The sequence below is a fragment of the Eulemur rufifrons genome, chromosome 8 (genome assembly GCF_041146395.1).
Source record: "Eulemur rufifrons isolate Redbay chromosome 8, OSU_ERuf_1, whole genome shotgun sequence".
In the NCBI taxonomy this organism is placed as follows: domain Eukaryota; kingdom Metazoa; phylum Chordata; class Mammalia; order Primates; family Lemuridae; genus Eulemur; species Eulemur rufifrons.
The window spans coordinates 103,785,206-103,890,844 of NC_090990.1; the positions used below are offsets into that span (position 1 = coordinate 103,785,206).

Sequence of the window (105,639 nt, forward strand, 5' to 3'; positions counted from 1 at the left end):
GAAAAAATCCCAGGTTTTGCAACCTCCAAGATGTCGTGATTATCCTCTTTCCAAATATCTTCTCGGTCCTCCTAAGAGAACATAGAACCCAAACATCCGTAGACTATCCCCACACATTTACCTCAGCCTTCTACCCCTCCCTCATCAAGATCTGAAATAATTGTTTCCCTGCTGCCACCTGCTGGATTATTCATCCTTCTTTGGGCACTGAAGGTAGACAAACTTCAAATGATTAGATTGCCATTTGTAATTCCTCAGCAGTGAAATTGTGTAGTGTTGAAGTATTTTATGATTGCCTGTACCTGTACACCCCAGTCAACTAAAGAGGATGGGAATTAGTGTGGGGCACACTGTTCAGCACCAGATTTGACTCATAGGTATTCAAAAAATAAATATTTGTTGAATAAATTATCCTTGTTTCCAGAAAAGGCATTGTGTTGCTACCATTTCCTGAGTTACTTCAGAAAATCAGCTTGTGTTGCTGGGTGCTGTGTTTTGTGCCCGTAATCCAAGCAATTAGTCTCAGGTGAGAGGATTGCTTGAGCCCAAGAGTTGTGGGCTGTAGTGCCCAGTAGGTGTCTGCACGAAGTTTGGCATCAATACAGTGATCTCCTTTGAGGGATGCTGGTGGTGGTGGTGGCGGACCAACAGGTTGCTGAAGGAAGGATGAACTGGCCCAGGTAGGAAACAAAGCAGGTCAAAGCTCTTCCTGCTGATCAGTAATGGGATCACACCTGTGAATAAGCACTGCACTCTAGACTGGGCAACATAGTAAGACTCTGTCTATACAGAAAATTTTTTTAATTAGCTGGATGTGGTGGCACATGCCTATAGACCTGGCTGCTGGGAGGCTGAGGTGGGAGGATAGCTTGAGCTCCAGAGTTCAAGGCTACAATGAGTTATGATTGTGCCACTGAACTCCAGTCTGGGCAACAGAGCAAGACTCTGCCTCTAAATAATAAAAATAATAAAACAAAATAAATTTATTTAGTTTAAAAATTTTTAAAAAGAAGTCAGCTGGTTCAGAAGTAAAGCTGTTTCTGATTCAAAAATTGGAAATAGACAAATAAATCCCTGAGTGACCAAGACAGTCAAACAGGGGAATCTTCTCTGGGGAAGCTGATCTGTGAATTTGATTTCAGCCCTCCTAAAAGAAGAAATTCCTGTTAGGTAGCTTCTTAGGGGTGTTTGTTCTTCCTTTGTGTATCAGAAAATGACTACTGTTACACCTATTACCTTGTATTATGTCAGTCTTTTTACTTGTTTGTCTCCCTCATAAGACTGAACTCTTCAGGGAAAAGATTACAGCTTATCCACTTTTCTATCCCAAGCATCTAGAATAGTGCCTAGCACAGAGGAGATGCCCAATACATGGCTCCTGAATATGTGAAGGGAAGAAGGCAAAATTCAAAAAGTGGAGCTTAGGGTATTTAAGAAGCTGGTGTCTCCTATCTTTTCCCCTAAACCTTATGTTTGTCCTCACTCCCACTCAATCCCTTGGGTGCCCTCTGTGTCATGAAGCCACTCTTCCCCAGTAACATTCCAAGCATAGCAGAACTGGGGTGACGCGGCAGGGTGTGGAAGCAGGGGCAGAGCAGGATACGTTGGCTTGGTGCCCCGAAGGAAATGGAAAAGGGAGTTCACCAATACATACTTTGGGGAAGGGAGGCAATCTGGTGACCTCAAAATAGCACCATGCATACAGACTTGAGTACATTTGAGCATGCACAAATACCTTTATTAAAGCATCCTTCATGTTTTAGAACAGTATCTAAGTTCAGAATGAAGGGGCTGAGGACGAGCAAGAGCAATGTAGAGGCAAGAATAAGAGGATGGGTACCTTATTCATTCAATTAGTCATTCATTCATTCGGTTAACATTATTGGCCGGGGGTGGTGGCTCACGCCTGTAATCCTAGCACTCTGGGAGGCCGAGGCGGGAGGATTGTTTGAGCTCAGGAGTTCAAGACCAGCCTGAGCAAGAGCGAGACCCCATCTCTACTAAAACATAGAAAGAAATGATCTGGACAGCTAAAAATATATAGAAAAAATTAGCCGGGCATGGTAGCACATGCCTGTAGTCCCAGCTACTCGCAAGGCTGAGGCTTGTGCCTGGAAAGATAGGAATAGATTTTCAGAAAGAATTCACTATCCTATAAAATTAGAATTTTGCCAAATAGACAAGAAAGGAAAGGAATTCTAAGGAGAAGGAAAAGCATGGAGGCATGACAGAGAATTGGGTGCTGGGGGGGTAATGCTGGAACAGAATGATATGGCTGGTAAGAGGTGAGGCTAGAAAGACAGAGAGGCTAAATTATGAAAGAGCTTGAATGCCATGTTACTAATAATCACCTACTAAATGTTTACTATGTGCTTAATAAACACTGTGCTAAGCAGTTTACAAGGGTTATATCTCTTAATCTTCTCAAAACAATCTTAAATAAAAGATAGATATTATTATTAGTGCCACTCTACAGATGATAAAACTGAGATTCAGAGAGGTAAAGGAACTTGTCCAAGGTAACATAGCTAGAAGACCTTGAAGTTCACGCTCAAATTCACGTCTGGCTGGCTTTAAGGCTGTGTTCTTTTTCTTTTTCAACTTGTTATCTATCTATCTATTTATTTATTTATAGACAGGGTCTCGCTCTGTTGCCTGGGCTAGAGTGCAGTGGCATCAGCATAGCTCACTGCAACCTCAAACTCTTGGGCTCAAGCAATCCTCCAGCCTTAGCCTCCCCAGTAGCTGGCACTACAGGTACGCACCACAACACCTGGCTAATTTTTTTTTTTTTTTTTTTGAGACAGGGTCTCAATCTGTTGCCCAGGCTGGTCTGGAACTCCCGGCCTCAAGTGATCCTCCCTGCCTTGTACTCCCAAAGTACTGGGATTACAGGCGTGAGCTACGTGTTCCTGGCTTATTTCACTTAACATAATGTCCTGCAATTCCATTCATGTTGCAGCAAATGACAGAATTTCATTCTTTTTTTATGGCTGAATAGTATTCCATTGTATATAGATAACACATTTTTAAATCCATTCATCTGTTATTGGACACCTAGGTTGATCCCATATCTTGGCCATTGTGAACAGCGCTGCAATAAATGGGGGTGCATACGTCTCTTCTATGTTATGATTTCCTTTCCTTTGGATAAATGTCCAAGGCTGTGTTTTAGCCACAGTACTATGCTTTCTGCCTCGAAGATTTGGGACTTTATCCTATAGACAATGGCAAAAAATTTTTGAGGAGAGGAGTGACAAAGTCTGGGTTTTTAGAAAGATTCTACTGGCAGCAGAGTAGAAAAAGGACTGGAGAAGAGAGAAAATGACCTCTTCTAAAAGAAAATTTGTTGACTCCCAAATTCTGGACTTAGGGCTGTGGGGGTCCTCGTGTGACCGAATGGACTCATTCAGCAAGCCAGATGGCCAGGTGCCAGGGCAGGAAGCGGGATTGATGAGTGAAGAAGGCACAGAGTGTGGAACTAGGAGCCCCTCGACACTCTGCTGCTTCTGCCTGTGGACGCCCGACTTCCGCCGCTGGCGGCCACCCGCAGGTAGTGGTGTCGAGCGCCGAGCTCCGAGAACAGAGCTGGGTGAGGGGCTGCTGGTGGCGGCGCAGTCTCGGTAGGCGGTATGAGTTTGGCTGGGGGCCGGGCCCCCCGGAAGACTGCTGGGAATCGGCTTTCTGGGCTCCTGGAGGCAGAGGAGGAAGATGAGTTCTACCAGACGACTTATGGGGGTTTCACAGAGGCAAGAGCTGGGCCCAGGAAGAGGGAGGGAAGGAAACGAAGAGGAGTCCTGAAGGGAGAAACCCCGGACAAAGAAGGGGGCGGGGAATGGAGAGGAGCTATGGGAGCTGATACTGGAGATGGGGTGGGCGAGTCGGGGAGATACAGTGGATTTCTAGAAGGGAGAGCCCTGGATGGGGTTGGAGGGGTCAGGGAAGGAGAAGCTCTCAGGAGGTACTCCAGAGTACGGCAGAAACCTGCTGTGTACTTCTCTAGTTGCATCTCTCACCCCATTTCTGACATCTAACATTACGCAGTGCACACGGTAGTCACTCGGTGTGTGTATACTCTTTGGCTCACTTGCGGGTTATTCACCTAAGGTATAGAAAGGAACTCCCCCAGAAGTAGACGAGCTTAGCCCACTCCTTTTTCAGCTTTCAAGTTTCAATGTAAATGTTTTCTTAGATAACCCTTCCTTGACTATTCTAAAAATGTCTCCGTTTATTTCTTTCATAGAACATATTTCAATCTGCAGTTAAGATTTATTTTGATTATTTGTTTATATTTTCCTATTGCACTGTAAAGTCCGTAAAGTTAGACATGATCTGTTTTGTTCAACATTATACGTTTAGCGTCTGGACTGGGCTGGCACTTGCTAAATTTTTATTGATTGAATTTATCTATTTATTAAATATGTGTTGAGCACCCAGAGCATGCCATTGGTGATAGGTTGTGATAGGTTCTAGGGAAACAGAGAATATTAAAAACACTGCTCTGTCCTTACATGTTTCATCTCAGTGGGGGAACTGGTTGGGTTAACAGTCAGTTAAAATACTGTGTGGTAAGGACTAAAACCTGAGGTAAACATAGGGTGCTACATCACACATGTGAACCAGAGTTGTTGGTCAGGAGAGGCATCCCCAGGGGGATGATGTTTAAGCTGAGGGCAGTATGACAAATAGTTCTTGGCTGGATGAAAAGCAGGGGGAGGAAAAAGGATAGTCCGTGGAGGGGGTGGGGCAGAGTGTAAAGGCATTGAGATCTTTGTCTGGCACCTGCAAGTCTACTGTCATTCTCCAGAGCATGGAAAATAAAGATTGGTAAGGCTGGAAGGGCCAGATTTTGTAGGGCCTCATGAGCCAGCCATGTTAAGGAATTTTGCTTTTCATCCAGAAGAAAGAAGAGTCACCAAAGTTCCATGATCAAATTTGTACTTTAGAAAAAATATTCTGTAATGAGAATGGTTTGAAGGGGGCAGTGGTGATAGAGAAACATGGACAGGGGAGGGTTCAAGAGAAATTAAAGAAATAGAAGCCACAGGACTTGATGACTGAATGAGAGTCATTACTTACACAGCCCTAACCAACTAGTTTAAAATAGAACTTTCTCATCCCTCCTCCAAGGCCATTTTCCTATTCTTGTCATTTTACGAGTCGTTATTTAATATGTACCCTTCATGCTTCCAAAAAGGATTTAAGGAGGCTTACAATATAAACAAAAAGTAGGGACAGTAAAAATAGAGACAGGTCAGAAGTAATTGTACCAGGAACCTAAGCTAAAATGGTAATAGCAATTGATATTAAATTTAGCCGTGAGCTTCCTGGCAGCCAAACTCTGTATTTCTTTTTTTAGTAAGAAAGAAGCATACATGTTCTTTAAGAGTGATAACTTATTCAGCATTACATCTTAGGGAAAATTTATCATTACATCATTATATAAGATGTATATAAAGTAATGTGTTTGGTAGATGATATAAACACATTCTCTTATCTAGTCATGTCTATTAATGACTCTCAATAAAAGCCAAAGCAATGGTAGTAAATCCATAATTTAGCAAAAGCATTTTGATTGGGCACTAAGCTAATGTGTGGTTGATCTGCTACCCTCTGGTGATATGGCTTAGTACCAGATTAGAGCTGAGAGGATTAATGTGTTCCCAGGCTGTCTTTCACAAACATCAGTTGGGAGGAAATGATGGTCATCAGTACAAGATTGAACTCTGGCTGGCTTGCAGTGTCAACCATCTGTGTTATTTGCTTGCTTTGGCAGCGTGTGTACCAAGATTAGCCTGTTAGTTTACATTGTTGGTTGAAGAGAGAGCCACATGTTTGAGGTGTCACCCAGCCCAGTTGACTCCCCCTCCCCCAAGTGGTTTTTTCTGGTTTTCTTTCCAGTGTGACTACCATTCTAACCCTAACCTGTATCACCTCAGGTCTAGGCTGTACTTCAGGTTCTTTAGCCTATCCACCTCCTGAGCTTTCTGAAATACCCCTTGTACATACTGTTACCCCTCCTCCAAATCTTCAATGGCTCTCCATTATCCATAGTACCAGTACTCAACTGTTTTTCTGTCCCAACACACCTGAGGAATGACACATATTTCTCTCAGTAACTTTAGTTTACCTCAACAATGATTATTAACTCTGGGACAAGTAAGGAGATGGAGAAGATTGAGAGTCACTGGCCTGCAGGTTGAAATCATAAGTTTATTAGCCTTACATTTTAGTTTCTCCATAAACCAATGCAATCTTCTTTTCAGATCTTACAGTTCTACAAGGCAATCAATATTGGAAGGAGGCTATGCTGGAACCAAAGGCAGTCAGCTAAAAAGGAGGCAGCTTGCCAGAGATAAACCTGCTTTACTTAGGTCTAAATCCTTATTCCGTAAACAAGCTGTACACATTGCTGCTTCTGCACCTTTGTTCTTGCTATTCTATCTGTCTGTGATTCCCTCTTCTCTCTTGGCTGTCTAAATACTATCAGTGTTTTAAACCGTGGCTTAAGTCATCTTTATCCTTTAGAATCTAAAGCAGGATTCAGCAAACTACAGCCTGTGGGCCAAAGTTGGTCCACTGTTTCAATCTGGCCCTTAACAGAAAAAGTTTCCTGACCCCTAATCTAAAGAATGAAAGTCAAGGGTTTAGATCTTCTCATACCACCAGCCCATAGCAAGTATGCCTCTCCCCCTTATCTCCTGTAACATTTTATTGCCATTTGGTACTTTATATATTGTCTTGTGTTTAAATTTCTTTTTAAGATTGTGTCCTGTCCCCTTCACTAGACTGTGAGCCCTCTGAAGACCAAACCATATTCTTTTTGTTCCCCAGTACTTAACACAGTATGTTACAGGTAAATGGCAATCAATTAATGTTGGAAGCAGGTGGTAGTGGTGCTAGAGCCAAAGGCCATCAGCTGGAAAGGCATCTTGCCTGAGGAATATGAAGGGCTGGATTGGGAAGGAGAGTAGGGCAGCCCTTATCAGGAAAATAAAGATTCTATCCCTCCTGAAGGGATATGAATGAGTCCAATGCCAGCCTTCATCTCCCTGTGTCCTCAGGAATCAGGAGATGATGAGTATCAAGGGGACCAGTCAGACACAGAAGATGAGGTGGACTCTGACTTCGACATCGATGAAGGGGACGAACCATCCAGCGATGGAGAAGCAGAAGAGCCAAGAAGGAAGCGCCGAGTAGTCACCAAAGCCTATAAGGTGCAGAGGGAATCCTGGTTTTCTTGGATTTCCTATTCTTCTTTCATCGGGTCTCAGTGCTCCACATACCAGTCCCATTTCCTCCAATGCTAGTTTTCTCTCTTTTTTTTTTTTTTTTTGAGACAGAGTCTCACTCTGTTGCCTGGGCTAGAGTGCAGTGGCGTCAGCCTAGCTCACAGCAACCTCAGACTCCTGGGATCAAGCAATCCTACTGCTTCAGCCTCCCGAGTAGCTGGGACTACAGGCATGCGCCACCATGCCCGGCTAATTTTTTTTTCTAAATATTTTTAGTTGTCCGGTTAATTTCTTTCTGTTTTTTAGTAGAGATGGGGGTCTTGCTCTTGCTCAGGCTGGTCTCGAACTCCTGACCTTGAGCAATCCTCCTGCCTTGGCCTCCCAGAGTGCTAGGATTACAGGCATGAGCCACTGCGCCCGGCGGCTAGTTTTCTCTTATAAAGATCCTCATCTTCTTTCTCCTTATCTTTTCTATTCCATGGTGTCTAATTCCAATCTGTCCCCAGGAGCCTCTCAAGAGCTTGAGACCTCGAAAGGTCAGCACCCCAGCTGGTAGCTCTCAGAAGGCCCGAGAAGAGAAGGCACTGCTACCTCTAGAACTACAGGATGATGGCTCTGACAGTGAGTAGGGATGTTGGGGTCAATTGACAAAATTACAATATGAGGATAAGTTAAAGTATTATGTCAGTGTTAAGTTTACTGATGTTGATAACTGTACTATGGTTATGTAAGGAAAATTCTTATTCTTAGGAAATACACATGGAAGTATTTAGGGGTAAAGGCCATGAAATGTGCAACTTTACTCTCAGATCATTCAGCAAAAAAACCCCACACAGAATGCAAATGGGGCAAAATGTTAATAGTAGGTGATATGGATAAACGATACATTGATATTCTTTGTATTATTATTGCAATTTTTCTGTAAATTTGAAATTATTTCCAAATAAATAGATAAGTAAGTAGAGTAAGTGGACATGAATTCAAAGATTTCTTCTTATCTGACTCTCTTCTCAGGTCGGAAGTCCATGCGTCAGTCTACAGCGGAGCATACACGACAGACATTCCTTCGGGTACAGGAGAGGCAAGGCCAGTCACGGCGGCGCAAGGGGCCCCACTGTGAGCGGCCACTGACCCAGGAGGAGCTGCTTAGGGAGGCCAAGATCACAGAAGAGCTCAACTTACGTTCACTGGGTCAGTTTGTGGTTTCAGTAAAAGTGGGTTGAGGGGCTGAGGAACCTGAGAAAAACCGTGACCTGGATGACCAGAGAACTGGAGAAGTTGGAATTTGGAACCAGGGAATGAGAAGAAAGAAATGGAGACAGTAGGTGATTAGGAGCAAGGGCCTAGGCAGTTATGAGTGCTCTGAAGCACAAGCTATACTGAGGTACTTCAGTGTTAAATAAGAATTGTGTAGAAGTGAGTTCAGATCCTAGTTCTGCTATTCACTTGCTTTAAGACTGAAGACATATTACTTAACCTATTTGCATCTTGCTTTCCTTGTTCACAAAATGGGGTGATAATGCCTACTTTAGTGATAATCATGAGAATGGAAGGTCAGTAGTTCGTTCATGAGATAAATTGCTTTAAAGTAAACATTCTTAAAAATCTCTTCATTTCATGTGCTTTTAGGTAGAGAACCGTGTACAGTTATATATTGTGCAAAAACATACACTTCTTTATTAAATAGTAAGAGTTTCAAATCATAAGAGGTACATGAGAAATTGAGGGGACAGCAGATTTGCACCTCCTATCATGTGCTTTCTGGGGCATACTTTCATTAAGTGAAATAGCAGGTAGAATCACATGTAGTATTTAGTATGTTAGTTTTTTCTTTCTGGATCTGTTTCTCTTTTTTTTTTTACCAAGCACATATATAGTTGAACATGCATAAGTCAAATGTGATTCCACTGTGGAGTGGAAGATTATTTACCTGGAATATCTGGGACCCAATCCATTCCAGTTTAATGATAGTTTTGAAATTTAGATAACTTGACTCCAAAAGGACCCAATGACTGAGAAAAGATTTAATTCAGCCCCATCTTCAGGATGTATTCTTGTAACTCTTTTTTCATTATATTGGTGTTTTTTTCTTTTTTTTTTTAGGTGTTTTTTTTTTTTTTTTTGAGACAGAGTCTTGCTCTGTGGACTGGGCTAGAGTGCCATGGTGTCAGACTAGCTCACAGCAACCTCAAACTCTGGGGCTCAAGCGATCCTTCTGCTTCAGCCTCACAAGTAGCTGGGACTACAGGCATGCGCCACCATGCCCGGCTAATTTTTTCTCTATATTTTTAGTTGTCCAGATAATTTCTTTCTACTTTTAGTAGAGAAGGGGGTCTCGCTCTTGCTCAGGCTGGTCTCGAACTCCTGACCTCGAGCAATCCACCCGCCTTGGCCTCCCAGAGCGCTAGGATTACAGGCGTGAGCCACCACGCCCGGCTATATTGGTGTTAAAATAGGATATATAATCTTTTTTTTTTTTTTCTGAAAGTCGAGGATTGAGGAGGGAGTTCAGTTTCCTTTTTTTTTTTTTTTTTTTTTTTTGAGACAGAGTCTCACTCTTGCCCTGCCCTGGGTAGAGTGCAGTGGCATCATCATAGCTCACTGCAACCTCAAACTCCTGGGCTCAAGTAAGTGATCCTCCTGCCTCAGCCTCCCAAGTAGCTGGGACTACAAGCATGCACCACAATTCCTGGCTAATTTTTCTATTTTCAGTAGTGACAGGGTCTCACTCTTGCTCAGGCTGGTTGCAAACTCGTGAGCTCAAGTAATCCTTCTGCCCTCGGCCTCCCAGAGTGCTAGGATTATAGGTGTGAGACACCGCACCCAGCCAGGGACATAAAATCTTTATCTATGTAATAGCAATTCAGTATTTTAAAACAGTAGGTATCTCTCAAAACATACACAGCAATGACTGAGAACCATCACAAGCAATGAGGTCACCTAATGTGACTGTAATTACAATCTGCATCCTTTGTCCACATTTATTGGTTTGGGCCACTGTAAGGAGGGCGACTCCCAGGCTTCTGACATCAGTAATAGACATAGGAGACCTTGAAGGGGGAGCAGGTCTGGCAGGGGAAAAAATAATAAATTCATTTTTGAGCCTGTTGAATTTGAGGCGTCTGTGAGCAATTCTTACAGTGCTGAGAAGTCAGTTAAATACGCAAATCTTGTGTTCCAATAGGGGATCTGGGCTGAAAATATAAATTTGGAAGTCTTTAGAATATGGATGGTAATTGATGACATTGGAGTAGATCAGAGCATGCAGGGAGAAAGCATATAGTGAGAAAACAGAGACCCAAGAGAGTCCTGCAGACACTATGTAATAGAATGTCATGGTTTCACACAAGAGGAGGAGCTTAGAATAGAACCTGAGGAGTCACCAGGGAGTTGGAGAAATCCAGGAGAGTTTATGTTAAAAACACCAAGGAAAGAGAATGTTTCAAGAGAGAATAACTGCCGAATACTACTGAGACACAGATTAATAGGAGAACTGAGAAGTGCCCATTGGTTTTGGTGACATGGAGGTCAGAGATGACCTTATGGAGCAGTTTTTGGGGACCAAGCCATACTAAAGTGGATTGGGGAGTAAAACTTTTTAAGTTTGGCCGTGAAGGGTAGGAGAGGGAATAGAAACTATAGGGCAATCTAAAATCAAGGTTGAATTGTTTTTATTTTATTGGATTCAAAGATGGTAGAGATTGGATCTTCAGGGAAAAACAACTGAGAGAGTTTAGAGAGAGAGGAGAAAGAAAGGACATTAATAGTGTAGGTTTCTGGAGAAGTGGGAGGCTAGGGTGGGAGCTAGAGCATGGTGGAGAAATTGGCCTAAGTTAAGGAGAAGGAAGGGAGAAAGGAAGGGTGGCTTACAGTTGATAGGTTTCTCATCCAGAGCAGGACATTGCAGTGATTTTCATCTGGTATCTTTTTCTCTGTGAAGAAAGCACTATCTGTCAAGCATAGAGGATAGAGTTGGAAGCTTGAGAGTGAGGAGTGTTTGAAATAGTTATTGAACCTGCTGAAGGTTGGGACCATGAATATATGTTTGTTCTAGTCTACCCTGTTGTGTAATTTTTCTCCAGTAGCACTCCAGATCTGGGCAAGGAAGTTTTGACAAGAAAATGACTAAAATGATAGTTGAGGAACCTAAGCTCAATTTAAAAAGGAAAATGGCCAGGCTTGGTGGCTCACGCCTATTATCCTAGCACTCTGGGAGACCGAGGCGGGAGGATCGCTTGAGCTTAGGAGTGCAAGACCAGCCTGTGCAAGAGTGAGGCCCCGTCTCTACAAAAAATAGAAAAATTAGCCAGTCATGGCAGCATGTGCTTGTATTCCCAGCTACTTGGAAGGCTGAGGTGGGAGGATCACTTGAGCCCAGGAGTTTGAGGTTGCAGTGAGCTATGCTGATGCCACTGCCAGGGCAACAGAGCGAGACTCTATCTCCAAAAAATCAAAAAACAAAAAGGAAAATGAAAGCTGGAAAGGGCTGATGGATAGAATGAGAATGCCCTAGGGGTACTGAAGAAATAGAATAGAGTAGTGGAGCAAGCAGACCTAAAGGATAGGATTTTGTGGTCAGAGCATGGGATGTATGATTGTTAATATTTCAGAGGTGGGAAAGTTTCCAGGAATGACATATTCTAGGCTGTAGCTGTAGCAGAATGGAGTAACTCAAGTGTCATGGACAGGAAGGTTGTTAGATATGAGGTCGTAAAGAAACTGTTGAGATGGAGTGTTGAAGGGGCTACCTACATGCACTTTGACGTCACCAAGGTGACCTAAGATGATAGGAGCTGGGGTGGAGAGAAAAAGTGGATAACACTGCCAAAATCTTCAGTGAGTGAGGAAGTGACTGACTAGGAAAGAGAAGTTAATCTAGACTGTTGGCACAGTCAAAAGAGAAGGGAGTTTGCAGGTGAATGGAAGAGTAGTGATCTGAAAGCTGTGTCATAGGGCTCAATAGGACACAGGCATATCCTGTGTGGGATGTAAGAGAATGAGCAGCCTCCATCAGAAAACTGCAGAGTGGAGTGATGGCCTCAGTGAATGACTGGGTTTCTGGTAAGGCAAGTTGTGGAAGGAATGCTGAGTGAAGAGCTTGAGGATGTAGGTGAGCTGTCTGATTATAGAGCAGGAGTTTGAGAGGGTACAGGGAAGTGTTCAGTAAGACAGGGGTTGGAATGTTGGCTCAAGGGAGAGAAAGCAATATTACCAACCAGAATTCAAGTTCAAGAGAAGTCCGATCACTGGAGGTGTTTCGAGAGGACTCTTTTATGGTCAGACTTTAGAGGATTGTGTTCACAGTACCCACATTTAAGAAGGACACAGAAACTTGGACTTCCTTCAGAGGAAAGGGTTGGGCGCGGGTGGCTCACGCCTGTTGTCCTAGCTTCCTGGGAGGCTGAGGCAGGAGGATAGCTGCAGCTCAGGGGTTCAACACCAGCCTGAGCACAGTGAGGCCCTATCTCTCATCTCTAGGGAAAAAAAAAAAAGACAAAAAAAAAAATACTCAAAAACCTTCAGAGGAAAGGGATCAGGAATATTTTGATCTATTTTTTCATTAACAAATATTTGTTGAGTGCCTGTAATGTGCAGAATGTTTTATGACCCTGATAATATGTAGGTAATGTGAGTCACAGTCACTGGCCTAAAGGAGGAGACATGTGAATTGCCATCAAGCAGTATCACAGGAACCAGGCAGGTAACATAAAGAGTGCAGCCAGCCGGAGGATTCTGGTAAATTGAAGAGGAGTGCCTGAAAGGAAGAACAATTACTCAGCTCAGCTAATTGTTGCCCTGTAACAATGCAGACCCAGGATTCCCAGATTTTCTTGTTTTTTAAGAGGGACCAGAAATCTCTATATTTAAATATAATTTCCTAATTCTTAAGTGTCAGCATCTAATTAAATTTTTCTTTAAAACACTATATCGATCAAACAAACGCTTAAGTGCCAGCTAGCAACTTCTGCCATAAACAGTAAGTACAGTAATAGAAGAGTATACTAGGCAAAGGGGTGGCAAAATTGAGGGAGTGACTCAAAACCATGTGGTATGAGGAATGGTTCAAAGGAATGGGTGTTGGGATCAGCCTAGAGAAGACTCTGGAGATATGGACACTCATTTCAACTATTTAAAGGACTGTCACATGGAAGCCAGATTAGACTTTTGTCCCTTATGGGTTTAAAAGGTAAAACTGTCTTCGGGAAGAATATTTCGGCTCAAAAGAGGAAAGAACTCTGTAACATTGTAATGTGCCATTTTGGATGGGAGCGAGTTAACAGAGCAGTTATAGAGGAGATTCTGGTATCTGGGGAATTAACAAGCTCCTCATCAAAGGGTCCCTTCCAACACTGAGGTGTTACTGGTCTGAGTGGGTGAGGGCCTGAGTGTACTTGAGAAATGAGGAGAAGAGAGGATGTAGAGAGGGGCAAGCAGGAAACTTACAAAGTGGGAGATGCCAGAGGGCCTCGAGGGACTTTCATAATTGGCTCGGGTAGTTAGTTGGCAGTTATGGCTGGGAAGATAATTGAGAGATCTTGGGATAGAACCATCATGTGGGAAAAGGGGAAACTCTGACCATCCATCCCGTCTTTCCTTCCTTTGACCCTGAAGAGACATATGAGCGGCTGGAGGCTGACAAAAAGAAGCAGGTTCATAAGAAGCGGAAGTGCCCTGGGCCCATAATCACCTATCATTCAGTGACAGTGCCACTTGTTGGGGAGCTGGGCCCCAAAGAAGAGACTGTTGATATAGAAGGGTAAGTGAATCTTGAGGGGAAAAGAGAGTGCATCGTCAGCTCGTGTTCTCTCAGCCCCATCTCACTTGCTTTCCTCAGACGGCTCTCCTTAACTCTTGGATTTCTTTCAGATTCCTTCCTCTCTTCAGCTCATTTCTTTCTTAATCCTTTTTCTTTTAGCTTCTTTCTTCTCCAACTCTTTCTTGTTTTTCCTTCTAGCCTAGCTTCCTTTTCCAATTAGTAGGTTCTCTCGGAACGTTCCCACCACCGTGCCTCCTTTTTCTCTCCTCATCTCTCTGATTTCTTTTTTTATCTATTTTCTTCTCTCCTCAGCTCTTTGTGTTTTTCTTTGTCTTTTGCCCTCAGACTTGATCCTGCTCCCACGGCTTCTGCATTGACTCCCCATGCCGGGACTGGGCCTGTCATCCCCCCTGCTCGCTGCTCACGTACCTTCATCACTTTTAGTGATGATGCAACATTTGAGGAATGGTTCCCCCAAGGGCGTCCCCCAAAGGTCCCTGTTCGGGAGGTCTGCCCAGTGACCCATCGTCCAGCCCTATACCGAGACCCTGTTACGGACATACCCTACGCAACTGCTCGAGCCTTCAAGATCATCCGTGAGGCCTACAAGAAGTACATTACTGCCCACGGACTCCCACCCACTGCTTCAGCCCTGGGCCCTGGCCCACCACCTCCTGATCCCCTGCCTGGCTCTGGGCCCCGAGCCTTGCGCCAGAAAATTGTCATCAAATGAAGAGATGTGTAGTCCTTACAAATCTCTTGAGCCCTGACTTGGGGCTCTTGACGTTCTTTCTCTCGTTGCTTCTCCCCTTGTCATCTCTGTTCTTTGCCCAACCCTTTTCTGTATTTCTTTCTTCATCATTTTCCTTAGTTCCCACTGGTTTTGTTGTGTTTTTTAATCTAATAAAATAGAAAGATCCCTTTTGTCTGGTGTGCAATGTAGAGTTGGGAGCAAGAAGTATTTGTGAATGTGTGAATATATATGGGTCTTTGTATTTACTTGATAGCATTTATTATCATCTGTCCTTTTTAAATTATAAAGTATTCATTACTCTAACTAGATTATAAATGCCTTAAAATGAGACACCAAAACAAAATCCTTACATTGACCTTTATATCACCTTATATTCACTGCTTTGAATATAGCAGACACCAAATAAGTACGGACTGCCTGATTCTAATAGAACTCCAGTGTCTAAGACTGCCTGGTATGAAGAGAAGGGGAGGAGGTGCCATGGCTGTTAATGGCCACTAGAGGCTCTCAGGGCTGGGCAAGGTATGGGGGCTGTGTATATGTGATCTCCCACTACCCCCCACCTGGCCAGAGCTAAAATAATAAAATGCTGAGCTCACTGTTCCCCCACCCTTTCCCCCGGCACTGGGCTCCTCCTGCTGCCGGGACAGTGCTCCAGTAGAACAGACGGACCAACCAACAGGGGGAAGTGAGAAGGGAGGTGGCCACAGGACTGGTAGGTGGGGAAGGCAGGGGGCTTATGGGCAAGAGCCTGGTGGGAGATGGGAGGAGAAGAATGGCTCCTATGGGGAATGATACGGAGTATATCTGTGTCTCTGTCACTCAGTGTATGTCTCTGCCACTGTCCGTATGATCCCTTAACCGTGTATGATTTACATTGTCAATGTAAGTGTCACATACTTTCTAGATCTTTCATATTCAGCACGATGTATATGTGTAGCTTGTATGTATTTTTTATATTATAAAAGACTGTGCAAGTTTAATCGTCCCACTGTTTTTAGAGAGACTTTACCCCATTTAGAAGGCATTTCCCACCCATTGGTCTGGTGTCACCTTCCTATCCAAAGCTACGGACAAATTATGGGGACTCAGTCCCTTCTCCTGAGGCCTTACGGCCTTTCCCCCAACCTGGAAGTCCCCTAGCTTCTCTGAGCCTTGCTTTCCCTTAGGATTTAGAATTTTAGCATATAAAGAAAGTGAAATTTTGATCCCCCACAATAAAAGCAGAAATTAGGGTGCGGTAAAAGATTGTCTCTTCCCCCCGCCTCCAGTTTTCCTTGCTTTCTTTAACCAGTTTAGGGAAAAGGCTGGATTATGGGGAAGAGAGAAGGAATTTCCCTGGAGCTCTCAGTGCCCCCCTCAACCCCTTTCAATAGGAGCTGGGCAAGGGGCCAGCTGTGTTGGCAGGGCTTCCAGCAGCTGTGCTAGGGCAAGAGACACTGCAAGGTGAGGTTACAGGGGAGGGGTACTGCCGGGACTTCTCCGTCATACAGTGGGAAGACAAACCCAGCTTGGATGCCTGGGATCCCCATCCAGAGTGGCTGGAAGCTGGGGAAGCAGGAAGAAGGAGACTGTGGTTGTAACTGTAAACAACCTAACCTTCCCCTGTCTTCCCATCTCCAGCTAGATTTCTAACCTCCAAGGTATCCAGTTCAATGTTCTACCCCCAGCTGGTCTCTTTGTGTCCCTACTGTGTCCATGTCCAACCACTTTTCCCATGTTCCCCAGGCTCTGTGAGTGCCACACATTGGGGAGGGGGTGGGGGCCATCATGTCATCGTATCAGAAGGAACTGGAGAAATACAGAGACATAGATGAAGATGAGATCCTAAGAACCTTGAGCCCCGAGGAGCTAGAGCAGCTGGACTGCGAGCTACAAGAGATGGACCCTGAGGTAGGGGCTCTGGCACAGAGTACCAGGGGCAGTCTCAGGCATTTGGGAAGGGTGTTGGGCTCTGGGTGGCTGAGACCAGGGCTACCTACAGGACCTGGAGTCCCAAGAGGGCCAGAGAAAAGGTGTCTGGAGATGTTTTAGGGAGCCCTAGAGGTACCCCAGGTCAGAGGGGAGGCCTGACTTGCTCCCCAAAACTCATCCCTAAGAACATGCTCCTGCCAGCTGGACTAAGACAACGTGACCAGACAAAGAAGAGCCCAACGGGGCCTCTGGACCGAGAGGCCCTTTTGCAGTACCTGGAGCAGCAGGCACTAGAAGTCAAAGAGCGTGATGACTTGGTGCCCTTCACAGGCGAGAAGAAGGGTATGGGGACCCTGACATCCATGCCTCCCAGAACCCAAGTGGCTATCTCTCACATGTATCCCCTCCAGCTTCCCTCTCGGCCTTCCAGCTCCTAGCTGCCCAGGGACTTGAGTGTTCAGACGCTTGCATGCCAGCCTGCTTTCTTCAGTTCTTAGGAGAGATCAGGAGACTCAGGAGTCCTGAGCTCATACAGGACTCAGGCTTTCCAGTGTTCCCTAGTGACCCAGGATTCTACCTCCTGGAGAAGGAAAGGAAGCCAGAGGCCAGGATCTTGGGACAAATTACCTCTACCTGAACCATCCTTCATCTCCTCATCAGGGAAACCCTACATTCAGCCCAAGAGGGAAATCCCAGCACAGGAGCAGATCACCCTGGAGCCTGAGCTGGAGGAGGCACTGGCGCATGCCACAGATGCTGAAATGTGTGATATTGCAGGTGGGCAGCTGTGGGTAGCTGGAGGGTGAGAGGATTAGGATGTAGGGGCAGGGGGTCCTAGCTATGACGTGGGACTAGTGAGGAAGGCCCTGATGCAGGACATAGATGTCTGAAAAAGTCTCGGGCAGTGAGTTTATAATTTTCTTACTTATTTTTCTGTTTATATATGTATTTTTTTTAATTTAGTAAGTTAACATCTTGAGCAATTTTCTAGGGATTGTATGCAAATGAAAGTGGAGCTATTCTGGCTGAAATCAGGTCTCTGCAGATTCCTTTACCCTCTAGTGGTGCCTTAGGGACCTTCCTATAGCATCTCAATGTTTTAGAATCTACTGCCTTAGGCAGTTTATGGAAGGGACCCCTGGGGCTGAGGGAGGGTGGAAAACCTTTTTGGAAGAGTGGAAGGGGTCAGACTTTAAAATTGTACCAGATTCAGAATGAGGTAGGTGGGGGCTTAGAATAGGTCCCTTCTCCTCATTCCCTGTGCCGCCTCTGTTTACCCTCTCCAGCAATTCTGGGCATGTACACACTGATGAGCAACAAGCAATACTATGATGCCATCTGCAGTGGAGAAATCTGCAACACCGAAGGCATTAGCAGTGAGTGTGTTTGGGGAGCGTGGTCCCTGGGGCTCTGGGCAGGCAGTCCCAGAGTCTTGGAAAAGGTGGCAAAGGGTGAAGTGATGAATCCAGGAGAGGATATGTTGCATGAGTGGTAAGAGAACCAATGGGGAGGAGATTGTGGGGGACATGTTGGGGTTCCCTTCCTGCCCTCACCCACTAGGTGTGGTACAGCCTGACAAGTATAAGCCAGTGCCGGATGAACCCCCAAATCCCACAAACATTGAGGAGATACTAAAGAAGGTTCGAAGCAATGACAAGGAGCTAGAGGAGGTGAACCTCAATAACATACAGGTATTTGACTCCCATCCTCCAAACAGTAACACCAGGATAACTCTGCTGACGTATTAGAGTCCTTAGCCTACTCTCCTTAGCCTATTCTCCTCTGATAGGACATCCCAATACCCATGCTAAGTGAGCTGTGTGAGGCAATGAAGACGAATACCTACGTTCGGAGCTTCAGTCTGGTTGCCACAAGGAGTGGTGACCCCATCGCCAATGTAAGGCTAGCTGAGATCCCCAGCCTTCTCCCCACACATTACCCCTGGAAGGGCTGTCCTAAAGGGTTGTGCTAGGGGATGCTATTCCCATCATGCCTTCTTAGGGCAGCCCTCCTGGAGACTTTTACCCTCAGTCCTATGGCTAACAACTCTGAAATCCAGAAATCATTTTCCCAAAGGGCTACAACCCTTTCTAACACCCCCAACTCCTCTGCACACTTAATTTCCCTGCTTTCCCTTACTACCTACCCTCACTTCTGTCTCCCTCTAGCCCCACTTACAGCTCTTCCAGGACTCTTCTCAAAGAGCTGTGTTTCCCTCTTGCTCCTGTTCTTTCTCTCCTCAGTCATCTGTGAAACTCCCCTAATCCTAACCCAAGTCCCTACTACCCAGGCGGTGGCTGACATGTTGCGTGAGAATCGTAGCCTCCAGAGCCTGAACATTGAATCCAACTTCATTAGCAGCACAGGGCTTATGGCTGTGCTGAAGGCAGTTCGGGAAAATGCCACACTCACTGAGCTCCGTGTAGACAACCAGGTCAGTGTTCTCTTTCCTTGGTCTTAGCATTCAGCTAACACTCATTTAGCCTCTTCCCTGAGCCAGCTACTGGGGCAGCTATCTCACTTAACCTTGTTTGAATTCTCCTCTTGATTGTCTCTATGAGGGGAGCCAAGTCAGCGCCTCCCTTCACCCACTTTGGAACCTCCCAAAGGGGTCTGTGGTGTGGGATGGTGAACAACCCAGAAAGGGTGACTGACGGCTTTTGCCTCTCCCTCCCCCAGCGTCAGTGGCCTGGTGATGCAGTGGAGATGGAGATGGCCACCGTGCTAGAGCAGTGTCCCTCCATTGTCCGCTTTGGCTACCACTTTACACAGCAGGGGCCACGAGCTCGGGCAGCCCAAGCCATGACCCGGAACAATGAACTACGTGAGTAAACTGTAGACGTGGTGTGTGAAGAGAGCAAGGAAATATGGAAATGGGTGGATCTTTCTGAAAGCAGACATAGTGACAAACAGCTTTGGGTGCTACCAAAGAGATATTCACATGAGAAGTTCAAATCCCATGAGTGATCAGAAGGTAGATAGAAAAGTCCCCTTGCCCCAAATATATACCAGTAGAGAACTGGAAAGGAAGCTAGACATAATAATGTTTATTTGTTTATTTGTGGTATGGTTTCTTGCTAATGTAGGATGGGCCTGTCAGCTGGCCTAAGACACTACCACTTTATGAGTCTGGCTAAGGAACTGAAAAGGAGAAAAGTACCTGTGCAGAAAGGAGGAGCTGGAACAAATACTTATGTTTACTCTCCCTCCTTTATAGGTCGCCAGCAAAAGAAGAGATAACACTACCTTTCCCTTTCCCAACTAGAGCTGGGAACACTGGACACTTAAATCCTCATCTATCCCCCTTTCCTGTAAATAAAAGCCCTTCTGTCCACTCTGCTTGCCTTCTTCCTTGGGCTTTGGCGTGGGAATCTTGGCGCTAACCCCCAAGGGTTACTGCCAGTTCATCAGGGGATTATTTATACTCTGGGGATCAGCAGGCAGGGAGGTTCAGGTTACTAGGAAGAGGTGGGTGGGGGAGCTCCCTCCCTTGGTGTTCCCCATAACCCTGCCAATGCCTTTATTCTCTTCTACTTTCACAGGGTACTTAGCCTCAGCCTATTTCCAGATGTGGCCAGGCCCCCCCAGTGCCTACCCAGTAGCCCTCATGTGATATGAAAAGCGAAAGGACTTTTTGAGTGGAGGTGGGGAAGGAGGCAGACAACATGAAGGGCAAAGACCTCTTTCTGACAGACTTATTAATAGGGCACTGAGCTGCAGGCAGCTGACGCTTGGCATGACTTTGGTAGAAGGTGGGGGAAGGGTTATAAGTATGGGGAGCAGGGGAGGAGTGACCAGGCTGAGAATGAACAGATCCTGAGATTGGACAAGGAACCAGACTTGAGGAAAGTTAGATTGCCAGAACCCAATGTAGTTTATTTGTGAATGAATGGGGAAAGAAGGTGTTAGTCCAAAGGGAGATCAGGGGGTTCCTCCTCATCAGAGTCAAACTCAACATTTTCATCTTTTACCCATCGACCTCGTCCATCTGGGATCCATCCAGAGCTGGAAACATCAGAGAAAAGAGAATTGGTCAAGAAAGAAGTTTATTAAAAATTTAGTGGCAATAAGAAAACACAATTGAATAGGTTTGAAAAAAGGAGGGTCAGAGAGAAAAGAGAAAATCTGAGGAAAGTGATTTGGCATATTCACCTTCGAAGGGTGAGGTAATGATCCAGGGCTCGTCTTCTTGTAGGGCTCATAGGTGCTGGGGCTGAGACAGTAGCTGACTCCTTGGCCTGTGGGCCAGCCCCAGGCTCAGGTTCCCCACTGATCTTCCCACTTTGGAGTTCGACCTCTGGGGGAAGACAGGAGACAGAGGGACCAGGGGCTTCTGATCTGGGTAGAGAAGAATCAGAGTCTATAAACACAGTAAAGGAAAGAGCCAACTCTCCTATGACTCCCAACCTCAAAACAGTACTTCCTAAACTGTGATACTCAAGATATTAGTAAGTGTTCTACATAAAAAGGATTTCAGAATCATGAATTTGGGAAATGCTAGCTTAAAATTTTTAAAGTTCTTTTAATCTTAGGACTTTGTATAGCCTCTAAAATATACTAAATGTTATTATTCTTCAAGTAGGATTACAAAGTACCATTTCCCAAACTTTATTTAAAATCATGAAACTCTCTTTTTCCTGAAACACCAACTAACATCTCCAGAACACTAATATTCCTCAGAATACAATTTGGGAAACAATAACTTTACAGCCATCCATCTCCTGAACCTTCCTCCTTCTGGATTTCCCATCCCACAGACCTGTACTTCCGGCGGCAGCAACTATTATAGTGGGGAGCTCTGTGCAGAGCACTCTGTGTGATAAGTCGAGTCTGGGTTAGCAGAGGAGCCTGGTAAGGAGATGGGAGACAGAGTCAGAGCCTTCAGAATTAGAATGAAGTCAAAGCCCTTTAAGCCTGGTGTGGGCATCAGGGTTCTGCCTAGAATACACCCTCCCCTTCTCATTACCTCAGCTTTAGTCTCTTCCCTCCTCAATTCATTCTGCTGTTTTGGATTTTGCTTCATTCCCTTTCCTTGCTGCTTCTTGCCATAGAAAAGCTGCAGGCCTGAGGAGAAAGGGAAAGAGAATTAAAAGCACCAAGAGTGGTCTGCAGAGATTTCAAGGGTTTTTTCTCTATCTTCCCTGTCTTCCCCTAAACTTACTGGACAGATGTTTCTTGCCTGCACGGTGGGCAGTCAGCATGGCCAGGGTGTCCAGTACAGGTCGGTGGGGACAGATGGCACAAGCAAAACTGGAGAAGGAGAGAGGCTAATTGGTCTGGGGTAGGGTTGTTGTTGGGGTGGAGGCGGTGGGTGGGGGAGGTCCCTGCTGTAGGTCCCACCCTGTCTTAGCAGTCCTTTCCAAAGCTCAACTCCCAGGTCTCCTAATCTCCACCTCTTCCAGTCCTCACTCCCCGCCAAAGAATCCTAGATACTCCTGATCGCCTCCTTAATAACAAGTTTGTTGAAGCCGAACGCAGTGGCATCTCCAGTCCCAGTTACTTAGGAGGCTGAAGTGGGAGGATAGCTTGAGCCCAGGAATTCAAGGCCCATCTGGACAACACGGACAACATTGTGAGACCCCATCTCAGGAAAAAAGAAAAAACCTAAGGCTTGATCCACTTCTCGCCCTCACCGTCCATCCCGTAGCATCAGCGCCTCATCCTCTGGGATGTAACTGGCCAGGAGGTCCCCGACTCTTCGTTTCTGCAAAGGGGTATGAGGAGTCCAGACGGGCAACGGGATAGGAGGGAGGGATGGAAGGGGAATGGTAGGGATGAGGAGTCAAAGGGAATAAGGACCATGGGGAGAACAGCAATCACAAGACGAAGAAGGGGTCACTACCGAGCTCTAGTCGCCTGGCTACCTCCCACACCCCCGAGCTGTTGCCAAAGCAACGAGACAAAGCAGAGAGCAGCTGCTGCTCCAGACCCTCCCCGCTCACGCTTACTTTGAGCACATTGAGTTGACTCCAATCGTCTCCTTCCCTCTTGAAAGACATCACGACTGCGAGTCTCAGAAATGAGAAATTCTGTTGCATCAGTTTTTACCACTCCTCTAGGCCACCGTAGCAAGGTGGGACATCTCTCCTTTTTCCGGTCTCTTTCTGGTTGGCCGCCGCACTTCCGGAGATGCACTTCCATGCATGCACTGCGCGATACCGAAAGCCAGCCTCTAGCGCGCTGAGGGGGACTGCATTTCCTATGGTGCCCTGCGACTCCGCACACGCGGAGCCTTCTGGGAAATGAAGTCTTTCTTTTTTTTTCCCCCCACAGAGCTTGCCGCTCCCCTGATCCAGGCCCTTGCGAGGCCTTTGGAGGGACAAGAACCTAGATGTGGAGCAGGAATTTGAGGGTGTGACCTATCTGATGCGGCGCGGGCCTTTGAGGATCTCTGAGTGGAAAGTGTACTAAAACGCTATCGTCACGCGTTTCATTTGCGGCGACAGTCCACCTCGGGTGGGCCTGATTTGTTCCTGACCCTAGCAGACAAACCCCAAGACGGGGCGGTGCCGGAATGGGGGAGCGCCCCGAGGCCAGGCTGCCGGACGTGGGGGCAAACTGAAGAAAGAGTGTTGAGGAGGGTGTTCAGAGTTCAAAGGTCAGAGGTCAGTGTAGCCAGGAGGGGGCGCGAAAGTAAGAAGGGTGCTAACTCAGGTAGGGACTGAATACTCACGGGACAGATTTGTGGGTAAGGGGTTTGGCGGGAGGAGAAGCAAGGTGCCGGGCGTAGTGCCAGGGGACGTGGGGAAACTTGAGAAGAGAAGGGGGAAAGAAATACCCTGAATATCCATTCCCAGACTTCAGACCCGTCACTCTCAGTCATTTAGCGGAGCCCCCACCAGTTGCAACCCCGGCTGTCCTCAGGGTGAGGAGATGACTTCTCCCTCTAGACAGCCCCCCCTCGGGGGATCAGGACTGCTTCAAGGGAGCCGGGCTCGTTCTTATGGAAGCCTGGTGCAATCGGCCTGCTCCCCAGTGAGGGAAAGACGCCTGGAGCATCAGTTGGAGCCCGGAGACACTCTGGCTGGACTAGCACTCAAATACGGGGTGACGGTGAGTCTTTCAGGATTGGGGTACGGACAACTAGTTAGAAGGGATTTAGTCCTCGAGAGAATGTAGTGGACCTTTTAGGCAACCTCCTTTGAAATTTTCCTAATTGTGTTGTGGTCTCTCCTGCCTTTACCTTTTTATTTTCCCATCTCAGTGTTGCACTGTCTGGTTGGGACAAATCCTGTCCTACTATTGCAATGGAGAGGAGTAGCTCCTATTTATTATGCCAGACACTATGCTGGCGGCTTTCTATACATTAGCCCATTTGACCCTCACATCCCTATCAAGTATACAATTATTGTTCCCTTTTTGCATATGAAGAAGTTGATATTTAAATTGGTTAACCAATTTGACCAAGATCAAATACCTGAGTGTCAGAGTTGGGATTCAAACAGGTCTAACTCTTTTAACCACGTAGAAAATTTTTAATTGAGAGTGATTACACATTTACAGCAAATAATGGAGAGCTGATTTTTAGTTCTAAGTACCTAAAGTAGCCGGGCATGGTGGCTCACGCCTGTAATCCTAGCACTCAGGGAGGCCAAGGCAGGAGGATTGCTTGAGGTCAGGAGACTAGCCTGAACAAGAGTGAGACCCTGTCTCTACTAAAAATAGAAATAATTAGCCGGGTATGGTGGCACACGCCTGTACTAGCTACTTGGAAGGCTGAGGCAGGAGAATCGCTTGAGCTTAGGAGTTTGAGGTTGCTGTGAGCTAAGCTGATCCCATGGCCCAGGCAACAGAGACTCTGTCTCAAAAAAAAAAAAAAAGTACCTGAAGTGCCTGTCTCTTCTTGTTCTTGTTTCCTCCTCAGTGCTCTGCCTTCTTCCTAGTAAGGTCGCTTCCTTGATGGAAAAGAGGTACTCTCTACACCAAGTATTTCAGGTCATGCATAGGGGAGACTTGATAGGTGTAAAAATATACTGCATTAAAGTTCATGAGGTTATCTGCTCCCTCCCACCCCACACCCTGCCCCAGCCAGATCTTGTTCCATCACACACAAACAAATATTGAATTTAGCCAACATTTTATGCCTGCTGTATTTAGAGCTGTGTAGTAACTCTTGGGAGAGAAAAACATAATAAAATGTATAGTTGCTGTCCTTATATAATTTACATGAGAAATTGACAGGGACACAAATAATGACTATGGGTGACAGACAGTGGTGAGTTTGTAGGGGTATTAACAGAGGGTGGAAAATCAGAAAAGATTAATTTTACTTAAGGGGGCAAGGGTGGACATTGGTGCAGATTTTCAGAGTGCCATCACAATGGGCCCTGAACGACTTAGACTTCCTCTATGGCCCCTCTTACAATTCTACATTATACAGTTATTTACATCTTTGTCTTTCCTATAATGCTTTCCTATAATGCTTTCCTATGCTCCTTTAACTTTATATCTCTAAAGTCTGGCATAAGCTGGGTGTGGTGGCTCATACCAGTGACTCAGGAGGCTGAGGCAGGAGGATCACTTGAGGCCAGGAGTTCAAGACCAGCCTGGGCAACATAGTGAGACTCTGTCTCTAAATAAATAAATAGATAGATAGATAGATAGTCTGGCATAGACCCCAGCATAAAGAAGCTTAAAATATGAGGGTTTTTTTTCCTGTTTGTTTGTTTGTTTTGTTTTGAAAGAAGGTCTCACTCTGTTGCCTGGGCTAGAATGCAGTGGTGTCATCTTAGCACACTTTAGCCTCCAACTCCTGGGCTTAAGTGATCCTCCTACTTCAGCCTCCTCAGTAGCTGGGACTACAGACATGGACCACCATGCCCAACTAATCTTTACATTTTTTTGTAGAGACAGGATCTCACTATGTTGCCCAGGCTCATGTCAAATTCCTGGCCTCAAGTGATCCTGCTTCGGCCTCCCAAAGTGCTGGGATTATAGGTGTGAGCCACCGTTCCTGGCCTTTTCTGTTTTTTAGAGATGGTATCTCACTGTGTTGCCCAGGCTGGAGTGCAATAGCTATTCACAAGTCCTAGCACACACAGCCTCTACGTCCTGGACTCAAGTGATCCTCCCGCCTCAACCTCCCAAGTAACTGGGACTATAAACATGCGTTACTGCACCTGGCTGAAAGATGTTTTTTGAATGAATGAATGAATGAAAAGGTGGCTAAGATTTCCACACATGGAGATTGGGAGTACAGGAAAGAAAACATTTCAAGTAAAATAGTCCCCCCTTATCTGCAGGGGTTATGTTCCAGGGGTTATGTTTCACCCCCAGTGGATACCTGAAACTGTGGATGGTACTAAACTCTACATATACAGTACTGTGTTTTTTCCCGTATATACATGCCTATGATAAAGTTTAATTTATAAATTAGGTATAGTACTCTTGCACTTTGGGGCCGTTATTGTGTAAAATAAGGGTTACTTGAACACAAGCACTGCGATACCCTAACAGTGAATTTGATATCCAAGATGGCTACTAAGTGACTAATGGTCACTGGCGGTATGGATATGCTGGACAAAGGGATGATTCATGGCCCAAGCTGGACAGTGCAGGACAGTGCGAGATTTTATCATGCTACTCAGAATGGCACACAGTTTAAAACTTCTGAATTGTTTATTTCTGGTATTTTCCATTTAATATTTTCAGACTGTGGCACACTGAGGGTAAGGGGGGACTAGTGTAGAGGGAATGGCCTAAGCAAAGGAGGTGGGTATGAAAATACAGGGCAGCCCCTGGGTCTCAGCTGGAGGTATATAACAAAGAAAACTGGGCTACCAGGGATTCAACAATTTTTTTTATTATGTGTGTGCTTTTTTAAATTGTATAATTCATTTATACAAATATTCAACAATAATTTATCGAGGCTTTCTGATAGCCCTAAAATTTGTGAGTACAGGAAAGTTCTGTGCTCTAGTGAAGAAGAGTTTTAGGTTCTAGTTCCATGTTTCTGCTTCCTGGCTGAGTCACTTCCCCTGTCTGGGATCTTGGTTTCCTCACCATTTGTAAAATGAAGAAAATGTGTTAAATAATGATAACTGCTTATGACCTACCTATCATTTAAGGTACACTGAGTATGTGCCAAGCGTTATACATGAATTATATTATCTTCCTAAAACTATGAGGTAGGTGTAACTATTCCCATTTAAAGATGAAGAGGCCGGGCGCGGTGGCTCAGACCTGTAATCCTAGCACTCTGGGAGGCCGAGGCGGGCGGATCGCTGGAGCTCAGGAGTTCGAGACCAGCCTGAGCAAGAGCGAGACCCCGTCTCTACTAAAAATAGAAAGAAATTATCTGGCCAACTAAAAATATATATAGAAAAAATTAGCCGGGCATGGTGGCACATGCCTGTAGTCCCAGCTACTCGGGAGGCTGACGCAGTAGGATCGCTTAAGCCCAGGAGTTTGAGGTTGCTGTGAGCTAGGCTGACGCCACGGCACTCTAGCCTGGGCAACAGAGCGAGACTCTGTCTCAAAAAAAAAAAAAAAAAAAAAATGAAGAAACCAGGGCTCAGAGAGATAACTTGCCAGAGACCACACGGCTAGTGTAATTGCTAGAGCTAAGATTCAAACTAGGTTGTCTTCTTCTAAAACCCTCACTTTTAACTGCTTTGTTATACTAACTAGATTCTAAGGACCTTTCTAGTTCTAGTTAAAGATTGTGGCTTGATACCCTATGACCCCTCTGGGCAATAATAAAAGCAACAAAATTCACGAATCAATTCATAGCATCTTGGAGCTAGAAAGGGACCCAGGATAATATCCAGACAAAATAAATTTAATAGCATCAAAGCATTTGGCAAAATAATAGTACAAAAGTATAAGCCAATTTTATCTTTTTTATTGTTTAGATTGATTCAGTTTTATTTTTAAACACATTGTAGTATAAGAGTTTATTAGTCAAGTTTATTGTAGTAGCCTTGCCCCAGGGTAGAAAGAGCTTTGATATTTGACAGATATAAGAAATATGATTTTCCAAACATGTGCCAATATGGGATGAATTTTTAGTAAAACTGGCTCTCTGGCTTCTGATAATAAAATACTAGTACACTATATGTGCTGTTTCTTTTCTTTTCCTTTTTCTTTTTTTTTTTTTTTTTGAGACAGAGTCTTGCTCTGCCACCCCAGCTAGAGTGCAGTGGTGTTGTCATAGCTGACTGTAATCTCGAAGTCCTGGGCTCAAGTGATTCCCCCTGTCTCAGCCTCCTGAGTAGCTGGGACTACAGATGTGTGCCACTGCGCCCAGCTAATTTTTCTATTTTTGGTAGAGACAGGGAGACAGGGTCTTGCTCTTGCTCAGGCTGGTCTTGAACTCCTGACCTCAAGCTATCCTCCCGCTTCAGCCTCCCAGAGTGCTGGGATTACAGGCGTGAGCCACCCTGCCCAGCCTCTGCAGTTTCTGTACTTTATTATCTAGTTTATTTTTGTGCCAAGCTCTGTGTGATGCTAAGGAGCACCTCAGGGATACAGTGACAGCGAGTCACCATCCCTTCCCTTAAAGGACTCATAGGGTTTCAGCAAGGCAAATATTCACAGTATAATAGGGTAGGTATTATTACAGCAATATTTATAGTATGCATTGGGAGCCCTGAAGAAAGTAATACAAAAGGGAATGATAGTTGATGAGTAGATGTTTTCTAAGCAGAGAAGGGGATAGTGGGGAGGCATTTCAAGCAGAAGGAGCAGCATGAATAATGAAAGATCATGGAATGTTCAAAGAAAAGTGAAAAGTTCAGGATAGCAAAATGTATAGGTGGGGCCAGGCGCGGTGGCTCACGCCTGTAATCCTAGCACTCTGGGAGGCCAAGGCGGGCAGATCGTTTGAGCTCAGGAGTTCGAGACCAGCCTGAGCAAGAGCAAGACCCTGTCTCTACTAAAAAATAGAAAGACGTTATCTGGACAACTAAAAATATATAGAAAAAATTACCTGGGCATGGTGGTGCATGCCTGTACTCCCAGCAACTCGGGAGGCTGAGGCAGAAGGATTGCTTGAGCCCAGGAGTTTGAGGTTGCTGTGAGCCAGGCTGACGCCATGGCACTCTAGCCCAGGTGACAGAGCAGGACTCTGACTCAAAAAAAGAAACAAACAAAAAAAATGTATAGGTGGCAGAAGAAGAGAAATGAATCTATACATTTCCTTTTGGGGCTAGATTGAGAAAGTACTTGAATGCTAATTTGGATTTTATCTTTTAGCTAATGATGAGCCATAGGAGGTTTATAAGTAGGGTACTGAGTTAATCCAATTTATTGTTTTTAGAAAGATAGATGCCAAAAGGATAATGAGTAAAAATGGTGAGAGGAAGACCAGTTAAACTATTGCAGTAACCCAGATGAGAAATATTAAGGGTCTCTTCTAAGCCAATGGCAATAGCGTGAAGGTGAGAGATTTGGGAAGCACTTTTGTTGATCAGTTGGTATGGATGATGAAAGTATGAGTTAAGGATAACATTGATATTTCTACCTTGAAAGCCCTGGTAGATAGATGATGATGCCAGTCACTATATTCAGTAATGAATAAATAGATAAATAGGTACAAAATAAATATTTGATTAGTAAAATTATTTAGAAATTTTTTGTAGAGACGGGGACTCACTATGTTGCCCAGGCTGGTCTCGAACTCCTGGCCTCAAGTAATCCTCTCACTTTAGCCTCCCAAAATGCTGGCATGAGCCACTAGCAAGGCCAAAATTGTTAATATTATAGTGTAAAAAGCATTCCCAGAAGGAGTAAAAAATGGCTGAGAATCCTAGTTCCAGCTCTGTCATTAACTTGCTAGATAACCTTCAGCAAGTAGCTTAACCTCTCTGAGCCTCAGTTCCTTGATTTTTTTTTTTTTTTTTTTTTTTTGAGATAAGGTCTCACTGTGTCCCCAGGGCTAGAGTGCAGTGGCATCATCATAGCTCACTGCGACCCCAAACTCCTGACCTCAAGCCATCCTCCTGCCTCAACTTCCAGAGTAGCTGGGACTATAAGGCACACACCACCATGCCTGGCTGATTTTTCTATTTTTTGTAGAGATGGAGTCTCACTCTTGCTCAGGCTGGTCTCAAACTCCTGGCCTCAAGCAATCCTCCCACCTCAGCCTCCCAAAGTGCTAGGATTACAGATGTGAGCTACTGCACTTAGCCCAGTTCCTTGATCTTTAACAGTGGTTCTCAAAAGTGAGGTCCAGGGACCTCTAGGGGTCCATGAGACTCTTCAGGGGCCCACAAGGTCAAACTACTTTCATAGTAATAATAATAAGATGTTACATGCCTTTTTCATTCTCATTTTCTCATGAGTATTCAGTGTTTTCCAGAAGCTGCATGATGTGTGATACTGGAACAGATTGAATGTAGGGGCAGATATAACAATCCTGATGTCTTCTGTTAAGTTAGATATTAAAGTGAATAGAAAAAATGTAAAACAATGTTCTTTATTTCTTTGTTTTGAAAAATATAGTTGTTTTTCATTAAAATATGTATGTTAACATGTAATGTGTTATTTTTCAATACATTTTTTAAAAATTTCTCAGCTTTGATAATACCTTAAATACTGATAGCTTTTCAGTAATTAAAGGCTTTTTACCACAGTGATTTTTAAAAGTGGAAAAGGGCCCTAAGACCAAAAAGTGTGAAAACCACTGATCTATAAAATAGGAACTATCAGCCATCTCGTCTGTTCTTTAGTTTGGTTGTTATGGGGTCAAATAAGCCCCTGTACGATCACTTTAAAAAGCTCAAGCTGCAATGTAAGATTGATCATTATTACTATCATTAATTTTGGTGACTTTTCTTTAAAGATGGAACAGATTAAGCGTGCAAACCGTCTTTATACTAATGACTCCATCTTCCTGAAGAAAACCCTCTACATCCCCATCCTGACAGAGCCCAGAGACTTGTTCAATGGTTTGGATTCTGAGGAAGAGAAAGATGGAGAGGAAGAGGTACGCCCAAGTAAGGATGAAGTTCGGCCACACTCAGCTGAGAGAAAGAAACAGGAGACAGGTTCAGGACGTGCCAATGGTGAAGTCCTCCCTGCACCTGGCCAAGAACCCCCCACACCCATCCATGACCTCTCTGCCTCTGATTTCCTTAAGAAGCTTGACTCACAGATCAGCCTGTCAAAGAAGGCTGCTGCTCAGAAGCTGAAAAAAGAGGAAAGCGGGTAAGTCTTGAACGGTTCCTTATATGTCCCTCCATAGACTCCTCTGTCCCTCCAGTATTACCTAACCAGCATAGTGCCATCAGAAGACACAAGGTGATACCTTTTCTCCCAGGTGGCCCCAAGACAATGAGCAGAGCCAATGGCTACTGGAATGGGCAGAAGCAGTGGGAAACTGGGTTCTGTGTTCTTTTTGGAGTAAAAAAGTTGACTGCTTTTACTGCCTGATCATCCATGAAGGAGCATTAGGGTTAGGATTTATCCAGAGGGTATTGAGATTATCTTAGAGCAACCAGCTTGTGTGTTAGGAGAGGAAGACAGCTTCCCATGTACCTCTTCACTTGTCCCAGTCTTAGGTTCTTCCCTTGATCTGTCACTCTTTGTCTCCTTTGCTCACCTGCAGGGTACCAGGGGAGGATGCAGGTCACCACCTGAGCTCCCCTCGGATGCAGCAACGAGCAGTCCTAGGTCCTGTGCCATTGACACGTACCTCTCGGACCCGGACACTACGGGACCAGGAGGATGAAATCTTCAAACTCTGATGTCCCCAGAACTGATTGTGAGAAGCAAGATGTTGAAGGAACAACTTGAGGGGGAGAGGAGGCCGAGGTGAGGCTCAAGAACATGGCTTCCCAGCCCGCCTCCCTCCACTCCAGCCATCTTCCCCAGCCTCCTTCTCTGCCAAGGATTCCTTGGCCTGGGGCAGTTTTATTGGCAAGAGTAGGGGATGGGCACTAGACCCCTTCCCAATTCTTGGGCTGAATCTAGAGTTGTCCTTTAGATTCAAAAGTCTCTTTTTGCATCCCTGCTGCCTTTCGTACCCCTTTCACCATTCCCTGGCCTTAGAGCAGGGAAGCAGAGATTCCCCCTCAACTTCCTCCTCGTCTCCAACTATGTTATCTAATTTATTTGGTGCTATAATGAACTAATATTTATTTGCTGTATCCTATTCCTTCCCACTCTTAGCTGGAAAATGGGATGTCTGTAGCCCTGGGATGAGGGGAGCCCAGGAACAGTGAGCCAGTGACTACTGGTTCCTCACCTTCCCCACCTCCTCAGCCAAGCACCTTACTGAGCAGCGATCAGTGATCCAGCCCCATCACAGAGAATAGCAGACTGTGCCAGGCCTTTTCCTCAATCTCGAAGTAAAGGATTTGGGCTCAGGCTTGACTAACCAATTCCCTATGACTTTTCCACAACTCTTGCCCTGAGAGAAGTAGCCTCGTGGGATCTGACCTCTCCTTTCCAACAGTTCACCCTTCTGACCTGTTCCTCTGCTCAGCCTGTGGTGGGGTGAAGGGATGGAAGAATTTCCCTGCGGTTTGAAGAGGACAGTTGAGGAAATCTCTTTGTCATACTCTCTCCCCACCAGAGCCTGTCTGTCTATGCCTTGCTCCTCACTGTGTATTTATTTGCAGTTTGTAGCACTGATATGCGGTACAGATTTTTTTTGTTTTCTTAAACAGAAGTAGGCAAGGAACCTCAATGATACTGGAAATATGCCTCAGTCTCCTGTATGGAGATGGTGAGAGGTGAGATGAGTGGTGTTTATATATCTCCTTTCCTCTGTGATGATCATAAGGTATAAGAAGCTGGAGAGATTAAACATTGAGCCCTATGCATGTTTTAGTAGTTTTATTTCCCCTAAGAGAATCTCCCTTGCTCTCGCCCCTTCTTCCTGCACTGTGAAACAGAGCCTCTGGTATCTGTCCAAGCTCTGTCTCTAAGGGCCACCTTACCCCCTTCTGTCTTTAGTGTCCCCAGAGGGGTTATATAGGCTGTGCCCCCTTCCCTGGGTTCAATAGGAGGGCTTTCCCGGTTTCAGAAGTCCCTTATGGGAGAAAGAGAGATCCAAGTTTCACTTCGCCTTTTTCACAGCAGCTCTGTTTCCTGTCCTGGGGCTAGAGTGGGAGAGGGGCCTCACCCCTCAGCATTGCTCCTTCTGCACCAGCAGTTTGGGGGTGGGATGGTCTCAGAGTCAAAGTGCTCTTGAGAAAGAATGAAGCCTGAGGATTGAAAAGCGTTAGTGCAGATGAACAGGGTTAGGAAGCCCACTATCTGTTGTTTTCTCAGTCAGCCATTTTGCCAAGGTGAAATGTGCTAGATTCGGGGCTCTTAGAGCTTCCCCTCGTCCAGCAGCTTTCTGAGCCCATCACAGATCTTGCCAAGGTGCTGAGTGAAGTCAGGCCCATAGAGGGCCGTGAGCAGGTCCTGGTCAGAAAAGTGATCGAACACATGGCGGATTCGACCATGTGACTTGGGTGTGAGGTGGTGCTCCACTAACTTCAGCAGCACATCCCGGCACTCGGTCAGCTTGCCTGCCAGAACAGCAGCCTCGAAGGTGAAGGCCACCTCACCAAAGCTAAGTGCCGTCATGGCTCCCTGCCGCAGCTTCTCTCGAAAGTGGGTAGCCAGGGCCAGCTCACTGGGGCTGAAACAGCCACTGCGGTGCAGCACAGCCACCTTGACAGCCACCTTGATCAGGTCCTTGATAACCCGCTGGGCCTGGGGCCGGCTGTGCGTGTACTCCTTGGACACACGGTAGAGCTCATCTAGCACCTCACTGCTTGTCTCATCAATGAAGAGATGAGCCACAGACCGACCCGCCATCTTACTCAGTAGCTTCTTCTCTGCTTGCAGTGCCAGACTCTTTGAGCTGAAGGACTCCATGGTTCCTGGGAACTGGGGTATGTGATCAGTCACTAGAAGAAAGGCCACAGGCTTCCTTAGAAAGAAAGAAATGGCTTTTTCCCTTTCTGTTGCTGCTTTGGTTTCTGTCTCATCATCTTTGTTTGTCACCTCTTTCCCATGGGGCCCCCTCGTTCCCTGTGCCTTCTTCCTGCTTTTTCCCTTTAGTGCTGTTGGAAATCTTGATCTCCAAAACAGCCTAGGAGGACAGTGATGGCTCTGGCTGGAGCAATGTGGGCACACAGGAGGCTGGCCTACCGTGAGCTAAGTCTCAACGGGAAGCAGACTATTGCTGCCGCAATGGAGAAGGTAGGGCTTACCTGGCAGATCATTCTTACAGCTACCATTTGTGAACACTGACTATGTACCATCCATCTATGAGGTGTAGGTATCGCTCTCCTTATTTTACAGTGAGCAAACTGAGGCTTTTGTTAAATAATATGCCCGAGATTAAACACAACTATTTTTCTGACCCCAAAAGTTCCTGTCAGCTAGTGTGCTGTATTGCCTTTAAAGAATTAAGAAACATGGGAGTCCCAGGAGTCCTAATAAGAATAATAATTAACATTTACTGAGGACCTACTATATGCCAGGTGCTTTATGTGAGTTATCTCAGTTTTCTCAGCCCTCTGTAAGGTAGGTATCCCCATTTTGCAATGAGAAAACTGAAGCTAAGAGAAATTAAGCAGTTTGGCCCAAGTCACTGGTAAATGATTAAAATGGGCTCAAAAACATAATCCAAAGAAACCTCCTTCCTTGGAATGTGCTCAGTGAGGTTGAAGTGCACTGTGCAAGCCTGAGAAACAAGCACCTCAAGCAGGGTAGGCAACACTAAAGGTCTACAGTCTTCTGCTGTTTGAACTGAGGACCCTTCTGGTGGCATATCAGCCGCACATGTCCAGGGTTCTCTCCCCATGGTGTTCGCCTGTGGTTCTTCTGGTTGTTTTGCTTCTTACTTCCCCCTCCGCTGCTCTGCAGGATGTGGCTGTGACCGCAGTGAGGAGCAGCCTTATCCTCTCCCCGAAACCAAAATGGGAGTCTAAAGAGGCAGGGGAGATGGGTAACCGTGGGGATTTCTTGCCCAGCCAAATCATTCCAGTGGGAACACAGAACTTTGCTTTTCTCCCTCCCGGCTTGCCCTGGGCCTTTCTGGGCCATGCTCCCCAACCGGAAGAGGAGATTGCTCCATGTGAGCCTTCCTTCCTCCTTGGCCTTCCTTTTACCCAGCTCTCCATTGCCTCCATTACCATCTCGCATTTGGTCCACTGTCCTCTCCCTCTCCCTGTTTCGGTCTCCCTTTTTCTCTTGTCTGGGTCCTCGCTATGATCCTCTGCCCTGGCCATGCTTTCCCTCTGGCCCTTACTGGCCTATCTCCATGTCTCCTGAGATTTCCTGGCATTTCTCTGTCACACACCCATATCTATCCCCATGTCTCAGCCCTGCCCCCCACTCCCATCCCAAACCAGGTCTTTCCTTCAGAGGCTGCCTTGCCCCCAGGGAAAACTAAGCTCTACAGGGGACTCAAGAATTCTACAAGTGACAGTTTCCCAATATGGCAAGCTAAGGCTGAAAGAGCTGGGGACCCTTCTGCTACCATCAGCCCTAAGTCTACCCTTCCCCTTCTGTCATTGCTGGTCCCTCACCTGCTGTGCTGGGTGCCAGTCTTGCCTTGGATGTTCCCGGAGAGCTGACAGAATGGAGAAGCTCCCAAGTGAAAGGCCCTTTGGCTTGGCCCCACCCCTTGAGCCCCGCCTTCCTACTCTCTGCTCAACCTCCGGTTCATCACCACTGTCACCAAGAAGGCCTGTGACCCAAGAGCAACCTAGAAAAAGTTTTGACAAAAGTAAAAAAAAAAAAAAAAAAAATACAATTCTGTGGGAAAGTCTTGATTCTTGAGGTGGGGAGGAGGGGGTTGCACATCCCCACTATCAAATTGTCTCCTTTCTTTACTTGCTGCCCAGTTCCTTGAGATCCTGTCCTTATATTTCTACAGCACTGGATAAAATGTAAAGTGCAAACTGCTGGGATGGGGGTCAGGAGGGAAAGTTCTGAAGATTGAAGGGTGGTGCTGGGGGCAATGTTACCACAGCATATTCTTCCAGTGCCTGGCAGGTAGGGGCACAGACTGTGCCACTCTTAATACCGGAGGGAGGAAGGTCCTGGGGCCAGGGCTGCTGAACCACATGTGACCAGCAGGTGTCAGCACAGCACTGAACCACTAGAGGAACAAGCCTACTGAGCTTTGTGGCTGCTAAAGTGAAAGAAAAAATGAGACGGAAATCACAATTGTTGAGTAAGGCGAAAATATTTACCATCAAGAATCTTACAGGCCGGGCGCGGTGGCTCACGCCTGTAATCCTAGCACTCTGGGAGGCCGAGGCGGGTGGATCGCTCCAGGTCAGGAGTTCGAGACCAGCCTGAGCAAGAGCGAGACCCCCGTCTCTACTAAAAATAGAAAGAAATGATTTGGACAGCTAAAAATATATAGAGAGAAAAATTAGCCGGGCATGGTGGCACATGCCTGTAGTCCCAGCTACTTGGGAGGCTGAGACAGAAGGGTTGCTTAAGCCCAGGAGTTTGAGGTTGCTGTGAGCTAGGCTGACACCACGGCACTCTAGCCTGGGCAAAAGAGCGAGACTCTGTCTCAAAAAAAAAAAAAAAAAAAGAATCTTACAAGCTGGGCACAGTGGCTCACGCCTGTAATCCCAGCACTTTGCGAGGCGGAGGCGGGCTGATCACTTGAGGCCGGGACCAGCCTGAGCAAGAGCAAGACCCTGTCTCTACAAAAAATAGAAAAATTACCCAGGCGTGGTGGAGGTGCATGCCTGTAGTCCCAGCTACTCAGGAGGCTTAGCCAGGAGGATTGCTTGAGCCCAGGAGTTTGAAGTTGCATTGAACTAGGATGAGGCTACTGCACTCCAGCCTGGCCAACAGAACGCAACACTGTCTCAAAAAAAAAATCTTAACAACCTGGTCAGAGAGAGAAACTTAAGTATAGATAGCTGTAATGCAAGTGAAACAATGCCATTACTTTAACAGAGATTTAAAGAATCATGAGAGTAAAGAAGCTTAGATTAATTCTGATAGGGCTGAGGAGGTAGGCTTAGAAGGATGGATTCAACTATTTAGTAGCCAGAACTGGGGAAGAAATGCTTCCCAGGTGATAGGGGCAGGAATAAACATAATACAGGGCATTCTCAAGAAGTGGTGATTTATTTTATATGTCTGGAGCACAGGCTGTTTAAAAGATAACAGAAGGAAAAAGACTACATCATAGCACGCTTTAAAGAAGTTGCTCAAGAGTTCAGACTGACCGGGCGTGGTGGCTCACGCCTGTAATCCTAGCACTCTGGGAGGCCGAGGTGGGCGGATCGTTTGAGCTCAGGAGTTCGAGACCAGCCTGAGCAAGAGCGAGACCCCATCTCTACTAAAAATAGAAAGAAATTATATGGACAGCTAAAAATATATATAGAAAAAATTGGCCGGGCATGGTGGTGCATGCCTGTAGTCCCAGCTACTCGGGAGGCTGAGACAGGAGGATCGCTTGAGCTCAGGGTTTTGAGGTTGCTGTGAGCTAGGCTGACGCCACGGCACTCACTCTAGCCTGGGCAACAGAGTGAGACTCTGTCTCAAAAAAAAAAAAAAAAAAAAAAGAGTTCAGACTTTTCCTGTAGGCAGTGGGGCAGCATTAAAGGTGTGTGAGCAGGGGAGTGAAATAATTAGCTCAGTGGGCATGTGTTGGATGCTTCGATAAATTTTTAGCTGAGGAAAGGGCATACTGAAAGGAATTGATCAATGGTTTACTTAATCGCAGGATGAGATGCCGTAAGAGACCTTGGGATTTGGTGATTTTACAAAAAAGTTCTAGAAGGGGAAGGATTGGGAAGTTGGTTGGTTGTGAAAAGTTAAAGAGTAAGTTGAAGTTCAGAAGGAGTCAGCATACCACTGACTCCAAAGCCATTGGTTCTCCTCCTTGGAGATAGTGGCCAGGTCTCGGCTCCTTTCTTAGTTCCACCTCTCTTCATCACTCCCAGGGGCCAGAGCGGAGGGTCCTTCATAGAGCTTGGATTAGAAAATGTTGACAACTCTTTTAAGGAGTTTGTTGTCAAAGGGTTGAAGAGAAATGGAAAGCTTAAGGAGATGGAGACCTGGATTAAGAAAGAGGGACTATTTTTAGCTTTTAGTTGAGAGTGTTTGTAGGCTGAGAGAAAGGAGCCAGTGGAGAGAGGAAGGCTTAGAAAACGCAAAGGAGAGGGAATGGTTATGGAGTAAGGTGTGGGGACAGATGGAAAAGAATGGACTAAGAGTTCAGGGGAGGGAAGTGAGAAGTAAAAAAAGGAGCTAGCATTTGTTGAGTGTACTCTGCTGGACGTTATGTGAATGTCTCATTTAATCCTCATTTAATACCCTCATGAATTAAATGTCACTATACTCTTTGTGCTGATGGAAAAACTGAGGCTTGAAGAGGTTACATAACCTGTCCTCTAGTTACAAAGGTAGCAAATGGTGGAATGAAGACCTTTTGTGATTCTCAAGCATATGTTTTTTCTCATAATTACCTGACAAGGTTATGAGGTAGTAATGTCAACCTTATAATGAATGTGACAACAGTCTACTTCTGCATGCTCTATCAATACACTGATCACACACTTTGGGGACAAGACTAGGTTGCACTACCAAAATCACAGGAAAAGTAAAAATCCTTTTTGTAAGAAATGTATAATCTAGTTGGAAAATAATAAGGGAATAGGCCGGGCGCAGTGGCTCACGCCTGTAATCCTAGCACTCTGGGAGGCCAAGGCGGGCGGATTGTTTGAGCTCAGGAGTTCAAGACCAGCCTGAGCAAGAGCAAGACCCCGTCTCTACTAAAAATAGAAAGAAATTATATAGACAGCTAAAAATATATATTAAAAAATTAGCGGGGCAAGGTAGCGCATGCCTGTAGTCCCAGCTACTCTGGAGGCTGAGGCAGAAGGATTGCTTAAGCCCAGGAGTTTGAGGTTGCTGTGAGCTAGGCTGACACCACGGCACTCTAGCCTGGGCAAAAAAGCGAGACTCTGTCTCAAAAAAAAAAAGAAAGAATAAGGGAATGAAAATGCAAGAAGATGCAAATATAGTAAGAACTTCTGAATCCAGAATTCTGCTAGTAACTCTTTATCTACTTTCCTCTCCAGCTTCAATTCTTGTCTGTCCCTTCTTGTACTCTGCTCAAGCCATGTTGGAATTCTCTTAGTTCCTCCAATACTTGGTGGTATGTCTCTCTTTCTCCCCTACCTCCCTCTTTCCCCTTCTTTCTCCACTCTAGACTTTCCCACTTCTTGTCCCTCTGCCTAGAACTCTTCTCATCCATACCTCTTCCCTGTCCCATCAATTCCATTAGACCCCCCTGGTGGGGGGGGGGTCCCATAGAACCACATACCTTATTGTAATAATCACCCTTCACTGTAGTTTGCAACTTTATTAACTGCCTTACTATTAGACTGTAAACTCCACAAGGGCAGAGATTATGTTTTAGTTTCTGCACAGTGCCTGGCATATACTGTGCTCAATAAATATTTACTGAAAGATGGCCAGGCACAGTGGCTCAAGCCTGTAATCCTAGCACTCTGGGAGGCCAAGGCAGGGGAATCCCTTGAGCTCATGAGTTCAAGACCAGCCTGAGCAAGAGTGAGACCCCATCTCTACCAAAAATAGAAAAAATTAGCCAGGCGTGGTGGCACACGCCTGTAGTCCCAGCTACTCGGGAGGCTGAGGCAGGAGCATCCAGGATCACTTGAGCCCAGGAGTTTGAGGTTGCAGTGAGCTATGATGACACCACTGCACGTTGGCCTGTAAACAGAGCGAGAGTGTCTCAAAAAAAAAAAAAAAAAGAAAGAAAGAAAAGAAAAGAAAAACACCTTCAAGGACCAGGAGATAAGAGGAAAATGGTAGCAACATAGCAGTCACATGTATTAATGTTCATTTACTTCACTCATGGGGAAGTCTTTCTTTTATTATCTCTTTTTTTTTTTTTTTTTTTTGAGACAGAGTCTCACTCTTGCCCGGGCTAGAGTGAGTGCCGTGGCATCAGCCTAGCTCACAGCAACCTCAAACTCCTGGGCTCAAGCGATCCTGCTGCCTCAGCCTCCCCAGTAGCTGGGACTACAGGCATGCGCCACCATGCCCGGCTAATTTTTTTTTTTTATATATATATATATTTTAGTTGGCCAGATAATTTCTTTCTATTTTTAGTAGAGATTGGGTCTCGCTCATTGCTCAGGCTGGTCTCGAACTCCTGACCTCAAGTGATCCACCCGCCTCGGCCTCCCAGAGTGCTAGGATTACAGGCGTGAGCCACCGCACCCGGCCTTTATTCTCTCTTAATCTATTCCCATTTCTAGTAATCTCTGAACCCATAGCATATAATTAGCTGCACATTAAAACAGGAAAGAGGAGTTTTTAAAGGCAAGAACACTGAAAAAAAAGGAGAAAAAAAATAAAAGCAAGAAGATAACAAGGAGAATTAACACAGATAGCAAGAGAAGACTAGGAATACAAGCAAACAGTTGAAAATTACAGCCTTTTTGGCCATGTAGAGGAGGAGCAAACAGTATTAACTACATATATCCTAGGCTTTGGGCTTACTATTTTCCTGGATGATTAAGTTCACATTGCTGCCTTTGAGTAAGGAAAAAATAGTTAAATGATGGTATCTTAAATGTGTGAGATACATTTGAGTTTACAGAACATTTCACCTACATTATCTTATTCAATCCAGAGAGGTAGGCAGAAAGGTAACATGTCCACTCACAGATGACAGACTCAGCCGTAGAGATGAGTGGTTTATCCAAAGCCATACTCCAGAGGTGAAGCCAGCTAGGTCTTAATAACTCCAAATGGTGTTGTTTCCACTATATAATCCACAGGAAATTTATAATACCTTTAAAAATAATCTCCATCTGGAACAGAATGAAGATGGTTTGCACTTAATTGGATAAACTTCAGTTATCTGGAAAAATATTCAGAATGGAACTGTCCTGTGTTTGGTTTAGCTGAAGTTTTACCATAGTTAGGATCAGTACTCATATCAGTTCAGGAAGAGAAAGTTCCACGTGATTTAAAGCAGTCAAGCAGGACTTCAGCTTAACATAGCTGGAGATAGTTCACAGCTTTTATTTTATTTATTTATTTATTTTTTGCTTTTAGTCTTCGAGGCACTTATCTCTTCCTCTACTTACTGTATGCCAGGCATTATGACTAAGTGCTGGGGTTAAAAAATAAAAGACAGGCTGGGCACGGTGGCTGATGCCTGTAATCCTAGCACTCTGGGAGGCCAAGGTGGGAGGATCGCTTGAGCTCAGGAGTTTGAGACCAGCCTGAGCAAGAGTGAGACCCCTTCTCTACTAAAAATAGAAAAATTAGCTGGGTGTGGTGGTGCATGCCTATATTCCTAGCTACTCCAGAGGCTGAGGCAGGCGGATCACTGGAGCCCAGGAGTTTGAGGTTGTTGTGAGCTAGGCTGATGCCACAGTACTCTAGCCCAGGCAACAGAGTGAGACTCTGTCTCAAAAAGAAATAAATAAGGCTGGGTGAGGTGGCTCACGCCTGTAATCCTAGCACTCTGGGAGGCCGAGGTGGGAGGATCGCTGGAGGTTAGAGCTCGAGACCAGCCTGAGCAAGAGCGAGAGCCCATCTCTACTAAAAATAGAAAGAAATTATCTGGACAGCTAAAAATATATAGAAAAAAATTAGCCTGGCATGGTGGCATATGCCACTTGGGAGGCTGAGGCAGAAGGATTGCTTGAGCCCCGGAGTTTGAGGTTGCTGTGAGCTAGGCTGATGCCACGGCACTCTAGCCCAGGCAACAGAGCGAGACTCTGTCAAAAAAAAAAAAAAAAAAAAAACCCACACAAAAAAAAACAGAAAACCCACAAAATAAATAAACAAATAAATAAAAGACAAGCTTCCTGTCTTTAGACTAAGTGGTAAACACATAGGAAAAATCCAATAAGCAATTGTATACATGAGTTTAGATGAGGAGTTAAGTCATTAGTTGAATGCCTAGATTTTTATAAGCAGCACATAAGCAGTTATTGTAACTGTTGATGTGGATTATCTTGACTAATGAGAATGTGTAGAGCAAGAAGAAGTATCTAAGAACATGCACCTAGGGAACACCAACATTTAAGGAGAGGCCCGAGAAGGCTGAGAATGGCTATATTAATAGTGGTGAAGCCATTCATTCATTCAAATATATGTATTTGCTGGGTGCGGTGGCGCACGCCTGCAGTCCCAGCTCTTTGGGAGGCTGAGGCAGGAGGATTGCTTGAGCCCAGGAGTTTGAGGTTGCAGTGAGCTATGATGACACCACTGCACTCCAGCCTGGGTGACAGAACAAGACCCGTCTAAACAAAACAAAACAAAACAAAAGCATATATATATATATGTACATATATGTATATATATATATATATATATATCTCCTCTAGTCTCTGTCAAGAGAAAGAAGGACCCCAGGAGCCAAAAGAGGAGAGCATTTCAAGGAAAGAGGGGTCAACAGGACCTTTGCCCACAAAGAGGGCAAAAGGATAAAAACCGAAGAGCTGTTTATTGAATGTGACCAAGAGGGTAAAAACGATTATATTTCATGATTGAGCATGAAAATCACAAAAATGGATGCAGCAAGTGTAGGTGACTCTAGAAGTTTAGCTAGGAAAGGAAGAGAAAAACTGAATGACAACTAAATACAGACAAGAATCAAGAGAAAATTTGGAATTTTTTCCTTTTAATCATGGGAGATACTTGCACGTGCATATGCTGAGGGGAAAATATCAGTAGGAAAGGTTCAAAATGAAGGAGAAAGGATTTGAAGACATGTGAAGTCCCGAAGTAGGAGATACAAAGTACAAATTTGTTCAACTAGTTGAGTTAACAGTTAACAACTACTATGTACAGACACTGTGCTAAATGGAAGGGATACAGTGGTTAACCAGACTGACATAGCCAGGTCCTGACTGCATAGAGCTTACAGTAAAGTGACAGGTGACGTGATGGCTCATCCATTAGGAGGAGAGAGACCTGATGATGCAGCTAAGTGTATCCGTAGTGGACAAAAAGTTGATGGAATTCACACTTTATTACCTCTATTTTCTCTGAAGATGGATGTAGGTTTTGCTGAAATGAACAAGGAAGTGGTGAGGAAAGGATAAAGCTTGGAGATTCTGAATTTAGACTCCAATCTGTGGGACTGTGGGATTTTCTTCAGAAAACTAGGGGAGTAGAAAGAAAGAGTTGGCCAGGCGCAGTGGCTCACACCTGTAATCCTAGCACTCTGGGAGGCCAAGGCAGGAGGATTACTTGAGCTCAGGAGTTTGAGACCAATCTGAGCAAGAGTGAGACCCCATTTTCACTAAAAATAGAAAAATTAGCCAGGCGTGGTGGTGCACACCTGTAGTCCCAGCTACTTGGGAGGCTGAGGCAGGAGGATTGCTCGAGCCCAGGAGTTGGAGGTTGCTGTGAGCTAGGCTGATGCCACGGCACTCTACTCAGGGCAACTGAGCGAGACTCTGTCTCAAAAAAGAAAAAAAAAGAAAGAAAGAGTCACTTTGATTTGTCCTTTGAAATAGCTCTAGGTTCATCCATTTCTTCCTATATCCAATCCTATCATCCTTGTCTGATTGCCCCTCTCCCCTCATCCTTGGACCTCCTTGTTTTCTTTCTAGCATGTCTCTCTGTCTTTTGCTAATAAACAAAACAAAACAAAATCTGACAAATTATGTCTTTATTCTGGAATTTAAAATTACATCCTATTCCTATCATATTATTTCAACCTTTTCCCTCTCCCCTACTCCTAACTCCTACGAATCAGCCTCATAGAACCTTTTGCTATCTATGCTTCAGGCTCCATGCTCACCAAGTAAAATCTTTTGCTTAAACTGTGTCCTTCTTTGGAACATTTTCTTCTTTTTTTTTGCACCAAGCCAACTCCCACACCAAAGTTCTCCTGTCTTCCATGATAAAATGTATCCAACATCTTTTTCTGCAGTCATCATGGAGAATATTTCTTATCTTTTCTTTACATTTAGGAATTTATGTTCAATGTAGCCTTTTTTGAGACTTAGTATTGCTTTTTAATCATTTAGTACATATAAATCTTATTTTAATTCAAATAGATGGTCATTTGCTTAAAGACTGGGACCACATCCCACAGTGGATTGTGCAGTAGATTGTGTCTGAAGTAAGTGTTTAATACTTATTGGATTGAATTGAGATTTGAGCTGGGCCCTAAAACTTTAAATGAATTATACTGTAATCCTCATTCACTAATCTATTCAATAAGCAGATATTTGAGTACCTAAACCCTGTGCTAGGAGCTGGGGAGATTTCCTTCTTTCTTTTTTTTTTTTTTATTTATTCCTACCTCCAAGTTTCTGCTTGACGGGGAGATTTCTTTTAACCTCTCAGTGCCTGTGTATTTGGGAAGTGTCTTTCTCCCAAAACTTCTTTCCAGCCTATAAAACAACCCCAACTGTGTGTTTGCTGAAGTGCTTTGGACCCAAGATCCCTCAGCAATTAATCTTGTGTAGGTGGTATTCCATTGTTTCTGATCCTGTTTATCTTACTGGTTCACCTGTCCTTACATCTGTGTCTGTCTGTCTCAGTGTGTGTGTATGTGTTTGTGTGTATGTGTGTGTGTTTATGTTTCTTGCGTACTGTGAAGCTTAGCCTTGTTGGTGATGCTACCCACTTTGATCCCAGTTCAGTAAGGCTGTCCGAGCAGTGGCAGACCCCTGCCCCTCCTTTCCTCTAGTCCAGAGACTAAAATGTGGGTGGAAGTGCTCACTCAGATAAAACTATCTGAGAATACCAATGTCTCCCAGGCCACCCACTTCCCTGGGAATTTTGAGAATGTCTTTTGTCCCAGCCCCACACAGGGAAGAATCCTAACAGGCAATACCAAGGTGGAAGCCAAACAGTACTGTCTGAAGTGGTCTCATTCTTCCTCCTTACTGACATTCCCAGAATCAAAGGGTCTTTATGGAGGATGAGGATGGAAAAGGATCAGTTTTGCTGTTTGGAGGGACGTCCAGAGTCCTCTGAGGAAAGACAGGACATTTGTCTGTGATCCTGTGTCTGCGGGGGCAGTGAGACTACATGGGGTTGGGGCAGACGGTCACTTTCTCTCTTTTTTGGGTCTCCATGTTGCTCTTCTTTCTGTGTGATTCTAAGTCAATTAGTCTTGGTCTCCACATCTCTTTTGGCTTCAGCCCTTCTTACCTGTCCTCTTCCATCAGCCAGCTTCCAGCCAGTTCCTGGCATAGTGGCCCGAGCCCATCCTGCTTTAACTGTAGAGGTGGGAGTGGAGGAGACGATGGGGACAAGGAAAACCCCCTGCTGACACCTTCTTTTTCCTTTCCCAGGCCTCAAGCCCCCAAGTGCATGCTAGGCCTTATTATTGGGGTCAGGATGAACCAGAGGAAGCATATGGAGAGAAATAAGGAGGATGACATAAAAAGCGTAAGGAGGAAAAACGGAGGGTTGGGGCAGAGTCAGGGAGAGGCGGGAGACTCCCTAGGGAGCAGGGTCGCCAAAGCCATTAAGGAGGGGAAGGGAGGAAGGATCGCGCAGGCTCTGACGGCCGGCCCAGCCCAGCCCAGCCGAGGCCCCCAGGTTTCCTGTCTCTCTCTTCTGCCAGCTTTCTGTTCCTTCCTCTTGTAAGATTTCTCCCCAGAGCCTCTCCTCTGTCAGCTTGTCTCCGTTTCTGTGTGCGTCTCTTCTTCTGTCTGGGTGTCAGCGACTGTCCGTGGGTCTGTCCATCTCGCGCCTGTCTCTGGTCTTCAGCGCACCCTCCCGGCCTGGCCCTCGGGGTGGACGGTACTCCCGGCGCCCCTCCCCCTGGCAGTGCTATTGGCGGAGAGGTGACGAGAAGGCGGTGTCTCACCGACCTCCGAGGGCGGGATTAGTTTCACCGACCCAGAGGCGGGCAGGAGGTGGGTCCGGCTGGGAGGCGGGCGGGGCGGCTGGGGCCGAGCCCAGAGCTCCGGGCGGTCGCATTGTTTTCCTCCGCGGATCCTCGGCGGGAGTCGGGGTTGCGACTTGGACCTAGGGCTCTCCTGACCCGACAGCGCCCCGAAGCCCAAATCCTAGCACCATCCTATTCGGACGCTTATCGCATCTCGCCTGAGCCCCAATCACAGATTGCGAACTCTGCGAGGCGCGTGGCCGCCGGCCGCCCGCTGCGGTCTCTATCCCGCTGACCCGGATCCCCGAGCAAGTACCCCGGGAAGGGACGGGGCTGCAGGGAGGCGGGGAGGGACCGGGCGCTGCAAGCCCGGGGCAAGCTTCTGAAGTGCTGGAGAGACCCATGAGGGTGTCGGCGCGCTGTATGCCTGGCAGGCGGAGGGGGTCAGCGAAGTTGGGGTGCAGGTAGGAAGGAGGGACCGTGTCCGAGCCTCGTCACTGCACTGCTGGGCGCAGGGTCTGGGCACCTTTTCAACTGGGCTTTCTCCGAGTCGCGTCCCGCTTGGCTGGGGAGCACGAAAGGGCATTATTTGAAGCGTGCACTGTATAGAGGATGGAAAACCTGGCCCCTTGCCTCCTCCGCAGGGAAACTAAGGCTCTGAGACCCGCGGAGAACTGCACTTTCGATGCCCCCGCAGGGATGGGAAGGGGACTCGTCATTCTGGACTTTGTGTCACGGCTGCACCTCTGTCCCTGTGCAAGCGGGAGTCTGGGCACCACCCCCGTGGGGTTGCCTTGGCTCAGAGTCAGGAAATGGAGCCCCCAAGCAACCTCGGTCCCAGCGCCCATCTCCTTCCTTCAGTCCGCTCGGCCCGGCGCTTTGTTAGACTGAGGTCGCTCGGGGAGGCGATCCGAGCTGGCTAGCGCCTCCCGAGCCCATGGACCCCGCTCAGCGTCGGCCCCGGGCCCGCCCTCGTCGGCTCTCAGCCTTTGGCCCCGTTTCCCTGGCCTGGGAGACCCGCCTCTGCTCCCCAACCCCCCGCTCCCATCCCCACTCGGTCTGAGCTTGCAGGCCCCTCCAGCCCCTCCTCCCGCTAACGTGGCTCTGGGACCCGGTCCCGGCCCAGACTCTGCTACCCGCCCCTCGTCGGAGCCCCGGATCCAGTGAGGGGGAGACACGTCGAGCCCCTGGCCCCAGGCCCACCTCTTGCGAGGTTGTAGACACCTGGATTATCCTCGTTGGGGGTTGGGTGGAAGGGAGGGTAGGTGCTGAGCCTGGGGCTGAGAGCTAAAGGTGGGAGAACTGTCTTGGAGAAGGGAACGCGCCGGTTCCGCAAGGCTCCTTGGAGCACCCCTGCTCCCCCTGAGGAAGGTGCACTGGAGTGGCGATCAGCCCGAAGGCTTCCTGCTATTGTCCCCAGCCCTGTCTCCCCTTCTCCATCCCTTCCCCATCTCCGCTAGACTCTGTGACCCCGGCCACTCCCCAGAGGTGGCTGCAGGGCCAGGAGCAGAGAGAGGGCCTGTTTCCTCTTCCCAGCAAGGGGGGAATCTAGAGGGGAGAGAAAGAGTCAGCCAGGTCTCCCCCTTTTGCTTCAGATGGGGAGGTATGAAGGGATTCTTCCACGGCAGAGTAAACCTTTCTCCAGGCCAGGGGTTGGATGAGAGCTGCCCAGATGCTGCTCCCCCAAAACAGCTATGGGAAGCCCTCTTAAAAATGTATTATAGTTGAGTCTAGGGAGCCAATGCAAAGGCCAACCAAGTGTTTTTAGAGGTTAGACTAATCCAGCCTAAAGTGGGGGGTATGTGAAGAGAGATTGGGTGGGAGCGGGGCAGGGCCTGCTCTTTCAGGAAGGAAGGAAGGGGCTGGGGGTGCTTGCTATCAGAGCATTTTGCCTGGAAATGAAGAGCATGTAAATGAGATGCAAATTAGCTTCTATTGTCCCTAGCTAGGGTGCTTTTACTAGGAAGGCTGTTGGATTCTGAGGGTTTTAACATGGGAGTGGTCTTCATGCCCCGCAAACTCTCCCAGTGACCCCTTTTGCCAAGGCTGGCCCTGCATTTCCAGGAGTTTCTGGCCAGGGGTTATCCCCATCTCCTGCCCTCACATCTCTGGGCATGAAGCCACCAGGACCTTTGTAACTGAACTAAATGTCACTCGTCCCCCTACTTCCAGAGCATCATCTCCCCTACCCTAACCTTAACAGACGTTTTCTGAATTTTCTTAAGAGATGTGGTAAGGGAGGTGTAACTCAGTCTCTTCCTTCCTTTTAGCCCGTCTTCTGTCAGGTCAGAGGTCTCCTATCCCTCTCAAACCCCCACAGGAGTCACCTCCCCAGGTAAGGAAAGGGCAGCAGCTCCTGAGGACAGGGGATGGAAGCAGGCATGGCCAGGGAGCAGGAAGAGGGTCTGGCTACTCTCCCCACTTGACAGAGACCAAAGTTGTTTCCCGGGTGAAGACATCAGTTGCTCAGGGCAACTTGGTTGGGGGGTGGGGCAGGTTGGGGAGGATAGAAGATGAGCCCTGTCCCTTTCTCTTCCCCTGGGAGCGTCAGCATCCGGAAACACGGAGTGGGAGGAGGGAGGAAGGCCCAGCCTTTCAACGCCAGAGGGTCGTTAGCTAGCTGACTACTCTGCCTCTGGGGAAGGGGGTCATCATTAGATGTTCCTACCCCTTCCTCTCCTCCAGCTCTCTTGGGACCCCACCTGACGTCAGCTTCCCCACTGGTGATGCTGGATTGAGGGTGAGGGGACACTTGGGTCCTGGCTCCAAGAGTGAGATTACTGCGGAGGTGGAAGGGGACTGGGCTTGGAAGCCCAAGGTCTCTCTTTTAGGGGACATGGTGAGATGGGCAGCTAAGGATTGGTGAAGGGTGGTTATCTGTTCATAAAAGAAAGGATTCTCATCTTCCTGACCTGATTTCTGGAGCCTAGCCAGCCCCTCACTTCAATCTTAGGAGAAAGCAAGAAACTGGTGTGCACCTCCCACTGTGGGTCCCAGCTAGGGTCAGCTGGCTGGGGGAGGCTGATGGCTGGGAAGGAGGCCTGTGTCACCATCCCTTCCATCATATCCATCTTTTCCTGGACTCTAGGTTACAATTGCCTGCCTGTCATTGAATTATTTATATTTCAATTTCAGAGGCAACCTGATGAGGGAAGGAAGGGAAAGAGGGACACGTGCAGCCCTTTCACCTCATCAGTCCCTTCTGTCCCTGGTTCCTCATAGGGGGTGGGTCTGCTCTTCCCCCGTTTAAGTACATACACGGGTTCATAGGAGCCAGGGAGGCAGCAGGGGGCTGGAGAGGCTGGGAGGGGGCACAGTGGGTCGGGGGAAACAGCTGCAGCCAGAGCTAAATTTAGCCTCTGATCTGGCTTTGATGCAGATTCATTTTTGGCTAAGATAGTTGCCCCCCCTCCCCCCGTCCCTACTCAGCTTCTTCCCTAGCAGCAGGAAGGGCCCCTGAAGCATGAGCTTAGACCAGGACAGTGACCCCTAGGTTGCCTCCCCCCACTCTGTCTTCCTCAATGCTAGAGAGGACAGTGGCAGCCACACAGCTGCCCCTGCCTGGGCACAGTGCCTGCATTGCTCTCAGGGCGCTGTGGGGGTCTGCAAGGGAGGGGGAGGCAGACGTGGTGCCCTCTTCCTCCTCCTCCCAGTGCCAAGGAGTCACTATTTATAATTTTAAGGCTTCAGTGTCTAATTATAGCTGAGAAGGGGTTCGCAAGAGGGGGGCAGGAGGTGTCACCTACTGAGTGTCCCAGACCCAGTCAGGAGAGAGGAAGAAAGGCTGAGTGAGAAGGCTGGGAGGGGGAGCGGGTATGTCTTGTCCTTACCTGGGGTCACAGGCCTCACTCCAGCCGGTTTGGGCCAGTTGGAGAGGGAAGAGCCTTGAGTGACAATGACAGCTGGCTGGGACAGGGGCAGTGCCAGAGAGAGGGTTCTTTCCCCTACCCCACAGGGTCTTCTGGGGATAGACTGGGAGAGGAGCCTGCCTGCATCAGGGGTGGAGGGAGCTTGGCCCCTCCCCCACTTTTCTGTGTCTCCTCTTTCAGGGCCAGCATATGGGTGAGGGGTCACCCCCTGGGGCCTGAGCTGCCCCGCACAGGATGCCCCGTGCCCCCTACTTCATGCCCTTGCTGCTACTGTTGCTGCTGCTCTCACTTCCCCATACCTGGGCTGCCTTTCCCCAGGACCCCCTCCCTCTGTTGAGCTCTGACCTGCAAGGTGAGTGCCCCAGAACCTACCTTCCCACCCTCTGTGGGCAATTAGAGACCGAGACCCCGTGTGTGTGAGGCAAGGTGCAGGAAGGCTCTCAGCTTCAAGGAAGCTAAGAGCCTGACCAACAAAGGAGGGCAAAGTGAGCTGACACCTCTGGTCAGTTGTTTCTCATCCTGGCCTGGTTTCTTCACTTAGAGACAGCATTTGGTGTTTAAGAACATGGACTTGGCCAGGTGTGGTGGCTTATGCCTGTAATCCCAGCACTTTGGGAGGCCAAGTCTGGAGGATTGATTGAGGCAGGAGTTCAAGACCAGCCTGGGAAACATAGTGAGACACAATTTCTACAAAAACTTTAAGGCTGGGCGCTGTGGCTCACGCCTGTAATCCTAGCACTCTGGGAGGCCGAGGTGGGCGGATCGTTTGAGCTCAGGAGTTCGAGACCAGCCTGAGCAAGAGCGAGACCTCATCTCTACTAAAAATAGAAAGAAATTATATGGACAGCTAAAAAATATATATAGAAAAAATTAGCCGGGCATGGTGGCGCATGCCTGTAGTCCCAACTACTCGGGAGGCTGAGACAGGAGGATCACCTGAGCTCAGGAGTTTGAGGTTGCTGTGAGCTAGGCTGACGCCACGGCACTCACTCTAGCCTGGGCAACAGAGTGAGACTCTGTCTCAAAAAAAAAAAAAAAAAAAAAAAATTAAAAAAAAAAAAATTTAAAAATTAGCCAGGTGTGGTGTTACATGCCTGTAGTCCCAACTACTGGGGAGGCTGAGGTGGGAGGATCCATTGAGCCTGGGAGGTCAAGGTTGCCGTGAGATACATTAGCATCATTGCATTCCAGCCTGAGTGACAGAGTGGACAAAGCGAGACTTCATATCCAAAAAAAAGGAACACAGATTCTCAGCCAGACCAAACCTTAACAGGTTTGAATCCCTGCTTAGCTGCTCACTAGCTGTGTGATCTTGGTTTGGTTATTTAACCTCTCTTTGCCTGGGTCTTCTTATCTGCAAAATGCAGATAATAATAGTATTCTAGGCCGGGTAAGGTGGCTCACACCTGTAATCCTAGCACTCTGGGAGGCCAAGGCGGGAGGATCGCTCGAGGTCAGGAGTTCGAGACCAGCCTGAGCAAGAGCGAGACCCCGTCTCTACTAAATAAAATGGAAAGAAATTATCTGGACAACTAAAAATATATAGAAAAAATTAGCTGGGCATGGTGGTGCATGCCTGTAGTCCCCACTACTTGGGAGGCTGAGGCAGAAGGATTGCTTAAGCCCAGGAGTTTGAGGTTGCTGTGAGCTAGGCTGATGCCACGGCACTCTAGCCAGGGCAAAAGAGCAAGACTCTGTCTCCTAAAAAATGATAATAATAGTATTCTAAAATAATAATAATAGTATTCTAAGCCAATTGGGCTGGAACTCTCCTGTAGTCCCAGCTACTCAGGAGGCCGAGGCAGGAGGATCGCTTGAGCCCAGGAATCAGAGGCTGCAGTGCACTATAATCACACCTGTGTATAGCCACTGCACTCCAGCCTGGGCAACATAGTGAGACCAAAAAAAAAAAAAAAAAAAAAAAGCAAGTATTCTATCTTATAGAGTGATTTAGGGATTAAATGAGATAATACATGTAAAGTGCTGACAATACTGCCTGGCCCAAAGTAAATGCTTTTTATATGTTTTCTATTATTCTTAGCTACAAAATGAAGGTTGGGGCCAGGCGCGGTGTCTCAGGCCTGTAATCCTAGCACTCTGGGAGGCCGAGGCGGGAGGATTGCTCGAGGTCAGGAGTTCAAGATCAGCCCGAACAAGAGGGGGACCCCGTCTCTACTAAAAATAGAAAGAAATTCTATGGACAACTAAAAATATATATAGAAAAAATTAGCTGGGCATGGTGGCGCATGCCTGTAGTCTCAGCTACTCGGGAGGCTGAGGCAGTAGGATCACTTAAGTCCAGGAGTTTGAGGTTGCTGTGAGCTAGGCTGATGCCACGGCACTCTAGCCTGGACAACAGAGTGAGACTCTGTCTCAAAAAAAAAAAAAGAAAAAAATGAAGGCTGGGACTAGTCCAGTGGTTCCCAACACCTCTTACCTCCCTCTCTACCACTTGTACCACCAGTAAGCCTAGGTCCTACCATGATAGAAACCACAAACCCACTTTTCCTGAGAAGAAAAATTTATTTGCAGTTCCTATTACATACGTAGGGTTTAGAGTAATTTTAAAGATGGACGAACTTTAAAATTGGGTTAGTGGGAGTAATTGTTGAGGGATAGATAAGAGTAGTGAACACCTGTACGTGCCAGAAGTAGTTCTGAGCACATTATGAATGTTAAGTTGCCTATCCCTGAACGCTGGGCTCCCTCTGGCCACCGATGATTGTAGTTGCCATGATCAGGCCAGGTGGAAGCTGGAGTTGGTCAGAGGAGGCAGAAAGGTTGAAGGGCTGAGGTGGCCTGTGCAGAGCCATGAAGGGAGGATGCAGAGAGGGCTGGGGATAATGGAATGAGCAAACGCTCCAGAGGGGACAGTGCACAAGGTAGGCTGGAAGGAAATTGCTGGCCCTAAGGCAGTTCCAAGAAGGGACTAGGCTCAGCTCTGGAGGCAGAGGGCCCTGGATCTGAATCCTGGTGCCTGCCATTTCCAAGCCAAATAAATTTATGCAAATTCCTTAATGGCTTTGAGCCTCAGGCTCCTCATCTGCAAAATGGAGCCCATGTTAGTACATTACTCATAAGGTTAATGTGTTAAAATGAGACAACGCATCTGAAGTGCTAACACTGTGCTTGGCACAGATTAAGTACTCAATGTTACTTTATTAATAGCTTTTAGGTACCTCTAACATCACTTATCCACTCTGCCCATGGCTGGGTTTCTTCTGGGGGGAAATGTGTGGTAACCTAGCCGGCCCTGTCTGTGTCCTCTAGGTACTTCCCCATTATCCTGGTTCCGGGGCCTGGAGGATGATGCTGTGGCTGCAGAACTTGGGCTGGACTTTCAGAGATTCCTGACCTTGAACCGGACCTTGCTAGTGGCTGCCCGGTAAACTGACCGTGGCACAGTTGTGGGGCAGACATGCATGCTCCTGGGCAGACATGGGACCTGCATGGCCACTGCAGCATCTTGCAGGGGACACATGCAGGTGCACAAGCCATGGGACATGGACATGCTTGGACCCAGAGCACAAATGCCAAGGCATGGAATAAGGGGGGAGGGTAGGGGACAGGAGGTCTGCACTGTTTGTGCTGGAACGGCTGACCATGGGAGCTCAGGTGGGGTGTCTCGGCTTGGCTCTGACTCCTCCTTACCTACCTCCTCAGGGATCACGTTTTCTCCTTCGATCTTCAAGCCCAAGAAGAAGGAGAGGGGCTGGTGCCCAACAAGGTGAGGGGCTGGGTGGGAGGAGGTGCAGGCATGGAGATAAGGCTGGAAAAGATCTAATGGGGGTCAAGTGGGTGGGAAGAAGGATTCAAAAGGAGCCATAGTGAGGAGGGATCCAGGTTGCCCCATGATTTCTTCTCCCTCTCCCTTCAGTATCTAACATGGAGGAGCCAAGATGTGGAGAACTGTGCTGTACGGGGAAAGCTGACGGTGAGGAGTGGAATGAGAATTTGGAGGGAAGGAGGATTACCCTGCCTCCAGGCTCTGTCCGAGTGGTCCTCTGCCATGCCCGATTTCCTTCCCATTTTTCCCATCCTAGGCCACAGAGGAAAATGGAAAGGAAAGAGAATTGATAATTTTTAGTTTCCTTTACATGCTTCAAAAAAGAGAAAAGTAAGGCTCAGAGAAGCCACAGGACTTAGCCAAGGCCGCAGGGCTAGCAAATAGCTTACTTGGGACTTTATCCCACATTGCTCTGACTGGCTCAAGAGAGCAGCCTTCCTTCCTGTTACCCCCTAGTCCCAGTCCCAAGGACCCTGTCACTGACCCAGAACTTTGGGTTCTCTAGGACGAGTGTTACAACTACATCCGTGTTCTTGTTCCCTGGGACTCCCAGACGCTCCTTGCCTGTGGAACGAACTCATTCAGCCCTGTGTGCCGCAGTTACGGGGTACAAAGGAGAGGGCAGGGGTCAGGATGGGAGTTGGGGGGAGAACGAATGGTGGGCAATCAGTTTGATGGGAAGGGAGCAGGAACTGGGGTCAGGGAATGGGAGTGCCCAGAATGCAGGGATCTAGAAGGGATTGGGGAAGGAGGCAAGGGGACATGAGGGAGTGGGCTATGGAGTCAGACTCCCAAGACCCTGAGGTTCCAGGAACCTGCTCCCTCTGCCCCCAGATAACTTCGCTGCAGCAGGAGGGTGAGGAGCTGAGCGGGCAGGCTCGATGCCCCTTTGACGCCACCCAGTCCAACGTCGCCATCTTTGCAGGTGTGCATGGGCATGTGAGAAGCAGGCATGTGGCTGGAGGGAGCTCCCACCTTAGCTGCTCTCCCAACTTGGTCTTTTCCCAATGCCCCCGAGCGGAGGGTTGATGTAGGGGCCAGGACCAGGCCTAAGTAGGGGCGTGGGAGGCCCAAGAAGAGGCAGATACACATGCCTGAGCCCTCCTCCTCTGACCCCACCCTTCCGATCCCTCCAGAGGGCAGCCTGTATTCAGCCACGGCTGCAGATTTCCAGGCCAGTGATGCTGTAGTTTACCGAAGCCTTGGGCCTCAGCCCCCACTCCGCTCTGCCAAGTACGACTCCAAGTGGCTCCGAGGTCAGGGAAGGTCTGGGGGAGGGAGACTGTTCTTGGGGAGGAGGTGCAGAGGAAGGACTGTGGTGGGGAGCAGGCAGATGGTGTGGTAGTGTGTGTGGGTGCCGTGGGGAGAGGCGGTGGGGAGCCAGGAGTTTCTGAGCAGGTATAGATACTCTTCCATACCCTTTCCTGTCACTCCCACCTTAGAGCCACACTTTGTCCATGCCTTGGAGCATGGAGACCATGTCTACTTCTTCTTCCGAGAGGTCTCTGTGGAGGATGCCCGGCTGGGGAGGGTAAGGACGTGGGCACCAGGGGTGGGTAGCTGGAGGGTTCTGCTGGATCCCGAAGAGCCTGTCTGAGTTGGAGGAGAGCTCCTGACCCTAATCTTCACAACACAATCCCCCCAACTTGGAATAGCCCCAGTGCTCTGCCCCCACATCCTGCTGTGTCCCTCGTCCTTGACCCAGTTGACCTCCCACACCATGCCCTTCCTTTGCTGTGACCCTCACATTCGTCTCTCGCCACATTGCTTTCGCCTAGCTGGCCCCGTGGCTCTTTTTCACTATTCCCTTCCCCACTCTCTTCCCCCAGGTGCAGTTCTCCCGCGTGGCCCGAGTATGCAAACGTGACATGGGTGGCTCACCTCGGGCCTTGGACCGCCACTGGACATCCTTCCTGAAGCTGCGGCTTAACTGCTCTGTCCCTGGGGACTCTACCTTCTATTTTGACGTCTTACAGGCCTTGACTGGGCCTGTGAACCTGCATGGCCGCTCTGCTCTCTTTGGGGTCTTCACCACGCAGACTAATAGGTTGGTACCAGATGAATAGGTTGGTCAGCTGACTAGTGTGACCTGATCTGTGCCCTCCCCCACAAGCATCCAAACTCTAAAAGCCCACTGATGGGGACAGTGAAAGGAAAGCTCCAAGCAAAGCCAGATTGCTGTCCTGCCCACCCTCCTTTCTCCTAGCATGGCAGCCACTGGAGTCTACCTCCTAACGTGGTGCACGAAGGATAGCCAACTCTTCTTACCTGGGAGTTGTGTGGTTCCTTACAACATCTATCCCACATTTTTTGGCTCCCCCAGCATCCCTGGCTCTGCAGTCTGTGCCTTCTACTTGGATGACATCGAGCGTGGATTTGAGGGCAAGTTCAAGGAGCAGAGGAGTCTGGATGGGGCCTGGACCCCTGTGTCTGAGGACAGGGTCCCCTCACCCAGGTACCCAGGATGGGGGCAGCTTTTGTGGGGGCGGAAGCAAGCAGTGTCTGTTCCCAAGATGGGATTGTGATCAGGGGGTAAGATGTCCAAGGCCTGGGAGGGAGCTGTAGTGGGTCGGCAGTGGGACTGAAGGGCTGCAACAGGGAAGCGAAGCAGTGGCCTGAGTGTATGTGTGTGGGTGGGCCAGCCTTACCAGTCATGTTTGGGAGCAGTGGTGGGGGCGGGAGGGTGGGGGGGCATAGAGCTGAACTAAGCCCAGGATCCCTGCCCTAAGGCAGCCCCTTCCCATGCCCACCAGGCCAGGGTCCTGTGCAGGAGTAGGTGGAGCTGCCTTGTTCTCATCTTCTCGAGACCTCCCTGATGACGTCCTGACCTTCATCAAGGCTCACCCACTGCTGGACCCTGCTGTGCCACCTGCCACCCATCAGCCTCTCCTCACTCTCACGAGCAGGTATGAGCTAAAAAAAACCACTAACCTCCACCCTCCTGCCCTCAGCCACTCTCCTCTGTCTCCAGCCTCACAAGATAAATCACATGGGTGGGAGGAAGAACCATGAGAGTAGAAAGGAGAGAGTTAAGAAGGGAGCCCTTGGGTGTGGGGGAAGGGTGCAGGTGTGGGCACCAGGACACCTGAGCTCTCCTTGAAATGTTCAGGCTTCTGCTAGGCAGGTTACCCTGACCTGGGGCCTATTCTTTCAGGGCCCTACTGACCCAGGTAGCTGTGGATGGCATGGCTGGTCCTCACAGTAACAGTACAGTCATGTTCCTTGGCTCCGATGATGGGACAGTGCTGAAGGTGCTGCCCCCAGGTGGGCGATCTGGGGAACCTGAGCCCATCCTACTGGAAGAGATTGATGCCTACAGCCCCTCGCGGTGAGGCCCTTGGAGGGCAGGCCCCCTGCAGAGCAGGGATGAGATGGAAGGTGGCAGATGGGGATGTGGGAATGGGTTGGAAACTCCAACACTGGCTTTGCGGGGCAGGAGTTCTGGGGTAGAGAAAGGCTTGGTGAGAAGACTTGGACAGTGTGGTAGGGCCTGGTGGTGCATGGGTTGTGCTCAGATTCTTGTGCATCTTCCCACTTTCTGTTCTTCAAGTCACTAGGAAAATAGTAGCCTCGCCTGCTCCATCTCTGATTCCTTATGGCCTCACCCTAGGTGCAGTGGGAAACGGGCAGCACAAACAGCACGACGGATCATAGGGCTGGAGCTGGACACTGAGGGTCACAGGCTCTTTGTGGCTTTTTCTGGTTGTATCGTCTACCTCCCTCTCAGCCAGTGTGGCCGGCATGGGGCCTGTCAGAGGTGAGAGGGGCCTGAGGCCAGGCCCTGCCTGGGCCAGCAGGAGCACAGAAATACAGCTCTTGGAGATGGCAGGGAAATGTAGGGGATGGTTGAAGGTGGGCAGCAACCAGAGTCTGGAGTAGAGATTAGGGTGGATGGGATAGAAATATCGGGCTGGGAGCCTCCTGTAAGCCAGGGTGAGAGCAGAAGAGGCAGCAGAATGGAATGTGACGAGTGGAGGGGGTCCCAGTCTCACATGACTCAGTTTTCCCTAGGAGCTGTTTGGCTTCTCAGGACCCATACTGTGGATGGCATAGCTCCAGAGGCTGTGTGGATATCAGGGGACCTGGTGGGTAAGTGAGAGGCTCCTAGATCTCCTGAGGATAAAATTCCTCACCACTAAGAGAGAAAACTGAGGGCCAGGGTGGGAGATGGGGACAAAGTGTCGAACTGCACCGAGCCCCTTCCTTTCCTTTCTAGGACTGATGTGGATCGGGCTGGGAAGCAGGAATCCACGGACCATGGTGACTGCCAAGGTAAAGTGAAGGGGTGGCTGCATGCAGCCGCAGCCAGGTTGCACGTGGCCATGACGGCCACAGACACCATCCCAGATGTGGGCTTTGTCTTCTTCTCCTTCTGTGGCACAGCCACCCCCATCGGTTCTTCATGAAGCTTCCCCCTGAAGCTTCACTCTTTCTCTCCCTTCATAGATGGAGCTACTGGGAGTCAGTCTGGCCCTGGGGATTCCGCCTACGGTGAGTTCTCTTGTCCCAACTTCACCTTCCCTTGCTCACCCCACACACCCAAGTCTGTGCCCTGTGGCAGCAGCAGACTAGCACCCTGAACACCCTAAGTCTCAGAAAACAGCCAACATCCTCCAAATACTCAGCATATAGCCCAGTGCATGGCACACAGTAGGGTACTTAAAAAATAATTTTTGGGCCGGGCGTGGTGGCTCACGCCTGTAATCCTAGCACTCTGGGAGGCCGAGGCGGGTGGATCGCTCAAGGTCAGGAGTTCGAGACCAGCCTGAGCAAGAGCGAGACCCCGTCTCTACTAAAAATAGAAAGAAATTATATGGACAACTAAAAATCTATATAGAAAAAATTAGCCGGGCATAGTGGCGCATGCCTGTAGTCCCAGCTACTCGGGAGGCTGAGGCAGTAGGATCACTTAAGCCCAGGAGTCTGAGGTTGCTGTGAGCTAAGCTGACGCCACGGCACTCACTCTAGCCTGGGCAACAAAGTGAGACTCTGTCTCAAAAAAAAAATAATAATAATAATTTTTGAACAAATAAATGAAAGAATGTCCTGCATGGTGAGCCCTTCTCCATGCCCAGAGGAAAGTAGAGGCTGGAGTTCTGGACTCTTGGGTTCCAAAGGAGGGAGGAAGGACCCCCGGATGGGTGTCGGGCTGCAGATAAGGAACCTCACTGGCTCTGACCTGGTCTCTGTTACCAGTGCTTCTGGGTCCTGGCCCTTCCCCTGGGACCCCCAGTCCCCCCAGTGATGCCCACCCCTGGCCCCAGTCTTCCACTCTTGGAGCTCATACTCAGGGTAAGGGGGCTACCTGGGAGGGACAGGAGTGAGTGTTGGGCTGCTGATTCTTGGAGAATTCTAAGGGCCTCACAGTGTTTGGTGTTTGGTGCTCACTAACGCCTATTGGAGCCCTCCCTCCCCAGAGCTGGGATCCCAGCCCCACCCCTTCTGCACTGACAGTTTGGCATTTGCTCTTGGCATGGCTACAGGGTCCAGAACTGGGATGGGGACTCCCCAGGCCCAAGCTCTAGCCTGTGTGTGAGCGGTAGTGCGATGGGCTGTGTGTTGATGGGTCAGGGGAGGTGAATCCTGAGAAAGGTCGACGCTTTGGGAATGAAGCCAAATAGCAGCAGGAGAGTCCACGTTAGACCTCGGAAACTGCTGCACCCTCCAGGCCCAGCACCATCCCACGCACGGCCTGCCCCTGGCTGAGCCTCCCTCCTCCTCCTCAGGCGTGCGGGACTTCCCCCCAGCCTCGGCCTCCCGCTCTGTGCCCATGCCACTCCTCCTGGCCTGTGTGGCCGCAGCCTTCGCCCTGGGCGCCTCAGTCTCTGGCCTCCTGGTCTCCTGTGCTTGTCGCCGTGCCCACCGACGCCGGGGCAAGGACATCGAGACTCCGGGGCTCCCGCGCCCTCTCTCCCTTCGCAGTTTGGCCCGGCTACACGGTGGGGGCCCAGAGCCCCCGCCGCCGTCCAAAGACGGAGACGCGGCCCTGACGCCACAGCTCTACACTACCTTCCTGCCTCCTTCGGAGGGCGTACCCCCGCCGGAGCTGGCCTGCCTGCCCACCCCGGAGTCCACGCCAGAGCTGCCAGTCAAGCACCTCCGCGTCGCCGGGGGTCCCTGGGAGTGGAACCAGAACGGGAACAACGCCAAGGAGGGCCTGGGCCGCGCGCGGGGCGGGAACGCAGCTGGGGGCCCTGCGCCGCGCGTGCTGGTGAGGCCGCCGCCGCCCGGCTGTCCCGGGCAGGCGGTGGAAGTCACCACCCTTGAGGAACTGCTGCGCTACCTGCACGGCCCCCAGCCGCCCAGGAAGGGGGCGGAGCCCCCGGCCCCTTTTACCTCCCGGGCGCTGCCGCCTGAGCCTGCCCCCACGCCCACCCTCTTTGCGGGTTCCAGCCCCCTTCCCCGGGAATGCGCCCCTCCCCTGAGGCTGGACGTGCCCCCGGAGGGGAAGTGCCCGCCTCCCACCACCCGGCCTGCGCTCTCCGCGCCCGCTCCCCGGCTAGGGGTCGGAGGGAGCCGGAGGTTGCCCTTCTCCTCGCACCGTGCGCCCCCTGCCCTGCTCACTCGAGTCCCCTCAGGAGGCCCCTCTAGGTACTCCGGTGGCCCCGGGAGGCACCTCTTATACCTGGGCCGCCCTGAGGGGTACCGGGGCCGCGCCCTGAAGAGGGTGGACATCGAGAAACCCCAGTTGTCCCCGAAGCCTCCTCTTGTCGGGCCCTCTTCCCATCCGGCTGTCCCTAACGGCAGCCATTTTAACCTTTAAAGGGAGCTGCCCCCACGGCCTCAGTGGGGCCCCTGAGGCCCATGTCCTCAAAGGCCGTAAGCATGGACGCTTCTTCAAGGACACATCCCTTCCCCCTCTCTTGTACCGCACCTCCAGTCTTCCTGGACTCTGAGAGTCTCCCGAGGTCCCTTCTAGCCTCGGGTTTATTTATTGACTGTCGACTGTCTTTCCCCCTGCCCTCGAGAGAGAGGAGTGGGAGGTCAGAAGCTCATCCCCCCAGTGAGCCAGCATTTCGGGGGGAACTGGCAGACTCCCACTCCCCCCTCCTTTCCAGCCAAGCTGCCTTAACTCGCCCCTCCGGGCTTCCTCCACGGACTGGGCCCCAGGCGGGCCGCATGGCGGACGGACGGGGCTGGGGCCACGCGCGCGTTGTGTAGAGTTCTCGGGCCTCTTGGGACTGGGACGTGCCTCCTCCTACTGTGTAGGAGCCTCTGCTTCCCAATACAGCTGTGTCCCCGAGCCGCTGCCTGACTTCACTCGCGGTAGGGGAGGGGGAGGGGCGGGAATCGGTCGGCTCTCTAGCTCTGGGCGCTTTTGCCCCTGAATCTGCCTCCTTGGCCTAGCGCTCTCTCCCGAGTAATTGGGGCGGCTGCAGTCCCACCGGGGTTAATCAGGAAAGGTTTCCTGAAGGAGGCAAGCGAAGAAATGGTGTCGAGATGAGCCAGGGCCCAGGAGACCTACGGTAGAGTTTAGGTGGGGTTGGGGAAGGCACTCAGAGCTCGTTTCTGGATTAAGATAAGAGGGATTTTTTTTTTTTTATGGCCCATTCTACGGGATGGAGGGTGGGGGAGGGAATTTTTTGAGAAATAAAATGAAGCTGCAGCGTAATGATTGAAGTTTCACATCAGGAAATCTTGTCCTAAGGAGGATTTGGTTGGAAGAATTTGGTCGCTTGAGAGGTAGGCTGCAAAAAACCTGCAAAGGATTCAGCCCTATTGGAGGCAAGGAGCAATTCCCCTTCAGATAGCTAGAGGAGGTGTCGAGAGCGCGTATTTCATCACACGCATGCGCAGCCTTCCCTGGAGGCACCTCCCAGCCGCACTCGAGCCCCGCACGGGGTATCTGCTAGCGTGTGGCCTATGCTCCCATACTCGGGCTAGGGCTGGCTGTAGATGCTTGTCCGTTATCCCGGGAACCAATGGGAGGAGCAGACGGGCCCACCTGCCCCGCCCGCCACCCTCGCTCTAAGGACGCTTTAAGGCCTTGCGCAGGCGTTGGCCTCTTGTGCGGATTTACAAGTCAGGTTTTTTTGCTGGCGCGTGGCGGGAGTATCCGCCCAGTTCGAGCCCCAGGCCATTCTCCCACTGACTCCGCCTAGGGGTCGGGCCAAACCCTGCAGCTAATCGGCGGGAAATTGGTGAGAACCCTGAGATTGTTCCTAGTTCAAAACTCTGTTCTAAGCCTCCGTTTCCTCATCTGAAAAATGGGGTTGAGAGACTCAAGTAACGTTAAAACGCTTTCTGAAGGAGAAAGCATGGTACCTTGTGAGATAGTGATTCTTCCATACTCAACACTTAGGCTATTATTAACTTTGTCACGTGCTTTACTCTGGCAACCCATTTCCATTTGCACCCTTACAACCTTCATTTGTAGATTACTCTCAAGCTTGTAAAATACCGTCTGAACATTCCTTTCACCTCAGTTAAGCTTTTTTGGCCAAATTTGGTTGACCTCTAGAGTCTAACCTCTTTGCATTCGGAGCTTGTTTCACCGGCTTGGAATGGTCCTTTAGGCCTCAGTTTTTCCCTCATTGGGACTTACTTAAACCAAGATGCTTTGGGGCCAGTGCTAGTTTCCTAGATAGTAGAGGAGAGCGAGGAAGGAGTGGAGAGTCTTTTCAGTCGCTTCATTATTTTCTTCAAACCACGATGTTAAAGCAAGGACAGAAAAATTTCAAGATTTCATCCCTTCACAGTCCTCTGAAGGACAAATCTCACAAATACAGTCCTTGCCCTGAAGATGGTCACAAGCAAAAGGGGTAAATGATCCTCAGGTTTAAATATAGATCCAAAAGACAAGTACTTGACAATAGAAATTTAATCTTTAATTCTTTGCAGACAGGCAATTTAGAGGTCAAAGTCCTAGTTGTAGTTTTATTGTAAAGGATGTTCGTTTATTAGTATTTATAAGAGTATGGTGACTTCTCTAGTGGAGAGTGTCTAAACTGGACTCTCAGAGGTAGTGGAGAGCTATGTTGTAGTAAGAGCAGCAGCCCTTGGACTCTAGCACGTGTTTTGTATGTGACCTTGGCAAGTTCAATTAACCTCTTGGAGCTTCAGTTTCTTCTGTAAGGAATGGAAAGAACATATGCCAACAGGTATTTGTAAAGCACCATATAAATATATGGGCTTAAATTAAATGCTTTGTGGGACGGCTATTTGCCCAAAATAGACTACTACCAAGTACGCAGTTCATTAATTCATACTCAAGAAATACCTCTTCCTGGCAGTGAGTAGTGAATAATAAATTAAGGGGATGAATTCTAAGAAATTGTTATGACTGTCAATAGAGGAATAAACATGAACTCAATTAATGAATCTGGCCAGACACGGTGGCTCACACCTGTAATTCCAGTACTTTGGAAGGCCAAGGAGGGAGGATTGCTTGAGGCCAGGAGTTCTAGACCAGCCTGAGCACAAGCAAGACCCTGTCTCTACAATAAAATAGAAAAACTAGCCAGGCATGGTGGTGCATGCCTGTAGTCCCATCTACTCAGGAGGCTGAGGCAGGAGAAGGACTGCTTGAGCTCAGGAGTTTGAGGTTGCAGTGAGTTATAATGAAGCCACTACACTCTTGCCTGGGTGATAGAGTAAGACCCTGTCTCAAAAAAAAAAGAAAGAAAAAAAAAAAGTACTCCTGGCAGGTGGGAATAATTTAAAAAGAAAAGGAATCTGCAGATAGTCTTTTTAAAAAAATCAGAATATTAGCTAAAACTTTATCTTTAGAAAAACCAGAAAGTGCCAACAGAAGGATATAGTCATCATCCTCAGGGATTTCTAAGCTGATTTCTCAGAGGCATCCTGGGAGGTTATGGAGAAACCAGGGCCCCAGCAGGCAGAGTCCATCAGCTTGTGTTAGGCTTTGGGGACCTGAAACACAGAAGGTTCTGCAGTCACAGAGCTTGAAAAGCTGTTCAGCATCTTGGGTTCTTTGGGGCCTAAGTCACAGAGGCCTGAGCTATTATTATTTCTCAGATTTATGTCTCCTTGATGCCACCATCATCCCATGCTTGGGAACCACACAGGTATGAGTCACTCTCTCTGCTTCTGAATACAGCAGTTGACCCTTCAGAATATGATTCATAAGAATTTAAAGTTATATGTATGAGAGTAAGGTTCAAGTACATGGATAAAACATGAAGCCTATGAATCTAATCACCTACATTTACCAGGTATATTGGACAGGGTCCCAACAGGAGAGAGTGCTCAAATAATGAAGGGCTATTTTATTTTATTTTATTAAATGCTAGTTAAGTGTAGCAATGGGAGTGGAGAAGGAACAAAGGAATCTGTAACTGATTGTGATCAATTAGTTGTAAACACCACTGCACTGGGACCAGCCACTGAAGGGCTATTTTTAAAAGGTATGGGCAAGGGATAGGTTAGTAACTGGAGGCTAATAGCTGCCTTAGGCCTGAAAAGACAAAGGGAGGTAGTGGTTACTAGAACCTGGAGGGGAAGATTACCTTGACAGGAACAGTGACTTTTTTTTTTTTTTTTTTTTGAGACAGGGTCTTGCTGTCGCCTGGGCTAGAGTGCAGTGGCATCATCATAGCTCACTGCAACATCAAAGTCCCAGGCTCGAGCGACCCTCCTGCCTCAGCCTTCCAAGAAGCTGGGACTACAGGTACATGCCACCATGCCCGCTTAATTTTTAAAAATTTTTTGTAGAGACAGGGTCTTGCTCTCTCTATGTTGTTCACGCTGGTCTTAAATCCCAGCCTCAAGCAATCCTCCTGCAGCCTCTGCCTCCCAAAGCGTTAGGATTATGGATAAGAGCCACCATGCCCAGTCTTCTTCCCAGTTTCTTTCTTTTTTTTTTTTTTTTTGGAGACAGAGTCTCGCTCTGTTGCCCTGGATAGAGTGCCATGGCATCAGCCTCGCTCACAGCAACCTCAAACTCCTGGGCTCAAGCAATCCTCCTGCCTCAGCCTCCCGAGTAGCTGGGACTACAGGCATGCACCACCATGCCCGGCTAATTTTTTCTCTATATATTTTTAGTTGTCCATATAATTTCTTTCTATTTTTAGTAGAGACGGGGTTTCGCTCTTGCTCAGGCTGGTCTCGAACTCCTGAGCTCAAACAATCTGCCTGCCTCGGCCTCCCAGAGTGCTAGGATTACAGGCGTGAGCCACCGCGCCCGGCCTTCGCAGTTTCTTAAATGCAATGAGACGAATTAAACTACCCAAGGCCAAGTGAAGGGAGTTTGCCCTTCTGACAAAAGGGCAAATTCCAGAGGAAAGAACACTAATTAATTAACTCAGTGTAGAAACTGTAGTTTTTTTTTTGTTTTTTTTTTTTGAGACAGAGTCTCACTCTGTTGCCCAGGCTAGAGTGAGTGCCGTGGCATCAGCCTAGCTCACAGCAACCTCAAACTCCCGAGCTCAAGCGATCCTCCTGTCTCAGCCTCCCGAGTAGCTGGGACTACAGGCATGCACCACCATGCCCGGCTAATTTTTTCTATATATATTTTTAGCTGTCCATATAATTTCTTTCTATTTTTGGTAGAGATGGGGTCTCGCTCTTGCTCAGGCTGGTCTCGAACTCCTGAGCTCAAACGATCCGCCCACCTCGGCCTCCCAGAGTGCTAGGATTACAGGCGTGAGCCACCGCGCCCGGCCGAAACTGTAGTTTTTAGAATGGAGAACAATTTTTACAAGTGCGTGACTAGGCAAAGTCAATCCTGTTTTTGCAATTATATAATGAGAATGATACCCACCTTGCAAGACAGGTATGTATGTGTGCATGTAAAGTGCCTATCTCATTGCTAGACATGTAGCAAAAGCTTAAAGCATGATAGCTATTGTTATTATTTATAATACTGAGGCTGGGCATCGTAGCTAGGCTAGTGGCTCAGGCCTGTAATCCCAGCACTTTGGGAGGTCGAGGAGGGAGGATCACTTGAGGTCAGGAGTTCAAGACCATCCTGGGCAACATAGCAAGACCTTGTGTCTGCAAAATGTAAGAAAAATTAGCCAGGCATGGTGGAGATGCCTGTAGTCCCAGCTACTCAGGAGGCTGAGGCAGGAGGATTGCTTGAGCCCAGGAGTTCAAGACTACAATGAGCTATGATTGTGCCACTGCACTCCATCCTGGGCAATGCAGCCCTGTCTCTAAAAAAAATTGGACCTCTCCCAAACATCACTTTCCTTTACAGTAATAAATTCCTTAAACTTTAGGACTGGTTATAGGAGCAGAGTGCAGCCTCACACTTTTGCCCAGAGGTCCTCTACAGTTTTAACTTATACTCTGTTAGCTATCAGACATCTTGCACAAACCCTACATAGGTGTAGGTATCACTAGGTTTGCTAGTCAGTCACTTCATTCTTCTCCTATATATTCTACTGTTGATCTCCTTGAAGTAGAGGGCTCTCTTTTACAGCAAAAGAAAATCTTAAGAAAGTTGCCTTAGTTCATGATTTTTCCCATCATTTAAGAATATCACCCATCAGAGAACTCTAGATTCCTCTCTCTCTAGTTCCCTCCAACCTTCCCATCTTCCTAATGTCTCTCACCAGGACTTTAATTCAATAGGCCTTTTAGTTCTTTGCTTCTCAAGGCTCAAGTTCCTGCTCTTCTTCTCTCAGCACAGCCAAGACCGTATATATATTTATGAGGTACCTGTCAGAAATAATTTGTAATTGATATATGCACAGTATTTGCTGACTGTATGTATTTACCAAAATACATGTAGCCTAGTACATGGCAGTTGTCTAATTTCCTAAATATTGACTTGGAGAGCTTGCCTTGAGCTTCTAGTTGTCGAACACAGATGCTTTTATGTGTTTGGCCTTGGTATCATCCTCCTTTTTTTTTTTCTTTTAAAGAAAGGCATCCTTATTACCAATGGAGCTTCTTTTGAGAACACTATATACTAGATGGGGACACCCACCTAGCTAGCCAATCAGTCCATTCAACACTGGCTCTCACTGGGGATTGTGCTACTACTAGACTGCTCCTGGTATTTTCTTAATAAATGTGTGCTGAATTTAGAGTGAGATAGCAGCAAGCACTCTATTAACCAAGAATAGCTGAGAAGCCACTCTTTCCAAGTCTCCCTGAGCCTGATGTTTTCTCCCCCTATATCTCAGCATTGGCTTTACTCCCACACAAAGCACAGAATCATTTTTTTCAGGTACTGTTCTCATCTTTTGGTTGTTTGCTTTTAGGGAAGGGGGTGGGGTATAAAAGAGAAGGAAGGAAAATGTACATTTAATAGGCCAGTCAAAAAGCTCTCTCCATTCTCACTTCAATTCTTACCTCAACTTACTCTGCCTATCAAGAATACCAGACTGGAGGCCAGGCGCGGTGGCTCATGCCTGTAATCCTAGCACTCTGGGAGGCCAAGGCGGGCGGATCGTTTGAGCTCAGGAGTTTGAGACCAGCCTGAGCAAGAGCAAGGCCCCATCTCTACTAAAAATAGAAAGAAATTAGCCAGACAACTAAAATATATACAAAAAATTTAGCTGGGCATGGTGGCGCATGCCTGTAGTCCCAGCTACTCGGAAGGCTGAGGCAGAAGGATCACCTGAGCCCTGGAGTTTGAGGTTGCTGTGAGCTAGGCTGACACCAGGGCACTCTAGCCCGGGAAACAGAGTGAGACTCTGTCTAAAAAAAAAAAAAAAAAGTTAAAAATATATAGAAAAAATTAGCTGGGCATGGTGGCGCATGCCTGTAGTCCCAGCTACTTGGGAGGCTGAAGCAGGAAGATCACTTGAGCCCAGGAGTTTGAGGTTGCTGTGAGCTAGGCTGACGCCAGGAGACTCTAGCTGGGGCAACAGAGTGAGACTCTGTCTCAAAAGAAAAAAAAAAAAAAAGAATACCAGACTGAGGGGTGGGTAGCTAGATAAGGAAAAGGCAGAGGGTGTGAATGAGTTACCCTCTACCTCCAGTTTGCTCAATGAGGTAGGGAAATGTTCTTGAGGTTTATCTGTAATCAGAGAGTAGATAAAATTTTTACCCAGGAGATAAAAAAAAAAATTCAGTGACACCCTGCAATGGTAAGACTTTGACATTTTATTAAGAAACATCTTTATTTTAAATGATAGTACAAAAATTGTATATGTAATATAGATCTGTATAAGTATATATACATACAAATTCTCATACACACACACGAACTTACTCATCAGAATCAAACCCTATTTTATCCTAAATAGAGAAGAGAAGTATATTTAAGTTTTTCTAAAAACACACTGTATATAAAGCCGTCAGACAACCTGAAAAACTGAAGACATTGTAAGAACAATCTAGGCACATTCCCCCCTCGACCTGCCCCCAACACACACATAAATTGCCTTGGCAAAAGGAGAGCCCATGGGCAAAGCCAGCAAAGAGTGTTGCTACCATTACTGTGGATAGAACAGACGCCTGAAACCAACTGGGAAGCCCAGGATATAGAAGGTGACCTAGATTAATGCTCAGAACAACTCCTCAAGATAAACAGAAAATATATGGTAGGGAGGGAGGGGAGTAGAGAGAGAAAAGACAAAGCTCATAAATTAGAAATGACCTACTAAGTTCTAGTGCTTGGGAAAGACTCAATGAGGTAAAAACAATGGGGTCACAAAAGCAGGAGGGGGAAGAAATAGGGAATTTCCTGCCATTAACAAGCCAATTGCTACTGTAGAGTCTTCGCATATCACCCTACCCCCAATCCTAGAGAGGCTAAAATATAAAAAAATAAAAATAATGAAAGGGCAGCACCAGAGGCTCAAAGTTATTTAATTCCAATTCACATCCTTCTTGCTCCTGGTCTCTTGTTAAGTAAATTGGCATAGGAAATAGAGTACTAATTCAGAAGAGGGAAAGATTCATTACATAAAATGGAGATGGATAAGAACCTAGAGTGCATACAGGTGGTCGTGACATATATTCCATTCTAAAGCTCCTTTTCTAGCCATCTAGAGCTGGGACTGCATAAGAAGTGGAGAATAGGAAGGCTTCTCCAATAAATTAGGACAAAAACTGATTCCCACTTAATATTAAACTATGAAGAGGAGTTCACTACATGCCTCAAATGTTCTAAGCTCTGGAGGTTTATGATGTTAAGAGAGAGCCACACAAGTTTTTTCAAAATGATCATGATTTTTCAAAATGATTATTTCTAAACTGGGAAAGTAGATGTATAGAGTCTGTTCCTTCTGCAATGGCCCTCTATCTGGGGTTTCCTTCCTGTTCAGAGGTGTAAGATATTTTGTGAGTACCAGTCAAAACTGCTTCCACAGGAGTGGAAAGGAGGCCTGCCCTGTGGAGGGGCAGCTCGGTCTCTATCCCTGATACTGCTCTGAATCTTTCAGCACACATGGTGTCATCACATATACTAAACAAATCCCCTTTAAAGCAAGGTACTAGCAGGGTGCAGTACACGCCTGTAGTCCCAGCTACTCGGGAGGCTGAGGCAGGAGGATCACTTGAGGCCAGGAATTCAAGGCTGCAGTACACTGTGATTGTGCCGGTGAATAACTACTACACTCCACCCTAGGCAACATAGCAAGACCTCTTCTCCAAAAAAACAAAAATAAAAGCCAGGTACTGGTTCTCTCTGGAGCCTTACTCCTCGGGTTTTTCTGTACTTCCAGGTAAAACACATTTCTAAGAGAAGGGCCAAAGTAATGCTTTTTCGTTCTCAGTCCATGCTTTTTCTTTGAATCCAAAGAAACTCTCTCTATGTGTTTAATGAAATAAAAATATTTCCAGGTTATACCAGGTACTTTAGAGTTGAATCTCAAAAAAAAAGGGAAAGGTGGAAAATTCATAAGTATTTACAAACGTATCCCCTAACATACACTTAGCAAAGAGGTATAAAAAATGCCCTAGTCTGGGAGGGGATGGGTGTACACATTCATAATGAGTGCGATGTGTACCGTCTGGGGGATGAACACGCTTGAAGCTCTGACTCGGGGTGGAGGGGGAGGAGGGCAAGGGCAATATACGTAACCTAAACTTTTGTACCCCCATAATATGCTGAAATAAAAAAAAAATGCCCTAGTCTACAAAATTTGACTCCAACTGGAGAGCCCTCTGGTCAATTCATTTCTTTTACATCAATGTAAAGAAAGAAAGTCATTTTGTATGCCAGAGATTTCTAACATTACTGAGCAGACCCAATTTTAATAATGCAATGACAAGGCTGAAGAAGGGGGAAAGGCAATGTGAAAAAATAACCAAATGCCTATTTGACAGAGCAAAATAACATCCTTTAAGGCACTGAGTTGAAAACATAAAAACCTAAAAGTCAGCCAGCTGAGTAGTCCCAGCTACTTAGGAGGCGGAGGCGGGAGGATCACCTGAGCCCAGAAGTTTGAGTCCAACTTGGTAGCATAGCAAGATCCCATCTCTAAATATAAAAAATAAAAATAAACAAAACCCCTAAAGCTAAGGTCTCCAATATTTCAATTAAGAGAACTCAACTCTGGCATTATAATTAAGAGATCCCACAGAGGTAGTGATGGGAAGGGAATGCACATCTATACATTTATAACCAATTTCCCTGAAACTAGGAACAAAAATAGAAGTATTCAAATTTATTTCTTTCAGCTGGGCGTGGTGGCATGCGCCTATGGTCCCAGCTACTCGGGAGGCTGAGGCAGAAGGATCGCTTGAGCCCAGGAGTTTGAAGCTGCAGTGAGCTCTGATTGCGCCATTGCACTCTAGCCTGAGCGACAGAGCGAGACCCTGTCTCAAAATAAATAAATAAATAAATAAATTTTGAAAAAAAAATTTATTTCTTTCTATTTTGGAGACAAAGGCTTAAGACCAAAATGCAAATGTAGAGTCTAAAATTCCTGATATTAATACTGATATTGTGGCCAGGCACGGTGGCTCACGCCTCAGCCTCACTCTGGGAGGCTGAGGTGAGAGGATGGCTCGAAGTCAGGAGTTCGAGACCAGCCTGAGCAAAAGCGAGACCCCATCTCTACTAAAAATAGAAAGAAATGATCTGGACAGCTAAAATTATATATATTAATATAAAGTAGCCGGCCATGGTGGTGCATGCCTGTAGTCCCAGCTACTTGGGAGGCTGAGGCAGGAGGATTGCTTGAGCCCAGGGGTTTGAGGTTGCTGTGAGCTAGGCTGACACCACGGCACTCTAGCCCGGGCAACACAGCGAGACTCTGTCTCAAAAAAAAAAAAAAAAAAATTGCTAAAGCAGCTTTCTTTTGAAGTAGACAACCATCTTAAGCTCCAAGTTTCTCCTCAAGCACCAAGTTGAACTACTTATCTGTTATTTGATTCTCAATAATCCAACCTTGCCAATAAGACAGTTGGAATCCTCTAACCCAGAATATCTAAGCAACATTTTCCCAACTTCCATGATTGATCCAGAAAGATATGCAAAATCATAAAATGGTATTGCCATTAACACATTCCCAAATTTAATTTCTAACTACTTCAAGGCATCCTGATCTACCATTCTCACCATGGCAATAAATGGAGATCAAATCCTATTTCCCTTCTCTGGGATGCTAAAAGTTCTATTCCACATAAATAAGAATGGATACCTTTTTCCTACCCATCTGTTTTCATGTATTTCCCTTCTTTCCCTCCCTACCCCAGCCTCTCCTCTATGTCCGAGACCCTATCATCAAAAATGACTTGGCCTGTATCAGAGATTTTTTTTTTTGGTGGGAATGATAACTTCCACAGAAAAGAGAGTAACTCCTAAACAGTTCCTCCCAAAATGAGGACTCTGTATGCTCCAAAGTAAGTGTTGGATGGATATTCTCTATTCCCAGTTAGCAACTACCCCAGAGAGTGAGGTGGTTGGGCCTGGATTTCTTCTGCAGAGTTAACCTCTACCCCCTTAATGAAGGTGGAGGGGGTGTGGGGAAGGGGAGGAATTAAAGTGAACATATACACCAAGAACATAAACAAAATATATCTAAAATGATACTTGGTTCCTTTATAGTTAGGCTAAGGCTCCAAAATGCCATACATAGCAGCTTATTGTTAGCACCTGGTTCCCAAAGGGACTCAGAAAACAGAAAAACATTGCAAATGGGAACAAGATGATTTGATAGCGGATACCACAATTTCATCCTCACCCTTACCTAGGCTACTCCACTGCATTTCCCTGTATTTCTCCAACAACCCAGAATGACCTCCAATCATCTGGGAAGTGCTCAATACTCAGATCCATGGAGAAGACCTAGCTAAGGTGGCCAGTAGCCAAGATTAATTTCAAAGTTGATATTTTTGCCTATAAACTTCTAATAGCCAATTCTGTTTGTTAAATTTGGTTTGGGGAGTTATGTTTTCAGTCTATTTTGAGCCCAAAATGATTCTGCACCTCTGGAACACTGCAGCAAATTACTTCACTAATCAAGGTAAACAGAACCATGTTCACTGTCAAGTTTTTTCCCAAATTAAAAATGCATGTTTTCCCCATGATCACTAATTAAGAAAACCATATTCTAAACAGTCATTCAAATGTTTACTTGGCACATTTCCCTCTGGTTTCTTCTTCTAATTTATAACAAAGCAAGCAAGCAAGCAAGCAAGCAAGCAAGCAACTCCAGAATGATGAGGGCCCAATTTGAAAGGCAATAACCTCTGTAATGTAACCTGTCCACAACCTCTCTCTCTCTCTCCACTCATAGTCCATTTCTTTGGGGAAAAAGCCATCTTGACATAAAAAGAAAACCCAGCAATGAACCACTTTCCAAAAGTCTCTGGGCAGAGGGAATAGGCTTAGTGGGAGAGCAGGGAAGAAGATAGACAAAGTGGCCAGAATCTTTGGTTCTTTACTTTATGACACTGGTAGTTCTTATTCCCTTTGTCAACATACACTGAACACCTGTAAGGCACAAAGCTCTGTACCAGGCCCAAGCTTAAGGAAATAGAGCAATTTACTCATCCAAAATCAAATGGAAATAAAACCATACAACACTATTAGCATTTATCTCCACTCCTCCCTTTTTTTGCACATAGGAGGATAGCAAGTAAGCACCACAGAAAAGCAAACTTATATTCTGAATGACACTTAGAAAATTCAGCAAAGTTTTATAAAATAGAGTTTGAGCTTTATATTACATAAATAAATGTTTGGAAGCAAGTTTTTCTCACAACAGACTACACTCCTGATTGTAATTTTACAAAATCCAGCCAGAGTAAAGTCTGTATCTCAAGACCAGAGTTTCATAGCCCCGCAGGCCTCTTTTTGGCTACTTCCTAGCACTGTGGAAACACAGCCTGAAGGATTCTAGTTTTCTATATACTTCTCCCACATGAACAAGTTTTTTTCCTTTCTAGTTTTTAAAAACTCTATTTCAGTTCTTAAATTGGCATCTGAGCTATGGATACATAGCAGATACAAATTTGTCAGGCATTCAAAAATTTCTTTTCTGTGAAATTAACTCAAGATAGTTGGGAGTTCCTGCTCCTCTGGACATGGAATATATTCCTTTTTTCTTTCCCAAAGCTTGCCTCTAGGCTGGGCGCGGTGGCTCACGCCTGTAATTCTAGCACTCTGGGAGGCCGAAGCCGGCGGATTGTTTGAGGTCAGGAGTTCGAAACCAGCCTGAGGAAGAGTGAGACCCCGTTCTACTAAAAAATAGTAAGAAATTAGCTGGACAACTAAAATTATATATAAAAAATTAGCCAGGCATGGTGGCACATGCCTGTAGTCCCACCTACTTGAGAGGCTGCGGCAGAAGGATTGCTTGAGCCCAGGAGTTTGAGGTTGCTGTGAGCTAGGCTGATGCCAGGGCACTCTAGCCAGGGTGACAGAGCAGGACTCTGCCTCAAAAAAAAAAAAAAAAAAAAGCTTGCCTCTAACATTCCTCCCAATTAGTTTCTCCAACAGATACACGTCATAAATCTAAGGCAAATTTTCAGGTCACTTGATGGTATAATTATTAAAGGCTCTTGGTGTGTATGTGTTAGGAATGTTACCTTAAAATCTTTTGAAAGAAAGTCAGTTATTTAACACATTGACTGTCATACTACAAAAAAATTTTTTTTTCCTTGGGGCCACGGTGTTTTATTATGAAAATAGAATAAAAACTTTGAAAACAAAATGATCCTTTCTAATTGAATGAAAAATTTGTTATTTTTTATTGTTTTCTGTGCGTGAGTTATATGCAACTTGAAAAAGTTCATGGGCTGGGTATGGGGGCTCACACCTATAATCCTAGCACTCTGAGACAGGAGGATCACTTGAGGTCAGGAGTTTGAGATCAGCCTCAGCAAAAGTGAGGTCCTGTCTCTACTAAAAATAGAAAAATTAGCGGGGTGTCCTGGTGTGCACCTATAGTCCCAGCTACTTGGGAGGCTGAGGCAGGAGGATCCCTTGAGCCCAAGAGTTTGGGGTGGCATGGCATTCTACTCAGGGCAATGAAGTGAGACTCTGTCTCAAAAAAGAAAAAAAAAGAAAAAAGAAAAAGTTCACGCAGCTTCCAAGGTGAAGAGATGTGTGAGTTACATATGCTTCATGAGTCCTTGGGCTCAAAACTAGCATAAATTAAAACAACTCACATGGCAGTTAATGTGTTAAACAAAAGAATCAACCTACAACACCTGGCATTCCTTTACCTCTATGCTTAAAACAACGATATGGACTAAGAAATTTGGTCCTTATTCTTTTGGCCCCTCAGAAGAAGTGTTCCCTAAATATGGCTTTGAATTTTCCAGTTGCATAGAGATCCTTCTTGAGCCCAAGCACTGTACCCTGCTATAGTTTTCTTCGTAAGGACATTCTTGATTTTTATACAATGTTTGTCTTCTGTAATTTTTTTAAAAAGAGGAATAAGATGAACACAGTGCAAGTTGTGGCCCTTGCATGTTAAGATGAAACAGTTTCCATAGAAACTCCAGTATGAGGAGGCTCTTTGGTCCCTCCTGACCCAGTCACTTTTGTCTCTCTCTCTTCCACCTCCCCCTCTGTGACAATTAGAGCATCTACTTCAGCCACCTCTTCAACCATGGTGAAATCAACTCCATTGGGCTGTTGTCGGGCCATGGCCTCCAGCTTACGACGGTACTGTTCTGCTTCCTGCTCTTTTCTTAGGAGCTGGTGTCGGTATTCCTGGGCTCTTCTATTGGCCTCTTGAAGTTGCTGCTGTAGTAGCTCTCTCTCACTGCCTTCCTATAAAAGTAAACCAGTCACCACCAGGGTAAGAATTCCAGATCATAAATTATCCAGTCAGTAGACAAAAAGATGAGGAAGGGTTCTGGCCTTAATAGTTACGGCTTTTGATTCTTTCTTTTCTCTCCATCACTGCTAAAAAAACATTACCTTGCTTTCTTCCACACTATTTGTCATCTCTTCTATTCTTGGTTTCTTTGTCAGTGGCAACTTCTCTGCTTCCTCTTCCTCTTCCTCTTCAATTATAGTCTCCTCTGCAACCTGACCAGCAGGTACAGTTAGAACTACAAGCCAAAGGACACCAATTGAAGGTGATGAATACATAGTAAACAAGGAGGTTTTGCTTGCTTTTAAATTAGGAAAATAAATAAAATATCTGATGTATTATTTTTCATATTTCTTTGAATTTAAGAATCAACAGGTAAGGCATGGACCTTAAACAGAAAGGATTAAAGGGACACTAAGAATGGCTCAGAAAGCAAGGGTATAGATTTGCAGGCTGGAAAGCCATGCAGGTAAGTCCCAGGTCTGAGGCTGTAGTATAAAGATGTCTGGGGAATCTCTCTGAACCTGTTCTGGTTCAGGGATGCCCAATTCATTTATTTACTCAGTTAAACTCTGTTTAAAAAAAAAAAGATGCCTGACTCTAGGTCAGCAGCTATGGCCAATTAGTTTATCAGTTCTGCAGGAATAATCTATCTAAAGAAGGTGTAAAGTCTTTATATAATATTTTTGAAAAACCTCTAATAAAAGCAGTTTGCTATTAACTATACCTAAATTATTTCTCTTCTCATAGATAAATGAGAAAAGGGTCAACACACACACACACACACACACACACACGCTACACACCTATCAGAATGGCTTAAAAAATAGTGATAATACCAAATACTGGAGAGAATGTAGAAAAACTGGATTATTCATAAATTGCTAGTGGGAATGTAAAATGGTATGGCCACTCTAGAAATTAGTTTGACAGTTTCTTACAAAACCAAACATATACTTACCATATGACCCAGCAATTATACTCTTGAGCATTTATCCCAGAAAATTAAAAACAAACTTATTTCCTATTTCTCATAAGAACCTGTAAACCATCAAGTTGTTCATAACAGCTTTATTCGTAGGTAGCTGAAAACTGGAAACTACTCAAATGCCTTCAGTGGGTAAAGTAAATGGTTAAACAAATTGTAGTATAGTCATACCATGGAATAATACTCAACAATAAAAAAGAATGAACTATTGATACAAACAACTTGGATGGATATTAAGGAAATTATGCTGAGAGAAAAAAAGCCAATTTCAAAAGGTTATATACTGTATGATTCCATTTATATAACATTCTTGAAATTCGAAAAGTATAGAGATAGAGAACAGATTACTTAGTGGTTACCAGGGCTTAGGAATGGGGTGAGAAGGAAGGTGGCTGTAGATATAAAAGGGCAGCACAGGGAATCCTTGTGTGGAACTGTACTACATCTTCGCTCTGGTGTTGCTCATAGAAATCTACACATATCTTAAATTGCAATGAACTAAGTGCACACACATACAAATGAATACATGTAAAACTAGAAAAATATCAATAAGGTTGGTGGATTATATCAGTATCAATTTCCTGATTGTGATATTGTACTATAGTTATGCAAAATGTTATCATTTGGGGAAATTGGGTGAGGGTATAGGGAATTTCTCTGTATTATTATCTTTTTTTTTTTTTTTTTGGAGACAGTCTCACTCTATTGCCTGGGCTAGAGTGCCATGGCATCAGCGTAGCTCACAGCAATCTCAAACTCCTGGGCTCAAGCAATCCTACTGCCTCAGCCTCCCAAGTAGCTGGGACTATAGGCATGCGCTGCCATGCCCAGCTAATTTTTTCTATATATTTTTTTAGTTGTCCAGCTAATTTCTTTCTATTTTTTTAGTAGAGATGGGTTCTCACTCTTGTTCAGGCTGGTCTTGCTCAAATAATATGCCTGCCTGGGCCTCCCAGAGTGCTAGGATTACAGGTGTGAGCCATCTCACCCAGCCCTCTCTGTATTATTATCTTAAAAGATGAGGTCTTGCTCTGTCGCCAGGATAGAATGCGGTGGCACAATCATAGCTCACTGCAGCCTGGAACTCCTGGACTCAAATGATCCTCCTGCCTCAGCCTCCTGAGTAGATGGGATTATAGGCACACACTACCATGTCCAGCCTTTCTGTATTATTTCTTGGAACTGTACATGAATCTATAATGATTTTAAAATAAAAAGTTAAAAATTATATTTAGGTTTTAGGATACATTATGATTTTTTTTTCTTTTTTGGAGACAGTGTCTCACTCTGTCACCTGGGCTAGAGTGCAGTGGCGTCATCATAGCTCACTGCAACCTCACACTCCTGGGTTCAAGTGATCCTCTTTCCTCACTCCCGAGTAGCTGGGACTACAGGCAAGCATCACCACACCTGGCTAATTTTTCTATTTTTTTTTGCAGAGATAGGGTCTCACTGTTGCTCAGGCTGGTCTCAAGCAATCCTCCGGCCTCAGCCTCCCAAAATGGTAGTATTATAGGCCTGAGCCACCACACCCGGCCCATTATGATGTTTTAAAACAGAACATTTACCTAGTTATTTGGTTTGGCTGACTTAAAAATTAGCTTGTATACCTTGATACTCATCAATTGATGGCATTGGAAAGCAGTTTAGATATACGTTGAGTGGACAAGGGAGTTTAGTCTGGGATTTAAAATTTTCTGCAGATAATTTACAAAAATCTCAGTTTTCTTTGGGCCTGGTTAAACCCATTTGTAAAAAGTAGTGTAGTTTATTTAGGTAAAAATCTCAAATTGTATTTTTCTCCGACACAACTCAGTTTTCATTTATCACCATTATAAGCAGAGACTCCACCTACCCAGTGAGCCCTAAAAAAAACTTAAAATGATAATTGTTTTCACAAAAATATCAGCAGTATATAAATAAGAATTCATGGTACCAAGTTTGGATTATAAAGGTTTAATTCCTATCTTATCTTCCTGTACTGCAGAGATCCATCAATTCAAATAACTCAAAAATTATAGGCCGGGCTCACGCCTGTAATCCTAGCACTCTGGGAGGCCGAGGCAGGTGGATCGCTCGAGGTCAGGAGTTCGAGACCAGCCTGAGCAAGAGCGAGACCCCATCTCAACTAAAAATAGAAAGAAATTATCTGGCCAACTAAAAATATATATAGAAAAAATTAGACGGGCATGGTGGTGCATGCCTGTAGTCCCAGCTACTCGAGAGGCTGAGGCAGTAAGATCGCTTAAGCCCAGGAGTTTGAGGTTGCTGTGAGCTAGGCTGACTCCATGGCACTCACTCTAGCCCGGGCAACAGAGTGAGACTCTGTCTCAAAAAAAAAAAAAAAAAAAAAAAAAAAAAATTATAAAATCTCCATAATCATTTAGGCCAAGTCAAAATTTTGGTGACATAAAAAAAGGAAATTATACCAATTCTCTTCTTTTAATCTCATATATATAAAAAAATATATATATATATATTTGAGACAAGGTCTTGCTCTGTCACCCAGGCTAAGAGTGCAGTGGCGTGATCACAGCTCACTGTAACCTCGAACTCTTCAGCTCAAGCAATCCTCCCGCCTCAGCCTCCCAAATAGATGGGACTATAGTGTGAGCCACTGCCTCACTATTTGTCTTAATACCTCATTTTTAGGGGAGTATAGAGTATCTAAAATATCTTTTAATAGCCGGGCATGGTGGCTCACCCCTGTAATCCTAGCACTTTGGAAGGCTGAGATAGGAGAATGGCTTGAGGCCAGGAATTCGAAACCAGCCTGAGCAAGACCCTATCTCTATAAAAATAGAAAAATTAGCCAGGCATGGTAGCACACGCCTATAGTCCCAGCTACTTGGGAGGCTGAGGCAGGAGTATAACTTGAGCCTAGGAGTTTGAGGTTGCAGTGAGCTATGATGGCCCCACTGCACTCTAGCCTGGGAGACAGAGCTAGACCTTGTCTCCAAAAAAAAAAAAAAAAAAAAAAACCCAAATATATATATAAATATATATATATATATATCTTTTTTTTTTTTTCAGTACCAATAAGTCTTTATTTATTCATTGTATTTTCCCAGGGAAAGTAGAAAGGAAGGGAAAAGAGTCAGCATGTGTGCTACAAAATGATTAGAAAATGGGAAAGGAAGTACCCAGTACAGCAAAATCAACCATCAAATAAACATACCCCAGGATGGGGTCACCAAAGCCCAAGGGGGCTCAGTCTCCTGCAGTTCAGGAATGAGGGGAAGGGATCAGGAAAAGAACAGACAAGCATAGACTTTCCTACCCTACCTCCCTCCCCATAAATTCAAGATTTCACACAAAGCTTTGGTTTCTAGCAGTAAACATGGAGTTACATTCGTCCGTCTCCAATATATAAATATATATATATCTTTTAATAAACAATTGTTTACATGAGATAACTCACCTTGCTGTCCATCTTGCATAGTTACAATAAATGGCTGGCCAATCCCTCCAGTAGGAATTGCAGTTTGGATATTACCCAGAGGGACTCCGTCAGTCACTATAGTGATGACCCTCTGGGCTCCACTCCCCATCACCTGCTGGATTGATGAGTCAACAGAATTTCCCTCTATGATTTCCTCTGAATTGGCTACAGATGACAAAAGTGAATTTAAAATTTCAGCTTTTTTAAAGAAATAGGAGTACAGTAGTTTGATAATATTCAGGGAGAGGAAAAATTGGAAAAAAAGTTAGACTCAACAGTTCACAAAGCTTTTGTGAACAATGCTAAGTCAGAGGAGAAAAAATAGGGAATGCATTAGAATAGTAGTTTTTAAAATGTCTTCACTGAGATGTTAATAGCTTTCACTACAGATGGGTTCTATGTATAAATACATTTTGAAAATGCTGGTTTAAATATGCTTAAACTTTTTTGTTTGTTTTGTAGGAAATATCAGAGACTTCAGTAGGCTAACGGGCATTGGGATTCTCCAACAGCGTATAAGATATGCTGAGTTTCCCCAACATATTTGATCTTAGAACCCTTTTTTCAGGGGGCATCTTAAAAATCTAAATCTATGGAACTTAGAAAAATAACTATAAATTAGAGAAGATCATTTCTATAAGAAAACAGGTATATTTAATAGTGAATTAACAAAATAACATGTCAAGTAGTCAAAACGCTGAAGTTTGACAGACAAAAATGGTAGGTGGCTTTTCCCATCCGATAGATCAAGAATAATATTAATAACAGCTAATGCTTACCAACTGTTTATTATGTGCCAGGTACCTGTCTATGAGCTTTATATGTATTATGTTGAATCAAGATTTTCAGTTTGGTTAATCAATATCCCAATAAACTAAGCACTATTAGGGGAAATAATTCCTACCACTATGGAATTTCTCTATCTAAGGGGTCACAGGTAGAACTCTATAATAATAAGTGGGGTATGGACCATCTATATGAGACACATTTAGGTAGTAGTTCAATGCAAATAAAGCATTCACACCTCTTAGAAACAAAGAAAAGTTAAATGTTATAGCTGAAACGATCTTGACAGATAATCTAATCCAACCATGATGCCAGAGATGAGGAAAAGAAAACCTGGAAAAGTTAAGTGATTTATCCAAGATCAAAGAGCAAACCAAAAGAACAGCAATGACAAGTTTAATACATTGTTTTTCCCTCTGCCATGCTGTTCACTCATACATATCTGTATAGTGATCTTTATGATTACTGCCAGTCAGAAAAATAGGATTGGAATTGGAAGAATGTTCTCACCACCCAAATGTCAATGACAGAAAGACATCAGAACAATCTGCTTTCATTTATGATGGAGCAGAATACCAGGGGTTCCAGAAAGATTTCTAGATGACTGCTGAGCCCTGCCTGTTTGCCCCTACATACGTGAAGCCCTAAGCTTTCCTCCCATAGATCGCCAGGTCTGGCTAAGTGACCTGAAACCTTTTTGTTTTAAATATCAGAAGGGCACTATATAATATAAATCTGCCCAACTCCATTGGAAATGCAAAAATAAGTGGAAATAAAAGCAAGCTCTCCTGAAGTACACAGGATATGATAATCAGAAAGGTAGCAGTTCCATATATTTTGATACTTTAATATGAGATATCTAGGCTGCTATTTTGAATCATTCTATGATAGCATCAGTCAAAACATAACATAGAGTATCTCCAAAAAGTCTGCTAATATAAGAATAAACATTTCAATCTGAAGCAATTGGAGTCAAGGGAAACAAACTTCAAACTGTAAAAATACAAAGGAATTACTCAGTCATTATCTAATATTATTCAGCTGTCTGATTTTATCACTTAGTGATTTTTCTTTTTATGCTCAATGACTCTACATCCCTTTTTCCTAGCTGCCTCTAATTAATTCTTTAATATTTCGTGCAAATTAAATCTGCTGGAGACTTAAAAACAAAAGAAGAAATGGTGATTCACCCAGCAGATATCCCTCACCTACCTGTGGCTCTGTTTGAGTTGGAGAGGGGGGCTGATGCCTCAGCAAGAGCTGCAAGAGTGGCCAGCACTGAGGTGGTAGAATTTGAGAACTGTACTGTTGAGACAGGGGTGTCACCTATTTCGGTAAAAAAGGCAAATGAGGTCCAGTTAGAGAATAAATTGAGGCAAACTAAAAATGGCTTATTAAATCAAACCTCAGCTTTTCACTCTAATATGCTTAATCTTGTTCTCTAATCCAAACTGATAACCAATTATCATGGAGTTAAAACTCTTTTAAGGTTTAAAAAGTCTCTCCCTTAAAGTGGATTAAATTAATGTGCTTGGTACAGGGCCACTACATTCCCCTCATTTGATCATTCTCTTGGCACTGTCAGGGTTGAGCATTAGTAGCTAACAGACCAAGAGTACCACCCACTCCCTAGGCTGGCTGTGCAGAGCTCTCCTTGGCAGCAGGCATTGTAAGCATATAAAGCATGCCTCACCCCAGGCTCAGCAGTGGTGAGGAAACAACCCCCTCCTGGACTTTACTCAGCCATACTACCTCTGTTCATCAGCCAGATAGATGGGAAAAATATGATTCACCTCTAGTACAAGGACAGTTAAAAAGCTTAAGTTTCATATATCAAATGTCAAAGGGTTAGACAATGGATTAATGCTAAAAACAACTATTTAGTTATGTCATGATGTACTTTTTTTTTTTTTTTTGGAGACAGGGTCTTGCTCTGTCACCTAGGCTAGAGCACAATGGCATCAGCATAGCTTACTGCAACCTCAACCTCAAACACCTGGGCTGAAACGATCCTCCTGCCTCAGCCTCCTGAGTAGCTGGGACTATAGGCATGTGCCACCACGCCTGCCTAATTTTTCTACTTTTTGTAGAGATGGGGTCTTGCTCTTGCTCAGGCTGGTTTGAACTCCTGGCCTCAAGTGATCCTCCCGCCTCGGCCTCCCAGAGTGCTAAGATTACAGGCATGAGCCACCATGCTCAGCCATGATATGCTTTAAAAAAAATTTTGTTCATAACCTTTTTCTCTTTTTGTTCATAACCTTTTCTCTTGTATCTGTGTGCTATTTTCACAGCTAAGTTCTTAGAGGGAAGTGCATTAGGTCTGGCAACAGATATGCCTAACTTTATGAACTGAAAATACTACTCAACTGTTTTGTATAAATTTAACTTTTATAAGATGAACTGCATTTCCCTATGTCCGTCACTATAATTTCAGAGATAATTTTGTGCCAGTTATGAATTTATTGCCTCTTAGTTCCAAATCCACCCTTCTTTGCCCTGCCTTAGTGATGCTGGAGCTGGACCCTATAACCATTTTTTGTCAGCTGGCATGAGATTAAGCTTTGTCAGTATAGAAGTAGTAGCTGCTCTCTAGATATTGGCTATTCCTGTACTCCTTAGAGTTCTCTTCACCATTTTGTAATTAACCTACTGTTCCTAATTTTTTTTTTTTTAAGAGACAGGGTCTTGCTCTGGAGTGCAATGGCCCAATAAAATCATAGCTCACTGTAACTTTGAACTCCTGGGCTCAATTGATCCTCCAACCTCAGCCTTCCGAGTAGCTGGAACTATAGGCACATGCCAGTATGCCTGGCTAATTTTTTTATTTTTTGTAGAGATGGGGACTCCCTGTGTTGCCCGGGCTGGTCTAGAACTCTTGGTCTCAAGTTATCCTCCCACCTCAGCCTCTCAAAATGCTGGGATTTAGGCATGCACCCAGCCCTATTCCTAGTTAATAGGAACAGTGTGTAAATTAAATAAAATTTTAAATGATATATTTAAAAATTAGAAATTATATGTAGATAAATTTATATAGTTAAATTTTATAAATCATCATGTATTTTATCTTCTGACTAGACTCTGACTGATATACTTATCTTCTTTTTAAATATATTAAATGTATAGCTCATTGTAACCTTGAACTTCTGGGCTCAAGAAACCCTCCTGCCTTGGCCTCCCGAGTAAAGGTACTCTTAATTTTTAAGTTTTCCCACTAGCTATGCTTAAAGATTCTTTCTAGCTTTTCTTCTATCAAGAAGTCAATTATCTGTAAAATACTTAAGGAAACTTATATTTAATACTCCTTATAGAAAATCCTTCCACAGAGCAACTTTTCTTTTTTTTTTTTTTTTGAGACAGAGTCTCACTCTGTTGCTCGGGCTAGAATGAGTGCCGTGGTGTCAGCCTAGCTCACAGCAACCTCAAACTCCTGGGCTCAAGCAATCCTACTGCCTCAGCCTCCCGAGTAGCTGGGACTACAGGCATGCGCCACCAAGCCCGGCTAATTTTTTCTATATATATTTTAGTTGGCCAGATAATTTCTTTCTATAATTAGTAGAGACGGGGGTCTCACTCTTGCTTAGGCTGGTCTTGAACTCCTGACCTCGAGCGATCCACCCGCCTCGGCCTCCCAGAGTGCTAGGATTACAGGCATGAGCCACCGCGCCCAGCCCAGAGCAACTTTTCTGATGTGATTAACCTAGGTAATTTAACTAGTTTATAAATTTAAATTTCAGCAGATTTTCCTTAAAAAGATGAATTACTTGTGTAGTACTCCTCAAGCTGAAACCATCTTAATTAAAGCTTTTGGCTGACAACTGTGGGAGTAAGGATGGAGATAGTAATGATATCTTAACTTTATTCTAACACTATCATAAAATACCCAGGGAACCAAATGGTCTGAGTGGAACACAGTGCTTGACCTCCAGTAGGAGCCCATGTCTATCAAATGACTCTATGCAGAGCAAGATTCAGCTACAGCCTAGTCCCAAATTTTCCTTAGTTCACACTTTTCTCATAACTCAGTCTGTCATACCAAATGCTGATAAAAGAACTCACAAATCCTCCTAAAATGAAACAAAGAACAAGCAATCTTTAGATATATGTCCCTCACAAAGGTTGGAATATATGTGAGTATAAGTCATTAGCAATCAAAAAGCAAGGCTGTTATTATTTTACCACAGTTAAAAAAACAGCACTGCATCTGTGCAGAATGTATTCAGGGGAAAAAAAAAAAAAGAAAAATAAACAAACAAAATACCAACACCACAAAGAAACAAGGCTCTTATAATAAGTAATGTTCAACTAGGCCAAGCATCAGTTAGGCCACCAAGCCAAAGGAGAGTTGCTGAGTAGAACTGCTTCATAAGAAAAGCATTATATGCTCTTTAGCATATGATGATTCCAATCTAAGTGTGCTCCCCTCTGATTCAAACATAACAACTCACCCAACTTCCCCTCAATAGCAAAATGAAGAAAGAACATTTGTGAAAATTCAGGTTTAATATTCTGACATACACAGTTGAAACTGAAAAGAGACAATAGAAATTACTTCTTTAGACTTATTTCAGTGAATTATAGGAAAATAAAATAAAATACTTTATTGTTCAAGACTGTGTAGTTTCTTTTTGTTTTTTGTTAGAGACAGGGTCTTGTTCTGTCACCCAGGTTGGAGTGCAGTGGCATGATCATAGTTCACTGCAGCCTTGAACTCCTGAGCTCAAGAGATCCTCCTGCCTCAGCCACACCTGGCTGATTTAAAAAATTTTTTATATAGACAGGTTCTCACTATGTTGCCCAGGCTGGTCTTGAACTCCTGGCCTAAAGCAATCCTCCTGCCTTGGCCTATCAAAGTGCTGGGATTACAGGCGTGAATGAACCACTGTGCATGGTCTGTTCAAGAATGTAAATTGCTTCCTTCTCCTCATTGTAGGATCCAGTATCAAATAAAGTAAAACATGTATGGATGCTGTTGTTTTTAGAACGAAAAAGGCATTATCAGTGATGACTCTTGTTACCTATTCAAAACATGGCTTATATAAATACTCTTCAGACCAGGATTTAGAAGGGTGTGCTATGGTAGGCTAGACAATCTCAATGAGTTAGTGAAAACTAGACCCAGAAAAACTAAGTAACTTCACCAAGTTCATATAGCTAGTAAGTGTCAGAGCCCAGATAGAACCTAGTTAATCTGATTTCAAAGCCTATGGTCTTTATGAACCAATATAAAGCTATTTATATTTGACTTTGGAATGCATGTTACGATTGTACAAACAAGAAATTCATCTTCATAAATTTATTTTACCCTAATTAATGTTTAAATTAGTCTGCCTTCCCAAATCCCTGAAGTTTGATGGTGGCATTGATGATGACTGATATCCTTAATTAAAAATGTTAAATTTGAAAGCAAATTTTGTAATCTGGATTTTGGTATCAAAAATATCTATTAAGGCAGAGCGCGGTAGCTCACACCTATAATCCTAGCACTTTGAGAGGCCGAGTCGGGAAGATTGCTTGAGATCAGGAGTTTAAGACCAGACTGAGCACTACAGTGAGACCCAGTCTCTACAAAAAATAGAAAAATTAGCTGGGTGTGGTGGCATGCATCTGTAATCCCAGCTACTCAGGAAGCTGAGGTAGGAGGATCACTTGAGCCCAGGAGTTTGAGGTTGTGGTGAGCTATGATGATGCCACGTACTCTAGCCCAGGAGGGACAGAGATAGACCTTGTCTCAAAAAACAAAAATAAACAAAAAAAAATCCGTTAAAATGATGACCTCAGCTGGCCAAGCATGGTAGCTCATGCCTGTAATCCCTAGCATTTTGGGAGGCTGAGGCAGGAGGATTGCCTGAGGCCAGGGGTTTGAGGTTGCAGTGAGCTATGATGATGCCACTGCACTCTAGTCTATGGAACAGAGCAAGACCCCATCCCCCCCCCCCAAAAGAGATTATCCTGGGATACTTTCAGGTAATTCTTTAAAAAACATTTTTTGGCCAGGCGCAGTGGCTCACGCCTGTAATCCTAGCACTCTGGGAGACTGAGGTGGGCGGATTGTTTGAGCTCAGGAGTTCAAGACCAGCCTGAGCAAGAGCGAGACCCCGTCTCTACTAAAAATAGAAAGAAATATGGACAGCTAAAAATATATATAGAAAAATTAGCCGGGCATGGTGGCGCATGCCTGTAGTCCCAGCTACTCGGGAGGCTGAGGCAATAGGATTGCTTGAGCCCAGGAGTTTGAGGTTGCTGTGAGCTAGGCTGATGCCACGGCACTCACTCTAGCCCGGGCAACAGAGTGAGACTCTGTTTAAAAAAAAAAAACAACATATTTTTTTTAGTTTAGCTTAGCTTTTTTTTTTTTTTAAGAGATGGAGTCTTGCTATGTTGCCCAGGCTGGACTCGAACTCCTGGCCTCAAGCAATCCTCTCACCTCAGCCTCCCAAGTAGCTGGGACAACTGGTGGATGCCACCAGTGCTCTAATTCTCAAAAATATTAGTAGATAATGGGAAACAAGAAACCTGCCCACCATTCCTGAAAAGAAAATCCTTTAACCTAGCTGAATAACACACAACCCGAATTTGTCTTATTAACTTTTCTCCTTTCCTTTATCTGTACTGATTAAGCATCAAGTAGGCCAATCAGCTAAAGGTAGAATTGCTTCATGAATAAGATGACATTGGAGAGGTCAGCTCTATTATGTGATGGTTTAGCAATTTCAATTTGCAATTGTCAACATAGAGAGGAAAGAAAGAAGAAAAGGTCTGCCAAAAGCTATGTGACAAACACAATATCAGCCCACGGGAACCAAGTTCTCTATCCTGAACTGTGTTCAATTTTGCTTATTATTCCAGATCTTGAGAATTTCAACAGTGAGACTAAAGATCAACCCTAGCTCTTTTCACGTTTGTGAATACAACTTTATTGGCTTCTAAAGACTTTTGAGTTATAAAATCATTTGCTTTAATCAGTGTGGACTGAACCACTACAAATTCAAAAGGTTGTGAATGTTGTGATTATATGTGTATATATATTTAAGCTAAATTTTTTGGATCATTCAACTGAAAGTAAAATGATTTGAAATGACTATTGATAGCCTATAAAATGAAGATCACTACTGCCCCCTTGTGGGCATGACAGGGTCAACCTTCCCTGAGAAATTATTGATATATTTTCATTTAATAGCTACTATTGAAGCCCCGCTATAAAATGGATCCTGAAATACAAAATCTCAAAGTCTCACAACAACCTCATAAAGTAGGTATTATTATATCTCAATTTTACAGATAGGTAAACAAGGCTTAAAGAACTAAGTAGTTTTCCCAAAGTCAAACAGCTAGTCAATCAATAAATATTTGAACACAATTCTGATTCCAAAATTCTGGGTATATTATGTATATTCCTTCTTTTCTTTTATCAAACTGCCTCTCAATAATAATACCTCATTAAAGATATTTCCTTTGATGTTATACAAACTTAACTAGGAATATATATGTGTATTTTCAAATGAAAGTCAGAAAAAGAAAGCAAGAGTCAATCAGAAAATTTAAATGAGGACACAGATTCTTCCATTGAAAAATAAATATTTGTAAAAGGAGATATTGAAAATAAACTCATTTGCTCCTTTTAAGATAGAAGTTTTTTTTGTTTTTGTTTTTAGAGACAGGGCCTTCTACTCTATCGTCCAGGCTGGAGTGCAGTGGTGCAATCATTGCTCACTGCAGCCTCAAGCGATCCACCTTCCTCAGCCTCCTGAGTAGATGGGACTAGAAGCTCGTGCCACCACACTCAGATAATTTTTCTTATTTTTTTTAGAGATGGGGTTTCTCTATGTTGCTCAGGCTGGTCTCAAACTCCTGGCCTCAAGCAATCCTCCTGCCTCAGCCTCCTGAGTTGCTAGGATAACAGGTGTGAGCCACTGTGCCCAGCTTAGATAGAAATTTTTGCTTAAAACATACAGGTCTCAAAAGAGCAATACTGAGTACTTCTCTAAGCTACTTTGTTTTCATATATGCTCTCAAGAATAAACCAAGACTCTTATACTGTATTCAAATAATCACATTTACTGCTTTTATATTAGCACTCTAACAGCCACTTTTGTTTATTCTGGTTTATTTACTACTTTAGACTATGAATGTTTAACTATTTCCTTTAGTAGTACTATATTGAGGCACCCTTATATTTTCTTTTTTTTTTTTTTTTTGAGACAGAGTCTCGCTTTGTTGCCTGGGCTAGAGTGAGTGCCGTGGCGTCAGCCTAGCTCACAGCAACCTCAAACTCCTGGGTTCAAGCGATCCTTCTGCCTCAGCCTCCCGAGTAGCTGGGACGACAGGCATGTGCCACCATGCCCGGCTAATTTTTTCTATATATATATTTTAGTTGGCCAGATAATTTCTTTCTATTTTTAGTAGAGACGGGGTCTCGCTCTTGCTCAGGCTGGTCTCCAACTCCTGAGCTCAAACAATCCACCTGCCTCGGCCTCCCAGAGTGCTAGGATTACAGGCGTGAGCCACCGCGCCCGGCCTTATATTTTCTTTTTGGGGTCAGGTATAACCCTTCAATAGATTAATCTGTAGAATATTTTACTTTTAACACAGTAAGTATTCATGTATAATCCCTATATATGATCTACACTTCCCCCAGAAAAAATAAGTGCCTTGGCTTTAAAATCTATTATAAATCTTCTATTTTGGGGAATAATTTAATAAAAGAGTAGCCATCAAACCATTTGTCTCTAGGAAAACCTGGGGTTCTGCTCATTTTTAACTCTAAAATAAATGTCACATTATCAGACCATTACCTGAGGTAGTTTTGGTGTTGGTTGAAGAAACAAGGCTAGTGAGGTTAACAACCTCTCCCGATGTAAAGATGAATGGAGCAGCCACAGTCACAGGATTGCTCGCAGGGTTGGGTCTCTCAGGATTAGCATTCACCTGATTTTGCATTGCTTCCTACCAAACAAGGCAGGATATTTCAATGTCAGAATACTTATTAGCTTTAGTTATACAGTTACTGAACAGCAGACCCCTACCCCCATGTCAACGCTTTATCAAGCAGAACTAGTTCCGGCACACAATGTCCCAGGGAGCTCAGAGTTCTCATTAAGACTACTGGTGTTTCCATATGAAGCACAGAACTAAAGAAGGAAAAAAAAGACTACTGGTTTTTTCCAAACCAGGGCAAAAGACATGTTAGGTTGTTTTCCCAAACTTGTTTCTACTTGAGAAAATCAAAGGTGATTATTTGCAAAAACTTCTAGACAATTCAGTTAACCTCTCTGGATCTTGTTTTTTGTTTGTTTGTTTGTTTGAAAAATGAGAGACTTGGCCTGAATAGTCTAAAAAGTAATTTCCAATTGTGATCAATTATCTACAAGTCAATGTGCTAGCAGGAGATCCCTGCAGAGTACCCACAGAGAACAATTATTCTCTAGAGTTTTGTCCAACTACTTGGTTCCCTTCTGCCATTGAAGAAATTCCTAAGAGAATATATAACAAGCAAATAAATAAGCTCTAGATTTTAAGCCTAGTTCCACATGCTATACTTTTGCTTCCAGGGATATTTGCTCAATTTTGGAGAAAAGATACTTATCTTTATTTTATTTTTTTACTTTCAGAAGCAGTTTTCTAGAAATATGATGACTACTAAAAAAGTCCAGTTACGAAAGGACTCTAAACAAAGAATTTGAAAGTTGAAGAGGATAACCAGTCTATAGGGAACCATCCACCTGTCAGAACAAACAAACAAAAAACTGAGAATGCAGCAGAAATGGCTATTATTCAAATATAATTATCCCTTGACTAAGAGCTTCAATTAAAACAGATTATTTATTCTCTGGATACTGTTAAATTCCTTCTTGAATCTACTCCTTCTTCTGTCCTCCACTATCACTTCCTTAGTTCAAGTCCTCAGTGGCTTTTGCCTGGCCTAATAAAAGTCACCACATGCTTATTTAGCATTAAGGGTCTCCTCTTTCCCATCTGTGTGCCACACTCCAAACAATCATCTTTTTAAAACAAATTTAATCATATCAGTCCTTTATTTAAAAGCTTCTATTGGAAACCCATTGCCCACATAATAGTTCAGACTCCTGGCAGGGCACGGTGGCTCACGCCTGTAATCCTAGCACTCTAGGAGGCCGAGGTGGGAGGATAGCTTGAGCTCAGGAGTTAGAGACTAGCCTGAGCACCACAGTGAGACCTTGTCTCTACTAAAAATAGAAAAATTAGCTGGGCATGGTGGCCCATGCCTGTAGTCCCAGGTACTCAGGAGGCTGATGGCTTTAGCCTAGGAGTTTGTGGTTGCTGTGAGCTAGGCTGACGCCATAGCACTCTAGCCCGGGCAACGGAGTGAGATTCTATCTCAAAAAAAAGAAAAAACTCCTTTATGTGCCATGTATCACCCCTGTATTCAGAACGCATCTGCCACTCCCAAACTCCACTTCCTTTGCCCATTCTTTAGATACACAACTACTTAATCTTCAGTCTTTCACACCTCTATGTCTTTGATTTACTCTTTTTCTAGCTTAGAAGATAGTCTTTTCACTTCTCAGCCTACTTCTTGAAAACTCAGTTCCAATTCTACATATACTTAATCCTTCCCTTAAGCATCAATACTCCCTCCTCTGTGCTCCCGTAACACTTACTAGGTATCTGTTAATATGTAGTATTGTAATGCTTTATTTCCTGTCTCCACTTTTATCATGCTGTGAACACTCCAAGGGCAAGGCACGTCCTATTAATTTTTATATCCCCCATCCTATTGTTCCCTGATATACAAGCACTGGTTTAAGAAATTAATGGATGAGATCACCACAGCTAATTTTTAATTCTGAGATGGCTTTAGAACTATATAGATGGTCCCTGACTTACAATGGTTCAATTTAACCATTTTTTTATTTTACCATGGTGTGAAAGCAATTCAACTTACAATGGGCTTAGGTCTGGATAAGCCCATTGCAAACTGATCTGGACATAATCCTCCTGTAAGTTGAGAAGCATCTGTATACTGTCTCACATCAGCTGATGTATATTCAGAAAACATAAAGTGACTTTTAATATTGTTCCAAGTCAAGCTTAATTAGAAAGGGAAATTTTCATGGAGAAAAAATATCCTAAAGCCACATAAATGTTTTTTGTACTGGCCACATTGTTCTTTAATCACCATGAGTAATTCAGGGCTTTATAGAATGTTGTTTTAAAAAGATATTAATGACACTGAAAGATAAGATAGAAACATATTAGAACTACTTTGATAAGATAGGAAAGATTCAGTTTTGATTCAACTCCTATAAGAAAATCCTTAACTTCAAATGAAGTATACTCTGAAGAGTATAAAAAGAACCACACCTGGAGGATGACCAAAATCTCAGCATTGTTTTTTTCCAGGGCTATGTCGAAGGCAGATTTATCAAATTTGCTGAACGCATGGACATCAGCTCCATATTTGATAAGTAACTCTACAACATCCCGATGGTGGTGCTCTGTGGCCCAATGTAAAGCTGTCATCTTCAGCATGTCCTTGGCATTCACATCTGCACCATTCTGTCATAGAAAAGCAATTTTTTCAACAGATACTGATTATAGTAGCACAGGTGTAACAGTCTATCATTAAGTACAGAGGCTTTCCATATAGATTGTACATACTCAAATTTAGATCTTGTTTAAGGAATATCACAGGGAAAAACATTTCTCAAATTCTCCTAAATGCTGGTAGACATAATGCTTTCAATGAGTGGGTCTTCTAAGGACATCACTGGGAAATTAAACAGATGGGAGAGGAAGGGGGAGAACAGATTTTTGTTGCCTTTATTAACAGACAGCCAATTGCCTGAAAAAATGGGCATAAATGCAGAGACCACCTGCAGAAAGGGAATGAATAAAAATCAATAAAGTCTGCTTAGCATTTAAAAAATTAGAAAACAAACTCCTCATAGCCATGATGACTTTTTTTTTTTATTTTATTTTTACTTAACTATTTTTTTTTTTTTTTTTTTTGAGACAGAGTCTCACTCTGTTGCCCAGGCTAGAGTGAGTGCCGTGGCGTCAGCCTAGCTCACAGCAACCTCAAACTCCTGGGCTCAAGCAATCCTCCTGCCTCAGCCTCCCGAGTAGCTGGGACTACAGGCATGTACCACCATGCCCAGCTAATTTTTTTCTATATATATTTTTAGCTGTCCAAATCATTTCTTTCTATTTTTTGTAGAGATGGGGTCTCGCTCTTGCTCAGGCTGGTCTCGAACTCCTGACTTCGAGCAATCTACCTGCCTCGGCCTCCCAGAGTGCTAGGATTACAGGCGTGAGACACCACACCCGGCCCATGATGACTCTTAAAAGAGAGTCATGCAATTCAATGCTATAAACTGTCCTAAACTTAATCCTTCCCAACCCAGTTTCCTACCACCCATTTAAGTAAGAAAACAAGGAGGTGGATATCTTCTTTACAGCATAGGATCTCCACTATTCTTGCTTTACCCTAACAAGAAGTTCCACAATGTGCGCATGTCCATCAGCTGCAGCCATGTGCAAGGGAGTCCTGTCCACTTTGGTCCGGGCATCCCTGCTAACACCTGCTCGAAGGAGTACTTCTGCAGTGGAATAATGACCATACTGAGCTGCAAGGTGAAGGGGTGATGTTCCAAGCTGTGGGAAAATAATACTCATTGAATATCCATCATGTGCAGAGTCCTAGATCATTACTGGAGAGAGACAAATGAACAAGAGGTGATTCCTATGGTTCTTGTCCTTCAAGAGAGAATCTGGTTGGACAGATGGGATTGAAGAAATGATTTAATTTAAAAATTAATATACTAATTGGCACATAAATATACCACCAATTAAATAAGTGCTAAGTATAATGGCTTTAAGTCAGGTGGATTTATCAGGTAAGATTCCCTGAAGGACATGATTTTAAACAGGGATTAGAAAAAGGTTAAAAAAAAAAAGGATCAAAAGAACATTCTGAGTTGGGATAAAGGAAAGGGGTAGACAGGTTCAAAACAATTCATAGAAAAGGGGTAGAGACTAGAAAGTTACATTTGGGGTACAAATTTGATCAGTTAGAAGTTTTTTGCCACAGTAAGGCAGAGCAAAAAGACTGAGATGAAGAGGCAATAAAAATTTAGCAATAGCATATCAACAGCAATAAGCAAGTCTGTTGTCTCAGTGTAAATCTTGTAAGAGTTATCTATCAGCATCCACTCTTGCCAGAGATCTATTCCTTTCTTTGTTATGCTCTTTATTTTAAGCCTGTTTATTCTTTACTTTTCATATGTTCAGCCTCTCTGTCTGACTGGATTTAATTCACATTGCTTTTTTCAGGTCTATTTATAGAAATGCTAATCTAATGGGTTTCCTTTTCTTCCTTTTTGTGAAGCGCTAAGAACCTGCTGGCCTCTGAAGTTATGAATTAATCACCCTAGAATAGAGGTCACTCACTCATCAAAATTGTTAAAATTAGGCAATGCTTACAAAATCTGTGAATGCGAAGAAAGCCCACATTATAACTTGAAACCTGGATCTTTTGAAACTCTCTGATATCCAAGCTGATTGTTTAGGCTTATTAAATTGCATCTTCCTCTTTAATGTTTTTTTAAGAATGGTAAAGGAAACAAAATGGCTATACTATTCTTCAGACCAGGAAATATTAGAGAAAAGGAAACAAAGAGTTTATTAGTCTAGAAATGCACTCTTCTACTGATTTAGTTTAATTTCTAGCTAATTACAGAAGCCTATGACCCAAGTATACTCCAGAGAGAATTAAGCCTTTAGAAAATACTCTAAAAAGCATTATAGGAAATTACAAGTATATAATACCTTACAATTATCACCTATATATCCACAGGAGACTCTTTCAATTTGGAAAACTAAAAGAAAAAGAAAACCACATATTCAGATGAGACAAAGAAAATAAAACTCTTATAGGGGATATGAAGTAGAAAGGGAATGAAGAAAAATCAATAAAGTCTGTTTAGCCTTTAAGAAAAAGGTCAGTAAAAGCACATATTGGAAATAATTAAGAGACCTTTATGCTAAGCTTACCCAGTCTGTGGTGAATGGGGCTCCATTTGCCATCAATGTTCTCACTTCATCATCTTGGCCTTTTCTTGCTGCTTCTAGTAACCTCTTTCCCAAGTCCACCAAAGACATCTTTATGCATAGGAACAAAAGTTTTCAGGTAGCTATAACTTAAACACAAGGAAAGCTGCCTGTAAAATGTTTTTAGAAGACTTCTTGTACTTGAATATATATAAGATACATCTCAAGTTTGCTATCTGGTAGTCACTTTGTTTCTACCTCATATAATACAAACAATAAGATACTCGGGAAAGTTTCAGGCCCTAAGGAATAGTTCTTCACTTTCAATCTCCAGAAAAATACTTTGGAAATATGTGCAACATACTACTTAAGGAAAGTGGTACAAAGTAATAAAGCATGCACCCTGATTTTCAGGCAGGGAGCAAGGATGCCCACCTGTGAAACTGCTGCTTAATGTAATTATAGGAGCCCTTATTAGCAACTAGTTACTTTCTGAAGGTTTGTAGGTCTTTGGAAGGCATAATGAAACAGGATATATCAAAGTTTCTAAATCAAACTGCAACTCTATTAATCTTGTTTTTATCTTCTGACTATGGTGTAAAGATGCAATAGTCTATGGCCATACCACTCTGAATGTGTCCGATCTTGTCTGATCTCGGAAGCTACAGGGTCAGGCCTAGTTAATACTTGGATGGGACATGTGATAATTCTTAAAGTTTAAGAAAAGCAAACCCTTACTGATCTGCTTAGTCCAGTAGTTCAAAAAGTGTGGTTCATGGACTCCTTGTGGTTCCTGACACCCTCTGAGTGATCCATGAGGTCAAAACTATTTTTATTATAATACAAAGACATATTTGCCTTTTTTTTTTTTTTTTATCATTTTAACATTTGCAGTAATGATACAAATGCAACAGTGGGTGCCTTTGTACAATTGTGCTGGTGCCTTAGCACAAATTAAACTGTGCTATTAGTTAATTGTACTCTTCACTGCCATGCACTCTCACGGGGAAACCAGTTCTACTTAAGAATGTCCTTGATGAAACAGTAAAATTATTAATTTTATTAAATCTCAAAATCTGAATACATGTGTTTATAATTTCAGTGTGACAAAATGGGAAATACACACAAAGTACTTTTGTATATCGAAATATTATGGTTTTCTTGGCCGGGCGCGGTGGCTCACGCCTGTAATCCTAGCACTCTGGGAGGCCGAGGTGGGCGGATTGTTTGAGCTCAGGAGTTCGAGACCGGCCTGACCAAGAGCGAGACCCCACCTCTACTAAAAATAGAAAGAAATTATATGGACAGCTAAAAATATATATAGAAAAAATTAGCCGGGCATGGTGGCGCATGCCTGTAGTCCCAGCTACTCGGGAGGCTGAGACAGGAGGATCGCTTGAGCTCAGGAGTTTGAGGTTGCTGTGAGCTAGGCTGACGCCACGGCACTCACTCTAGCCTGGGCAACAGAGTGAGACTCTGTCTCAAAAAAAAAAAAAAAAAAAAAAAAAGAAATATTATGGTTTTCTTGAGAAAAGGCACTGTGCAATTGTGAGCTGAAATAACTACTTTTATCATGGAACATCTTTTTTGTATGAAAGAATGATGAACAGACAAACCAAGGACCATATGGCAGATATTTTTTTTTTTTTAAATGGACAAGCTGGATGCAGTGGCATGCACCTATAGTCCCAGCTACCTGGGAGGCTGAGGCAGGAGGATCACTTGAGCCCAGGAGTTTAAGGCTGCAATGTGCTATGATCATGCCTGTGAGTAGCCACTGCACTCTGGCCTGGGCAACACAGTGAGAATCTTTCTCCACAAAAAATTTAAAAATTAGTTGGGTGTGATGATGCATGCCTATAGTCCCAGCTTCTTTGGAGGCTGAGTCCAGAAGATCCCTTGAGCTCAGGAATTTGAGGTTACAGTGAAAGATGATAGGGCCACTGTACTCCAACCTGGGCAACAAAGCAAGACTCTGTCTCTTTTTTTGTTTGTTTGTTTGTTTTTTTTGAGACAGAGTCTCACTCTATTGCCCGGGATAGAGTGCCATGGCATCAGCCTAGCTCACAGCAACCTCAAACTCCTGGGCTCAAGCGATCCTCCTGCCTCAGACTCCCGAGTAGCTGGGACTACAGGCATGCGCCACCATGCCCAGCTAATTTTTTCTATATATATATATATATATTTTTAGCTGTCCATATAATTTCTTTCTATTTTTTAGTAGAGATGGGGTCTCACTCTTGCTCAGGCTGGTCGTGAACTCCTGAGCTCAAACAATCCGCCCACCTCGGCCTCCCAGAGTGCTAGGATTACAGGCGTAAGACCCTCTCTCTCTCTCTCTCTCTCTTTTTTTTATTTCAGCTTATTATGGGGGTACAAAAGTTCAGGTTATATATATTGCCCATGTCCCGCCCATCCCCCCGAGTCAGAACTTCAAGCATGTCCATTCCCCAGACAAGACCCTGTCTCTTAAAAAATTTTTTTTTAAATAAAAAGTGAGACTCGGCCGGGCGCGGTGGCTCACGCCTGTAATCCTAGCACTCTGGGAGGCCGAGGCGGGTGGATCGCTCGAGGTCAGGAGTTCGAGACCAGACTGAGCAAGAGCAAGACCCCCGTCTCTACTAAAAATAGAAATTATATGGACAACTAAAATATATATACACAAAAAATTAGCCGGGCATGGTGGCGCATGCCTGTAGTCCCAGCTACTCGGGAGGCTGAGGCGGTAGGATCGCTTAAGCCCAGGAGTTTGAGGTTGCTGTGAGCTAGGCTGACGCCACGGCACTCACTCTAGCCCGGGCAACAGAGTGAGACTCTGTCTCAAAAAAAAAAAAAAAAGTGAGACTCTGTCTCAAAAAATATAAATAAATAAAATAAAAAAATAAAAAATAAAATAAAAAGTGAAGAAAGTGAGCCTGCCACTTCAAGGAAAACAATTCACCGTATCTGTTGCCAATTATCAATTATAATTTAAGCTTTCAAGGAAAAAATTAGAATTTTGGAAAGCCTATATCTATCACCATGAACTTGACAGCTTACTACCAATTAAAGACTTTTCTGATGAAATTAGTTCGGATATAAATGAATGTGATTTTTTTGATATTATAAAATGCATCAACATTTGAATGATCTGCATAATTTGGTGAACCAATACTTTCCAAATGACTGATGTTATAAAACCATGCAGGAGTAAAAAAGTTCAAAGTGAATCACCAATGGTTTTTAAGGTAACAGAATACAAAAGTTCATTGATTTGGTTTCAAATACCTCATTGCAACTCTCTTTTAAGAAATTACCACTTGTCAAGTTTTTGTGTAGCATCAAAGAATTGCTCACAATTATCTGAAAAAGCTGTTAAAATACTCCTTTCTTTTCTAAGTACATATCGCAACAGACTGAATAAGAAGTAAATATGAGAATGCAGCTGTCTTCTACTAAGCCAGAAGTTAAAGAGAGTTGTAAAGATGTAAAACAATGCTATTCTTCTATTTTTTAACTTGGAAGATAATATTTTCATAAAAATATTTATGTTAACATGTAATGGATTTATTAATATTTTAAAATAATTTCTAAATTAGTAAATACAGGTTGAACATCCCTAATCTGAAAATATGAGATCTGAAATGCTCCCAAATCTGAAACATTTTTCTTTTTAAGAGACAGGGTCTCACTCTGCCGCCCAGACTGCAGTGCAGTGGTGCAACCATAGCTCACTGCAACCCTGAACTCCTGAGCTCCAGTGATCCTCCTGCCTCAGCCTCCCAGGTAGCTGAGACTATAGGTGTGTGCCAACACACTCAGCTAATTTCTTTCATTTTTTTTAGAAATGGGGTCTTGCTACATTGTCTAGGCTAATCTCAAACTCCTGGCCTCAAGTGATCTTCCTGCCTCAGCCTCCCAGAGTGCTAGGATTATAGGCTTGAGCCACCATGCCCAGCTCAAAATCTGAAACTTTTTGAGTACTGACATTATACCACAAATGGAAAATTTCACACCTGACACCTTTGTTTTCTGATGGTTCGGTGTACAAAAAAACCCCTTGTCTTATGCACAAAATTATTTAAAATATTGTATAAAATTACCTTCAGGCTATGTGTATAAGGTATACATGAAGCATAAATGAATTCTGTGTTTAGACTTGGATCCCATCCCCTAAATATCTTCTTATGTATATGCAAATATCCCATGATCCAAAAAAATCAGAAATCCCCAGCATTTTGGAGAAGGGATACCCAACCTGTATTAATAGATTGAACACAATGGAATCCTCAGTAATTGTTTTTTTTTTTTTTTTTTTTTTTTTTTTTTGAGACAGAGTCTCACTCTGTTGCCCGGGCTAGAGTGCCGTGGCATCAGGCTAGCTCACAGCAACCTCAAACTCCTGGGCTCAAGCAATCCTACTGCCTCAGCCTCCCGAGTAGTTGGGACTACAGGCATGCACCACCATGCCCGGCTAATTTTTTCTATATATATTTTTTAGTTGGCCAGATAATTTCTTTCTATTTTTAGTAGAGACGGGGTCTCGCCCTTGCTCAGGCTGGTCTCGAACTCCTGACCTCCTGACCTCGAGCGATCCACCCGCCTCGGCCTCCCAGAGTGCTAGGATTACAGGCGTGAGCCACCACGCCCGGCCAATCCTCAGTAATTTTTAAGAGTGTAAATGGGTCCTGAAACCAGAAAATCTGAGAATAAATGGCTTAGGCAAATCATTCAGCTACTTCGTGATTTAATTTTCTGATCCATATCATAGAGCTTTGTGTTCAAACCACCAGGGAAGTTTGTTCAAATGGAATATATTACCTGAGGCTCAGGTCCAGGCTGAGTATTTCCAGGAACAGAGTATGAACTTTACTAGTGTGAACTTCTATAATCTGATCTAAGTGTCAGTTTTTACCATTCAAAAAAAGAGTAGAGAAAATTCATAGCAAATCCTTCTTACAGAACACTGATACATCATATTTTTCCATGGTTATCTTCCTTTTAAAATATCAAAACTATGTTTCAACTCAATTTTTTTTGCTAATAGTTAAAAACAAGAATAAATTTTTAGATGGTTCATTAATTAAAAATGACTCCTTCACATTTTCCAAAATATACTATATATAAAAGGTATGTCACCAAGACTTAAATACCTTGTAATAACTGATCCCAAAGGGAAAGAATGTCCCACACAGGGATGTTCAGATATGCTGAATCAAAGTTAAATTAATCTATTTGAATAACAAAATTCCAGCTCTAATCTCTACCACACACACAAAAAAATTCAGTTGATGTTTGGGGTATCTGTTTAAGAAGTCTGGTTTGCTTCATGTTCCTGGGAAGCTGGTACTTCTGGAAACAAGACCCTTTAAATAAGTTGATTTTTATCCTACTGTAACTGGTGTCTTCAACACCTGAACTCTTGCAAAATCTTTTTGAGCAATTTTTCCACTGTAGTCTGCCTTCACATACACATCCATCACTTTTCTTTAATCATATTTGTGAGTCATGAATGAGTAGCACTAAATGGCAACCAACCCAAATATGTCATCCCATTCTTTAAACAAGCCATGAAAAGCCTTCTTATTATGCAGAGATATAATTAAACTTTGGGATTAGAATGTAAATAGGGTGTTATATTCATCATCTGATATGAAAAAGGTCTCCTAGAAATGTGCTCTTCAAGGCACTTTTCTCTCCCTTTCATCAGTTACTCCTTTGAGTTAAGCTGAAGCATCTATCTTAAGTAAAAGTAAAATGTATTTTTAAATAACATCATTTTGAGGGGGACTATGTGCCATGCTCACTCTATCCTATCAATGCTGGCAGAACCAAGAGACCAAAGATGTAGCCTAACAGACTGGAAAACGGTCTAGGTACTTCCGACTCCCTCATTACTAACAACTAACAGTATTCTCCCTTACTGGATGTACCTCCGCTTTCCCTATATATAATGAGGAGACAAAATCTGGTCTAACTTGCCTTCTAGGATTTCGGAGATGAATAAAATAACAAAGCACACACTTTCCCTCCGGAACAAACACACAAAAACTTTCAATAGTGTGTTTTAATAATTTATGAAGTGCTTGAGCTCTTGACAACAAACTATTATCAAAGAGTAATTACGTTGTTTATATAAGAATTTGGGTAGGGCAGTTCTCTCCTCATTGTTAGCAAAGTAGGGATGAAAACAGATGCTTAAGAACATCTCTACCGGAATGGGTAGATCAAGTGGTAAAATGAAAATATATTCCCAGATAGCCAAAAATGTTAAATCGTTGAAGATAAGCCATAGACTGTCTCCACAGATGGCAGAAAGAGAGACAGATAGACACGCCCTAGAAAGAAGCCCTTCTGGGAAAACGGAGAGGAATGAAATAACCTCTGGTTCAAGAAAATCTGTGAGAATAGGGGAAAGCTAACGGAAAGGAGGACTGCAATCGAAGAATCCATGGTTCTTTTTGTATTGCACACGTCCCCACCGGGCGGCCAGCTGTACAAACAACTGTGCAAGAACTGGAGGCAGGGGCCTTCCTGCTGTTGTTCAGATTACTGAGTTCACTGATACTCTATAAATTGTTGGTCAGAGAATTAGAGTCCCTCTTTCCCCCTCTATCATAAATCCTCCAGCTTCTCACACCAATGTTCTCAGCCCAGGGGACTCAGCCCTCGGCTCCGGCTCCACGCCGCCCCCTAGTGGTCACCTCTGTGGCCTTGGCTTCCCTTGGTCCAGCTCCCAGGCCCCAGGTCTTACACCCACCCCTTTCTTCACCTTCCAGTCCCCTCCCCTTCCTCCCGAAAGCATCCCCTTCCTCTCAGTCCCCCTGCCCAGCTGTCCCCGCTTCGGTGAGGGGGCGCCGCTCGGTCCGCACCCAGAAGTCCGGGGTTGGGCTAGGAAGCGGTGCGCCTTCTCACGGCACTTTCCATTCCAGCCCTGACGCCCCCCAGGGTCCACGCATCTCTTCTTCCCCCTCACCTCCTCGTCCGGGACGCTGCCGGCTGTGCTTCCACCGAGCCCGCCAGTTTAGTCCCGTTTCCTTCTCTAGTTAAGACTCCCTGTCAGTGACAGTTACTTTTTGGCCTTTTCATATATGCATACTTTGGGGGCCTTTAACCCCCCCTCGTGGAGAAATGAAGGTAACAAAATGGCGGACCCGGAAGTGAAGGCCCTGCCTGTATGATTTCTGGCGGAGGAATCTGTAGAGGGAAAATGATTAGAAAATCCATCCTGCCACTCGAACATAAAGATGATACATCTCCGAGACTCATTTCCTATCTACTGAAGGACTTCTGAGGTGGAAAAATGTGTATCCGAGAAATCCTAGACGGGACTATTTAACGAGGCGGAGGATTATTGATTACGTGTCTTACGTGTCTTATAGTTCCAGCAGGGGACGGACCCGATGGTTGTTTTGGCGCCAAGAACCCGGCGAACCGCTGAGGGGAAATCAGATTATGCATCAGTCCTGAAGTTTGCGTCCTACCTCCTGGCTGCTTCTCCTGGGGGCCAGGCTTAGGGTTGACAGGATAGCCTTGCTTCCTTGTCCTTGGACAGTTCTGGTTTTACTCGTGAATTGGGCTCTGGTGCTTGATGGACACACGTTTCCAGTCAGAAGACCCCAGAGCCAAGCTGTCAGTGCGCAAATAACTGAGTCATTTGTACGGGGTGTTGGTGGGGGGGGCATGAGTCTGCAAATCCATTTAGTCACTTTATTTACTAGTTGAGCCCCATCTCCACCCACCATTTGCCATGACTAAAGGACTCGGAGGAATCCGGCAAGAAGCCCTTCAAAAAATTAGTAAAAATAGAAAAGGACACAACACTTAATCCTTCCTGGCCCCGTTCTTGGACTTTGACCATCTCTAGATGGTAGGCATAGGAGGCCTAGGAGAAGAATTTACCTTTCTCCCCCCTCTTCTGAACAATTCTGGATCCTATTCTGTTCCTTTTTTTAAGACTATTCAAGTGCAGTAGTGAGAAGGGGGGACAGTACCGAGTTCAATCTGTAACTGTGAACAATCCAGTGAAATAACTCACTACCTTTGGACCAGCCTTTTTCTTTCTTTCTTTCTTTTTTGGAAACAGGGTCTCTCTTTGTTACCCAAGCTATAGTGCAGTGACATCACTGCAACGTCAAATTCCTTGCTCAGCCTCCTGAGTAGCTGGGACTGCAGGCAAGTGCCACAAGCCCCCCCACCCCCCGCTAATTTTTCTATTTTTAGTAGACACGGTATCTCTCTTGCTCAGGCTGGTCTCAAACTCCTGACCTCAAACAATCCTCCTGCCTCAGCCTCCCAGAGTGCTAGGATTACAGGTGTGAGCCACAGCCACCCCCCCAGTCTGTGTCATCTTTAAAGTATTTTCAGGGTACTTCCCAATGCTTATCCATACTGGTATTTATGGCTTCCCATTTTAAGTTTGGGAGTCAGAATCTTGTTTCATTTCTTTTTACATCCCCTTGTCTAGCTCATTGCCTTTCATATAGTAGGCACACAAAAGCTATTTGGAAGTTAGTTTCAAATAGTTTTTTGGAATGAGGTGAGATAAACAGATAACATATTTGGATGAGTTAGTTTATTTTCTTAGACACCTAAGAAAATTATTACCTGAAATATAATGTTGGTAGGGAATGGGCAGAAGAGTGGTTGTAGCTTTAAGTACTTTTCTAATTTTAAGTTGATTTCACCCTTTTCTTTGTTACCTATCTGTTCAACCCAAAGTTCACTTTTTTTTTTTTTTTTCTTTTTTTGAGATAGAGTCTCACTCTGTTACCTGGGCAAGAGTGAGTACTGTGGCGTCAGCCTAGCTCACAGCAACCTCAAACTCCTGGGCTCAAGCAACCCCCCTGCCTCAGCCTCCCAAAGTGCTAGGATTACAGGCGTGAGCCACTGCACCCACCCTGGAAGTTCACCATTTAATGTATATATAAATGCTATTCAAATCATTCTTCTTAAAAACTGAATATTAGAAACATAAAATGTAAAAGCTGAATGTGAAAGCAAGGCTAATTAATTTCTGAGATTGATACTGCTTCACTGTGAAGAAAGAGAAAACTAGAATCCAGTCCTGGGATTGAATGTCTTTATTAAATAAATGAATAAATGGCAGCACAAATCAGCAGCAATAATTTTGGAAGGAGTGGGGACAAGGTATAAGGTCAGAATGTAATTGTTCATTTCATAGTCTCAATGTAACCGAAGAACTGTGCCCAAGGCCCGTTAATCAGTATTATATATTGTAAGACGCCAAGACTAAAATATTAAGGACCAAACCCTATTTCTTTTAGAAGACAGTCAAAACCTTACAGATTATCATAATGGTCAGCAAGACTGCACCTTAAGATTTGATATCTAATTTTCCTCAGCTAGTTTTCAACTCACAGCAGCAAACGTGTAGAGTAGGCTTGAAGAAGGAACACCCTTTTGAGAAAAAGAACTTAACTATTTCTGAAATGATTCAATGTTTTTCGCTATTTTCATTTTGCATGATATATTATTTCCTCTTGTTTTATACCCTTAACTACCCCCAATTTCTTTAAGAAAAAGAGTATTATAAGCAGCAACAGGAAAGCAAGAGTGGTTAGGCTTTTAGAAATCCTGTTTTGTAACAGTTAATCTGGAGTGAATATTTAGGGGGAAAAGGAAGAATCCCTGTGACCCAATACTCCATTGCTTGACCCCTTTACTTTGTGGCTTGAGGGCTTTTGAGATATATGGAGTAGATAGATGGATGGATAAATAAATAAATAAATAAATACAACTCAACTCTGGCAGATTCATCAGCACCACCAACACAATAGAAGAGAGAGAACAAGATTAAAATGGGAAAGGGGTAGAAAGGAAAGGGCTTGAAAGGGAAGACAATGAGGGCAAGGTGGTGGGGGAGAGAAGTCTTGGCCTTAGAGCAAGTCCAATTCAAAGGAGTGGATGCTGGCAATGGGAGCTCTCCAGAAGTTGAAGGTGCTGTACTCAAGAAGGGCATCACCTTCAGGGTTTTTCTCCTGCTCTGCTCCAGTTGCTTGCCCGGTCATTTTGCCAACGCTGCTGTCCTTGATCTTGAAGGTAGATGTATCTGACAGACCCAGGCCTTCTAGCTCTGACAGATCCAGTTCTGGGATGGGCATCCTCCAGAAAAGAAAGGAGCTGTACTGGCTACTCACAGGGTCCCTCATAGCTTCCTGGAAAGAAACCACTTGTCAGTCTTCATGCTACAGCAACTTCTTTGTAGCCCATAGCCTGTAGCTTTTCCTTGCTTAGAAACTCCATATCCCCATTTCCCTCTATACATAATCCAATTTCCCTAGGACAAGCTTCAGGAACCCTGCCTTTATTACCATCTTCTACCATTTCCTAACTTCCCATCTTGGAATGACTTTTTTTCTTCTTTTTTTGTGATACAGGGTCTTGCTCTGTCACCCAGACTGGAGTGCAGTGGGCATGATCATAGTTCACTGCAACCTCTAACTCACAGGCCTAAACAATCTTCCCCAGCCTCCCAAGTGGCTAGGACTATAGGCACACATCACCATGCCCAGCTAATTTTCTTATTTTTTGTAGAGGCGGGATCCCACTATGTTGCCCAGGCTGGTCTCAAACTCCAGGCCTCAAGTGATCCTCCTGCCTCTGCCTCCTGAAGTGCCACCAGGCATGAGCTACTGAAAGGCGCCCAGCAGAATGATTTATTTACTATTGCATCAAATTGATCTTGGGTCTGATTTTCAAGGCCTTCCAAAATCTGGCCCACTCTTCCTAGCAAATATACAGCCTCAACTATAGTTATGCTCATTCCTATCTTGCTTGACTCTCTCCATTCTCCACCTTAAAATACTTACCAAGTTTCAAGACTCTAATCAAGTCCCTAGAGGAATCCCCCTCTCCCAAACTCCTATTATATTTATAGATACTTGACCTCTTCTTGACTTTGATTTCATAGATCATGGTACTTGTGAAAAGGCCTTTCATGGCATTTCTGCTTTCTATTTTCCTTCTTGCCTTATAAACTCTACTATAAACTCACCTCTTCCAGGACAACTTTCTTAAGCTTCATCTACTCTATTTCCTCCATCACCTCCCCCAACACCCTGTGGAGTTTTACCTGACTCCATCAGTTTGGGGTTACAGATCACTGTTACTGCATTTTATATATAGGGATGGTCTTATCTCCTTCAACAGACTGGGAGTTTTCTTAAGGGTAACTACCAGTCTACTTTCTCCATACCGCAAGTGCTGGGCTCCGCACACAAAGACATTCAAGGCTGCTGATTAATTTCCCCTCACTATTTAATATAATGAATACTTTGCCACTCCCATCTATTAGCTCTCATAGGTAAGCCTTAACAGTCTACTATTTCTCCTTCAGAGCAAAACCCAGGTGCTAAAAGAATTTACCTATGCTATAACAGGGTCTCTTTTCTCTGACCCCAATGCTAGAGTATAACTGATGATAATGAGAGCAAATGGATTAGAAATTCCAGTTAAGAAAGTAAAGCTTAGATTGGAAAGAGATTTTAACAAAATTGGATACTTTTCCATGCTTTATTGGGTAGTTCTATCACCTTTTTTGTTCATGCTACCCACACTCTGCCTGATATTATATGACTATTATAGCTCCCTGCAGCCTCCACCCTGCTACTTACTAGCCAAGGGAAGGGGGCAAGAAGCATTAGTTGAAATGTTCCCAAAGGAGAAGAAAGAACATTCCACTGCCTCCAAAAATAGAACCCCAAGTTTCAAAAGGCCTTTCTCCAAATACCCCATTGGCTCTCACCAGGCCTGAGACTTTTAATAGCAGCCTTAAATAGGTTCCAAAATGCCCTCGTATAATGTGAAATGACTCTACTAAGGCAGAAAAAAAAAAGCCTTAGTCTAGAATGTGGTGATATGTGAGTAGGGGTGCGTGAGGGGGGTGCTTTAGAAGTGGTGAGTGGAGCCAGGCAAGGTGGCTCATGCCTGTAATCCTAGCACTCTGGGAGACCGAGGCAGGAGGATTGCTTGAGGTCAGGAGTTCGAGACCAGCCTGAGCAAAAGCAAGACCCTGTCTCTACCAGAAATAGAAAAAATTAGCCAGGAGTGGTGGTGTGCACCTGTGGTCCCAGCTACTGGGGAGGCTGAGGCAGGAGGATCGCTTCAGCCCAGGAGTTTGAGGTTGCAGTGAGCTATGATGACACCATTGCACTCTACCCAGGTGACAGA

The 105,639-nt window shown here is 44.9% G+C and overlaps 8 protein-coding genes across 18 annotated transcripts; 4 read left to right on the forward strand and 4 right to left on the reverse strand.

Annotated features, from left to right (window-relative positions):
- The first annotated feature begins 3,555 nt into the window (after nt 1-3,555).
- Nucleotides 3,556-14,913, forward strand: VPS72 (vacuolar protein sorting 72 homolog). Of its 3 annotated transcripts, none has more exons than XM_069480608.1 (6): nt 3,556-3,749; nt 7,065-7,217; nt 7,739-7,853; nt 8,247-8,423; nt 13,845-13,989; nt 14,302-14,913. In XM_069480608.1, exons 1-6 carry the CDS (start codon nt 3,633-3,635, stop codon nt 14,720-14,722), a joined length of 1,128 nt encoding a protein of 375 aa, XP_069336709.1. In that variant the 5' UTR covers nt 3,556-3,632; the 3' UTR covers nt 14,723-14,913. The 3 variants fall into 3 exon arrangements, with proteins under 3 accessions (XP_069336709.1, XP_069336710.1, XP_069336711.1); XM_069480609.1 differs by having other exon boundaries at nt 14,335-14,913; XM_069480610.1 differs by having other exon boundaries at nt 13,845-13,854; nt 14,469-14,913.
- Nucleotides 14,914-15,402: 489 nt separating this feature from the next.
- Nucleotides 15,403-19,991, forward strand: TMOD4 (tropomodulin 4). Its single transcript, XM_069478805.1, has 10 exons — nt 15,403-15,458; nt 16,472-16,636; nt 16,843-16,999; nt 17,318-17,434; nt 17,944-18,033; nt 18,218-18,348; nt 18,447-18,554; nt 18,948-19,091; nt 19,337-19,481; nt 19,875-19,991. The coding sequence occupies exons 2-10, from the start codon at nt 16,514-16,516 to the stop codon at nt 19,895-19,897; spliced, it is 1,038 nt and encodes a 345-aa protein (XP_069334906.1). The 5' UTR covers nt 15,403-15,458; nt 16,472-16,513; the 3' UTR covers nt 19,898-19,991.
- Nucleotides 19,992-20,521: 530 nt separating this feature from the next.
- On the reverse strand, nt 20,522-22,738 carry SCNM1 (sodium channel modifier 1). The gene is made up of 7 exons (XM_069478806.1): nt 22,606-22,738; nt 22,291-22,361; nt 21,819-21,907; nt 21,624-21,721; nt 21,417-21,505; nt 20,810-20,995; nt 20,522-20,662 (listed from the first exon to the last, which is right to left on the reverse strand). Exons 1-7 carry the CDS (start codon nt 22,693-22,695, stop codon nt 20,563-20,565), a joined length of 723 nt encoding a protein of 240 aa, XP_069334907.1. The 5' UTR covers nt 22,696-22,738; the 3' UTR covers nt 20,522-20,562.
- Nucleotides 22,739-22,940: 202 nt separating this feature from the next.
- Nucleotides 22,941-31,364, forward strand: LYSMD1 (LysM domain containing 1). Of its 2 annotated transcripts, none has more exons than XM_069478809.1 (3): nt 22,941-23,059; nt 30,441-30,805; nt 31,206-31,364. In XM_069478809.1, the coding sequence occupies exons 1-3, from the start codon at nt 23,024-23,026 to the stop codon at nt 31,342-31,344; spliced, it is 540 nt and encodes a 179-aa protein (XP_069334910.1). In that variant the 5' UTR covers nt 22,941-23,023; the 3' UTR covers nt 31,345-31,364. The 2 variants fall into 2 exon arrangements, with proteins under 2 accessions (XP_069334910.1, XP_069334909.1); XM_069478808.1 differs by having other exon boundaries at nt 23,003-23,710.
- A 1,058-nt stretch (nt 31,365-32,422) lies between these two features.
- Nucleotides 32,423-35,196, reverse strand: TNFAIP8L2 (TNF alpha induced protein 8 like 2). 3 transcript variants are annotated; one of them, XM_069478810.1, is made up of 2 exons: nt 35,134-35,196; nt 32,423-33,504 (listed from the first exon to the last, which is right to left on the reverse strand). In XM_069478810.1, exon 2 carries the CDS (start codon nt 33,470-33,472, stop codon nt 32,918-32,920), a length of 555 nt encoding a protein of 184 aa, XP_069334911.1. In that variant the 5' UTR covers nt 33,473-33,504; nt 35,134-35,196; the 3' UTR covers nt 32,423-32,917. The 3 variants fall into 3 exon arrangements, with proteins under 3 accessions (XP_069334911.1, XP_069334912.1, XP_069334913.1); XM_069478811.1 differs by having other exon boundaries at nt 32,916-33,527; nt 35,134-35,150; XM_069478812.1 differs by having other exon boundaries at nt 32,916-33,477; nt 35,134-35,145.
- A 14,338-nt stretch (nt 35,197-49,534) lies between these two features.
- SEMA6C (semaphorin 6C) lies at nt 49,535-59,925 on the forward strand. 3 transcript variants are annotated; one of them, XM_069478813.1, is made up of 18 exons: nt 49,535-49,652; nt 52,571-52,685; nt 52,964-53,027; nt 53,178-53,234; nt 53,593-53,694; nt 53,922-54,012; nt 54,224-54,343; nt 54,530-54,618; nt 54,917-55,134; nt 55,411-55,542; nt 55,841-55,993; nt 56,242-56,415; nt 56,698-56,844; nt 57,099-57,176; nt 57,304-57,359; nt 57,534-57,578; nt 58,284-58,379; nt 58,814-59,925. In XM_069478813.1, exons 1-18 carry the CDS (start codon nt 49,535-49,537, stop codon nt 59,848-59,850), a joined length of 2,892 nt encoding a protein of 963 aa, XP_069334914.1. In that variant the 3' UTR covers nt 59,851-59,925. The 3 variants fall into 3 exon arrangements, with proteins under 3 accessions (XP_069334914.1, XP_069334915.1, XP_069334916.1); XM_069478814.1 differs by lacking the exon at nt 58,284-58,379; XM_069478815.1 differs by lacking the exon at nt 54,224-54,343.
- Nucleotides 59,926-73,875: 13,950 nt separating this feature from the next.
- Nucleotides 73,876-93,589, reverse strand: GABPB2 (GA binding protein transcription factor subunit beta 2). 4 transcript variants are annotated; one of them, XM_069480617.1, is made up of 8 exons: nt 93,472-93,589; nt 91,906-92,073; nt 90,781-90,975; nt 88,233-88,383; nt 80,653-80,766; nt 78,634-78,819; nt 74,329-74,462; nt 73,876-74,178 (listed from the first exon to the last, which is right to left on the reverse strand). In XM_069480617.1, the coding sequence occupies exons 1-8, from the start codon at nt 93,577-93,579 to the stop codon at nt 73,876-73,878; spliced, it is 1,359 nt and encodes a 452-aa protein (XP_069336718.1). In that variant the 5' UTR covers nt 93,580-93,589. The 4 variants fall into 4 exon arrangements, with proteins under 4 accessions (XP_069336718.1, XP_069336721.1, XP_069336720.1 ...); XM_069480620.1 differs by lacking the exon at nt 91,906-92,073; XM_069480619.1 differs by lacking the exon at nt 80,653-80,766.
- Nucleotides 93,590-103,286: 9,697 nt separating this feature from the next.
- On the reverse strand, nt 103,287-103,619 carry MLLT11 (MLLT11 transcription factor 7 cofactor). Its single transcript, XM_069478817.1, has one exon. The coding sequence runs from the start codon at nt 103,617-103,619 to the stop codon at nt 103,347-103,349; it is 273 nt and encodes a 90-aa protein (XP_069334918.1). The 3' UTR covers nt 103,287-103,346.
- Between the last annotated feature and the right edge of the window lie 2,020 nt (nt 103,620-105,639).

Coding starts and splice junctions, on each gene's coding strand:
- GABPB2 (XM_069480617.1), bottom strand. CDS start 93,579: ATGTCTTTGGTGGACTTGGGAAAGAGGTTACTAGAAGCAGCAAGAAAA. Junction 88,384..90,780: donor AGATTTTGGTCATCCTCCAG/GTGTGGTTCTTT, acceptor CTTGTTTGGTAG/GAAGCAATGCAAAATCAGGT. Junction 74,463..78,633: donor TATGCAAGATGGACAGCAAG/GTGAGTTATCTC, acceptor TTTGGCTTGTAG/TTCTAACTGTACCTGCTGGT.
- TMOD4 (XM_069478805.1), top strand. CDS start 16,514: ATGTCATCGTATCAGAAGGAACTGGAGAAATACAGAGACATAGATGAA. Junction 16,637..16,842: donor TACAAGAGATGGACCCTGAG/GTAGGGGCTCTG, acceptor CTCATCCCTAAG/AACATGCTCCTGCCAGCTGG. Junction 17,435..17,943: donor TGAAATGTGTGATATTGCAG/GTGGGCAGCTGT, acceptor TACCCTCTCCAG/CAATTCTGGGCATGTACACA.
- MLLT11 (XM_069478817.1), bottom strand. CDS start 103,619: ATGAGGGACCCTGTGAGTAGCCAGTACAGCTCCTTTCTTTTCTGGAGG.
- VPS72 (XM_069480608.1), top strand. CDS start 3,633: ATGAGTTTGGCTGGGGGCCGGGCCCCCCGGAAGACTGCTGGGAATCGG. Junction 3,750..7,064: donor CTTATGGGGGTTTCACAGAG/GCAAGAGCTGGG, acceptor CTGTGTCCTCAG/GAATCAGGAGATGATGAGTA. Junction 8,424..13,844: donor GCTCAACTTACGTTCACTGG/GTCAGTTTGTGG, acceptor TTGACCCTGAAG/AGACATATGAGCGGCTGGAG.
- SCNM1 (XM_069478806.1), bottom strand. CDS start 22,695: ATGCAACAGAATTTCTCATTTCTGAGACTCGCAGTCGTGATGTCTTTC. Junction 21,506..21,623: donor GGGAAGAGACTAAAGCTGAG/GTAATGAGAAGG, acceptor TCTCCTTACCAG/GCTCCTCTGCTAACCCAGAC. Junction 20,996..21,416: donor TGCTGCCGCCGGAAGTACAG/GTCTGTGGGATG, acceptor TTCTCTACCCAG/ATCAGAAGCCCCTGGTCCCT.
- LYSMD1 (XM_069478808.1), top strand. CDS start 23,531: ATGACTTCTCCCTCTAGACAGCCCCCCCTCGGGGGATCAGGACTGCTT. Junction 23,711..30,440: donor CACTCAAATACGGGGTGACG/GTGAGTCTTTCA, acceptor TTTTCTTTAAAG/ATGGAACAGATTAAGCGTGC. Junction 30,806..31,205: donor CTGAAAAAAGAGGAAAGCGG/GTAAGTCTTGAA, acceptor GCTCACCTGCAG/GGTACCAGGGGAGGATGCAG.
- SEMA6C (XM_069478813.1), top strand. CDS start 49,535: ATGCCCCGTGCCCCCTACTTCATGCCCTTGCTGCTACTGTTGCTGCTG. Junction 54,344..54,529: donor CGACTCCAAGTGGCTCCGAG/GTCAGGGAAGGT, acceptor CTCCCACCTTAG/AGCCACACTTTGTCCATGCC. Junction 54,619..54,916: donor AGGATGCCCGGCTGGGGAGG/GTAAGGACGTGG, acceptor CTCTTCCCCCAG/GTGCAGTTCTCCCGCGTGGC.
- TNFAIP8L2 (XM_069478810.1), bottom strand. CDS start 33,472: ATGGAGTCCTTCAGCTCAAAGAGTCTGGCACTGCAAGCAGAGAAGAAG.